The 132,104-nt window shown below is 42.7% G+C and overlaps 1 protein-coding gene across 3 annotated transcripts; it reads left to right on the top strand.

The window, feature by feature from the left end:
• Positions 1-11,470: 11,470 nt before the first annotated feature.
• Positions 11,471-117,523, top strand: TBC1D9B (TBC1 domain family member 9B). 3 transcript variants are annotated; one of them, XM_089654501.1, is made up of 22 exons: positions 11,471-11,752; positions 28,276-28,386; positions 34,869-34,987; positions 57,998-58,226; positions 63,591-63,849; positions 68,436-68,643; positions 73,145-73,375; positions 74,302-74,445; positions 75,768-75,918; positions 78,750-78,964; positions 81,229-81,346; positions 83,006-83,291; positions 83,817-83,946; positions 84,104-84,202; positions 84,328-84,396; positions 89,041-89,281; positions 92,114-92,179; positions 93,175-93,246; positions 101,273-101,323; positions 101,729-101,788; positions 106,531-106,637; positions 112,584-117,523. In XM_089654501.1, exons 1-22 carry the CDS (start codon positions 11,635-11,637, stop codon positions 113,280-113,282), a joined length of 3,783 nt encoding a protein of 1,260 aa, XP_089510627.1. In that variant the 5' UTR covers positions 11,471-11,634; the 3' UTR covers positions 113,283-117,523. The 3 variants fall into 3 exon arrangements, with proteins under 3 accessions (XP_089510627.1, XP_089510628.1, XP_089510629.1); XM_089654502.1 differs by having other exon boundaries at positions 101,273-101,311; XM_089654503.1 differs by lacking the exon at positions 101,273-101,323.
• The last annotated feature ends 14,581 nt before the right edge of the window (positions 117,524-132,104 follow it).

Genomic DNA, 132,104 nt, shown 5'->3' on the forward strand with positions numbered 1-132,104 from the left:
TCCCAGGGTCCAAACTTCAGCCTTCCTCAATCCATCTTCCACTCAACACTGCACCTGCTCTCCAGGCTCTGCCACATTTGAAGGTTTGCCCTGGTTACCATGCCCAACCTCCTTCCAGGGAATTGGCCAAAGTTCCTCAAACATGCAGAACTGGGCCTCCTCTCTGTAACGATTGTGCACAATAGAGATATGGAAGCTGTACGCGACAGCCATCTTGTTAAGGTCTCAGCAATGTTGTTGCAAGAACAATCAGCTCTCTCCCTCCTCTTGGAATTGAATTTGTTTCTGTAAGTTGTAACAACTTCAAAAGAGCCTGTTATCTTAAATAAAAACACAAATGGAGGCCAGATCCAAGAGCTGTAAACCGCTAATTAGACTTGGCAGGATTTCTACATGGCACATACACTTTCCTCTGCCCTATCGTAAAACAATAAGTCAGTCAGCTGTCACACACATGACCTGTTCGGCATTAGGACTCTAGGAATGCAGAACATGCCATAAAATGTCCATTCCACATGTAACCATTTCACATATAGTTCATAAAAATCAACAGGAACTGGGCATATTAATATTAGGTATATATTTGGATAGATAATTTTGTGTCAAGTCAAACGAGGTCATACATGACTATATTAGCACATAGAAGAGAGGAGAAAGCAGTCTCTTCCCTCCTGGTTGACAAGGGTACGCTGTGTTTGGTATCCCTGGGTTTGAAATATAATTCTGAACATTAATCTGCCAGTTGCTAGAATGCCACCTGCACATATTGGAGGTTATTAATATTAGTATGAAATGGAAAGGCGACTTAGTCAAAAACTTGGTGACCTCCTAGAACCCATCCCCAAACTGGATGATCGGTCATTTGTTTTCAGGCGACACCCCTTTAATATCATAGAAAAGGACTGACTGACTGAAAGGAGCTCTTGTTTAACACCAAGCAAGAAACATCTCACAGACTCGAGAGAGCCAAGGCAACCTTTTTGCTCAGACAACTGGATTCTGCTAAAACCAGGACTTCGCAAGTATCCTGCCTTCTTAACTCCTTTCTTATATCTCTCTGTTGCTTTATTGTTCTCTTTATGTCTTTGTAACATCTTTTTCTGTGAATATTTTAATTGCACCATTTAGACCTTTTTAGTAATAAACCTTATTTTGAAAAGTGTTCAAACTGTCTCTAAAGCTTTTAATGCAAACTAAAGAATCCCTGTCTCTTGAAGATTGCTACTGTATGTGACAATCCTCTGAACATACTTGTCTGTGGTGACAGTGTGTGTTGCAGACGCTTATGCTAATATCATTGTGTTATTGCTAGGATTTGTGAGTTTCCTCCGTCTCTGCAAAAAGGTGGTGGTGGCAATGTGAAGGGTTAATTGCGCAATTAACCTGACCCAGTAACAATTGCTCTCAGGCTGCTGGCACATAGATTGTGGTCCTGCGAGCTGGAAAATCATTGTGCAGGGCACAGCTGAGAGTGGCATTGTTACGCAAGTGACAGCGCGGTGCGAGATAGCCTAGTCCTTTGGTCACGAGTTGGTGAGAAGGGCAAAGGTCGGGCTCTGCGTTCTGTCACACTTCCCTCCTCCAGAAAGCTCTCAGGTTTCTGGAGAGGTGGGAGGGCTCCAGAAGCCCTGAACTAATAGAGCCTCCTAGCCTGTCCTGAGGTGAACTACTGTCTCACTCATAGGCCGGACTCCTCCCAGGCTGCTACTCAGCCTCTGCCTAAAAAAAGAAAAAAACAAACAGCCTATCCAACTAACCTGTAGGGTGTTACACAATACACTACATTACATCATCGTGGGATGTTGTATTGTTTTACAGGAATTGATGTAACTTTAGTAACCTATTCCTTTTTGATATGAGACTAGCATGCACAAAAATATGGTTGATCATTTGTCTTACATTCTCATTGTGTCTACGAGGCTTAACGCCTGTTACATGATGATCTTGCCATGAAGTTTCTTTATCAGGTGCTTTTTGTTATAGGGCGACAACATTTTTCCCTGTCTCCCAGTTGTGCTCCTGTATTGTCACTCTGTCACACAGGCTTCCAAAGGAGACTACAACTGGTTGTTTCAAGATGCAATACACGTGTATGGTCCACCGTTGTCACCATCAACCCTCCCTGAGAAATGACATGAAACCGCACTTGGAAAAAGTGTATGTGTAAAACAGCTAGAGGAAATCAGCAACAATGAGGTTCAAAAAAGAAAGAAAAAATGTGAAAACAAATATTTTATTATAAAACAAAAAACAAAATGGCAATTCATTCTGATACACAGTAAAAACTAAGGTGTTGATTTAAGGTAAATAGGCTGTTCACTTTGCAAGGGACAGTGCATTTTTCACAGGAATTCTCACAAGAGCTTAATGAATGTGGTGAAATTTCACTTTGCAAAGATTACCCAATCACATGGCTGGATATTGGAACTCAGCAGAGCTTCACCACCTTCATTAAATTCTGGGGAAAATCCCCTTGCAAAGTTCACCTACCCCTGCAAAGTGAACAAAAAATCTACTTCACTTGAGTAAATCAACCCCCAAATGTTATTCAGGTAAGCCAGAAATTCAGAGGTGTTTAGCCACATTGCAAATCCCAGCAGCAGGAATCTACTGATTCTTGCTACTACATATGATAGCTGTGGGTAGATAGTTGCAGCTGCCGATATCATACACTGCAATGAAAGGCTGTCAGCAGCCACATCTTTTTGTGCCTGTCTGGAAAACCAGCAATTACCTGCGGTGATCACAGCTGGATGCAGCAGCTGGAATCTGCAGCCTTCAAACCCATCAGCACGAATCAGTAGACTCCTGCCTGTGGGATTCACACTGTGCTAAATGCCTATGTGAATGTGAATTACATCTTATTCAACTGTTTTCAAAGGAAGTCAATTTACTGGCTAAAAGATAGAAATCTAAAAGTTTCCTTCATCCATACTAACAGTACGGATGAACAAATCCCTCTTGTTGGGTTATTGTATTCTGGCTGCCAGCACCACCAGCTAATGCCACTGTTTGGCCAACAAGTTTCTTTCAGACTCCTTCAAAAAATGTTGATTGAACATCATCTTTTGTCGAATGGAGCAATACCAGCAAAGCTATAAACTGTTCAGATTTTGACTGAGCCAAGAGGAATCGGCCAAAATTCAGGCACTGCATGGCATCATTCAATGAACTCTTAAAGCAAAGCAATAGTAAGGGGCATGGCCGATGCCTAAAATGTTTTCTTCCATACTTTTTTCCCAGAATATTAAAGTATTACTATACCCAGGACCCTGCATTCACTATATCTGGTCTCCCACAGTACACAAACTATGGAAATGCAAATATTTTAGTAAATATAAACTGCTAAAATATCTTTTCTCATCAGCAGTCACAGCAGTCTTCTGACTTTTATCAGTGTCCAGCAGAGCACTGGTTACAGCTTGTAGCAGGAGTTTTCATTCTCCCCTGATGAGGCTACATAACCCCTGATCCTCTGTCTGAACAGCGCTAATTGGCCCTGTGCCTACATGCAATCTCCCAAGAAAAAAAAAACAATCACAACTCCCTGATGAAGCCGAGTGACCGGTGGCGTAACGCATAGGGGAGGGGCTACAATGTCACTGGCCATTCGAGGACGACAGGTTCACATCAGGCATGTGGTGTTTGGCATGCTGAGGATGTAGCACTGTAAATACAAAAGCGGTTTTTACTTTTTTTATTTGTGAGTGCAATTGGGTACCTTATTAAAGCTTTTTTAAAAGGATAAAGCACTATCTCTGGTATTTTCTCTTTTCACTGAGGGCATATGCAGAGGAGAGGAAAGCAGGGGAGAAGCAGCAAAAGAGTAAGATCCCAGCAGGGACTGAGAGGGATCCACCATTCCTCATATAGTGCAACACAAAACAGTTCCATATAGTGAACAAAAGCGTTATTAGCCTAGTATAGGCTATTTTGGAGGTGAGCGCACATCTGAATCTCACTAAGGAAGTCACCTGGAATTATTTATTGAATTATATCACTGGGAATTGTCACCACTTATTCACAGAGACTTATTATTATTTGCAAATGATAAGCACGGGATGTCACATCTTACTTTGTTGATCACATGTTCTTTCTAAATTGATATATTTTGGTTTATGATATGGCTTCTTTGGAAATATTAATTGATTTTTAGTTTGTTATTTTTCACTTAGAGGAGGAGCGCGGCATAATTCATATCGGTTTTGGAATTATCTACACATATAAGGAGGATGTGTTTTATGTTAGCGCACCTTTATAATTAATAGTAGGTGGCTCGCAAGTTATACTCTTGTTTTTATATACAATGTTTTCTTCCATACATTTTTTCCCAGCATATTAAAGTGTTACTAAATCCAGGACCCTGCATTCACTATATCTGGTCTCTCACAGTAAAATAATTGTATTTACATGTTTTATATACTAAGTATAAACTACCAAAATACCTTTTCTCATCAGCAGTTAGAGCAGTCTTGTGACTTCTATCAGTGTCCAGCAGAGCACTGAATAAAGCTTCTAGGAGGAGTTTTCATTTTCCCCCGATGCAGCTGCATAACCCCTGATCCTCTGCCTGGACAGCGCTAATTGGCCCTCTACCTACATGCACTCTAACAAGAAAAAAAACAACTCTCTGACATATCACTACACCGGCCCGTTGCCAGTATAATGTGACTGCTGTGACCAATCACAGCAGATCACATGTCAATTGTATACAATGGATGACTTCCTGTCATGCCATTCATTGTATACAATTATGTTGTTAGCTGTGACTGGTCAAGGCAGTCACATAATACAGACAGAGCCAATCACAGCGCATCTGTATCATGTGATCAGCTTTGCCCAATCACAGCTAATCACAACAGTTTCATTCAGTAACAATGATTGCAAATATCAATGAAATACATTGGTATTAGCAATCATAATGTGTTAAAAAAAATCCTGATCACTTGCCCAGAGTAGTTCAGTGTTACTGTGGTAACATTGTATTGCTTTGGTCACAGTGTGCTGAAAACAATAGTAAAAAAAAAGTAATACAAAATAAAAAAAAATACAAACATTTGAAAAAAAAAAATTCAATTATTATTATTAAATCAAAAAAATGCAGTGCAGTACTATAAACTCAAATATGGTGCTAAATAAATCCAATGTGCATATGTACTATATATGTGCATAATACTGAAACATACAATTGTGCTTTGTGACAATAATATGTGCTACATCAAAATAAATATCAACACATATATGTAAATAAACTGCATATACCAGTGCTAAATAAATAGTATATGCAAATACCAAATGAATCATATAAATGGTGACCTGTCCCTTTAATACTCCAAAATCTTCACATGTGCTTATGCGATATGTCTCCTGTGCATCATGTAGGGCAGCACAGTGGTTAGCACTTCCGCCTGGCAGCACTAGGGTCATTGGTTTGAATCCCAGCCATGGCACCTCCTGCCTGGCGTTTGCATGTTCTCCCTGTGCCTGCGTGGGTTTCCTCCAGGTGCTCTGGTTTCCTCCCACACTCCAAAGACATGCTGCTAGGTTAATTGGCTCCTGTCTATATTGTCCCTAGTATGTGTATGTATGAATGTGAGTTTGGGACCTTAGATTGTACACCCCTTGAGGGTTAGGGACTGCTGTGAATGTACAATATATATGTAAAGCGCTGCATAAATTGACGGTACTATACAAGTACCTGAAGGAAAGAAATAATACCAAATACCATCAACAAGTGTCCGAATGTTATGGTATCAAAATGCTGGTGAACTGTCCCTTTAAGACCACTGTGCTCCAAGTGAATTTGTGTAATCACTCTACTGCATATACATATACGGTGCTCCTGTGTCACCCCTTAGTGCTTATCCACCTCTAACACACTATTGTGCTCACCTTCAGGATTGACCTGAATACTCACCCTGGAGGTACATGGAATTCATAGAGTTGAACAAGCGGCCTGCATGCCCTTGCATGGAACACCTATGTTTTCTGGGCAGCTAATGATGGCCCTTCACACAGGCGTATGGATCAGTATGCCCTTGTGAATGTGGCCTTATACTCTCTTACTCCTATAGTTCTCTTGCTGGAATAAATGTCCAGAAATGGCTAAACAAAATTAATTGTAATGTTGAATCTTTGTTCCCTTTCCCTGATACCTGGCTGTACTAGGTAATGGCCCTGAATACCATTATGACTAATACGGCCCTGAGATTAGTATGTGGTTTTGCCTTGTTTCAGTGCTTTGTTTTACAGGATGCTCTAGACATGCTGTTGAAGTTTGTTTGTTTTATAGATTTAGAGGAAACTTCTATTACTTTTCTGTTCTTTCAGGCAGTCTGCCTAACAAAAGGACAGCTCTCCTATACCCCTGTGAAGAAGGAGGACAGTTCCCCATTCCTCTCTATCGCACCCCCCTGAGAAGGACAGCTACCCCATACCCCTCCATTGCACCCTCCTGTGAAAGAGGAGGACAGATCCCCTATACCAGGCATGTCCAAAGTCCGGCCTGGGGGTCGGTTTAATACGGCCCTCCAACAGCCCTCCCTGCTCTGTGTAATGTGGCCCTTCCTTCCATGGCAGACAGTCTTCTGCTTGAGAGCAGAGGGCAGTGCGCATGCCTGACTGCGGCGCGTTCTCCCTGGTCTGTGTAAATGCGGCTGTCGCACGGCCCTCCCTTCTGTGGCAGACAGTCTTCTGCTTGAGAGCGTGACTGCGCCGCGCTGGGAGCGACAGAGGGCGGTGACTTCAGGGCCGGGCTTCCAGCGTGAAGTGTGTTTCTCTTCCCCTCCCGGCTGCCGAGCAGAGACTTCAGCTCCAGCTACCTTTTTCACCTTTCACATTAGTGCAGGTAAGTTTTTTTTTAATTTATTTTCAATACATTGTGAAAACACAGCTGTCAGTTGATCTTAATGTTATGAAATGAAAAGTATGTCGTTTGCAATTAACTTGGCATAAAATAATTTATTTGCATTTAATTGTAATGGTTCAAAGAATGTTCGGAAAAATGTTCGGCCCTCCACCATGTTCACTTCATCCAATCTGGCCCTCTTTGAAAAATGTTTGGACACCCCTGCCCTATACCCCTCCATTGTATCCCCCACCCTTGAAGGAAAAGGACAGCTACCCCATACCCCTCTACTGCACCCCCCTGTGAAGGAGAACAGCTCCCCCATATCCCTCCATTGCACACCATATAAAGAAAGAGGACAGATACCCCAAACCCCTCAATTACACCTCCCTGTGAAGAAGGAGGACAGCTCCCCTATACCCATCCATTGCACACCCAAAAAGTAGGAGGACAGTTACCCCATACCCCTCCATTGCACCACCTAATGAAGGACAGTTACCCTATACCCCTTCATTGCACCGCCTAGTGAAGAAGGACAGTTACCCCATACCCCTTCATTGCACCCCCCCTGTGAAGAAGGACAGCTCCCCTATACCCCTCCATTGCAGCACCCTGTGAAGAAGGACAATTACCCCATACCCCTCCATTGCACCGCCCTGTGAATGACAGTTACTCCATACCCCTTCATTGCACCCTCTGTGGAGGACAGTTACCCATATCCCTCCATTGCACCCTCCTATGAAGGAGGAGGACGGATCCCCATACCCTTCCATTGCAACCCCCCTTTGAAGATAAAAGGACAGCTACCCCATACCCCTCTACTGCTCCCTCCTGTGAAGGAGGACAGCTCCTCCATATTTCTCCATTGCACACCCTATAAAGAAAGAGGACAGCTACCCCATACCCCTTCATTGCACCCCCCCGTGTGAAGAAGGACAGCTCCCCCATACCCCTCCATTGCACCGCCCTATGAAGAAGAACAACAGTTACCCCATACACCTTCATTGCACCTCCCCGTGAAGGACAGTTACCCCATACCCCTGTGAAGAAGGAGGATAGCTCCCCATAGCCATCCTTTGCACACCCTATAAAGTAGAAGGACAGCTCCCCCAATTTTTCTTTATGAAAAGTCTTGCAATCATTTAACATAAAATATACAGAATATAAAAAAAATAATAATTATATATATATATTTACACCAAAACGAAAATAAATATAGCAAAATCTGCTGTCAGACAAAAGCAAAACTCTCAGAAATGAACATGTCATTACTGGGGGAAATAAATCTTACTACCACTCACATCACTACACCAGACATCAAACCTGAGAGGTCAAGAAACAACCCCGCCCCCATTATGCATGCAGCCCTTCTTCAAAAAGATCTTAACCAACAAAAACTAAGGGAGTGAAAAGAACAGCATAAGAAAAGCACCTCTCACCCAGAGATGGACAGTTCACCAAAGGCAGGTCTGATATTCCTCCACGCCATTATCCAGACCTCCCGAGGCTCAGGACAGCTCCCCCATACCCCTCCATTGCACCGCCCTGTGAAGAAGGAGTTACCCCATACCCCTCCATTGCACCGCCCTGTAAAGGACAGGTACCCATACCCCTCCATTGCACCCCCTGTGAAGGACAGTTACCCCATACCCCCCCATTGCATCCCCCCTGTGAATAAGGACAGCTCTCCTATACCCCTTCATTGCACCCCCCGTGTGAAGGACAGCTCCCCCATACCCCTCCATTGCACCCCCTTGTGAAGAAGGAGGCCAGCTCCCCCATACCCCTTCATTGCACCCTCTGTGAAAAGGGACAGTTCCCCCACACCCCTCCATTGCACCACCCTGTGAAGGACAGCTCCCCCATGCCCTTCATTGCACCCCCCTGTGAATAAGGAGGACAGCTCTCCTATACCCCTCCATTGCACACCCCCCCCCCCCGTGAAGAAGGAAGACAGCTCCCCATACCTCTCTATCACACACCCCTGTGAAGAAGGACAGCTACCCCATAACCCTCCATTGCACCCTTCTGTGTAAGAGAAGGACAGATTGCCATAACCCTCCATTGCACCCACCCCCTTTGAAGGAAAAGGACAGCTACCCCATACCCCTCTACTGCGCTTCCCTGTGAAGGAGAACAGCTCCCCCATATCCCTCTATTGCACACTCTATAAAGAAAGAGGACAGCTACCCCATTCCCCTCTACTGCACTCCCCAGTGAAGGACGGCTACCCCATATCCCTCCATTGCACACCCTATAACGAAAGAAGACAGCTAACCCATACCCCTCTATTGCACCTCCCAGTGAAGAAGGAGGTCAGCTCCCCTATACCTATCAGTTGCATGCCCTATAAAGTTAGAGGACGGCTCTCCCATACCCCTTCATTGCACCCCTCTGTGAATAAGGAGGACAGCTCTCCTATACTCCTCCACTGCACCCCCCCTGTGAAGGAGGAAGACAGCTCCCCATATCTCTTTATCGCACCCCCCTGTGAAGAAGGACAGCTACCCCATACCCCTCCATTGCACCCTCCTGTGAAAGAGAAGAACAGATTCCCATACCCCTCCATAGCACCCGCCCCCTTTGAAGGAAAAGGACAGCTACCCCATACCCCTCTACTGCTCCCCACTGTGAAGGAGGACAGCTCCCCTATACTCATCCATTGCACGCCCTATAAAGTAGAACAGCTCCCCTATACCCCTTCACTGCACCCCCCGTGTGAAGAAGGACAGCTCCCCCATACCCGTCCATTGCACCACCCTTTGAAGAAGGACAGTTACCCCATACCCCTTCATTGCACCACCTTGTGAAGGACAGTTACCCCATACCACTTCATTGCACCCCCCTGTGAATAAGGAGGACAGCTCTCATATGCCCCTCCATTGCACCCCCCCTGTGAAGGAGGAAGACAGCTCCCCATACCTCTCTATCACACCCCCATGTGAAGGACAGCTTCCCCATACCCCTCCATTGCACCACCCTTTCAAGAAGGACAGTTACCCCATACCCCTCCATTCCACCACCCTGTGAAGAAGGACAGTTACCCCATACCACTTCAGTGCACGCCCCTGTGAATAAGGAGGACAGCTCTCGTATGCCCCTCCATTGCACCCCCCCCTGTGAAGGAGGAAGACAGCTCCCCATACCTCTCTATCACACCCCCATGTGAAGGACAGCTACCCCATACCCCTCCATTGCACCCTCCTGTTAAAGAGGACAGCTTCCCATACCCCTCCATTGTACCCCCCCCTTGAATAAACAGGGCAGCTACCCCATACCCCTCTACTGCTCCCCCCTGTGAAGGAGGACAGCTCCCCCATATCCCTCTATTGCACACCCTATAAAGAAAGAGGACAGCTACCCCATACCCCTCCATTGCACCGCCCTGTGAAGGACAGTTACCCCATATCCCTCCATTGCACCGCCCTGTGAAGGACAGTTACCCCATACCCCTCCATTGCACCGCCCTGTGAAGAAGGACAGCTACCCCATACCCCTCTACTGCACCCCCCTGTGAAGGAGGACGGATCCCCCATATCCCTCCATTGCACACCCTATAAAGAAAGATGACAGATACCCCATATCCCTCTATTGCACCTTCCTGTGAAGAAAGAGGACAGCTCCCCTATACTTATCCATTGCATGCCCTATAAAGCAGGAGGACAGCTCCCCCATACCCCTTCATTGCACCCCCCTGTGAAGGACAGAAACCCCATACCCCTCCATTGCACCCTCCTCTGAAAGAGGAGGACAGATTTCCATACCCCTCCATTGCACCGCCCCCCCCTTTGAAGGAAAAGGACAGATACCCCAAACCCCTCTACTGCTCCCCCCTGTGAAGGAGGAAAGCTCCCCCATATCCCTCTATTGCACACCCTATAAAGAAAGAGGACAGATACCCCATACCCCTCTATTGCACCTCCCTGTGAAAAAGGAGGACAGCTCCCCTATACCCATCCATTGCATGCCCTATAAAGTAGGAGGACAGTTACCCCATACCTCTCCATTGCACTGCCTAGTGAAGAAGGACAGTTACCTCATACCTCTCCATTGCACCGCCCTGTGAAGAAGGACAGTTACTCCATACCCCTCCATTGCACCGCCCTGTGCAGCAAGACAGCTTCCCTATACCCCTCCACTGCACCGCCCTGTGAAGGACAGTTACCCTATACTCCTCCATTGCACCTCCTGTGGACAGCTCCCCCATACCACTTCGTTGCACCACCCTGTGAGAAAAGTTACCCCATACTCCTCCATTGCACCTCCTGTGAAGGACAGCTCCCCCATACCACTTCATTGCACCCCCCTGTGAATAAGGACAGCTCTCCTATGTCCCTCCATTGCACCCCCCTGTGAAGGAGGAGGACAGCTGCCCATACCTCTCTATCGCACCCCCCTGTGAAGGACAGCTACCACATACCCCTCCATTGCACCCCCCCGGGTAAGAAGAAAACAGCTCCCCCATGCCTCTTTATTCTATCCCCCTGTAAAGGAAGAGAACAGTTACACATGCCTTTGCTCCATCTGAATCCTACTCACTTCTGGCCCAAAAACAAACATGACAAAAAAAAACTGCAACACGGCTTGTCACTCCTCTGTATGTCCAGCAGGGGGCTCTGGAGATCAGTACGGCCTCTGAGGCCTGGGCTTCGGACCTCATAGGGAGTGAGGGGCGGAGGAGGCCAGTGTACAGCTCAGATCCCTGGCTCACCGACACTGGTCTCACCGGACACCGAGGACAGGAACCGGGCCGCTACTCCTTCCTCTCCGGGCCTCGGCTGTTCAGGATGTGGCTGAACCCGGAGGAGGTGCTGCTGGCCAATGCACTATGGGTGACCGAGAGAGCGAACCCGTTCTTCATCCTGCAGAGGCGACGGGGACACGGCAAAGGCGGAGGGCTGACAGGTGAGGGGGAGCAGGGGGTTGGGGGAGGCCGATGATGGGCCCGGGGTTCTTCCAGCTCATCTAGTCTGCCTAGAAACTTCTCTCCAGAGTGAGTCCAATGTAAACATTGCAGGAGCCCGCCTCACCCCCTTTGGGGTCATCCCTGTACATAGATCTGCCTGGACACCATACACCTTAATACACTCTGACATCAGGACTCTTCCCTGTCACAGCAAATGTCTGGATTGCTGGATATGCTGCAGTCACCATCTGGATCGGGACACGGCGCCATGGATCGTGTCCGGAAGGCAGGGGGTCGTGTCCGGAAGGCAGGGGGTCGTGTCCGGAAGGCAGGGGGTCGTGTCCGCTAGGCAGGGGGTCGTGTCCGCTAGGCAGGGGGTCGTGTCCGGTAGGCAGGGGGTCATGACCGGTAGGGAGGGGGTCGTGTCCGGTAGGGAGGGGGTCGTGTCCGGTAGGCAGGAGGTCGTGACCGGTAGGCAGGGGGTCTTGTCCGGTAGGCAGGGGGTCGGCAGGGGGTCGTGTCCGGTAGGCAGGGGGTTGGCAGAGGGTCGTGTCCGGTAGGCAGTAGGTCGTGTCCGGTAGGCAGGGGGTCGTGTCCGGTAGGCAGGGGGTCGGCAGAGGGTCGTGTCCGGTAGGCAGAGGGTCGTGTCCGGTAGGCAGTAGGTCGTGTCCGGTAGGCAGGGGGTCGTGTCCGGTAGGCAGGGGGTCGGCAGGGGGTCGTGTCCGGTAGGCAGGGGGTCGGCAGAGGGTCGTGTCCGGTAGGCAGGGGGTCGTGTCCGGTAGGCAGCGGGTTGTTACCGTTGCTCGTGCCCCATGGGTCGGGCCCGTCGCTCGGGCCCCCGGACCTTGATTGTACAAAGCACCACAGATTGAGAGCGTTACGCAGCACCACGGAATCAGGATCAGCACTCGAGATCGGCACGTGGCACCACGGATCAGGATACACCTCAGTTCTATGTATACATTGAGCTCCACATTGACACTTTAAATTCCCCAGGTTATGTAGAGTGGCTAAATCTTTTTGTATATTGAACTGTTTGGCTACCAATGAATCCTACATATTAGAAGTATGAGAGCTGGCTTTGCTGACTAGTTTGTATGGTCACAAGCATTGGTGTTGTCATCTCTAGGTCTTAGGCTGGCCATAGACGGGCTGTTTATCGGCCGAATTAACGAAAAATTGGTCGGTGCCAATGCTGCCACCAATGTCCATGAAAAACGTCAGTTTTTCGTGGATTTTCCAGCATAACTGATAAAAATAAACGAGAGGATCCGCGATAAACGGCCGACGGGCTGGCCCCACTAACGGTGTTAATATCAGCCGATTTTTCGTGCGGACAAAAATTCGGGCACTAACTGACCCATCTATGGCCTGCATTATACATATGGGTGTACAATACACTGCGCTTAGATCCATTACGTCTACGGATCTGAACAGTGTAGAATTGTATGCTATCAGCCTATGCACCTCGCTCTGTTTGATTTGAATGTTGCAGTGTTGTATGCTGTGTGCCCATGTAAACTGCCTCATTTTAGTCCATAGCATTTAGCCAAAACAAAAAACATTGTCCACGGTCTGATTTTGACTGTATTGCTCACGATACACACGTAGAGGTTTGTGTGAATACTTACATGAGTAGATGCACATGGCTGTATGCCTTGCTGCCTGTGTAAACACAATATGCAGATAATTACCTCTGCCTTTAGGGCCAGTTCACACTACATGTGTTTCAGTTGCTTTTTTCTGCATCCAAAATGCTCAGAAAGTTAGGTCATATAGTTGTCAATGGTATAGTTCAAATCAGTGCTTGCAGTTCCAGTGCATTCCAGTTGCAGAAAAAAAAGTAGAACATGCTGCATTTTTTCCTGCACAGAACCGTACAGGAACACGGTTAAATGCATCAAAAATTTGCTGGAATGCACATGCCCCTATTTAAATTGAAGATAAAGGGGAAAAATGAACAGAAATGCATCAAACGCACTGGATCGCATCAAAAACGCACATGTAGAAACGCATCTGGAACACATCTGGACTGCATTTCTACGGTGTGAACCGGCCCTAAGTCATTTTGCACTGCCTAGCCATTGAATCATTCAGAGCCATTTGACACTACATGTGTTTCAGTTGCTTTTTTCTGCATCCCAAATGCACAGAAAGTAGGTTATAAGGTTGTCAATGTCATAGTTCACATCTGTGCTTGCAGTTCCAGTGCATTCCAGTTGCAGAAAAAATAGAACAGGCTGCATTTTTCCTGCACAGAACTGTACTGGAATGTGGCAATACGCATCAAAAACGCACTGGAACTCACATGTCCCTATTTAAATTGAAAAAAAAGAGGAAAAATGAACCGGAACGTGTCAAAACGTGCATCCGGAAACTCATCTGGACAGCGTTTCTATAGTGTGAACCGGCCCTCAGGTGTACACCTGTGCAAGGGCCCCATGTTTGCCCTCATGGGGAAGCACAGGTGTTGGTGCATGGCTGTCAGATTGGAAGCAGTGACTTGATCCATACAGCTGCTGCTTCCCAGTTAACATGAATGAGATTGCCTGCATAAGGACACATGGAACAGCTGTGCATTGCCATGTGAGCAAACACGGCCCTCACACAGCTGTACACCTGAGCAAACCCCCTCCCTGAGGGCTGGTTCACACCATAAAAACGCTGTCCAGATGAGTTTCCGCATGCACATTTTTTATGCATTTGTGCGTTTTTAACACATTCCGGTTAATTTTTTTGTCAGAATGACTGTAAAAATTACTAGTGGTATATCAAAATGAAACAGAAAATTCAGGATACACTTGGCCAAAAACCAAAGCCGAAATGGACAGTTTTTAATAATTAATATATTTTTCAAACACAGTTTTTTGGAAAAAAATACACTGATTAAAGAAATATAATAAAACGCAATATATACCCCAATTTTTTTGTAAAATATGAAAGAGAATGTTACGCCGAGTAAGTAGATACCCAACAAGTCATGCTTTAAAATTGCACGCGGTCATGGAATGGCGTCAAACTACAGTACTTAAAAGTATCCATGCGTGATACTTTAAAAATTTTTACAGGTTACCAGTGTAAAGTTGCAGAGTAGGTCTAGTGTGAGAATTTTTGCTTTTGCTCTGATGCGCATGGCAATACCTCACGTGCGGTTTAAACACTGTTTACATATGTGGGCATGGCCTACGTGTGTGTTCATCACTAAACGGGCACGGGGGGATGAGGGCACTTTAAACTTTTGTGTTGTAATTTTATTTTATTTTTTTACACTGTCCCTTTAAAAATTTTTTATCACTTTTATTCCTATCTCAAGGAATGCATGCATCCCTTGTGATAGAAATAATTAGTGACAGGTCCTCTTTATGGAGAGATCTGGGGTCAATAAGATCCCACATCTCCTCTACAATGTAAAGCATTAGATCAAAAAAAGCATTGATCTAGTGCTTTAAAAAAAATGGCCTTCAGGAGTGTGGAAATTTTTGAAAAAACTACTTGTCCAGGGATTAAATCGGTTTCCCAATCTACTTGTCCTGATGAAAAAACATACATTTTAGCCAAAACCGTATTTAAATCTGCTTTAAGTAATGTCTGGGGCTTTTAAAAACGGGGCTTTATGGCGAATTAAATGATTAATATTTTTAACATTTAACATTGCGCTGTTTATCTCCTCTTCCTCTCCCTGCCTCTCTCCATCACCGCACTGGGGACTAGCAGGGAGGAGAGAGACTTTGCAGTCTAATGAGCACCTATTGGCTGCTCGTCAGGAAAGTGGAGTTTCGGGTTTATCCTTTTCGCTGCTAGAGCTGTTTTTGTGCTTTTTGCACATGTTTAAAAAATCATTTAAGGCCTGATGATTACATAAAACCCCCAAACGTTATATATTTTCTGAAATCGGAGATCCTGGAGAATGAAATAGCGGTAGTTTCAATTTTTTATGTCACACACAGGTCTAGGAAACTCAAAATTTCAGTAGAAAATACACTTAAGTTAATTTTTGGGCACAAAAAGCAATAACTTAACAATTTTTTTGTAAAATATGAAAGACGAAGTTGCGCTGAGTAAATAGATATCTAACATGTCAAACCTTAAATTTGCGTGCACTTGTGAAACGGCAACATACTTTAATACCCCATATTTTATATAGGTGGAGCTTTTAAAGCCCTTTATAAGTCTTCAGTTTAGCGTTACGGAGGAGGTCTGGTGCTAGAATTATTGCTCTCATTCTGGCGTGTGCGGCGATATGTAACGCGTATCGCAATTGACGTTTTCATCTGTAGGCGTCCCAGTTCGTGCTTTTATGATTGTGCCTGCATACATATGTGGGTGTTAGCCTTGAAAAATTTGGGGGGAGGTTATATGCTTGGGTGTAACTTCCATTTTTTTTGTTTTATCACATAGGGGAGAAAAACTTCCCTTTGTGATGAATTTTTTGGTGACAGGTTCTCTTTTTTTTGAGACATCCAGGGTCTAAAAGACTCTGGATATCTCCCCTGTGCTCCCCTGAATGTAATGCACTCCACATCGCACCGCATTACATTCTTTCCCCGCTTCAATGTCCGGGAATCTATCAAACAGTAACCCGGAAGTGACGTCACATCACCTCCTGGTCAGGACAAGAAGGGGAGGGGAGCGGATGTGTCTGCTCTCCTCCCTCCTCTATACCACATCCCGCCAGCACCCACTGAACCAGTCCTGGACTCGCAGATGGACAAGCGGAGCCCGGGACATATAGCAGGCGGGGGGGGGGGGGGGGGGAGAGGCTGGCACTGTGGGCTGTGTGGAAGCAATTGGGCGGCAGCACTGGAGTTCGAATGCTTCCTCCTGTCAGGTGAGCCCTGCTGGTTGCCCACAGCAGGGCTAAAGGCAAAAAAAACCTACCTGCCCACTACCTGGAACTGCATGTACCGGGCGATTTGAATTGCACATCCCTGGCGCCGGAACCGGAAGTGACATCGCTCCGGTCCTCCCAAGGGCATAGAGATGATTGGAGGCCATCTTTCCTTCACTGATCTCTATTCCCAGCGCCAGGATCGTTGGGTGGTTTCTCAGGTAAGGCTGAGACTTACCAAGCAGAGGGGGGGGGGGGGGTGGGGGGGCTATTTTCGGTACCTGTATCTGTGCTTATTTTCATAACGACTGATAGGGGTCTTTTTGGCTGAAACTTTCTGGCCACCGAAAATTTTGGTGCATCCCTAAAAATTACACATCTCAACTCATAACTCTGTTTTTACATAGTCTGATTGAAAAAAGACAAAAGTCCATCCAGTTAAAAAAAACAAAAACCAAGGCCCGAGCTATGTGCATGCAGCCTTGGATAGAAAATATGTTTCCAACACATCTTACTCTTCTGCAAAAAGAACCACCTTTATAGATGATCATTCAGCATGTCATAGAGCAAATATGTTCATACAGTGAATATGTGTGACATGCTGAACAAATGTCAATAAAGGCAGTTCTTATTGCCAAAGACTAAAACACACACATTTACAATCTCTGTTAGATCTGCCCTCAAGTATGTAGTGCAAATGTCTGCTGGATTTGATACAAATTGACTGGATAGAATAGCTGGGTCCAATTATTACATAATTTTAATAGCAAAAACTCAAAAGTATTTTTTTTTCTCAAAATTGTCCTTTTTTTTTCTTTTTTACAGCGCACAAAATAAAAAACGCACAGGCGATTAACCACTTGCCGACTGGCCTTTCTATATAAACAGCCGGACTGTAGCAGTGCAGGGTCGGGTGGCCGTTTATAAACAGCCTCCCCGCACCCTGCTTGTGCACGCTCCCTGGGAGCGCGCAGCACAACGATCCGGTGTCCTCCGGACACAGTGAAACACCGGTCGTCGGATGGGACCTCTGTGCGAGGTCCCAATCATGTGATCACTGATTGGCCAATCAGTGATCACATGCAAAGTAGTAAGCAAGATGTCACTTGTGACATTGCTTACTTTGTGTGAAATCTTTGAATGATCACAGAGGTCACATGGTACAAGGCTATTCACAACAGCCTTGTACCATGTGACAAGCTGTGACCAATCACAGCTCACTCAGTACTTCTCCAATTACTGCAAGAATGCAGACAGAGAGAAAGAGAAGTGATTGCTTTTGCATCCTATATGGGTGTAAAAGCAATCGGTGTAAAAAAAAAAAAAAATCTTCATCAGCCCCCACAAGTAGTACAGTGTCACCATGACACTGTACTGCTAGGGTGACAGTATGTAAAAAAAAATAAAAAAGAATATAAAAAAAAAATACAAATTAAAAAAATTATTTTAAAAAATATAATTTTCGGTTATAAACTAATTTGAATTTTTTTTTTTTACTAAAAAGATAACGGAATAAATTTTGGCCAAGATTTATGATGAAATATTATTTATTTGCAAAATTTTATAAAAAAAAACACTTTTTTTCCAAATTTTTGGACTTTTTCATTTACATAGCAAAAAAAATAAAAATCCCAGCGGTGAATAAATACCACCAAAATAAAGCTTTATCTGTCTCAAAAAAATGGTAAAAAATTCATTTGGGTACAGTGTTGCATTACCGTGCAATTGTCATTCAAAGTGTGATAGCGCTGAAAGCTGAAAATTGCCCTGGTCAGGAAGGGGGTAAAAGTGTCCATTCTGAAGTGGTTAAATACCACCGAAAGCTATTTGTGGGGGAAAAAGGACGTAAATTTAATTTGGGTGCAGCGTTGCATGATCACGTAATTGTCAGTTAAATTAGTGCAGCGCTGTATCGCAAACAATGGCCTGGTAAGGAAGGGGGGGGGTAAAACCTCAGGGGGGCAAGTGGTTAAGTTAAAGTTCCTAATCACTGTACATGTAAACATACTGATACCTCCATAGCTGGCTCTGTCAACTGTTTCAAATGCAATTCTCCTTCCTCAAAACATGCAGTGTTAGGGCTTGTGCACACTGGCACGTTCCTTCGCACAGTGTAAACAACCTAGCGTATTTTGGTGCCTGGGAGGCTCTGAGGAAGAGAAGTCCTCGAAACGCATCAGCCTATGGAAGTTCCATCGTTTTGTCACATCTTGATGGTTGCAGACTGTTTGTGCTGTGTTCATGAAATTGTACCTTTATTTACTTTGTGAGTATAATACTTACCTTTTTTTATATATTAAAGCCATTTAAAGGCCAGTGAGCCCTGTTTGTTTATTATTATTATTGCAGTGCTTCTAGATTCCCCAGTCTTGTGAGGGCAACATGGCGCGTACATCCCATGAAGGCCAGGACCTGACTGCAGCCCACTAATCCTTCTTGGGCCTACTTCCCAAGCGCAGGAGGATTTAAGATTTTCCAGTTCGGTGCCTGGGAGCCCTAATACAGGCTGTACATGGTTCGAATTCGAACTATTTTTCTTTCGAAATTTCGAAAACGTCATTCGCTCGGTAATCCGATGGTGGCATCAATGATTTCAAAAGTCATAAAGTTCACCCCATATAACAGGCGAAAGTTCTGTTCCTTCCAGGTCACTGCTCATTGCCATATTCTTTTCGGAAAAACGATCACAAATTTTCCAACATTCCCGATCGTCAAAAAGGGGAGGAACCACGAAAATCGACCAGTGCCATTGACCCACTAACAGAGCGAAAATCGGCCTATTCTTAGGTCCAATTTTCGGACGAAAAATTGGTCGAATTTCGTCCCATACGTGGTGTAGGGCCTAAAGTAGCCAGACAGTTCTGGGTCCCATAACAGTCACAAGGTCTGCTATGGTGATAGTTCTACCCTTGATGGGGGGGTTTAATTGAGTCTTGAGGGAACATAGGTGGTATAGTGTGTGTGCATTGATTTTGCACTGGTGAGTTTTCCAAGCTGAATCGTTTACATTAGACAGTGGTTTCTGTAGACACTGGCAGTGTAGTGTGGAATTTTATTTATAGTGCCATGATCTCTGTGATTCAACGATAAATTGATTTTTCTGGGAATGCTGTCAGGATGCTGGCCACCTTCTGTTCATTTGGGGATGTGTCATGTACCTAGTGTGGTGGCGCCTTAGCATCAGCACTGTCTTTGTTGTCACTCTTAAAATTGCTTACTGTTTGGTGACTCACTAACCCTCAATGAGTATGATGATATGGGGTTTCCAGACATGGCAGTAATTGGTACATTATATTGTAGGATATTTAAACTCAGAAAAAAATGTATATATTGTAGCTTACCAGTTCTTAGATTTGGTGGCTACATTAGTATTTCTTTTTTTCACAAGTACAGAAAAACACTGATGTCAGAAATCTAGTGTCTTTGTAACTTCCATTGAACCAAGTTAAAATCTCAAATAATGTTTCCCAGCTATTTTCTATGACCTGGAAAACATCACTGTCCATGTAATAAAGTGGAAGAGAGAGGGAGATGTTTTGTAGTCCTAAAACATGCCCTGTTTTAGAGTTACAACACTGCTTCTCTATAGGCACACTGTGTTGGATTAGCATTGTTACCCTAGGACAGGAACTAGTGTTACAGACAGAATTACCTTGTGAAAATAAAGCAAAAAAAAAAGTTGTTAAAAAAAACATGAATACAGCCACTACTTAAAGCAAAGCTCCACCCAAAAGGGGAAGTTCCGCTTTAAGGCCTTGTCCTCATTAAGGATTATTTTTTTTATTATTATACAGTATTTATAAAGCACAAATAGTTTGCTCAGCGCTGTACATTACAAAGGGGGACAGAACATGTGACAGAACAATAACAATACAATGCAAAAACATGAGGGGATCGAGGGCCCTGCTCTTTCGAGCTTACAATCTAGGAGGGAGGGGATGGTGGCACAGGAGGAGAAAGCTGTGGGGGATGGAGTGGTAGGAAGAGTGGTGGAGGTCGGCAAGTTAGCAGGGGGTGGGGTAGGCTTCCCTGAAGAGGTGGGTTTTCAGGGTGCGCCTAAAGGAGAGGAGAGTAGGTGATAATTTGATGGGTTGGGGCAGGGAGTTCCAGAGGATGGGTGACATCCTGGAGAAGTCCTGGAGGCAGGCATGGAAGGAGGAGACCAGGGAACTAGAGAGAAGGAGGTCTTGTGAGGAGAGGAGCGTGCGTGCTGGGCGGTACTTGGATATTAGGTCAGTGATGTAGTTCGGGGCAGTATGGTGGACGGCTTTGTACGTCAGTGTTAGGATTTTGAATTTGATCCGTTGAGCAATCGGAAGCCAGTGGAGGGATTGGCAGAGGGGGGTGGCGTAAACGGAGCGGTTGGAAAGGTGAATAAGTCTGGCAGCCGTATTTAGGATTGACTGAAGCGGGGATAGCCAGCGGCGAGGCAAGCCAGTAAGGAGGGAGTTGCAGTAATCGAGTCGTGATATGATGAGGGAGTGGATGAGCTGTTTAGTGGTTTCTGGGGTTAGGAACGCACGTATTTTGGCGATGTTGCGGAGGTGGAGTCTGCATGAGTTTGTTAAAGATTGGACTTGGGGCTGGAAGGATAGGTTGGAGTCCAGAATGACACCAAGTACTCTGGCCTGCGGGGCGGGTTTGATGGTGGTGGTGTTGGACATGACGGAGAAGTCAATGGGGGGTGGTGTGCGGGCTGGGGCGAAGACAAGAAACTTGGTTTTGGAGAGGTTCAGTTTAAGGAAGTGGAGCGACATCCAGTCTGATATGTCGCTCAGTAGGTGTGTGATTCGGGCTGAGACCAAGGGGGTGAGGTGGGGGGTTGAGAGATAGATTTGTGTGTCGTCGGCATAGAGGTGATAGTTGAAGCCATGAGAGTGTATGAGTTGGCCAAGGGAGGAGGTGTAGATGGAGAAGAGAAGGGGCCCGAGGACGGAGCCTTGAGGGACCCCAACAGAGAGGGGGAGTGAGGGGGAGGTGGTAGCATTATAGGTAACGCTGAAAGAGCGTTGTGACAGGTAGGATGAGAGCCAGGAGAGAGCAGAATCTCTGAGGCCGAGGGAGTGTAGTTTTTTGAGGAGGAGGGGGTGGTCAACTGTGTCGAAGGCCGCGGAGAGGTCAAGGAGTAGGAGCACTGAATAGTGGCCATTAGCTTTGGCGGTTAGCAGGTCGTTGGAGAGTTTGAGTAAGGCAGTTTCGGTGGAGTGTAGGGGACGGAAGCCAGACTGTAGGGGATCGAGGAGGTTGTTGTCGTTGAAGTGAGAGCTTAGGCGGGTGTAGACTAGGCGCTCGAGGAGTTTGGATGTGAAGGGGAGCAGGGAGATGGGTCTGAGGTTGTTCGGGTCATTGGGGTCCAGGGAGGGCTTTTTAAGTATAGGGGTGATGTGTGCATGTTTCAGAGGGGAGGGGAAAGTGCCGGAGGAGAGGGAGAGATTAAAGATGTGGGTGAGGGAGCATAGGATGGAGGGGAAAGGAGGTTGTAGGAGTTGTGAGGGGATAGGGTTGAGGGGGCAGGTGGTGAAACGAGAATCAGAGAGGACCTTGGAGACTTCCTCAATGATAGTAAGGTCAAAGGTGCGGAGTGTTGAGGGGGCTTCAGTATGAGGAATGTAGGGTGGGGTGGAAGTGGAGGTCAGAGCAGTGGTGGGGCCGTGGGAGAGGGGTGATGAGGGGGTAGCTGAGTGAGGGGGAACGGGGTTGGAGGGAGTTTGAACAGTGATGAAGTCCCTGCGGGTTATGTCGAGGGGGAGGGGGGATGAGGGGGTAGCTGTGTGAGAGGGGACAGGTTGAGAGGGAGTGTGCTGGGTGGAGGTGGGGGTGGAGAGAGTAGAGAGTTGAAGGTGGAGAACAGTCGGCGAGGATTGGAGGAGAGGGCCTTGATGAGGGTCAGGAAGTAGGCTTGTTTGGCTGCGTGGAGGGAGGAGGTGTAGGTGTGGAAGGCAGATTTGTAGCGGGTGAAGGCTTGTTGGGATTTGGTTTTGCGCCATAGTCGCTCCAGGGCACGACTGTGTCATTTGAGGGTTTTGGTGTGATCAGTCTGCCAGGGCTGGAGAGGTCAGGGTCTGATGTTGCGTGTGGTTAAAGGCGCTAGTAAGTCAAGGGCTGTTGACAGCGCGTTGTTATAGGCAGTCATAGCCAAGTCGGGGCAGGACAGGGGGAGGATGCTGTCGTGGAATTCGTCAGCTGCAGAGTGGAGGGAGGCAGGGTTAAGGTTGCGGAGGTTACGGCTGGTAGTAGTGTGACATTTGGAGGGGTAGGCATTGGAGGACAAGGAGATAGAGAAGGTAATCAGGTTGTGTTCAGAGAGAGGGAAGTGGGTGCTAGTGAGGTTGTGGGGAGCGCAGCGGTTGGAGAAGAAAAGATCAAGGATATTACCGTCGGAGTGGGTGGTGGATTGTATGCACCTGTGCAAGTGCAAAGGAGGAGGTTAAGTGGAGGAGATGAGATGTGACCGGGTTGTCGAGGTTGACAGGGATGTTGAAATCCCCAAGGATGATGGTGGGTAGCTCAGAGGAGAGAAAGAAAGGTAGCCAGGAGGAAAAGTCATCCAGGAAGCGGGATATGGATCCAGGAGGCCGGTATATCACAGCAATCTTCAGGGGGGTTAGCGAGAATAGTCGGATGCAGTGGGTCTCGAAGGAGGAGAAGGATAGAGAGGGGGGAGTTTGGGAGGACTCGGAAGGTGCTCTGTGGTGACAGGAGCAGACCAACCCCACCACCTTTATGACCGTTGGGTCTGGGTGAGTGGGTCCAGGTGAGACCTCCATAGGAGAGTGCAGCAGGGGAGGTAGAGTCAGTGGCCTGGATCCAGGTTTCCGTGATCGCTAGGAGGTTGAGGGAGTGGGAAACAAAGAGGTCGTGGATGGCAGTAACCTTGTTGCACAACGATCGGGCGTTCAGGAGTGCACATGAAAACGGGGGGGGGGGGTGATTTTAGGGAGCAGAGGGACAGATACTAAGTTGCGGGGGTTTCAGAAGGACGTGGAGGAGGGAGGGTGTTGTGTGGGTGAGGGAGGTGGTGGAGGGCCAGGATTCGGGGAGATGTCCCCTGTGGTTAGGAGGAGGAGAAGGGTGAGAAAGGTGGCATGGGAGCGGGATGTGCAGGAGCGTGTGAAACTACTAGTGGAGGTGTTCGGGTCAGTGGGAGAGTGCACCTTTTGGGGAGCGGAGGGGGGAGAGAGCAGGTACTCAATTTTGACAGGTAGCCACTCCCACTTCTGCTGTGATCGGAACTTGTCCTCCCTCCCCGTAGTCTTCTGGTACACGTGACAGGTCCCAGGAGACTACAGGACCATTCATAAGGCGCAGCGCTACTTGCACATTCTCAGTGGGCACCTGGTTTTGAAGTCGCAAGCTGTCACTGCCGACGCCAAATAGAGAGGACAGCCAGTGAAACCGGCTGTGGTGAGGACACTGCTGTATCAAGGATCAGGTGAGTGTCTGTTTTTTAACCGCCTCCTGCCCGCCATATAGTACAATGACGGGCGCAAGGCGGTTCTCTCGTTCTGGGAGGACGTTCAACTATCACCTCTATGCCGACGTCATCCTCCCATTATAACTGCGCATACACGGCTCCTGGAGCGCACAGACACAGCGGATCACCGATCAACAGAAAGAGTCGAAGATGTCGGCTCGGTCATGTGATCAGCTGTGTCCAATCACAACTGATCGCATGTAAATAGGGAAATGCCGGTTATCAGCATTTCTCTCCTTACCACACTAACAGCTCGAGAGGAGAGGAGAGCCGGTAATCGGCATCCCTCAGAGGGGACATGTACACTGATCATCAGGGCACTAATTATCTGTGTAGCCCCAGCAGTGTCACCTGTCAGTGTCCATCAGTGCCAGCTGTCAGTGCTCATCCATGCCACCTGCCAGTGCCCATCAGTGCCACATTTCAGTGCCTACCAGTGCACATCAATGCCACATATCAGTGCCCATCTGAGCTGCCTTTAACTGTCACCCATCAGTGCCAGTTAGTGCCACCTATCAGTGCTGCCAGTCAGTGCCATATATGAGTGCTGCCTTTCAGTGCCCATCAGTGATGCCTGTCAATGCCCATCAGTGCCACCTATCAGTGTCCATCAGTGCAGCCTATCAGTGCTGCCTCAGTGAAGGCGAAAAATCACTTATTTACAACATTTTATAACAAAAACTAAGAAATTTTTTTTTTTTTCATTTTCAGTGTTTTTGGTTTGTATAAGAAAAAAAATAAAAAAAAACCCCAGAGGTGATTAAATACCACGAAAATAAAGCTCTATCTGTCACAAAAAAATGATAAAAATTTCATATGGGTACAGTGTTGCATGACCGCGCAATTGTCATTCAAAGTGCAACAGCGCTGAAAGTTGGAAATTGGCCTGGGCAGGAAAGGGGTATAAGTGCCCTGTAGGCTAGTGGTTAAAGTAATTCTAAAGGCTTACATTTTTTTAAAAATAACAAACAAGTCTATACTCACCTACTATGTGCAGTGGTTTTGCACAGGGCAGCCTGGATCCTCCTCTTCCTGGTCCCCCTCCGGAGCTCCTTGCCCCTCCCTCCTGTCAAGTGCCCTTAGCAGCTTGCTATAGGGGCACCCGCTGCTCTGTGTGTTCATTCACACATGGAGCCGTGGCTCGGCCCCACCGCCTCTGTCACTTCTCATTGGCTCACTGGCTGTGATTGACAGCAGTGGGAGCCAGTGGCTCCCGCTCTTGTCTCAGCCAATAAGGAGAGGGAGTCTCCGAGACTCCAATGCACGTCGCTGGATCGAGAGGTGACTTAGGTGAGTATTACGGGGGCTGGAGGTGATGCTGAACAGAGAAGGTTTTTTACCTTCTTGCACAGAATACATGAAGGTAAAAAAAACCTCCACTGCTGGTGCCCATGGCTCTTCCCGCTTGACTACTGCCCCTAGTAGCAAGTTGCTTGTTGTGGGGTCACTGGTATGCGCTCGCTCTCGAGCCCCCCCCCCGCTTTCCCCTCATTGGCTCACTGGCTGTGATTGACACCTCCCTCTGCTGTGTCTCAGCCATTGAGGAGAGAGAGACCTGGAACAGCCGAGGCTCCTGTGCACATCGCTGCATCAAGAGGGTGCTCAGGTAAATATTGGGGGACCTGTGGCTGGGGGGGGGGGGGAGCAATAGGTTTTTTACCTTCATGCATAGACTGCATTAAGGTACAACAACCTTTAGCCTTTACAACCACTTTAAAGACTGTTAAGCTGCATATTGTTAGATATTAATCTATTTATGGTAGCTTTGTGATTTTTATTTTTTTTCCTAGGTCAAAAGAACCAAAGAGCAATTTGGTACTTTATAATAAATAGTATGTATGGGCATGAAGTTATCTGTAGGTAATTGTAGTCACCCAGCAATGAGTCATTGAAGATGTTGTAAATAACTGTGTGGCAGTGGGGGGGTTCAGTGCTGTAGACATAATCTCATGGGTGTCACAAACGTCTTTCAGTAAAATGCGGAGACTGCTCTATTCTGTGCTATCATTTCTCATTACATTGAATTGCAGTGCAGCAAATTTAATAACTTACCATTATTTCTCCAAAATCAGAAGATCACCTCCAAGTGTATGTATAGCAATTTTTTTTTTGTTTTAGAGTAGGGAAGGGTTAAAATACTTGTCAGTTTATTTTTTATTTTTTCATTCTGTGTCCCTTTGGGCAGATTTTATCAATTCCTGTCCCAGAGACGCAACAGGAAGTGAGTAAAATTTCACCAGTGTCCCCATTGGAGCATTTACCCTCATTCTTGTTCTGAGGACATTTTGGAACAGTTTGGATTTTCGATCGAAAAAAAAAGGGGAACCAAAGCCGACAAAGAGGTGTACCTTCCTAGCAGAGACACAACAATAGATAGGAGTTCTAATTTTTCCGTACGCTAGTCAGAATGTAAATATGTTTTGGCTATGCATACCCTTTAAGGGCCCATTCACACTAAAGCATTCTGTTGTGGCGTGTTAAGGCGTGTTGAATTAATTACGAATGGGCTGCAAATACTCAATAATGGAAATGTGCACAGACCCTTTTTTTCAAAACCCATTTCCCCACTACACTGTATCCTTGTTGTGATGCCCTGCAGTGCCCTGTATGTTGCGTTCTACTGTACAGTGCATTGCAGTGCTTATTCACAGTGAATGGCAATGCACTGCACATATAACAGGTGCATTGTTGTACATTGGGGCAAAGTGCACTGCCTCAAATAGACATGTGAATGGGCCCTAAAACATTTACTTGTGTGTGTAAGGAGGTATTCTAAAATCACATCATAACTGTATGAACTATAAAAATATACAATAAACGTCCAGACCTTTGTGAAGAGGCCCATGGTTACTTGCTTTGTGTAGTGTTGCTCAACACTTTGTCATGTGATCTGTGATGTCACATGACCAATGCATATTTTTTTCTATTTTGAATATGGGTGAATTTATTTATTTTATATTTATTTATTATTTATATTTCAAAAGATGGACTATGCCTTTTAAAATCCGAAAGCTTTGATAAGGAATTATGAGGATGGTGTATCTCCTATCACAACCCATAAGAGCTCTGCTGATCTGTTACATTAATAGTAAAAACTCCCTCCTTCTTAAAGGCTAAGTTCGCTTTTGTGAAAAGATAATAAATGCACATATTTCTGTTGGAAAAAAAAAAGTGCAATAGATTTTTTTCACAGGAGCCTGCAGAGCATTGCACCTATGATCAGTGGATCATGGGTGTAACATCAGGCTACTGCAGACAAGCAGGCTGTCAGTATAAAAGTTGCAGGGCTTGTAAATTAACTACAAGAGCGCTCATCAGCATCCTTGCAGTTCATTGAGAATGACAAGCTGTCTGCTGCAGTGTAATTGTAATTCTCTCAGTCACAGATTGCTGTGAATGAATGACATGGCTGTACGTTTTCGTGGCGCAGCCTGTCACTTCCTGATTCCTCACCTAGGCGAGGGTGGCTGCCTCCTGGGATGTCCATGTCAAAAATCCCAGGAGGCAGCGTTTCAGTGAGGGATGAAGTATTGCACATTGTAGTGGAATTATTTGGGACCTGGCAGAGATCTGCCACATGTCTGCACACTTTGGAGATCCCTGCAGAACCCAAGCTTGTGAAGATCAGAAAGAAAGTCTTCCTATTGGCAGGTGACATGGAAGCACAAGGGTGTCACAAGGAGAAATTAATTTACAAGGAAGACAACACTGGACTCCCATGTTTTTGTTTAGGACTCCATGCACACTGGCTTAATAAAAAGAAAAGCCAGTGTTCTTGACAGAAAAAAAAATGCTACTTATTGAGTGTTTTTTTTTATACTAGCGTTAAGGAGTGTTTTTGGCATTTTTTTTTCTGCCAGAAGAACTCTAAAATGCTTAAAAAAACCACCTCTAGGCTATCTAATCTGCATGGAGCTATAGGATAACATTAGTTGCTTCTACAGGCAAAACACTAAACTTCTCTAGGAGCAGCGTATTTTTTTTAAAGCCAGTGTTCAAGGAGCCTTAGGAGCACTTTTTAGAGAGCTGAGATTTAGTTTACCCTATGCAGGGAGAAGTTCCTCTTTAGGTTCATTGTTGTCACAACAACTAGAAATAGTCTCTTGACTAGTCACATGGCAGAGATACCACAGGCAGTCACATGGCACGTACAGACAACTTCTGTCTTGAAACCATTTTGCACTCATGTTAACTCCTGTTATTTTACTGTTTTTCCTTAGGCCTGCTGGTGGGGACACTGGATGTCGTACTGGACTCAAGTGCACGTGTGGCACCGTACCGGATCTTGCACCAAACCCAGGAATCTCAGATCTATTGGACTGTGGCTTGTGGTGCGTGTGGATACACTACAATTTTGTGATAACAAGTCTGAGCTAATATGGATGGAGCAGATATCTAAATATTTTTCATATATAACAATACATTTTACAGTAAAATCTATTGTATCAATGGTGTGACTATAGCTAAATTTTACAAGGACCAATCAACCCATAACAAATATTTTAGAGCCCAACTCTGGGCACGAGAATAGAAAATTACTCTTGTCAGGGCCTCCCTCCCTCCATATTGTCAGGGTTAAGTTCTCCATTTTTGCCTAGGGGTAAGAAGATTAAAGTGGTTGTAAACCTCAGACATGAAATGTGAACTAAGCATATCCCTCTATAGTGTGTACTTGTTTCAGACCAGAGCAAGTGACTTTTCTGTCTGCTGCTTTGTTCCTGTGCCATCAGCATAAATCACTTTTGACAAGTTTTCCTGACACCAGGGGAGGAACCTCCAGCAGAGCTTCAGCTCTGTTCCTGTGAGCTGTTTGGAAGGGGGGGGGGGGGGTTGTCTCTTACCTCCAATCAGCTCTTAGAGCTCTCCTCACTGAGCTCTGCAGAGTAATCTCAGCTCTCCGCCCCCTTTTTTTCTGAAATCTCAGATAAGCTTTTTGAATTCAGCACTTTGAACAGATGTAGGGAAAAGAAGACTGCAGTTAGACAGCTACAACTTACACTATATTGCCAAAAGTATTGGGACGCCTACTTTTACACCCACATGAACTTTAATGGCATTTCGGTCTTAGTCCGTGGGGTTCAATATTGAGTTGGGCCACTCTTTGCATTTGTGAGATCAGGCACTGATGTTGGATGAGAAGGCCTGGCTCGCAGTCTCCTCTCTAATTCATCCCAAAGGTGTTCTGCCAGGTTTAGGTTAGGACTCCGTGCAGGCCAGTCAGGTTCCTCCACCCCAAACATGCTCATCCATAACTTTATGGACCTTGCTTTGTGCACTGGTGCACAGTCATGTTGGAACAGGAAGGGGCCATCCCCAAACTGTTCCCACAAAGTTGGGAGCATGAAATTGTCCAAAATGTCTTGGTATGCTCACACCTTAAGAGTTCCCTTCACTGGAACTAAGGGGCCAAGCCCAACCCCTAAAAAACAACCCCACACCATAATCCCCCCTCCACCAAACTTTACACTTGGCACAATGCATTCAGGCACGTATCGTTCTTATGGCAACAGCCAAACCTAGACACGTCCATCAGATTGTCAGACAGAGAAGCGTGATTCGGCACTCCAGAGAACATATCTCCACTGCACTAGAGTACAGTGGCGACGTGCTTCACACCACTGCATTCGATGCTTTGCATTGCACTTGGTGATGTAAGGTTTGGATGCAGCTGCTTGGCCATAGAAACCCATTCCATGAAGCTGTCTACACACTGTTGTTGTGCTAATCTGAATGCCACACCAAGTTTGAAGGTCTTTAGCTATTGACTCTGCAGACAGTTGGCGACTTCTGTGCACTGAGGTCTTCAGCATGCGCTGACCCCGCTCTGTCATTTTACATGGCCTACCACTTCGTGGCTGAGTTGCTGTTGTTCCCAGTTGCTTCCACTTTGTTATAATACCACTAGCAGTTGACCGTGGAATATTTGGTAGCAAGGAAATTTCATGGATGGACTTACTGCACAGGTGGCAACCTTTCACGGTACCACACTTGAATTCACTGAGCTCTTGAGAGCGACCCATTCTTTTTCAAATGTTTGTAGAAGCAGTCTGCATGCCTACGTGCTTGATTTTATACACCTGTGGCCATGGAGGTGATTGGAACACCTGAATTCAATGATTTGGAGGGGTGTCCCAATACTTTTGGCAATATACTGTATGTAGGAAGATTTGTTTCATCTCTGTGTATTACCTAAGCCCAGTCACTTCACTAGGTACAGCAGGTAAAATAAGTATTGAACTTGCCACCATTTTTCTCAGTTAATATATTTCTAAAGGTGCTATTGACATGCAATTTTCACCACATTGGTAACAACCCATGCAATCTATACATACAAAGAAACCAAAACAAATAAGTTCAGAAATTAGGCTATGCGTAATAAAATGGAATGGCAGAGGGGGAGAAAGTATTGAATACGCTAACTGAAATTTTTTTAATACTTCGTACAAAATCCTGTTTTGTTGGTAATGACAGCTTCAAGACGCCTCCTGTATGGAGAAACTAGTCACATACATTGCTCAGGTGTGATTTTGGCCCATTCTTCCACACAAGGTCTTCTAATCTTGAAGGTTCCGTGGGCCTCTTCAATGAACTTTGATCTTTAGTTTTTTCCATAGATTTTCAATTGGATTTAAGTCAGGTTATTGGCTGGGCCATTCTTGCTACTTTATTTTTTTTCTTTGAAACCAATTGAGAGTTTCCTTGGCTTTGTGTTTGAGATCATTGTCTTGCTTTAATCCTCACTCTCATTTTATCTTCATCATCCTGGTAGATTGCATCAGAATCAAGAATATCAAGAATGTCTTGGTACATTTTTCATTTCATCCTCCCTTCAACAATCTGAAGTTTGCCAGTACCGTATACTGAAAAACAGCCCCACACCATTATGTTCCTACCTCCAAACTTCACTGTTGGTATGGTGTTTTTGGGGTAATGTGCAGTGCCATTTGACCTCGTCTTGTCTAAATGTTCTGCAGCAATTTTTTCTTTTTTTTTTTAAACTCCTTTTTATTGAGAGTGTGCAATAAAAGTACTATCACAAAGAAATATTCTGTATATGTAGATGATGGTACATTCACAGAGAAAAATCCTACACAGGTTTTCCCTCGGTTTTCAAACGCCTCGGTTAATGCAATTTTTGGTTTACGGTCCCCCTGCCCCTAAGCAACCCCCCCCCCCATGTTGAGGGCATGTGGCCTGGTATGGTTCAGGAGGGGGCTGCATGCTCAGATAAGGGTCTGGTATGGAATTTGGGGGGGACCCCCCACCATTTTTTTTTAAATTTTGGCATGGGAGTTCCCGTCAAAATCCATGTCAGACCCGAAGGGCTTGGTATGGATGGGAGGGGGGACCCCACGCCGTTAATCTATTTTTTTAATTTCTGGCAATTCTTTTACATTCAGCTGTCAGTGGGGAACCCCGCTGACAGCTGAAACATTAACACATGGTTGTCAGTACTAAAATACCGCATGACTTGATAAAATAATTCACATTTTATTAGCGTTTACTTTTTTCTGACCTCAGGAATGGATTAATTGGTTTTTCAATGCATTCCTATGGGAAACGGCGTTTCGGTTTACAAATTTTTCACTATACGAAAAGTCCCTCAGAACGAATTAAACCAAGGTATGCCTGTATATGCAAATAAAAGTGCACTCACAGAGAAATAGACTATATTGCCAAAAGTATTGGGATGCCTGCCTTTACACATACATGAACTCTTTAATGGCACCCCAGCCTTGGTCCTTAGGGTTCAATATTGAGTTGTCCCACCCTTTGCAGCTATAACTGCTTCAACTCTTCTGGGAAGGCTGTCCACAAGGTTTAGGAGTGTGCACAATCCCTGAAAAACAACCCCACACCGTAATCCCCCCTTTACCAAACTTTACACCTGGCACAATGCAGTCAGGCAAGTACCATTCTCCTGGCAGCCACTAAAACCAGACACGTCCATCGGATTGCCAGACAGAGAAGTGTGATTTGTCACTCCAGAGAGCACGTCTCCACTGCTCTACAGTTCAGTGGCTGTGTGCTTTACACCACTGCATTCAACACTTTGCATTGCACTTGGTGATGTAAGGCTTGGATACAGCTGCTCGGCCATGGAAACCCATTCCATGAAGCTCTCTACACACTGTTGTTGTGCTAATCTGAAGGCCACACAAAGTTTGGAGGTCTTTAACTATTGACTCTGCAGACAGTTGGTGACTTATGCGCAATGTGCACTTCAGCATGTGCTGACCCCGCTCTGTCATTTTACATGGCCTAACACTTCGTGGCTGAGTTGCTGTTGTTCCCAGTTGCCTCCACTTTGCTATAATACCACTAACAGTTGACCATGGAATATTTAGTGGCAAGGAAATTTCACTAAGCTCCTAAGAAGCAACCCATTTCACAAATGTTTGTAGAAGCAGTCTGCATGCCTAGGTGCTTGATTTTATACACCTGTAGTCATGGAGGTGATTGGAACATGTGAATCCAATGATTTGGAGGGGTGTCCCAATACTTTTGCCAATACTGTATAGTGTATTCTGTGCATGCAAATAAAAGCACATTCACAAAGAAATATTCTGAATACTTGGGAAATTTGGCAAGTGCCGCAAACTTTAAACGAGTTTCAACATGCTTTTTCTTCAGCAATGGTGTCTTGCGTGGTGAGCGCGCATACAGTCCATGGCGGTTGAGTGCATTACTTATTGTTTTCTTCAAAACAATTGTACCTGCTAATTCCAGGTCTTTCTGAAGCTCTCCACAAGTGGTCCTTGGCTCTTGGACAACTTTTTTGATCATTCTTTTCACTCCTCTGTCAGAGGAGCACCTGGTCATGGCCGGTTTATGGTGAAATAGTCCACTTCTAAAGGTAACCTGCCAGACTGTTATTCGAAATGACACACAAGCAGGGAAGTACCTATTCACTATCCACTGTCTAGGAGCTAGTATATAGCTTGTAAACTACACAATGGCAGCTTCTACCAGACGGGTATTTAGCTTAATGACAGATTCCCCTTTTAAAACAATTGAAAGTGGAAACTGACAGCTGTTTGATTTTCAGTGCATTTAACACTGTGCACTCATAAAATAACAGCTGCTGCATTAGGCTCATGAAAAGTTTGCTTTAAAGCATTTTAAAATAAATAAAATGGAGCCTGCAAAACAAGTTTCTTTCAGAGACCGGAGCTGAAGAGAGCAAAGCGAAAGGTAAAGCATGGTACACACGAGAAGGTGTTTTTTTTTTTTTCCCTTCAACCCAACCAAAAAAAACATGAGAGCTCGTTGTATTAACACACGCTATGCTGCATGCTTTAGTGCAGCAATCGCTCTCGCTGTGCTATTGTGTTTTGACGGGGGGACTGTCCGCACCCCACACTCATCAGCTCTCACACCCATTGGCTGCGATTGCTGAAATGTCGATCAGCTGCGATTGCTGAACGGATGTCAATCAGCTGCTGGCTTTCTAGCGTGTCCATTTGACAAAGCCAGTTGTGAGACCGGCTTCTGTCAGACTGGCGGCTGTACACATTGGCTGAAAGTCGGCCGGTTTCTGCTGAACCGACTGATTTTGGCTGATATTCAGCCCGTGTGTATCCAGTTTTAATATTAAGGCTAAGTTTAGGCATGCAGCTATCACCACTTTTCAGAGGTATTTGACAGGCGGTGAGGAGGCAATATGTCACTTCCTCACTACCTGATTTAACCCGGGTGATGGGGGCGGCAGATTTTTTTGAGTTGCCTAGAGTAGCACAAAACATACCACCAATGTCGGGGTTAACTTCTAAACTGATCACCAATGTAAAGTTGTGCTTCTACACTGAACACCTATGTAAAGGGGGCAGTTCTACACTGACCACCAGCATAAGTGGTCACTACAGATTTCACTGTGTTTCTTTCTGGCCATTCTTATTATTTAATTTCATGACTATTATGTTAATCCCATTCTTTATTATTTTATTTAAAAGTGTCCACAACCTACTGATCACAGTAATGTAGCATGAGCTGTAGGTCCAATACTCTTAGAGAGGGGTTCCTTAAGACCTTAAAACTGTTTCAAAGGTTCCTTCATTGTAAAAAGGCTAATCTGCAGTATGTACCTGACAGATTTTCTTTATACATCCATTTATTAGGAATGGGTGATGTCATTGCTTTCAATTCAAGAACAGCTATCACACACTTTTGGAAATTTTTGGTATGACTTGCCTTATGCGTCGTTTTTCAAATGATATTCCTGTTGCATAAAAGTAATTAAATGCCACTTTGGTTTCAATAAAATTGTTCTAGCTGATTTTGTCTTTTTGGTGTAGTAACATAGAGCCCCCCTTTTTTACCATCATAAGCACCCACTTACATTACTACCATTTGTCCATGCAGAAATAAAGGAATCCTAGTTCAAAACAATGGAACATCAGACACTACCTTAACTTGGCTGCGTGTGTAAGAAAGTGTAAAGAAAAGAGAGATTTATTTTTAACAGGAACTCTTTGAACGTGCAGTAAGGGTTGGGATGATCCTGAATATTCATTAAGCTTTTGCTGTTGATTTTTTTGGGAAATATGCAACTCAGTAATGATAAGTTGGATATGGAAATATTCAATAATTCATTAAGAATTGGTGAGTAGAGGAAATACTAAACACACACTTGTCCCAGGCTTAAACATCTCCACTTTTTATATCCTGTTGGAAGTAATAATTATATAGTATAATACATGTGAAAAATATGACAATCTTTACACTTTTCAGTAATTGCCTTTCCAGATATTTGGAGAAGAAGATGGTCAATTGATGTTATTTTGGTGTTCCTAATATATATATCTTTCTTCAGGGTCATCACGTAAAGAGATCACTGAACACTGGGAATGGTTGGAAAATAATCTGCTTCAGACTCTATCCATCTTTGAAAATGAAGATGACATAACAACCTTTGTCAAAGGGAAAATTCACGTAAGACAATCCACTGCTCAAACTGTGGAATTTTTTTTTGGCTGTTTTTTTCATACATATCCGATATCTTTTGACTGAATGTAAAATTTTATGTTCTTGCCATTGTCCGCAACATGTCTTTTAATTTCAATAATTTGTCAGTCCACCCCTAGCAGTTTTCTATATATCTCAGACTGTTGGCGAGATCTCTGCTTTTGAGTTTCTTGGTCTACACACCTACTGCAGCCATTGTGAAGGTGTCCCACTCTCCCTGTGGAATTTTTCACTTATTGTATGTTATGAGTAATTCACCAGGAAGCTCTCATTAAACACCCAAAACATCCGAGATGGTCAGGAAAAGTAGGGACTGTGATCAAGAGATCTCACCCAAGAGGTATTAGAAGTCAATGGGTGACCTTCAATTTGTAACTTGTATACAGGTGAAACTCAAAAAATTTGAATATCGTGCAAAAGTTCATTTATTTCAGTAATGCAACTTAAAAGGTGAAACTAATATATGAAATAGACTCATTACATGCAAAGCAAGATAGTTCAAGCCGTGATTTGTCATAACTGTGATGATTATGGCTTACAGCTCATGAAAACCCCAAATCCACAATCTCAGAAAATTAGAATATTGTGAAAAGGTGCAATATTCTCGGCTCAAAGTGTCCCACTCTAATCAGCTAATTAAGCCATAACACCTGCAAAGGGTTCCTGAGCCTTTAAATGGTCTCTGTCTGGTTCGCAATCATGGGAAAGACTGCTGACCTGACAGTTGTGCAGAAAACCATCAATGACACCCTCCATAAGGAGGGAAAGCCTCAAAAGGTAATTGCAAAAGAAGTTGGATGTTCCCAAAGTGCTGTATCAAAGCACATTAATAGAAAGTTATGTGGAAGGGAAAAGTGTGGAAGAAAAAGGTGCACAAGCAGCAGGGATGACCGCAGCCTGGAGAGGATTGTCAGGAAAAGGCCATTCAAAAGTGTTGGGGACTTTCACAAGGAGTGGACTGAGGCTGGAGTCAGTGTATCAAGAGCCACCACACACAGACGGATCCTGGACATGGGCTTCAAATGTCGTATTCCTCTTGTCAAGCCGCTCCTGAGCAACACACAACGTCAGAAGCGTCTTACCTGGGCTAAAAAATAACAGACCTGGTCTGTTGCTCAGTAGTCCAAAGTCCTCTTTTCTGATGAGAGCAACTTTTGCATCTCATTGGAAACCAAGGGAGGGTGTCATATGATGTCCTTCCCGGATCGCGCCTTGTGCGTGCCCGCAGGGCCACGCTGTGGCGAGATCTGTCACCAGCTGTGTACCTCGGACACAGGCGAAGACAGATCTGTGTACCGGCCCCATTGCCAGTACCGTGTGACCTGCTGTGACCCTTCACAGCAGGTCACATGACCGTTGTAAACAATGGATGGCTTCCTTTCATGCCATCCATTGTATGCAAGTGTGTCTAGCTGTGAATGGTCACAGTGATGACATGCACAGGCTGGGCCAATCACAGCCCATCTGTGTCGTGTGATTAACCGTGGCCAATCACAAAAAAACCCAAATGAATCGATTTCATTCAGTGAAATTCTTTGCTATAAGCAATCCAAACTGTGTAAAAAAAAAAAATACTGATCACTTCCCCAAAGTAGTACAGTGTTACTATGTATACAGTATACTACTTTGGTCATAGTGTAATATGAAGAAAAAAAAGTAATAAAAAATTTAAAAACATTTTTCTTTTTTTTTTTTTCAATACTGTCATCAGCCAGCGTCCCTGATCACTTCCACACCAGTTATATGATGATGCTGTACTGCACTAGTGACAGTATGTAAAAAACAAAAATTGTGAAAATGTTTTTAATTTCTTCATTTTCCAAAAAAGTATGACAAAAAATTACAACTTCAAAAAACTCGCCATGCCTCTTATTAAATACGTCGGACTGTCTACTTTTCAAAAAGTGGTAATTTGGGGGATATCTGTACTGTTTTGACATTTTTGGACCTCAAGAAAATTATATTGGCTGTCAGTACTTCAGAATTGATCAATTTTCAGATATATCCCATAGTTTGTGAACTTTATAACTTTCCTTCAGACTAAATATTAAATACTGGGTCATTTTCACCAAAGAAATGTAGCAGAATACATCTTGGCCTAAATTTATGAAGAACAATTATTTAGTTGCAAACTTTTATAACCGAAACAAAAAAAAGTGTTTTGGTTTTTGTTTTAATTTTCGGTCTTTTTTTGTTAATTTAGCAAAAAATAAAAACCCCAGTGGTGATTAAATACCACCAAAAGAAAGCTCTAGTTGTGTGAACAAAATGATAAAAATTTTGTTTGGGTACAGTGTTGCATGACCGAGCAATGATCATTCAAAGTGTGAGAGCTCTGAAACCTGAAAATTGTCCTGGGCAGGAAGGGGGTAAAAATGCCCGGTATTGAAGTGGTTAATATGCATCAGCAAGATTTAAAAGTTTCAAACACATAGCAAATTGGGAATCCCTGATGAAGTACAGTGTTTTTTCTTAAAATTCTAAATGCTAAAAATATCCAGTCTTGATTGGGTTTATGCAAGAATGTGAATATTCTAAAATGATAAACATGGTATGTTTCCCTGCTCTCTGCAATAGTATTGAGCAGCCCCAAATCTCCTTTTCTGGGGTCCTCCCCCAGTGCTCTTTGCTCCTCCTCTTCTTTGTGTCATCCCATACTTTCTATGGGGGCACCGCTGTGGGCTTACCTCTGAGCTGGGCAAGTGTGCACCCATAGACACACATAGCATGGCTTGGCCCCGCCCCTTTCTCCATTCATTCTCACAGGATTTGCTACTGCCTCTTTGACCTGTGAGGGGAGGAACATAGGGTAGCAATGCTGCAGACAGGCACAATGCTTGATCGGCATAGGGCTCAGGTAAGCACATAGGGAGGTGAGGGGGCAATACAGCTACTGAGACATTTTTTACCTTAATGCATTCCCTGTATTAAGGTAAACATGTCCTACCTTTTAGAACCACTTTAAATAAGTGCAGTTGTGTATTTCCCTCCAATGTATTTAGTTTTACTGACATAACTGATTGTCTTGAAGTTTTATAACATGTACATCCTGGAGCTGAATCCAAGTCTGAATAGTAGACCTTATACTCCTGTATACTGTTAGTTGGATATAAAGCAGTGTTTGGATTACAAGTCCGCCCACTGAATTTTGTTTGGGTGCTGGCAAGGTAATTTCTATGACTTTTATCGCTTGAGACTCCCCAGGCAAGGGGTCCATAATAGATCAGTTTGTCCACCTGTTAGAGCCATGCCAAAATTGTCATGTTGTAATGTTCTACCAGTGGGTTTCCATAGATTAGGTAATAAGCAAATGTACAATCTAGGAGTAAAGAGTTAAACTAAGGAGGTGGGGAGACAAATTTCAAAAGAAAACTTGCCTTTGACAGTGTTTGATTTCCCCCCCCCCCCCAAAAAAAACCAAATCTCTTGAAGAGCGTTATTTGAAACTTTAGCCTCTTCAAAAAATTACGTAATATGTCAGTGATGGCGAACCTTTTTGAGCCCGAGTGCCCAAACTGCAACCCAAAACCAACTTATTTCTTTCAAAGTGCCAACACTGCAATGAAACCTGAATATCGAGCTTTTGGTTTAGAAAAAACAACTCGTACAGTAGTGCAAACTAATTAACAGTACAGGGATGACCAGAGACTGCGGACACAGTACAGGGATGACCAGAGACTGCGGACACAGTACAGGGATGACCAGAGACTGCGGACACAGTACAGGGATGACCAGAGACTGCGGACACAGTACAGGGATGACCAGAGACTGCGGACACAGTACAGGGATGACCAGAGACTGCGGACACAGTACAGGGATGACCAGAGACTGCGGACAGTACAGGGATGACCAGAGACTGCGGACAGTACAGGGATGACCAGAGACTGCGGACACAGTACAGGGATGACCAGAGACTGCGGACACAGTACAGGGATGACCAGAGACTGCGGACACAGTACAGGGATGACCAGAGACTGCGGACACAGTACAGGAGATGACCAGAGACTGCGGACACAGTACAGGGATGACCAGAGACTGCGGACACAGTACAGGAGATGACCAGAGACTGCGGACACAGTACAGGGATGACCAGAGACTGCGGACACAGTACAGGGATGACCAGAGACTGCGGACACAGTACAGGAGATGACCAGAGACTGCGGACAGTACAGGAGATGACCAGAGACTGCGGACACAGTACAGGAGATGACCAGAGACTGCGGACACAGTACAGGAGATGACCAGAGACTGCGAACAGTACAGGAGATGACCAGAGACTGCAGACAGTACAGGGGATGACCAGAGACTGCGGACAGTACAGGGGATGACCAGAGACTGCGGACACAGTACAGGGATGACCAGAGACTGCGGACACAGTACAGGAGATGACCAGAGACTGCGGACACAGTACAGGGATGACCAGAGACTGCGGACACAGTACAGGGATGACCAGAGACTGCGGACACAGTACAGGGATGACCAGAGACTGCGGACAGTACAGGGATGACCAGAGACTGCGGACAGTACAGGGATGACCAGAGACTGCGGACACAGTACAGGGATGACCAGAGACTGCGGACACAGTACAGGGATGACCAGAGACTGCGGACACAGTACAGGGATGACCAGAGACTGCGGACACAGTACAGGGATGACCAGAGACTGCGGACACAGTACAGGGATGACCAGAGACTGCGGACACAGTACAGGAGATGACCAGAGACTGCGGACACAGTACAGGGATGACCAGAGACTGCGGACACAGTACAGGAGATGACCAGAGACTGCGGACACAGTACAGGGATGACCAGAGACTGCGGACACAGTACAGGAGATGACCAGAGACTGCGGACACAGTACAGGGATGACCAGAGACTGCGGACACAGTACAGGGATGACCAGAGACTGCGGACACAGTACAGGAGATGACCAGAGACTGCGGACAGTACAGGAGATGACCAGAGACTGCGGACACAGTACAGGAGATGACCAGAGACTGCGGACACAGTACAGGAGATGACCAGAGACTGCGAACAGTACAGGAGATGACCAGAGACTGCAGACAGTACAGGGGATGACCAGAGACTGCGGACAGTACAGGGGATGACCAGAGACTGCGGACACAGTACAGGGATGACCAGAGACTGCGGACACAGTACAGGAGATGACCAGAGACTGCGGACACAGTACAGGGATGACCAGTGACTGCGGACAGTACAGGGATGACCAGAGACTGCGGAAAGTACAGGAGATGACCAGAGACTGCAGACACAGTACAGGGATGACCAGAGACTGCAGACACAGTACAGGGATGACCAGAGACTGCAGACACAGTACAGGGATGACCAGAGACTGCAGACACAGTACAGGGATGACCAGAGACTGCGGACACAGTACAGGAGATGACCAGAGACTGCGGACACAGTACAGGAGATGACCAGAGACTGCGGACACAGTACAGGAGATGACCAGAGACTGCGGACACAGTACAGGAGATGACCAGAGACTGCGGACAGTACAGGAGATGACCAGAGACTGCGGACAGTACAGGGATGACCAGAGACTGCGGACACAGTACAGGGATGACCAGAGACTGCGGACACAGTACAGGGATGACCAGAGACTGCGGACACAGTACAGGGATGACCAGAGACTGCGGACACAGTACAGGGATGACCAGAGACTGCGGACACAGTACAGGGATGACCAGAGACTGCGGACACAGTACAGGGATGACCAGAGACTGCGGACACAGTACAGGGATGACCAGAGACTGCGGACACAGTACAGGGATGACCAGAGACTGCGGAAAGTACAGGAGATGACCAGAGACTGCGGAAAGTACAGGAGATGACCAGAGACTGCGGACAGTACAGGGATGACCAGAGACTGCGGACACAGTACAGGAGATGACCAGAGACTGCGGACACAGTACAGGGATGACCAGTGACTGCGGACAGTACAGGGATGACCAGAGACTGCGGAAAGTACAGGAGATGACCAGAGACTGCGGACAGTACAGGAGATGACCAGAGACTGCGGACACAGTACAGGAGATGACCAGAGACTGCGGACACAGTACAGGAGATGACCAGAGACTGCGGACACAGTACAGGAGATGACCAGAGACTGCGGACACAGTACAGGAGATGACCAGAGACTGCGGACACAGTACAGGAGATGACCAGAGACTGCGGACACAGTACAAGAGATGACCAGAGACTGCGAACAGTACAGAAGATGACCAGAGACTGCGGAGAGTACAGGAGATGACCAGAGACTGCGGAGAGTACAGGAGATGACCAGAGACTGCGGACAGTACAGGGATGACCAGAGACTGCGGAAAGTACAGGAGATGACCAGAGACTGCAGACACAGTACAGGGATGACCAGAGACTGCAGACACAGTACAGGGATGACCAGAGACTGCGGACACAGTACAGGAGATGACCAGAGACTGCGGACACAGTACAGGAGATGACCAGAGACTGCGGACACAGTACAGGAGATGACCAGAGACTGCGGACACAGTACAGGAGATGACCAGAGACTGCGGACACAGTACAGGAGATGACCAGAGACTGCGGACACAGTACAGGAGATGACCAGAGACTGCGGACACAGTACAGGAGATGACCAGAGACTGCGGACAGTACAGGGATGACCAGAGACTGCGGACACAGTACAGGGATGACCAGAGACTGCGGACACAGTACAGGGATGACCAGAGACTGCGGACACAGTACAGGGATGACCAGAGACTGCGGACACAGTACAGGGATGACCAGAGACTGCGGACACAGTACAGGGATGACCAGAGACTGCGGACACAGTACAGGGATGACCAGAGACTGCGGACACAGTACAGGGATGACCAGAGACTGCGGACACAGTACAGGGATGACCAGAGACTGCGGACACAGTACAGGGATGACCAGAGACTGCGGACACAGTACAGGAGATGACCAGAGACTGCGGACACAGTACAGGGATGACCAGTGACTGCGGACAGTACAGGGATGACCAGTGACTGCGGACAGTACAGGGATGACCAGAGACTGCGGACACAGTACAGGGATGACCAGAGACTGCGGACAGTACAGGGATGACCAGAGACTGCGGACAGTACAGGGATGACCAGAGACTGCGGACACAGTACAGGGATGACCAGAGACTGCGGACACAGTACAGGGATGACCAGAGACTGCGGACACAGTACAGGGATGACCAGAGACTGCGGACACAGTACAGGGATGACCAGAGACTGCGGACACAGTACAGGGATGACCAGAGACTGCGGACACAGTACAGGGATGACCAGAGACTGCGGACACAGTACAGGGATGACCAGAGACTGCGGACACAGTACAGGGATGACCAGAGACTGCGGACACAGTACAGGGATGACCAGAGACTGCGGACACAGTACAGGAGATGACCAGAGACTGCGGACACAGTACAGGAGATGACCAGAGACTGCGGACAGTACAGGAGATGACCAGAGACTGCGGACAGTACAGGGATGACCAGAGACTGCGGACAGCACAGGGATGACCAGAGACTGCGGACAGCACAGGGATGACCAGAGACTGCGGACAGCACAGGGATGACCAGAGACTGCGGACAGCACAGGGATGACCAGAGACTGCGGACAGCACAGGGATGACCAGAGACTGCGGACAGCACAGGGATGACCAGAGACTGCGGACAGCACAGGGATGACCAGAGACTGCGGACAGCACAGGGATGACCAGAGACTGCGGACAGCACAGGGATGACCAGAGACTGCGGACAGCACAGGGATGACCAGAGACTGCGGACAGCACAGGGATGACCAGAGACTGCGGACAGCACAGGGATGACCAGAGACTGCGGACAGCACAGGGATGACCAGAGACTGCGGACAGCACAGGGATGACCAGAGACTGCGGACAGCACAGGGATGACCAGAGACTGCGGACAGCACAGGGATGACCAGAGACTGCGGACAGCACAGGGATGACCAGAGACTGCGGACAGCACAGGGATGACCAGAGACTGCGGACAGCACAGGGATGACCAGAGACTGCGGACAGCACAGGGATGACCAGAGACTGCGGACAGCACAGGGATGACCAGAGACTGCGGACAGCACAGGGATGACCAGAGACTGCGGACAGTACAGGAGATGACCAGAGACTGCGGACAGCACAGGGATGACTGCTGACCTTTGGGGAGGGAGGGGGAGCGGGTACCTGAATTTGACAGGTACCCGCTCTTACTTCCGCAGAGTTTTTTTTTTTATCTTACCTGTTCCTTTATCCAGCCGCGCGTTGTCTTCCCGGCTTCTGTAGTGTGGGCGGACAGCCGGATGCCCAGTGCGCATGCGCGAGAAGCGCTGCGCTTTGTGATTGGTCCGGCGGCTTCTGGGATCTGTCATGTGTCCCAGGTACCGCCTTACCATTCACAAAGAGCACTGCTTCTTGTGCATGCGCACTTGGGACCCGGCTGTCACGCACACTACAGCCGGGAAGACAGCGCGCCGCTGGATTCTCCTGGCGTGCCCACAGATAAGGCTCGGCGTGCCGGCTGTGGCACGCGTGCCACGGGTTCGCCATCACTGTAATATGTGTTCCAAGTGGATGTTGATAGACCACACACATCCTTTCGCAAATTCCAAACTCTTTGACCACAACGTCCTAAAGTATAATAATGGAACATTCATAAAATTGTAAAGCAGACATCACTAAATGGCAGACCGCGGTCCAGATCCAAACCGAGTTACTATCCCATCCAGACCGGCCGCAGTTCCACATTGAAGAGGCGGCTCTTCCGCTCAGCTGCCGTCACTTCTGTCATCCTTATCCAGCTGACATTGGAGGCAGGACAGCTCTGGATGGACGGAGGGAGGCACATCAGTATACAGCCGACATCGGAGGCAGAAGAGCTCCAGATGGACGGCAGGAGGAACATCAGTCTATAACGGACATTGGAGGCTCCAGATGGAGGGTGGGAACTGTCACGTTATCATTTCAAGTTAAACAGCAGATGATTGGTTATTATTAGTATTAGAATTATGGTGGGAGCTGCACAACGTTTCCTGGTAACCAGCAGGTGATTGGTTTCTTCAAACCAATTACCTGCTGGTTACCAGGAAAAGTTGTGCAGCTCCCACCATAATTCTGAAGCTGTCCTGCCTCCAGTGTCAGCTGTATACTGATATGCCTCCCGACATCAATCCGGAACTGTCCTGCCTCCGATGGCAGCTGTATACTGATGTACTTCCCACCTTTCGCCCTTTGTAGGTAGGAGATGAACGGGAACTACTGTCACTGCTGTGAAGGATTTGGGAGAAGCCAAGGATGATGTGAAAGGGGGCAGAGGACTGGAATATGGAGGAGGAGGGGGGTGATATAAAGGGACAGGAATGGGGGTGAGTGAGGACAGGAATGTAAAGGGGGATGAGGACAGGAATTTAGAGGAGCTGAAACAAAGGGGGGCAGAGGACAGATATTTGAAAGAGGAGGTGGGAGTGATATAAAGGGGGGGGGGGGGGTGATGACATGGATGTGAAGGGGGTGATATGAAGCGGGGCTGAGGACAGGATAGTGAAGGTAAGGTGATATTAATGGGGGGAGTGATGTGAAGGAGTGATCTTGATGTAAATGGAACAAAACTGTGATGTAAAGGGGGGGGTTGTGATTATTATTATTATGCAGGATTTATATAGCGCCAACAGTTTGCGCGTTACAAAATGAAGGTAGACATTATAGTTACAATACAATTTGGTACAAGAGGAAACAGAGGGCCCTGCTTGTGATGTTCCCGGTAGGGGTCTAAGAACATTGTTGTAATAACGGGATTGTGACTTGAAGGATCTTAGGCTAGGTTTACATCATTGTTAACTATGTTCTGCGTGTAGGTAGCCTATTCATTTCAATGGGCTGTTTTGCATGCAGAAACGCAAAAAAAAAAAAGTCCCTGATCATTTTTTTAAATTGCGCTGCACGTGCGGAATTTGCAGATGTTTCAAGGTGCCAATAAAGAATCAAACATGCAATTCAGACCTCAGCTGGAAGAACATGTTAATGACTTGACCTGATACCCCTGCTGTAAAGGTTACCTTTTTTTATAACCACAGCTTCCTGGATATGCTAAAACATTCAGAGGCAGAGATATCTACAGGAATACAGAAATGTGCAGATGTAGTGACATTACAAGGACCTGTGTTGTAATTTTACGAGCAGGGGACAGTATTATATCATAAAATGGGCTTAGCTGGATCATGAGTTTAGAAAAAAGGTCAAATATCACAAAGCAGAATTGCAGTTGGAAGTAGTTCTATCTCTCTATCTCTCTCTCACTCTCTCTCTCTCAATACAAGATCCTACATTTTTTTTTATTGGAGGGGATAGGTGAAAAAACGTCCTCCACACAGTACACCGTAATATAGTACTTTAAAAAATGTGATTAGCGACCACGCAGTGCAGTTATTGTATGACTTCCAATACATGTTTTGTTCTAACAAAGTAACAAACATAAGAAATAAGTGCAAAGTCCTACAGAACAGAAGCTCAAATATGATTCGCAAGGGTGAAGTGGAATAACCAGAGATTGATATTTATTCATCTATATATCTGAAATAGCATGGAAATGCTTAAGATTTCCCCTTGGATTTATAGACATGATGGAGGTTATTTACAATGGAGAGTTCAAAATCTGATGCAGCTCTGCATAGAAACCAATCGGCTTCCAGGTTTTATTGCCAGCACTTAATTGAACAAGCTGACTTTAGAAGCTAATTGACTACCATGCACAGCTGCACCAGATTTTGAGTGCTTCAGTTTTAGTAAATCTCCCCTTATGTACCATATGACTCAAGGAGTTATCTATACTAATCTAAGCTTGTTTGGTGGGAGGCTCAGGAGAGATCTAGTTCTTACCCGTCTCTTTTCTAGCAACTAAAAGCTGTTTCCGCACTGTAGATGAAAGGGGAAGTTATCCCAAAAGTCATGTCAAACGTGTGACTGTTAATCAGAGAATAATAGAATAAGTAGGTGGGTGATATTTCTTACTGCCAACATCCTTGACTTAACTGAAAAGTATCATACATGATCCCCATAGGAATTTTAGGGCAGTTAAGACAGTTATGTATATTTCAATAAAGAGCTGGTATGCCAAATTTAGTATAAAAGTTCCACAGAGTTTACAGTTACATTACATGCACAAAACATAACAGTGTTATGACATAAACCCAGTTAAAAAGGATTTAAAGCCCCATATGTCAATAATATATATATATAAAAAAGTGTAGTATGCCTATCATGGATTTCATTTTATTGGGGATATCAGGACAGAACCCAACGCGTTTCAGAAAAACTCCTTCACGGATAAAGCAGGAGTATGCCATGTATACTAGATCAACAGCAACATTTAAATGATAGTTGAGTACAAATGGTTACAGGAATAGGGCTGCCAACACCCTGCATATCCACCCCAGATGGGGATACACCCTAGGGGTCAATGCACATCCACTGGGGACACCATGTGTGAAACAGAGTAGCTACCTTGATGTCAGCCTTTAAAATAATATTATAAATAGATAAGCTGTAAAAATACCTTGTGGGCAGCTCTAGTTCTGCTTGTGGAGTATATAAATGTTTTAGAATAGAGTTTTCATGCCCCCCATAAGATCTTGGATGTTTATAAATTTAACTGTTGAAAATGAGGACATTGCGCAAAACACACTACTTGTAAGTATAGAAGTGAACCAGTAGAGCACTTAAAGTAGAATTCCAGCTTTATTAGGACTCTGATTGGCCGAGGGGGAGAGGCAGACAGATGATGCCACGATTTCTACCTCAGCCAATCTGAGGATCTTTGTATTCATTGACAAAAATACAAGGCTTCTCCTGAATGGCGGAAATGAGTGTAGGCCAACTCAGTTTATATCTGTCAGCAGACAGGAACTCACCTATATTGTTGCCTGAAAATAACACTGCTTACTGTTTGTAGCTAATGCTACAACAGTACGTTGTAGTGCACACAGCGGCCGTATAGTTATGTAAGTATTATAATTTGTTTGAGCTTGCTTGGTTCCACTGAACTATTTAAAGTCACAGTAAAGCTGAAATTCTACTTTGATTGTATAGTGTTAGTTAACACCTTCCTGCCTGGCCTATAGCAGATTGATGGCCAGGCTGGACACTCGCCGTTGTGACTGAACGTCCTGTCAAAATGAGCCACTCACAGGGCCGTGCAGCAGCGCAATCTGTCACCAGCTATGTTCACGGGGCACAGCCGATGACATATCACTACACCGACCCGTTGCCAGTGTCATGTGACCGCTATGACCAATCACAGCAGATCACATGTCAATTATATACAATGGATGGCTTCCTGTCATGCCATCCATTGTATACAATTATGTTGTTGGCTGTGACTGGTCAAGGCAGTCACATGATACACACAGGGCCAATCACAGCCCATCTGTATCATGTGATCAGCTTTGCCTAATCACAACAAAAGACTGAATGAATCAGTTTCATTCAGTAACATTGATTGCAAATATCAATGAAATGCATTGGTATTAGCAATCATAATGTGTTAAAAAAACAAAATCCTGATCAATTGCCCATAGTAGTTCAATGTTATTATGGTAACATTGTATCGCTTCGGTCATAGTGTGCTGAAAAATAAAATCGTAAAAAAATAAAAAATTTTATAAAAAAAAAAATAAAACCGTGAAAAAAAAATACAAATTAAATTATTATTATTATTTTCAACAAAGAAATGTAGCAGAATACATTTTGACCTACATTTATGAAGAATGTTATTTATTTGCAAAATTTTTTAACAGAAACGAAAAAAAAGTGTTTTTTGCTTTTGGTTTTTTTTTTTCAAAAGTTTCAGGTGTTTTTTTTTTTTTTTTATTTAGCCAAAAAAAAACAAACTCAGTGGTGATTAATTACCACCAAAGGAAAGCTCTATTTGTGTGAAAAAAATGATAAAACTTTCATATGGGTACAGTGCTACATGACCGCGCAATTGTCATTCAAAGTGTGATAGCGGTGAAAGCTGAAAATTGGCCTGGGCAGGAAGGCAGTAAAAGTGCCCGATATTGAAGTGGTTTAAGTGTATGTCCAAGAAAAGGTTATTTTCTCCTTTTGGAAATATTGCGCAAAGATGATAAGAACCCCTGTTGGGTTTCTAAATCTATCAAGGTCTTATTTAGAGAAATTCCCTCTCACTTCCTGTTACGAGTGCCAATGGTTTTACTAAACAAGTGAGGAAATGTCCATAGCAGATTCAAAGACAGCAATAAAAAGCTGTCAGGAGATGTACCTCTTACCCAGTCTACCTAAAACTAAAAAAGACAAATACAAAAAGTACAAAGTGCTGTTGAGTGTATAAAAACAAAAAAGATGAAATCTACAAAAAAAGTGGTGCAGTAAAAATGACGTTGTCTAGAAAGTTTCTTCTCCAGGTTCACCACATTGAAAATTGTAAGCTCTAACAAGCAGGGCCCTCTGATTCCTCTGGTACCAAATTGTAACTGTACTGTCTGCCTTCATTTTGTAAAGCGCTTTGCAAACTGTTGGCGCTATATAAATCTTGTATTATAATAAAAAAAAACTTTACTCCTGTAAAATAAGATGGCCTGCTACAATCCTCTATTATTATCTGAAGAACAAAATCCATTACAGAATGGATGTTACTGTAAAATGGTCTGATATTGAAAAGCGACAGAACAGCTCGAAAGGGGAGTAATCATTAAACACCTGAAAAACCCTGGAATTCTGATTTCTTACTGTAATGCATTTTCCCTCTGAGTTAGTGAACAGCACAGAATGTATACTATCTCCGTGTGAAACTGATAGCTGTGTTTCTGAATGATAATTCCTCTTTTGTGGTGTAAACTGTTTTTCCTCAGTATTTCCGTTTGAAATGAAAGTGAGGGGGGTGAGTGAGGTAGAAAACCACATTTCTCTCAATTGTAGTCCCTGGGGAACCGTGGTTTACCAGTGAATGACTACTCGTAGATCACTTTCGTGAAATAGTATTTATGTATTGCTTTTTTTCACAAATACCTTCAGGGATGTGGACTTTTTTTAAAACACTACTTGTCCAAGGGACTAAATTGGGATCCCAGTCTACTTTTCTCTCATGTCAATCTACTTGTCCTGATTTAAAAAAAAAAAAAAAAAAAATTGGAAAATATGAAGGGTTGATGTTTTTTTTATTAGGCAGAGGTGCTTTTAGGAATGTCTGGGGCTTTATGGCAACTTAAACTTTTAATATAGTTTTTTATTTTTTGCTGGAAAACTTCTTGGAACCCACAAACATTATATTTTTTTTTTAAAGTGAAGGCCCTAGAGAATAAATTGGTGGGTGTTACAATTTTTATGTCACTAGGTATGTGCATAGAGGTTTTTTAAAGCTTTTTTTAGCACACTTTTTTGAATTATAATGCAAAAAAACACAATATACAACCCAATTTTTGGTAAAATATAGAAGATAATGTTACACCGAGTAAATCAGCGGTTCTCAACCTGTGGGTCGCGACCCCTTTGGGGGTCGAACGACGCTTTCACAGGGGTCGCCTAAGCCCGTCGGAAAACACATATTTCCGACGGTCTTAGGAACCGAGACACCGCTCCTCTATCTGTCTCCAGGTGTGGGCGGGATGACATGCCGCCCCTGTCATCTGGCCACACCCCCGGGATCAATCGTCGCCGGTGATTGGCCGCCGGAGCTGTAGCTCAGGAGAGGCACACAGGCGGCCAATCACCGGCGAGGAGGTGGAGCTTGGAGAGGAGGAGCCGAGCGGCACCGCGAAGATCGAGCGAGTGAAGAGGAGCAGAGCGGCCGGAGAAGGAAGACAGCTGATGGGGCACTATTCCTCCCACTGACACCAACGATGAGGCTCGATTCCTCCCCCCACTGACACCAACGATGGGGCACTATTCCTCCCCCCACTGACACCACCGATGAGGCACGATTCCTCCCCCCACTGACACCAACGATGGGGCACGATTCCTCCCCCCACTGACACCAACGATGGGGCACGATTCCTCCCCCCACTGACACCAACGATGGGGCACGATTCCTCCCCCCACTGACACCAACGATGGGGCACGATTCCTCCCCCCACTGACACCAACGATGGGGCACGATTCCTCCCCCCACTGACACCAACGATGGGGCACGATTCCTCCCCCCACTGACACCAACGATGGGGCACGATTCCTCCCCCCACTGACACCAACGATGGGGCACGATTCCTCCCCCCACTGACACCAACGATGGGGCACGATTCCTCCCCCCACTGACACCAACGATGGGGCACGATTCCTCCCCCCACTGACACCAACGATGGGGCACGATTCCTCCCCCCACTGACACCAACGATGGGGCACGATTCCTCCCCCCACTGACACCAACGATGGGGCACGATTCCTCCCCCCACTGACACCAACGATGGGGCACGATTCCTCCCCCCACTGACACCAACGATGGGGCACTATTCCTCCCCCCACTGACACCAACGATGGGGCACTATTCCTCCCCCCACTGACACCAACGATGGGGCACTATTCCTCCCCCCACTGACACCAACGATGGGGCACTATTCCTCCCCCCACTGACACCAACGATGGGGCACTATTCCTCCCCCCACTGACACCAACGATGGGGCACTATTCCTCCCCCCACTGACACCAACGATGGGGCACTATTCCTCCCCCCACTGACACCAACGATGGGGCACTATTCCTCCCCCCACTGACACCAACGATGGGGCACTATTCCTCCCCCCACTGACACCAACGATGGGGCACTATTCCTCCCCCCACTGACACCAACGATGGGGCACTATTCCTCCCCCCACTGACACCAACGATGGGGCACTATTCCTCCCCCCACTGACACCAACGATGGGGCACTATTCCTCCCCCCCGACACCAACGATGGGGCACTATTCCTCCCCCCACTGACACCAACGATGGGGCACTATTCCTCCCACTGACTCCAACGATGGGGCACTATTCCCCCCACTGACACCAATGATGGGGCACTATTCCTCCCCCTGATACCAATGTTGGGGCACTATTCCTCCCACTGACACCAAGGATGGGGCACTATTCCTCCCACTGACACCAATGTTGGGGCACTATTCCTCCCACTGACTCCAATGATGTGGCACTATTCCCCCCACTGACACCAATGATGGAGCACTATTCCCCCCACTGATACCAATGATGGGGCACTATTCCTCCCACTGACACCAATGTTGGGGCACTACTCCTCCCACTGACACCAATGATGGGGCACTATTCCTCCCACTGACACCAGTGATGGGGCACTATTCCTCCCACTGACACCAGTGATGGGGCACTATTCCTCCCACTGACACCAGTGATGGTTCACTATTCCTCCCACTGACACCAGTGATGGGGCACTATTCCTTCCACTGACACCAATGATGGGGCACTATTACTCCCACTGACACCAATGATGGGGCACTATTACTCCCACTGACACCAATGATGGGGCACTATTCCCCCCACTGACACCTATGTTGGGGCACTATTCCCCCCACTGACACCTATGATGGGGCACTATTACTCCCACTGACACCAATGATGGGGCACTATTCCCCCCACTGACACCTATGATGGGGCACTATTCCCCCCACTGACACCTATGATGCTATGATGGGGCACTATTCCTCCCACTGACACCAATGATGGGGCACTATTCCTCCCACTGACACCAATGATGGGGCACTATTCCTCCCACTGACAGCAATGTTGGGGCACTATTCCTCCCCCTGATACCAATGTTGGGGCACTATTCCTCCCACTGACACCAATGTTGGGGCACTATTCCCCCCACTGACACCTATGATGGGGCACTATTCCTTCCACTGACACCAATGATGGGGCACTATTCCTACCACTGATACCAATGATGGGGCACTATTCCTCCCACTGACACCAGTGATGGGGCACTATCCCTCCCACTGACACCAGTGATGGGGCACTATTCCTCCCACTGACACCAGTGATGGGGCACTATTCCTCCCACTGACACCAGTGATGGGGCACTATTCCTCCCACTGACACCAGTGATGGGGCACTATTCCTCTCACTGACACCAGTGATGGGACACTATTCCTCCCACTGACACCAGTGATGGGGCACTATTACTCCCACTGACACCAATGATGGGGCACTATTACTCCCACTGACACCAATGATGGGGCACTATTACTCCCACTGACACCAATGATGGGGCACTATTCCCCCCACTGACACCTATGTTGGGGCACTATTCCCCCCACTGACACCTATGATGGGGCACTATTACTCCCACTGACACCAATGATGTGGCACTATTCCCCCCACTGACACCTATGATGGGGCACTATTCCCCCCACTGACACCTATGATGCTATGATGGGGCACTATTCCTCCCACTGACACCAATGATGGGGCACTATTCCTCCCACTGACACCAATGATGGGGCACTATTCCTCCCACTGACAGCAATGTTGGGGCACTATTCCTCCCCCTGATACCAATGTTGGGGCACTATTCCTCCCACTGACACCAATCTTGGGGCACTATTCCCCCCACTGACACCTATGATGGGGCACTATTCCTCCCACTGATACCAATGATGGGGCACTATTCCTCCCACTGACACCAATGATGGGGCACTATTCCTCCCACTGACTCCAATGATGGGGCACTATTCCTACCACTGATACCAATGATGGGGCACTATTCCTCCCACTGACACCAATGATGGGGCACTATTCCTCCCACTGACTCCAATGATGGGGCACTATTCCTACCACTGATACCAATGATGGGGCACTACTCCTACCACTGACACCAATGATGGGGCACTATTCCTCCCACTGACTCCAATGATGGGGCACTATTCCTACCACTGATACCAATGATGGGACACTATTCCTCCCACTGACACCAATGATGGGGCACTATTCCTCCCATTGACATCAGTGATGGGACACTATTCCTCCCACTGACACCAATGATGTGGCACTACTCCCACTGCAAAATTACAGTTATGAAGTAGCAACGAAAATAATTTAATGGTTGGGGATCACCACAACATGAGGAACTGTATTAAGGGGTCGCGGCATTAGGAAGGTTGAGAACCACTGGAGTAAATAGATACCAAACATGTTGCGCTTTAAAATGGGACAAGCCCGTACAATGGCAACAAATAATGTAAATTTTACTATCCATAGACGACGCTTTAAAATCCTTTACAGGTTACCACTTTGGATTTACACGGGGGGTCTGGTACTAGAATTACTGCCCATAATCTGACGTTTCTGGTGATACATGTATGGGACAATTGCTGTTTGCATGCGCGCAGGACCAACTTGTGCGTTCGCCTTTTTGTGTTAGAATGAGGGTGTCGCAAACGCGGTTCAACCATTTTGGTTTCAGACTCCATCTTGCTAAGGGTATCCATTTCTCCCTCATCCTTCTCCTTCCCCCTCCCTTCCTGAGAGGCACAGTGACAGATGTGTGTGTAATGGTTATGGGTCAATGGCAGGCCAAGACATCCCTAGTTCGGTGCCGAGCGGTCTGTGGAAGTTGTAGCCTTTCTCACCTAAGCCAAGATAAGGGCAGTTTTTCCCAGAGAGCCAGAGTCTCTCTGTCCAAGAACCTTTGTAATTTCACACCTCGTAAGGAGATAAGGCAGCTCTCCCAGGAATAGAAAGAATTGTAACCTCATAAAACCTAGCTCAGCGTAGGTGACAGGATCAGATAACTTCTGGTAAAATCAGTTTTTCCCCTATGTCTCATATCTTGGAATATGGAAGACTTACATAAAAACCGGGCACCTCGTCAGATGGCCAATGAGCAGACGAACGTTTTGATGGGTCACTCGTCCACCTCAGACCATCAGGGGAGCCAAAGCATAGAACTCGTACACTGTGCAACGTACAATTTCATAATTCATATCTGTATGATCCTCAGGCTTATCTGCATAATAAAATACCCGCGGTGGACTGTAGCTTGTGCAGATAGGAAATTATGGAACAGAATATGAATTATGAAAAGATGCTGACTCCAGTTTAGGGTCCCGCCTGGCGACCCCTCCCTGCACAGTGGATTGGTTTGTTACTTCAGAACCAACCCCTGCCGGGAAACTTTAAAATAGGCTGTCAGCCTAAGTAAGTTAAGTTAAAGACATCTCCCATTCTTAACATCAATATACCATCTGGGGAGACATGTGCCTTTCGCTCTGAAACGTAATCTGCTTCCATTCAAGGCTTAAATGGCAAGTAACTTAACCCTTTAACTTCTACCTGTTATCTCTTTGCTATGCTGTTTTCTATATATATATATATATATATATATATATATATATCTATATCCTAGTTACATCTTCTCTGTAAATATTTTTATTGCACCTGTTTGACCCTTTTAGTAATCTTCCTTTCTGAAAGTGTTGAACTGTTTCTATAGCCCTTTATTGCAATTTACGAATTCCTGCCTTTTGAAAAGACGCTGTTGTTGGTTTAAACCTCTGTATAACCGGCCTGCGGACCGTTTTATACAGACGATTATTTCAATCATTATAGTGTTATAACTGATAACACAAGTTTCCTCTTTCTCTGTACAAAAAGGAGGTGGTGGCAGTGTAAAAGGACCCAGTAACAACCGCTCAGGTCGCAGGTACACAGATTGTAGTCCATTAGCTGGAAAATCTTTGTGCAGGGTGTGGCTGGGCGTGGTATTGTTACGCACATCACATCGTGGTTTGGATCGGCCAGTCCTTCGGTCACGAGTTTGGTGAGAAGGTCTGGGGTCTGATGCCGCGATCGTGACGGGGTGCTTAGCATAATTTTTAAAAAATATTTATTTTTATACTGTCACTTTCCATGTGACAGCAATAAAAGTGGAAAGAAAAAAGGAAAGTAAACATCCCTTGTGACAGCAATAGGCAGTGACAGGTACTCTTTATGGAGAGATATGGGGTCAGTGAGACCCCAGATCCCTTCTCTTCCCTTCCCAACAAAATTGGTGTGATCAAATACTTTCCATTTTTAAAAATGCCGCAGTTTTCATCTGGGGAAACTGGAAGTGATGTATTCCAGGCACTTCCTGTTTCCAATATTGGAGGTGGGCAGAGCGGTTCTGGTCTTTGTCCGCCTGTATGATCATCTAGCAGAAGTGACAGCTGTTTGATCGGGTGTCCCAGTGGACAGAACTAGGGTTGTCACCTTTTTTTTAAGCCAAACTTGAACACTTTAGTGGCACAGGGCAATTTTTTAAATTTTTTTTTTGTATACACTTTAGGACTGTAAAAGAGCTGAGACACCTTTGGGATGCTCCAAGGAGGGGGTGCCAGTAGGGCAGTGGCCAGTGCCAGTAGGACATTAAGCAGCCCATTCAAGTGAATGGGGGCTTCTCGCATTCATGTGCAATGCATACAGTTGGGGGCACTGCTTTGGGGGTTAAACAGGTGGTGAGGAGGTGACTTAACACCTCACTGCCTGTCAAGTGCACTGTGAAGAGCAATCTGAATGTGGATTGCTCTTCAGAGGGCACCATGTGTAAATGTGTCCTAAGGCACTTCAGCTATTCCAGTATTTTCTGTGCAATCAGCAGGGAACTGGGGACAGGAACAGGACTACTGCTGAGTATACTCTTGTCTACTGCAATTACAAAAAAAACTGCTCAGCTGGGCGCCAGGGGAAGGAAAAGGACTATTTAACCCCTGGGCTCAAGTGCTTACCTCTTGTAGTTCTCTGCACCGTTCAAGGTTTATGCAGCGGTTCCTGACCTCCACTAACACTTATGCAGCAATTCAGACAATTTAATTAGAGTCCCGACCGTCCGTTCACTGGTATACCACTCCACCAGGGTATGGAATTGCCGGGAACCGCAGCACAAGGATTACTCAGCTGGCGCCCGAAAAACCAAACTGAGCATGTGCAGCTTGTCCCCAAGGCTTTGTTCTATCAGTAGATAGAAAGGGGACATCAGAGAAGGGGGGGATCAGAGAAGACATGATCAAACAGCCTTTTTACACAATGCGGAGGATTAACCCCTTAAGTTCCACAGTGATTACAATAACCATGCTTAACTGCATACAGACTGATTTTACTGTTGTGGGTTTAGTAACGCTAAGTCAGCCATAGACGGATCAGCAGGGATCAGCTGAATTTCAATCCATTTATGGCCAGGCAGGTTGTGCTGAAGTCGATCTGTTGTCAATTTGTCTGTTTTTTCCGTGCGATCCCTGCTATTGGCTATAGCCAGCAGCAGTGATCAGTGTATTCTGACAGCTGGGAAACCTCCTGCTGTCAGAATGCAATAGCGCAGCGGGAGGGATTCCCCCATCAACACTGACTGTGAGCAATCTTCTTTCTTTCAATCCATGGTTAAAGAAAATAAAATTGAATAATGTAAGACCAGCCTTAGTTGTCAGGTATGTGCATATTTATAAGTACAGGTAAAGAGCACTTTGCAATAGTTTCCAGCCTTTGCGTGGAAATTACTTGGGGTGTGCTTTCTTACATAGATTGGATGCAAGTCTCTGATTAGACTGTCCATAGGAAACTTGGTGTCAGATGGATGACAGGATATGGGTGAAATGGACCTGAACTCAGAAGGTTTATGCTGGCTATGTTGATTACAGTTCTGTAGCCTCATAGCTGTATATCTGCAGTGTGTGCTCTGTTGTCTCTGACAGCTAGTCTGAATAGATTAAGCCCTGGTTCACACTGATGCGGAGCGGAATTCGCAGCGTTTTCTGTGCGAATTCTGCACTGCATCAGAATCGCACCCCGCTAATGCGAACCATTGCGGATGTGTATGTTAAAAACACCCCGAAAGCGGTCCGCAAAACGCGGTGCGATGTGCAGAATCGAATCGCATAGGTGTGAATACCCATGCGATCCGATTCTAGTGCGGACCCTAAAACTGATCTTGCACCTTTTTGGTGCGGGTGCAGTGCGATTAGAGCCATACAAACTGTATGGCTCCAATCGCACCGCACACAAATCGCATGTGATTTGTAGAGAAGTGCGGTTCCTGTGCGAATCACATGCGATATACCGCACAGCATATATTTGAACCCAGGCTTAGAGTGTAAATTCCTACTACATGCCCGCTGTTCTCCCTGCTGGAGAGGAAAGCTGTACACGAAGACCTGTGGTACAGGGACCTTCCTGTCTTTCCTTTGTTCATTCTGTGGATCTGTGCTTCCTCTACCTTTCCTGCAGCTACATGAATATTATCCCAGTCATTAGATCACCAGAAGCAGCACTGCAAACAGAAAGCTTTGCCTCTACCAAGATGGTTTTTTCCACAGATGCAATGTGGAACAAGGATTGGCAAATCAATAATGAGGAAATGATCAGTTGCAGAGAATCTATAAGGCAATATGGGTAGCTAGTCCTTCCTTCTCTCATTATGTTTTGGGCACAGCTTCCACAGTACAGGTCCTCTTTAAAAATCATAGTCTTAATTTAACTGGTAAGTAACCTGTTTCCTGACTCCTAGGTCTAAAATTGATAATGAAAACCTAAAATATGTTATTACGTTTGGTAACTGTGCTTCTTTACTTGTGACTCAGTTTTTGTTTAGCTGGTGTCAAGCTAAACCCTTGTTCTTTGTGTCCTCATTTAGCACTGAATTTAAACTGAGTAACCCAGGTTCTGAGCACCGTTCCTTTTAGTGAGGGAGGTTGCACTATGTGCAGGTATATGACAGGAGGCTGCAGACAGTCCCAGAAGCACTTTAAAAAACTTGCTGAATTTGGTTGCAAAGGATTGTACAGGTTTCTACCTTTAGTACATTGTAAATAGACCTGTATTGCGTTGATAGTTGTCAGATTGTACCTGCTGCCTGGAGTTGTAGTGTAAAGGCTAATTTACAGTGTTTGGTAGTTCTCCGCTAGTCGAAGTTTTGCTAAATGCTTCAGTTCTTGTTTTGTAGGGCATCATAGCTGAAGAGAACAAGAGCCTGCTCCCCAAAGATGAAGAAGACCCAGGCAAGTTTAAAGAGGCGGAGCTAAAAATGCGGAAACAGTTTGGTATGCCGGAGGTGGAAAAACTGGTGAATTATTACTCCTGCAGTTACTGGAAGGGACGCGTCCCCAGGCAAGGCTGGCTGTATCTAACTGTCAATCATCTCTGCTTTTACTCATTTTTACTAGGGAAAGAAGGTGAGAAACAATTTTCCTTTATTTACTACATTTATTAATATTTACAGTAACTGATCCAGGATCATGTGACATGTTGCTCTGATTGGCTGATGCTGTCTTTTATCAGAGAACATGTGACAAAATGCCTAAACTTTTAAATATGCGACCAGCACATGGGCCATTTCCAACCTTTCTATTATGATGCATCCATCCTAACAAGACCTGTAAGTTAACATTTGAATATAGGTTCACCTTAAAAATGTAAATCAAACACTAAAATGTTGCCTTGCAGAAGGGATGGTTCAGAAGACACAACCTTTAATTTAAAAATAATAAGTAGCTTGGTGAGAGGTGGCACAGGATCATAGGCTTAATCTAGATGTAGATAAGTTAAGATTGTTTTAGGTGCCTGTGATATACTTGGGTACCTAAAATTATAAATTAAAGAACTTCTGAATTGTTAATTATTTTTAAATAATTGGACACTTAAAAGAATTTCTTATTTGTGGCCTTTAAGACGGGAGTATTTGAGACCCCTGAAAAGCATTCACGCTAAAATAACTTTCCATTCTTGTCTGTTGAGTGACACAGGATGTCCTTAACGTTTGGGGTATATTGCTGCATGCAAGAGGATTGGACACTGGCAAACAAAAACAACTGTAGGTCAGTCCAGGATAACCCTTTCCGCTACCAGCATGTCTTTATCCTCTAAGTGTCCTAGGAGAATGAACTTCTCTATAATAAAAGTTAACTGCGGAACACTTTCCAGGCACAGATCCCCTGGCATTGGCTTTGCAACCGCCTTTTCTCTGAAGACTCGTTTAGTGCATAGGCCAGTCAGGCCAAGCACTGGGAGCTTACCTTATTTGCATAGGTCCAATATTTCACATGCCACTCCAGCTGAGATCAGGCTTCACACTCCACAGTCACATCTCAGGTGTTGGCCCAGCTTGTATCCACTGAGGAAAACAATTGTACCAGGTTCAGGAATATTTCATTCTGAGATGCAAAATAATATTCTTCCTTTATTAACCACTTGCTGACCGCAGATAGCCAAATGACGGCTTCACTACAGCCGGCCAGTTCTGGGAGGTAGTCATATGACATCCTCCCACATGCCCCCGGCGATCTCCGAGATCACGTGATGTGGTAAACGGCCAATCACAGCGGTATTTTACCACGTGATCAGCTGTGTCCATTGACACAGCAGATCACTGGTAAATGCAGTTACAGGTTATCACGCTGTCACAGCGTAAGGAAAGTACTACCGATAACTGGCAATTGTCAGAGAATGGATCGGCACTGATCATCAGGGCACTGATGATCAGTGCCCAGCAGTGCCGCCCACCTGTGCCACCCATCAATGCCTCCCAGCAGTGCCACCCAGCAGTGCTGCCTATCAGTGCCCAACATTGTTGCATATCAGTGCCAACTCATCAGTGCTGCCTATCAGTGCCCATCATTGTTGAATATCAGTGCCCGTCAGTGCTTCCTATCAGTGCAGCCTCATCAACTCACCTCAATGAAGGAGAAAAATTACCTGTTTGCAAAATTTTATAATAGAAACAAAGAAAAACGTTTTTTGGGTTTTTTTTAAATTTGTGCTTTTTTTTTTTTTTGTTTACAGCGTAAAAAAATAAAACACCCAGCGGCGAGTACATACCACCAAAAGAAATCTCTATTTTTGTGAAAACAAATATACAAATTTCATATGGGTACAGTGTTGCATGACCGCGCAATTGTCATTCAAAATGCAACAGCGCTGAAAGCTGGAAATTGGCCTGGGCACGAAGGGGCTATAAGTGCCTGGTAGGCAAGTGGTTAAAATAGTCAGCAGGAACAGGTGCTGTTCTGACATGTTTCATGGTGCTTTCGCATAGGTTGCTAGGCACCATTATTTCTTTTTTCCTGAAGGCTTTAACACTGTGGGACTGAGTACTGAGGTCATCCACTGGGTGGATCCGGGCTCTCTTTCCTGCCATACTGAGTTGAAGAATCATGTGTTTCTCAGATTTGCAAGGCTGCCACCTGGTCTTCTGTTCACACAATCTCTAAGTTCTAAACTGATTCATGCCGGTTGTGGGAGCGGTTATCCTAAGCTTGCCTACAGTTTTTGTTTTGGAGGGGTTGTTTTTTAGGGGGGGGGGGGTTTTGGCCGGTGTCCAATCCTCCTGTGCAGTTGTGCAGCATAATTTCAAGTTTAAAGACTCCCTTTGTCCCTTTATGCAGTCCAAAAAAAAAGGTGTTTATGGTGAGTACATAAATCATTATGGCTTTGGCACTCCACATTTCCCTCAAATTCCAGTCTTCACTTTGGCACTTATTTTTTTCACTTTGCAGCTCGTTCAGCCAAACCCCCTTTGGATGCTTGTGTCTCTTCTAACAAGTCCTAAGTCTAGGCATATAGAACTGTTACCCAGTATGCTCCTCTATTCCTACGCTACCTGCTCTCTGTTGCCTAGAATAAAATGAACCACACACATGTACTATGTCCTTTAGACCATTTGTTTTTTCCCTAGGGGATACATAGTTTTTGGATTGGGCACCCATCTTTGGGGAGTTCTTTAACTATTTAAACCACACAATTTTTTTTAATGCCCATTATGGTTCAAATTATGGTTAAAAGAGGACAAATACTTTGTGATCTTGAAACAGCTCATAAATGTTCCCCATCGGCCTCTCTTCTTTCAGCTGGATCTACCACCACATCACAATTACGTGAAGTACATGCAGATTCAGTGATATCATTTAACAATAAATTGGTATTACATTGGTATAAATTTGGTAATAAATGTGGACATTCCTTAGCTAGGATTTTAAATTTTAAGACACAGAATACTTTCATATCCTATCTTAAAAGTTCAAACTATGCAGTTTCAAGCCCTTCTGCAATTCTGTTTAGTGATTTCTACAAGGATTTATATCCTTGTACAATGATACAGAAGGGTCTCAGGCATACCAAATGGCATTTATCATTGCAGCTACTTCCCTAACTTTTCGAGATGAACACACTAGATCATGTTTAGAATTACTATTTACTGAAGAGGAGTTAGTTACTGCAGTTAAACTCACTTCAACTGGTAAGAACTCTAAGCCACATGGGTTTACACCCAAATTTTATAAGTCTTTCATCCTCTTTCTCTCGTTCTGGCATAAGTCTTTAATTCATTATCCCAGGGCTCTAGATTTCCAGCAAAGTCTCCTGAGGCCCAAGTTACATTAATTCCAATAAGGAAAATATCATTCAGTCTGTGCTAACTTTCGCTAATCTGAGAATTTAACTTCAATAGCAGGCACTTACACTTCCTTCCTTTCAGCGCTCTCACATATTGAATAACAGTTGCCCAGTCATGCAACACTATACCTAAATTACATTTTTTTTATTTTTTCCACACAAATAGACCTTTTTTGGGTGGTTTTTTCAAAGTAGTTGAAAAAAGACCAAAAATTTGATTTTCTTTGTTTCTGTTATGAAAGCTTGCAAATAAACGTTTTCCATAAATTTAGGCCAAAATGTAGTCTGCTACATTTCTTTGGTGAAAAAACTTTTTTTTTCCCTGTTTTTTTTTAATTTTTTTAGTAAAACTGGGACTTGTCAAGGATGCCCATTATCCCTTCTATTTTATATTATAATTATGGAACACTTGTCAGCTGCGTTATGCAACAATTCCAACATCTCTGGAATTCAACTAGGTTTCCTGCATTCAAAATAATTTTTTTCGCAGACAATTTACTTTTAACTCAACAAACATTTCCATGTACTCTATCCTACAGTAACTTTAGTGATTTAGCCAATATAGTAACTTCAAAGTAAATTTACCAAAATCCATTTAAGTTCAGCCCTTCATCATAAAATTCCTAGGAATATTTCTTTCTCCAAACTCTCATTTTGAGCAAGACTCAGCTTGATATACAATCCTATTTTACTAAACATCTATCTTGGCCATATAAATGTTTTTAAAATGGATGTTATTCCTCTAGTCCTTTACATATTTCATACGGTTCTATTAAAAATCTCTGCTTTCAAAAGCCCAATCCAATGTTTTCCATATTTCATACGGTTCTATTAAAAATCTCTACTTGCAAAAGCCCAATCCAATGTTTTCCATATTTGTTTGGCATAGTAGGCATCCTAGGCTTTGGTATAGGTTGCTTACGTTGCGCAAGATGCAAGCAGGACCTGGAGCTCCTGATGTGTCCCTTTGTTAGAAAGCAGCAGTTGTTTTTTGAATTCTTGATTGATCTAGAATTTTTCCATGCAACAGTGGGTCCATCGTGAAAATCGTATGACACTCATAGATATCCTGAGCTTACCATGTATTTCTCCTCTTTGAACTTCCACAGGATGTCTCCCCAACATCACAAAACAAACCCTTTCTCTGTGGGACCTGACTGTTACAATCTTGTGGATCTCACAATATTTTGTTTTTATGACACTTTTTTGAGAATCCAGCTTTCCTTCCTGCCTTACAGGGTAACACTTTGGGTCCTTTGAACAAAAAGGGATTATCGCAGAATATCTTAACTCTTACGCGCTTGCCCTTGTCACCAGGCCCCATGGGTTTGTAAGCAACAACTTATCTCATTTGTTCATTCTATCCCAGATATTTCTGAATTTCAGTCCTCCCCAACAGTTTTTGATGAATTGGTTAAACAGAACACTCCTCCATCCTATGCTGTATTTTAAGTATATTCAATTATTTCCTCTCTGGCTCATCCAGATTTACCCAAATATACAGACAAATGTTTTATACTTGCCGACAAAATATCAATAGCCACCAGAGTTCAGGAAAAGGTATATAAATTAAACACCAGATGGTATAGATATTCAGATCTCTAATCCATATCTGTCCAGTTGTCTCTGATGTCTGTTGTCACAATATGATACACATGGTGGGAGTGCCCTCCGATGAACACATTTTGAAAAAGCATTGATATATACGCTAAGATCACAATGACACAAATGTTCAAAGATAGCAATATTATCTATAATACAAGGCCCTCTTAAAACAATCAAAGGTATTATTTGCTATCTCAGCTGCAAGAGTGGTGATTCCTTGCCATTAGAAATCCGTTCCATCCTTAACAGAATGGGCAGTTTTTTAATCATACAGTGTTGAGAATTTGCAAGGGTTATCACTATGTTTAAACATAATAAGCTCTTGTACAGCTTACTAACTGTTAAAAATAATGTAACATAACAGTTTATTATGCCTAAATTTATCGTTAAGGGTATAGCCAAGATGTTAACGCTTAAAGTTGTATATTACTATGTATAATTATTTTCTTGATTTCTTTTGATCGATCATTTGTTTTTGAAATCAAACAAATTAAGACTGAACATAGTATTTTTCCATTGATAACTAACTTCCTTCTATTTTTTAGTAACTTTGGTTATCCAGTGGCTTGATGTGACTCAGCTTGAGAAGAATGCAACTCTGCTTTTCCCAGAATGCATCAAAGTCAGCACACGCGACAATGAGTACTTTTTCTCTATGTTCCTTAACATCAGTGAAACCTTCAAGTTGATGGAACAGCTAGCTAACATTGCCATGAGACAACTGTTAGACAATGAAGGCTTCCTGGAAGACCGGAATCTGCCTAAACCTACACGACCACTCAAGAACATCTCTGCTCTGAAAAGGTATGAAAAAGTCAAGACCTACAGTACTGTGCAAATGTTTGGGGCAGGTGTGAATGCTATAAATTAAGAATGCAATCAGAAATAAGTGTTATTAGTTTTTTTTGTCAGTTAACAAAATGGAAAATAAATGACCGGAAGAGAAATACAAATCAAATCCATATTTACTGTGACTACCTTTCAGAACAGCATCAATTTTTTTAGGTATACTTGCACAAAAGTTTTGAAGCAACTTGGCTGGTAGGATGTTCCAAACATCTTGGAGAAATAACCACAGATCTTCTTTGAATGTAGACTGTCTCAAATCCTTCTGTCTCCTAATGTAATCCCACACCGACTCGATGATGTTAAGATCAGGGCTGTGGAGTGAGTCATCACCTCCAGGACTCCTTGTTCTTTACACTGAAGACATTGCTTCATGTCTGGGGTCATTGTCCTGCTGCAGAATAAATTTGCGACCAATCACATGCCTCCCTAATACTGTGGCGTTATTGTTGAGTATCTGCCTGTATTTCTCAGCATTGAGGACACCATTTATCCTGACCAGATCTCCAACTGCATTTGTATAAACACAGCCACAGACTTGCAAGGAACCTCCACCATGTTTCACTGTTGCCTGAAGACACTCATTAATGTACCACTTTTCAGCCCTTCGGCAAACAAACTGCTTCCTGGTAATGTCAGACATTTCAAATTTTGACTCATAATTCTAGAACACCTGCTGCAATTTTTATGCACCCCAGTTCCTATATTTTTGTGCATAGGACATGGAAAAAAGGTTAAATGAATCAACAGTTTTGCACATTTTCCTGTTTTGATAATCCCACAGGAGCTATCAAGAATATTTAAATATAAAAATTAATTCAAATGCACCTTTCAGTAACTTGCAAGTCTGTCAGGAATTTAGAATTTAGCTTTCTTCCATTTCTGTCATGTCCCGATATACAGCAATATGATTTGTCAAAGTTATTATTTTATCAACAGCAACCTGTCGGCACTGTACACTGAGCTGCGCACATGCAGGTCAGTGTACAATTCTGGCATCTGCTGAGATAAAAGAACTCCCGCACATACGTGGGAGTAACATCATCTTGACCCAGCCAATTTCTGGAGTGGAGGCGAGTCCCACTTCAAGCCCCAGTGTAGTTATTTTGCCTAGAGATGATGTCATTGGTGTGCTGCAAGCAGGAAGAAGTTTAGGTCTCAATCACACCTGCTTATGGGGCTGACTACGATTTCATGGCAAAGGCTTAGCAGCGTTTCCAGTGAACAGCTGCGAATGAAAAGCCCTATTCAGAGAAATTAGAGGCTGCAAGCTGTTCGTATATAATCAAACATGCAGCGATTACCTGTGAATGATCGGTGCTGGCCACTGTTTGCTCCCAGAACGGATCATCCACACGCATCTTTGATTAAATGCAAGCAGCTGTGAATGGTTGTGGGCACTGTGAGATTCTTATTGCTCTACATGGGGCTTCCCACCCACAGCTGTTTACAGGAAACCCCGCTGAGTTCCCTGCAAGAAATCATAGTAGGCCCCAAAGGCAGGTGTAAATAAGACATTACTCAGTGTCAGTTCCCATATATGCAGATTGGATGCTGTTTGAACCTCTTCCCCAATAATCAGACCTCAGCATTGTATCTTTGTAGCACAAGGTGAGAAGGTGCAGCGGGAGTTGATCTGAGTCGGATAATTGTAAATACTGCCAGAATGTACATACCTTTTGACATCCCTCAGCAAGAAGCACTGTAGGGAGGTTTGGCTATGGCTGTGATGTTACTGTGACTGTGAAGTTAATCTACTTGATATCTGACTCATGTTGGCTGTACACATAGCAGACATGATGCCATCATTTAACTTTCAAGCACAAGTATTTTGTGGTTTGAAGCAAGCAGTGTGGAAATCAACTGAAATTGGCTTTGGTTGACAGTGCGGTAATGTCAGTCCATTTCCACCTTATGTTTGTCACTCGTTGCTGGAAACTAAGTAAAAGAGATCTGAAAGCAACCAAATCAGAACATAATGTGTGACACAGTGTATGAGATAATCACAGTTCTTTTACACATAACTCTAGGTACTTAAACTGTGTGAGGGAAGTAGTGTTATAACTCCAGTTAGCACCAAGTCCTCCGTGGTACTGAGGCTCATCCAAGCTAGAGGAGGTCTGGCCACCAGCCAATTTGTTGGTAAAAACAATATGAAGTTGGGCATTAAAGCTGAACTCCATGCAAACAGCTAATTACACTAAACAAATTTATGAAAGGGGGTTGTTTTACCTGCCAAAAGACATTTTTTGGTTTATCCAATTCTGACGTTTTCATAGCTCTTTCACACAGCACAGGCCTGTCTGGCAGAACAGGAAACTTGATTTTCTTCTGCTGAAGTTAACATTTACAGGTATCCACTTCATTCTCCAGCCTGTAACTGGACAGTGAAAGGAAAAGCAGCAAATTGGTTAACTCCTCTCTCTGTTACTCAGATGTCTGCTCCTATCAGAGTGCTCATGGCACTGCAGCATATAGTAACTAATTGGCTCCTTATGCTGCTTCTCCCTCCCCAGTTCTAAACTATACTGCTGACTTCAAGAGACTGCTTTTAATAAATTTACATAGCTATAAGTTATAACTTTCCTTTGTCTACTCAATGCTTCAGCTGTCTGTGTTTGTACCCAAATAATGTCTGTCAGAGAAGTAATAAAACAGATTTAGGTTTATTACTGTACAGCAGCTGTGATTTGATATTATGTGAGCTGTGCAACTGGTGTCTGAAGCTGAGCAGCTAATATTTACTATTACATATTTAGACTTGTATGAGAAAAATAATTTACCAGAAATCCAGAAACATACACTATATTGCCAAAAGTATTGGAACACCCCTCCAAATCATTGGATTCAGGTGTTCCAATCACCTCCATGGCCACAGGTGTATACAATCAAGCACCTAGGCATACAAACTGCGTCTACAAACATTTGTGAAAGAATGGGTCGCTCTCAGGAGCTCAGTGGATTCAAGCGTGGTATCGTGATAGATTGCCACCTGTGCATCCGTGAAATTTCCTTGCTACTAAATATTCCAGGTCAACTGTTAGTGGTATTTAACGAAGTGGAAGCAACTGGGAACAACAGCAACTGAGCCACAAAGTGGTAGGTCATATAAAATGACAGAGTGGGGTCAGCGCATGCTGAAACGCACAGTGCGCAGAAGTCGCCAACTGTCTGCAGAGCCAGTAGCTAAAGAACTCCAAACTTTGTGTGGCCTTCAGATTAGCACAAGAACAGTGCGTAGAGAGCTTCATGTAATCGGTTTCCATGGCTGAGCAGCTGCATCCAAGCCTTAGTGCACTGCACAGCGTCGGATGCAGTGGGGTAAAGCACACTGCTACTGGACTCTAGAGTAGTGGAGATCTGTTCTTTATATTGACAAATCGCGCTTCTTTGTCTGGCAATCCAATGGATGTGTCTGGGTTTGGCGGTTGCCAGGAGAACGATACTTGCCTGACTGCATTGTGCCAAGTGTAAAGTAGGGCTGCATAGTGGCTAAATGGTTAGCACTTCCCACCTGGCAGTACTAGGGTCGTTGGTTCAAATCCCAGCCACAGCACCTCCTGCCTGGAGTTTGTATGTTCTCCCTGTGCCTGCATGGGTTTCCTCCGGGTACTTCGGTTTCCTCCCACACTCCAAAAGACATGCTGGTAGGTTAATTGGATCCTGTCTAAATTGGCCCTAATATGTGTATGTATGAATGTAAGTTAGGGACTTTAGATTGAACACCCCTTGAGGGTTAGGGACTGATGTGAATGTACAATATATATGTATAAAGCGCTGCGTAAATTGACGGCGCTATATAAGTACCTGAAATAAAGTTTGGTGGTGGGTGGATTATGGTGTGGGGTTATTTTTCAGGGGTTGGGCTTGGCCCCTTAGTTCCAGTGAAGGGAACTTTTAAGGTGTCAGCATACCAAGACATTTTGGAAAATTTTATGCTCCTAACTTTGTGGGAATAGTTTGGGGATGGCCCCTTCCTGTTCCAACATGACTGCGCTCCAGTACACAAAGCAAGGTCCATAAAGACATGGATGAGCGAGTTTGGGGTGGAGGAACTTGACAGGCCTGCACAGAGTCCTGAACTCAACCCACAGAACACCTTTGGGATTAATTAGAGCAGAGACTGCGCTTCTGGAAGAATGGTCAAACATTCCCATAGACACACTCCTAAACCTTGTGGACAGCCTTCCCAGAAGAGTTGAAGCTGTTATAGCTGCAAAGGGTGGGCCAACTCAGTATCAAACCCTATGGACTATGACTGGAATGCCATTAAAGTTCATGTGCGTGTAAAGGCAGGCGTCCCAATACTTTAGCAATGTAATGTATTTTTTTTTCTTTTAAACCAGACATGCATATATGGATAATGATATATTATGTACTATATTCTGGATAATAAAGTCACTTTACATAAAACCAGCATTTTTCTAATCTACCTGATGTATTTGAATACATTTTTCAAGCCACACTTTATTTCGCTGACTTTTCCTCATCTATTATCTTTCCTATATCTTGAATATCTTTCTAATGTCTTGTTTTCTTCTCAGAGATTTAGACGCCAGAGCAAAGAATGAACAATACCGATCCACTTTCCGACTGCCAAGGGATGAGAGGCTGGATGGACACACAGACTGCACTTTGTGGACACCCTTTGCCAAGATGCACATCCCTGGTCAAATGTTTGTGTCCAATAACTACATATGTTTTGCTAGCAAGGAGGAGGAAGCTTGCCATCTAATAATACCACTCCGTGAGGTTAGTTTGAGATTGTGACCAATGATCCTTCTGTTTCAGCTTCTAATATGGGAGATGGCAGTCACCAAGAACAGAAATCTACATTAGTAGGCAGAAAACTATCAGACCATATATAATTGTCCGGTCAACAGACAGGGTTTGTGCTAAAGCTTCAGTGGGATTTGTGAATATGTCTATGCTGCCTAGACCATAAGTCTGATTGAACAAAATAAAAAATCCATGGCAGATAAAACATATCCCATGTAAATGGCAAGTATTTATTAAGGGCTCATGCACATGGGTGCTTTTGACATACAATTTTAAATTGCGTCCGTTTTTCTGCTTCTGTGATACATGACTGCCTACCAGCCAAAAGTTATTACGCAGGTTCACACCATTGCTTGTGTAAACTTGTGCATGTGTAAAGCTGTATGCCCCTGAATTCAGGCTATCTTCATCTGAATGCAAGTAGTGGTGTTACCCGTGTACAGTCACTTAACTGTGGTAAGCTGTATGCCAAAGCTTTGTATCCCAGGAGCAGAAGTACAATCGCAATTTACATCGTATGTCACAAAGCGCTTCCTTTGCATGAGTTGTTTGCCCGGAATTCGGCTGTAAACAAAAATAAAGAAAGCTTTGCACTCATTATAGATAGGACCCCCTTCATTTTATATCTTCAGCCACTCAATTCTACACCAGGGGTCTCCAAACTTTCTTAACAACGACCAGTTTACTCTCCTTCGGACTTTAGGGGGACTGGGCTGTGGTCAGTGGGAGTAAACTATCTCAGGGTTGCTGGCCATTGGGAGTAAATAAAATTATATAGCTCCTGAAGTCAGTAGGAAAAGAACAGTGCCCCGCCATTGGTATTGGAGGAATAGTGCCCCATCATTGATGTCAGTGCGAGGAATAGTGCCCATATCCGTTATATCAGTGGAAGGAATTATGCCCCGTTGCTGGTGTCAATGGAATAGTGCCCCATCATTGGTGTCAGTGGGAGGAATAGTTCCCTGCTGTGTGTGTCTCTGGGAGGAATGGTAAGTCATTATTAGTGTCAGTGGGAGGAATAGTGCCTTGTATCAGTAGGAGGAACCGTGTCATAAAGTCCGCATACAGGAAAGCAACGGGCCGCAGTTTGTAGACCACTGGTCTGCACCATTCCTTAGGTAAATGTGGAATAACATTAATATAAGGACACTGATTAGTTTCTATACAATTGTATTTTTGAAAAACATTTTATTGGGGGTTTCAATACATTTTCTTTGTTCATCTGATTTGATTCTACACTTGGGGGGGGGGGGGGGGAGTGATGTTGTATACGATAGTAGTACAGCTTTTTGTGTTTGAAGATAGTTGACCTAAAAAACAGACTTGATCAGTGCTTGAAAAGGTGAAGGGCAGCTGTAAGGATTGGAGCTGCATGTAGTTTACTGTGAAACGCCAAACACTGCTAGATCAACAAAAAGGAATTTTAATCATCTCATGTTTGGCAAGGAAGCAATATCCTGAAGTTATTTACATTTGTATCCTTAGTTGTGCTTAGTCTGCAGAATTTGTAAGTAATGAAAAATGTGTTAGACTAGAATATAGCAATATAGACATTTATTTACTGTGACTTCTTAGATCGCCTTTGTTTTCTCTTAGGAAGAATTTTTCTATTCTAATTTATTTTGAGAAATTTAGTTTTATTCAGGCATTCAGCTTTTTACTATAGTTTTGCAATAATCAAGTACCGAAAATGATTTTTTTTTTCTCGTGGCAGCGTTTACTAAAGTAAAGCATATATCATCAGTGGTACTTTTGGTCATTGAAAATGTTAGTATTAGTAACTTGAGGTTCTGAGAGCCAGATGGCAAAATTATAGCTCTTTCTGCAGACTGATGTTTGCTGGGAATCTGTGAGAAGACAAGGTGACTTTAGTGATAGCTGTCTGTACTTGGCTTGGCAGACAGTAAAGAGTGTGAATGTATTGTAAAATTTCAGCAAAATCCTGAGTGGGATAGAGTAATGCCCAGTGCAAACTAGGATTTTTTTTTTCATTCAACCCAGTGGGGTTCACAATGGTGTCTCTGTACTAACTATACGATGTTGGTACAGCAATCTCCCTGCTGCGGTACGGCGACACTGGGTATTGTGGGACTGCTCCCCCCTGCCAGAAAACACTAGTCAGCATTCGCAACCATTGGCTGTGAGCACTGATCAGATTGCAATTCTCCAGATGTTTTTCCAACATGCCCCTTCAACAGAAGCTGGACAGGCTTCTGTACGCATGGGCCGAATGCCAGTTGGTTTCTGTTTAACCAGATGATACTTCCCGATATTTGGACTGTGTATACCAAGCTTAAAGTAGTCCATGGACATGTGCTAAGATTTACTAGATATGAAAACCTGCCATGATAATTGTTCGCCCCAATATATGTTGTGCTGGCAGTTCCTGCCAGTGCTATTTGCCACCTCTCCTGCGTCTTCAGCATTGACCTAAACTTTAGGTGTTCTTGCACATGGGTGAAAAAAGCCGCGTTTTTTGCTGATCTGCACACAGGTGCATTGTTGTCTATGGAACAATTGACACAGCTGTGTAAAGATCAATAACACAGCAATGAGTTCAGATCCATAATATTAAAATAGAAATTTGTTATGTTTGAGTGCAGTAATTTAAGCACATATGGTTGTATATGCACATACAGTGCAACACTGACAACTAGAATTGGATGAAGAAGAATTTATGGCATGTATACACATACTGTATGCACATTTACATGCCTATATGCGTGTATGCGCAAGGTCTTTACAGAACTTCTAGGGATGTGCAATTCCTATCGCCGGGCAGGTAGTTTTTTTTTCACCTTTAGCCCTGCTGCGGGCAAGCAGCGGGCTCACCTGTCAGGTGAAGCAATCGGTGGCAGTGCTGCCGCTGATTGCTTTCATACGGTGCCAGCCTCTCTGCCCCCCGGCGTGAGGTTTCCCTGGCTCCGCTTGCCCATCTGCGGGCCCGGCTCGCCGTCGGCTAGAGGGGAGGGAGAAGCCCACAGTGTCAGCCTCTCCCTTGCTATATGTCCCGGGCTTCGCTTGCCCATCTGCGGGCCCGAGACTGTTTCGGAGGGTGCCGCAGGATGTGGTATAGGGGAGGAAGGAGAGCAGACACATCGCTCCGCTCCCCTCCCCTTCTTCTCCTGATCCGGAGGTCCCGTTCGACAGATTCTCGGTCATTTAGGCCAGGAAAAAATGTAATGCGGTGCGATGTGCACCGCATTACATTAAGTGTAGTACAAGGGAGACATGCAGGGTCTTTTAGACCCTGGATATCTCAAAGAGAAACTGTCACCAAAAATCATCACATAGGGGACTTTGTCCCATATGTGATTTAAAAAAAAAGAAAAAAGTTAAATTTTTTTTTTTTTTTTAAATTGAAGTTGCACCTAAGCATATAACACCCCCAAATTTTTCAAGGCCCCCCACATATGTACGCACGCACATGCTCGGGCGCCTACACATGAAACCGTTGATTGCGATACACATGTTACATATCGCCGCGCACGCCAGAATGAGTGCAATAATTCTAGCACCAGACCTCCTCTGTAACACTATAATGGTGATCTATAAGGGGCTTTAAATATATCACCTATAGAAAATAGTTTGCTAAAGTTTGTTGCCATTTGACAAGCTCACACAATTTAAGGTTTGACATACTGGATAGCTATTTACTCGCTGCAACCTCGTCTTTTATATTTTGCAAAAAAATTGGATAAACAGCACAATGTTAAAAATATTAAACATTTAAGTCGCCATAAAGCCCCTTTTATTTTTAAAAGCCCCAGATAAAACTTAAAGCAGATTTAAATACGGTTTTGGTTAAATTTATGTTTTTTTATCAGGACAAGTAGATTGTCATGAGGGACAAGTAGATTGGGACACTGATTTAGTCCCTGGACAAGTAGTTTTTCAAAAAATTCCCACACCCCTGAGAACATTTCACTCAGGATCTTTATGCCAGCAAGATCCTACTTATACTGTAAAAATCAGTAAATTATTACATCCGTGTACAAGAGGCCTCAAAGATGGCGTAGCCAGATTGTGCCTTCACTTCCAACCACCCTCTAAACTCACCAGGTCAAGATGTGAATGTAAAGTTCTTCAGCAAGGGGTTATTAACAGTAGTAAAAACGTTATTAGTTGGCTGGCATTACACTGTAACTACGACTGGAGTTCCATTAGCCATTGAGTTAGAGAATCATTTGTTCGGTTGGAGGCTTCTTGAGCATGTCAACCATATTAAGGTGTGCTTAAAGAAAGAATGGATAATTTATTTTATGTTAAAAAAAATCTGTTAAAAGTAAATAGTTTGTGGCTATAATTTTAAAACTTGCATTCAGATGTCACATTTCTGGTGGAGGTAGGCAACTAACTATAATTTGGGAAATACACATTTTGATTATAGCGTATCTGATGCCAGATGTTTGCAGATTATAATTATTTGTAGTTATTTGAGTAACCGCTTAATGTGGAGCCTTCTAATCCATAGGTTACAATTGTGGAGAAAGCCGACAGCTCCAGCGTGCTGCCAAGTCCTCTGTCCATCAGCACCAAAGGGAAGATGACGTTCCTGTTCGCCAATCTGAAAGACAGAAATTTTCTGGTGCAGCGCATCTCTGATTTCTTGCAGAAGACATCCCTGCAGAGAGCTGGAGGGGACGATAGTGGGGAGCAGAGGACTGTTGTAAGGAAAGAAAGCAGGGGAAATAATACATATGAGGTGAACAGCTTTCTGCTTCTTCCTACCCTCAAAAAAAATCTTGGAAGAACATTTTTAAATGAATTGTGATAAAAACACAAGGTTATTTATAATAATGATTAAGGTAGTTGTACGGTGCTAGTTTTCTGTGGTTAGTACATCACAGTTCCAATATATAAGTAAACACTGAGCTCCTACAAAATAGTACCTGGTGTTGGAATAAATGAATGGTGCCAATTTTTCAGATATTTGGTAAGTTAGCTAAACCTAATTTTCTAAAAATATGCAGATATAATCTTGGTAATAAACTGCTATACACAGTAATCATCACGTTCTCTATATCGTTGTACTAGACTTTCTCCGGGGCTGGACGACATGTGCTTTTTAGAGCATTCTCAATACTGTTTTCATTGTATAGAATAACAAAAGAGAAAGGGCAGAGGTGATTTCATGTCAACTAATTCTTTAAGTGCCCTCTTTACATCATCTGCACCTTCATTTCCCTACATTTTCTTTGCTGAATGTTGCCAAATATATCCTACAATGACAAGAAGAGGGAACCCAGAAGTATTTATAACTTTGTGAATTCTGAGACAAAACTCTACCTCCGTTGTCCTGCTTTCTAGCCAGTAGTGCACATGTTGCATTATGGTAAAGACAGCCCTGGCTGATTCCACACCAACCAATTTATTAGCAGTTAGTATGACCCACTGCAGTCTGTCAGAAAATCTTTACTCACTGATCTAACACAGAAGGTAATGACTGGTTACTGTAGGATACCACAGAGGACACGTTTTTGTTGCTCTTGCATGGTCTCACAGAACAAGCCTGTATGTTTTTCTCAGAAAAGATCACATGACCATTGGATTGTTTGTAAAGGGCAGACCATAATCTTAAATATATATATATATACACAATGTGTGCCTGCTGTTTTTTAATTCTGACAGACACCAAAGCTGCTCTCTGGAAGTCCAACTGATACTGGCATCACCATACTTCAAAAGCCTGGCTGTGAGGATGCCCCCACTGCGTCTCATGGACTTCTCCAGCTGTACTTGAAGAAACCAGAAGAAGACATGGGGCCAAAATGGGTAATTTATATTGACCTTATGAAATGAGTTTACCATTTCAGGATCAAGAATGCTAGAAGTCATAACAACAAATTATAAACCATTTTAGTTGCTGGGACTGCAATCTGCTTCGTGGCACATTTGTCATTCTTCTGTGGTAAATAGTCCTAAGATTTCATTATAAGGCAGTTATAACTTTCTTCTAAAATGTAAAGGGGGACTCTAGCCATTATTAAATAATTAACCTTGTTCTTCCAAACCCCTGCTGGTAAATATTATTAGTGCTTGTTTTACTAGGGAATCTAATACAAAGGGACAAAAACCTTTCTCTATGGTCCTGCAGTAGTCTGAATAGTCTGCTTTCTGTTCCTCTGGTCTAAAGAGCTGGAATGTAGTTTGGCACACCTACAACATCATCAAGTATAATGCAATGTTAGCAGTGGCTGCTGGCTCTGCATTGTACATGATGACACTGGCAACAGAGTGGACATCACTTAGATTAGATTATCTCCTTGCTATGTGAGCACTAGTTAGTTTACCAAATGGGGGAAGGGGGCAATGGTAATTCTTTAATTTATTGATGGGGCTAAAATCCTGCATATAAGCCAGCAATAAGAAAATTTGCTTTCCATAGCTTTCAATATTTAAAGGTAAGTTAATCTTCTAAAAAATAATAAATGTGCATCTTTTTTTTTCAGGCAAAAAAAATGTGTATTTATTAAATTTTTTGGGGAACCTGTAAAGCAATTCATCAGCGATCAGCTGATTGTGGGTGCAGTGCAGGGATCTTGCAGACTGTTATTGTAGGCAATTACACACTGACAGGAAGCATCAATGAACTACCTAAAGAAATTAACAGCCCCTGGTAGTCGCAAAGGCTGATTGTAGTTGTAGTTTCCCATTCACAGAACTCTGATAAGATCCCTGGCCTGCTGTCACAGTGGGGACTCAGCGGTGGGAGTGTGATGTGGGGGCAGCTGCAGCAGTAAGGTGCATGTATCCTTTAAAGCTATTTAACTGTAACCCCTTTAGTTTGGCTTACTTTATTTTGAATTAGAGCCTCTTTTTAGACTGCAAGTTAGTCATGCTGGTATATAATGATCAGTGCATTCCTACGTCTATCATTCAGAGTAATTTGGTGTAAGCTGATTGACTTGCCCTCTCATTTCAACCTATATCTGAAGTTGATGACTTATGGGCCGCCCTGTAGACAGAGCTAAAACTGAATATCTGTAGCTTGTAAAGGCTTTCACCTTCACTATATATGAACTTAGAAAACTGGCAATGGATTCTTGCAGCCCCTACCACTTACTTACTGTTATAAAATATTTTTTTTTTCTTAGACAAAAGAAAAAATGAAGGAGGAATCTTGGAACATTCACTTCTTTGAGTACGGCCGAGGGATGTGTATGTATCGAACATCCAAGACTCGAGACCTAGTTTTAAACGGCATTCCAGAGAACCTGCGAGGAGAACTTTGGCTCTTATTTTCAGGTAAGCTTAATGCAGTGTAATGTTGGATCAAATTATTATTGGATCAATGTATTATTAGAGTGAATAAACCAGCCCCAAAATGCACATGCCAATGGTCCATTCGGGGCTGTATTTGTTTCAATGTTTTTAATTGTAGGCAAGTGACCAAATCAGTACAGATGTATTTATAGTTTTTATATACAGTAAATTAAGGATTTTTGCTAGCACATGATTGGGTAGTCAAAGTACACACAGATTTACCTTTTTTTTTTAGTTTTTTAAACATGTTTATTGGTTTTGCAAATAAAGACAATACAGAAAAGAAAAAAATTAAATAAACCAACAATGCACATACAATAATAACAAACCGCCACAGCTCACAGAACTACTCTAGCTTCCGTATTACCACTCCTTTTGTCAGACGTAGAGAGAGCCATGCGGTGATGCTGTACTCAATACCATCTGTAACTGAGCACGTCCCTCCTGAGACAGCTTCGGGATCGCTCACCTCTGTAGCATGCAGCCTTCCTATGTCATACGCCTCTGCTCTCTACTTGCCCAAGCTGAAATAAAGAATCTTGAATGTGTGCTATTTTCACTGGGATAATAAGCGTTGCAATGTTTTTAGAGGGATCCCAATCTCTTGTTATGTCTAATCCAACAATTGTCTCTCATGTCTCATCATTCCAATGCAGCATTAAAAAAACAAAGTTAATTTCAGGTACAATGGTTAAATCATACAATATATCAACAGAACAGATAAGTAGTGTATAAGTCTTAGTTTCCTGAATCTGGAGTTAAAGGGTCCCATATCTTATCAAACAACTTATATTTTCTCTTAAGTTTGTAGGTGAAGTTATAAAGTAGTAGATTAGAATTGATTAATTGCAATCAGGTATTAAGGGATGGGGAAGAAGGTCCCCTACCTGCCAGTAAAATGGTCTTTTTTGCATAAAAATATAATATCTTCTACAAACCTTTAGCAAATCTAGAGATGGAGATATCTCCCAGTAAGCAATTGTTAGGATGTAGTATATTAGGGAGGACCAGTGCTGAGAAAATGTGTTATTTTAACCCAAAAGGTATGGACTAGAGGGCAGGTCTGGAAACAATGTAGAAAATCGGCTGTAGCACCACAGCATGTAAAACACTCAGGGGTTGGGCGAAGGCCCATTTTAAATAATCTGAATGGTGTAAGATGGCTATGGTGAAAAACCTTTGCTTGATTAATCCTATCTTTAGAGGCTATTATCAAGCTCTTATACATTTCTCCAAACTTTTAGACTCGGCAATAAGTGTAGAGTAATACTGTGTTATTAATCTAGGTTTCAGCTAGATTCCTCAATAGTTTTTCTAGGGAAGTAATTTGAGTTGGGATGTTTAGGGTCCTGATTTGGGCCAGGATGCCACACTGAATTTGGCAATAATAAATTAAGAAAGTGGATGGGAGATAAAAGTCCCCCTTCAATTGTGAAAAAAATTTAAAAACTTTAAACTCCTGCGTGATATGAGTCAGGTATTTAATTGACTATCTCCAAGTGTCGGGGATAGAAAGTAGTTTAGGAAGGGAAGGGCAGCCCTATTTGGAGAGGACGACCAGCAGTCTGAAGAGAGGCGTTTTTGTGTCCAGTAAAAAGATAGAGACAGGTGATAAACATTGTAGTGCTAGCAGTTGTGGGGGACTTGGCGTCTGTATATAATACAGGGTGCAGCAACATAACTTCCTTTTTTCAAAACGCAATAAAACCCATTTTATGAATCAGAATTGTTTTTATTGTCTTTAATAATGTAGGTACATATCTAAAGTTCTGTTTTACACAGTTTTGAAAATCATATCCGGTAGGTGACGCCCCCCATTGTCCATACACTGAATAAGCCAATTTCTGGCGTTTTTCATGACCCTTACCAGCATAGCAGCGGGTATGTTGGCAATTTCTGCGCGGATGTTGGCCTTCAGCTCTTGTAGGGTCCTTGGACGGTTTACATAAACGCGGGATTTAAAAAAAGTCGCAAGGGGCCAAATCGGGGGAGCGGGCTGGCCACTCCAAATCGCCCCTTATTGAGATGAGGCGCTCCGGGAAGTGTTTTCTTAAAACAGCCATTGATGCTCTTGAAGTGTGAGCCCTTGCTCCATCCTGTTGGAACCAAATGTCCCCTAAGTCCATTTCATCAAGTCGTGGAAAAACAAATTCCTCCAACATGTTCACATACCGGTCTGAATTCACTTTTTCAGTGTATGGACAATGGGGGGCGTCACCTACCTGATATGATTTTCAAAACTGTGTAAAACAGAACTTTAGATATGTACCTACATTATTAAAGACAATAAAAACAATTCTGAATCATAAAATGGGTTTTATTGCGTTTGAAAAAAGGAAGTTATGTTGCTGCACCCTGTATTATACAGGTTTTCAAAGGAGGACACTATGGTGTCTTCTGTAGTTCTGCATGCGATAGCCTGGGATGGATGAAGCCAGCCATTGATATAGACCAATTGGGAAGCTAAAGTAATAGACATAAAATAAACAGGGAAGACCAGGCCTGCCAGGCGAGCTGGTAATTTAGAAATATCCAAAGCCAGTCTGGGTGTACGTCCTTGCCAAAGAAATGTAAAAAATTTTATAGGTATTTTGCAAGAGTAGTTGGCCAGAACATAGAGTAATTTAGGTAGGAAAATCATTTTTATCATATCAACTCTCTCCATATGGTCCAGGTTCACCTACGGTACTAACATTCATCTTGAAAAAATTGTGATCATCAGATCATCCCTTCTGTCTTATTACTGTATCTCTCCATCCTAAAATAAGAAAAAGAATAATATTTATCTTTTTTTTTTTTTTTTTTTTTTTTAGGAGCATCAAATGAGATGGCAACTCATCCTGGTTACTATGCTGATCTAGTGGAGAGGTCCACAGGACAATGCAATCTTGCAACAGATGAGATTGAGCGTGACCTCCACCGCTCCATGCCTGAACACCCTGCATTCCAGAATGAGCTGGGCATAGCAGCTCTTCGCCGTGTGCTCACAGCGTACGCTTTCCGCAACCCCAACATTGGATACTGCCAGGTACTGCCACTCTTCTTACCCACACAAGTGTTTAGCAAGAATAACAAATGCCTTCCCTGCTTGGTAACCTTCTGGTGTCATGGTTAAGAAAAAGTAAATTTGAAAAAAGTTCAGTTTTATTCATGTGCTACTAAAGTAACACGGTTAAGACCTGTGTGATTCTGAGTGTATGATAAAAGAAATGTATAAGGATTTTCAAGCATCTCGCAGGGTTATTGTATACTCATGGTATTATTTCAATCATAGTCTTCCTAAACAAATATGCGTTTGTTGTAATGGCATTGTAATCACATGCACATTTGTATGTTTATCTGAAAAGGCTTGCTTTTTCTGTAAAAGGTGTGTTTGATACAGGTCTCTCCTGCCTCACTGAATGCCCTTGTGGACCTCCTCACTTAATGTGTAATGTATTAATGTGTAGGGTGGGGCCAGACACCAGTTACAGAAAAAGTCAACATTTGCATGTCATTTCAGCTGCCTGTATCTATTTACCTCTGCCCCCAGCCATACATTGAATCTCTGCTTTTTTTTTTTGCATAGCAAAGCTGCCATAATAATGTTCTCATTTGGCACATTTTGAGGTGTGTTGGATGCCTTTGTCCCTGTGCTGTAGTTCATCTGCCATGCTCTGTCACCTATGTGTCCTGTAATGACATAGTCACTTTAAAGGACAACTTCACCTTTAGTGAAGTTATCCTATTAAAAAATCCCCCTACTCACCTATGTTTAGCCCACTCAGAAAAATACCTTATTCCCCATTGAACAATCTTTCCTCCATCAAGGTCCTTGACTGCTCCTCTTTATACTGCGCATGCCTGGCACAATCCCCTACATTGCTTTCAGTAAGCTGTATTTATTGCGGCCTCCAGCTGCCCCTTGGAGTATGGCTTACACATAGAATTGTAAGGGAATGCTGTGTGCATGTGCAGTATGAAGAGAAGCTGGCCAGGACCTTACTATTATCCCAGGTGGACTACAGTCATAGGGTTGGTGGGATTTATTAAAGGACAACCTCAGTAAAGGTGAAGCTGTCCTTTCATAGCATCTACCAAATGCTCATTTACCTGCGGAGATGCAGTGGAGCGATCTGACATTTTGCCGGATTTGATATTATTAGCTGCAGAATGGTGTGCAACCTTGCTGGACCAAAGACTGAAAACCTGAAGGTTAAAAAAAAAAAATCTTTAGTATGTGATGCTAACCGATTCCATGTAGAGTAGAATTTCCAGTGTAGGTGCATCTACTGTTGGCCACTGAGTGAGTGGGCTTTAATGCAGAAAGGCCGTAAATATGCATCCATATGGAACTGCTTTTCTGTGCTGAATGCTCACTCAACACAGTAACTGAGCTATCACAGGCAGCTCCCAATGCATACTTGTGATTGGGAGCCTTTGATCATGTAACTGCTGTGACAGCCAGTCACAGCTGTCACAGGATTGGAAAGCTCGTCTCCACCTCTCACCAGTTAGATCCTCTTCAAGGGTTGGGAGTTGGCGACGGCATGGGGTTAAGAACCCCAGACTAATAAAGTGGTATGTTTTAGGAATATTGCCAATATTACATCCTTGGTATTGAGAGCAGCTCATAGAGTTGTTTAGTACCCATCACTAATACAGTCTGTTTCTGTACCCACTCCTCTATTCCATCATGATTACTAACATGCATACACTATGGAAAGTTTCCCTTTGTCCTCCATGGTTTAGCCCTGTTTAGGTGTGACACAAAGGGAGGAAGGATGACCAAACACACAGGAGCAAAGATTCAATTTTCTGCACTTGTAACTTACTAAGACATGATGACATGATTTTACATTTTAATTGACAGAAGGAAGTTTAAATTCACTAAAATGTATTATGGAGTTATGCTATTTGATGGAAATACTGCATAATATATTTTTTTCTTTAATAAATATGCATACTTGGATATATGGAAGCTTGCTGCTCAGAACTTCTTGTTTCCTCTTCTGCAACCTAGTCTAGGCTTAGAAACCCATAGAAAACAAACTGATTGTAAAGACCAGGCTAATCTAATCCTAATAAAAGGCCACATGACCATGGTTGTACTCTTAGTGGCATTCAAACATCTGATTGTAACATGACCCCAGCTGGCCAGAAAGAGATTTGGTAGGGTGTAAAATAGTAAACCTATTTAGATATATCTCTCAGAACTGTGGTGTAATGTGCTCCAATAGTGCAAATGGATCTTTTATCAATATCTCATATGCTATATAATTCTATATAACAACAAGAGATTTTTATTTGTAGGCCATGAATATAGTGACCTCAGTTCTGCTGCTGTACTGTAATGAGGAAGAAGCATTCTGGTTGTTGGTGTCACTGTGTGAGCGAATGCTGCCAGATTATTACAATACACGGGTTGTTGGTAAGTCCTGATCAACATCCAGCTTAAAGATATTTAAACTTCCAAAGAACCTGATTTCCTAATAATTGCTTCAAACAATAGAGTTGTTAGAGTGCAAATGTCCAGATTTATTTTTTATAGTTAATACAGTCAATGCAGGCCGTAGGAATAATGTGGGATTGTGCTGATGTGTAAGAATAAACTGTTTAAAGTGTAGTTTAATTACCTGCAAGTCACATGAAGCAGCAACTCCAAAATTCAGAAAATGCCGATCTGGGGAAGGGTATATCAAGCAGGGAAACAGGACCTACCTGTGATGTCACTGCAGTATCCTGGACTGCTTGTTCCAATAGCCATTGCAGCTAACTAATGATGTGGGTAGAACTATAAACAGCAGGTTACTGTTTCAATCATTGAGAAGAGGATTTAATGAGAGGAGCAGCCAGTGTACAAAGCACTGGGATCTGACAAAGCTGCAAAGGATATGTGGCCAAGCTCACATGAGCAACCAATTGGGTCAGATTGAATATTGCTTTGAGGCAGCAAACCACAATCCAGTATTTCAACTAACTAGGTAAAGCACATTGTTTTAAGCATTCTTAAAGACATATACAGCAGTTTCATGTCAGGTGATCCACTTTGATCAATTTTATTATGAATTGCACTTTTTATTGTTGGGTTTTTATCTGAATGGTCTTTAGCTTTAGCCCTGCTTTTTGCACTGAATGTAGCTTTGAAAGCACGCTACTTCCCTCCACTAGTGCGGTTTCAAAGCCGCCAGTCATTGCAATTTCATGTGCGGCTTGCCTGACATCTGTGTGACTGCATGCACAGATGTCTATGCAAGTCGCACATAAAATTGCAGGAACCTTTTTTAAAAATCTGTGCCACACTGCAAAGTTGGAATCGCACTGATTTGAATGGTTCCATAGGCACAAATAGGGTGCGACTTGTCATATGATTTGGAACTCTCAAATTGCATGACAAGTCGTACCAATGTGAACCAAGGTTGAAAATAAAAGCCGTCATGCAAGAAAATGCTGTGTCTTTTGATCCCGAGTTTCAGTTCACTGGGTGCTTTGTGACATAGAAACTTGAAGTGGTTCTAAAGGCTCAAGGTTTTTTACCTTCATGCATTCTACACATGAAGGTAAAAAACCTTCTATGTGTAGCAGCCCTCCCTAACACTTACCTGAGCCCCATCCCGATCCAGCAATGTCCACACAGCCTCGGTTCTCTGGGGACTGTCACTCCTGATTGGCTGAGGCAGTGAGCCAGGAGAGGGAAGGGGTGGGGCTGATCCACGGCTCTGTGTGTGAATGGACAGGCAGAGCCGTGGCTTGGGAGTGCGCCTGCTTGGGTGCCCCCATAGCAAGCTTCTTGCTGTGGGCACCCAATAGGAGGGAAGGGCCAGGATCGCTGGCGGGGGGACCCAAGAAGAGGTGGATCCGAGGTACTTTGTGCTAAACCACTGCACAGAGCAGGTAAGTCTTACATGTTTATTATTTAAAAAACAAGACTTTAGCATCACTCTGAGCAAAGTGTTGTATGACACTTTGCAGCCTTGGAGGAGGACACTTTCAACCAAACAATAACATGTTGAGCCAGCAGAAGTATGAAATGACTGCTCATACAAAATTTGCATTGGTGACTAATACCTCCTGTCTGTTGGGTATCTAGGGGCCTTGGTGGACCAAGGTGTGTTTGAAGAGCTGACGCGTGAGTGCCTACCTCAACTGTCAGAGAAGATGCAAGAGCTGGGAGTTATCTCCACCATTTCTCTCTCCTGGTTCCTCACCCTGTTCCTCAGTGTCATGCCATTTGAGAGCGCTGTAGTGGTAGTTGACTGTTTTTTCTACGAAGGCATCAAACTGATTCTGCAGCTGTCATTGGCTGTACTAGAGGCAAACATGGATGCTCTGTTAAACTCCAGTGATGAAGGGGAAGCCATGACTATACTTGGAAGGTAATCGCATGCAAAATTTAAAAATAGGTTTGATAACATCGAAGGATATGTATTTCACAATAATTTTAACAACGTGTAGAATTTTACTGAAGTTTAAAAGCTGCATTTAATTGTTTATTTAATGAGAATGCCCCAAGGACATGTAAATGATTATTAAATAGGCTTTGTTTACATTCATCTTGTCTGCAGCATGCACTGTAACTGTTACCAGTTGAGTAAGAAACTGGAATGTATCTAATCCACATTTATATTTAATTCTTTACTGCCAGGAGTCATACACTTATTATTTCTATGTTGCAATGCACTAATGTAATTACTAGAGATCACAAACCGCTAGAAGCAGGCCCTATTTAGCATAGCTTCTATATAAACCAATATCAGGTCAAACCATATAAATGTAATTTTCCTCATGACCTATTGTACCACCACTGGTATGTAATCATTGAAAAACAATGCAGAAAGGTGTTTGAACTTAACAGTGTTAACTTGTATACCTTTAGCAATAATAATATTGTTTTACTCTAGGTATCTTGACAATGTGCTGAACAAGCAAAGTGTGTCACCTCCAATCCCCCACTTGCATGCTTTACTTACCGTTGGTGATGAACCACCAGTTGAAGTTGACATTTTTGATCTCATCAAAGCATCCTATGAGGTAAAGATAAATGATCATTCTTTTTAGCTCATAAGGTGGAGTATTGTTAAAGATCCCATTCAGTCATAATTGTTGGACAGCCTACCTCTTTTTTTAGCTTTGATACCTTTTTTGAACATATGGATTATTTGCCTGAATTACTATCTTCTGTTTCTAGAAGTTCAGCAGTTTAAGAGCTGATGACATTGAGCAAATGCGATTTAAGCAGAGATTGAAGGTCATACAATCTTTGGAGGATTCTGCAAAAAGAAGTGTGGTAAGAATGAATACATTATATATAATTACGTTTCAGGGCAAGTGTTTGAATTGTGGGTAGAAATATCAATTTATATTGCAAGTTTCACAGCATGTTATATGTTACCCCTACTGTTTGACGTTTAGGTGAGAGCCATTTCTACCGACCTGGGCTTTTCCATGGAAGAGCTGGAAGATTTATATGTCCACTTTAAGGTCAGTGTGTTTTTCTTTATTTTATACTATTAGTTTGTGACATTATAATCAATAACAGCTGTTTCCATATAAAGCTTTCAAAACCTGCCCTTTCTTTAGATTTCAAATTTGGCATTGCAGCTACAACATGCCAGCATTTCTTTCTTCTGATGCATAGCAGTGCTTTGTGTAGACCCCTGGTACCCAGCATGCGGCCCACCAGCACTCTGAGATTAGGTCAAGAACACAGCAGGCTGCATGTCGAATGGCAGAGGCTCAAGTGGGACTTAGCACTGGAGCCACTGGCAGTCAGTGACAACTTTAGTTCAGTAATAAGCTGAATCAGTCAGCTTCTGGGCTCCTGCTACTAAACACTTTGCAGCAGTGCCTGTAAGTAGAGCACTGTAAACACAATGCAGAACAATGATTCTACATTGGTTTTACATAGGAAGGGATTAGGGCTGTGGGAGGGCACCTGATGTTGGCTGTCACTGTGACAGGAGCTCTGTATGTGGATGAGCTGTGGTTTGATTTGTGCGGTGTTTGGGTAATCTAGGAGTGCTGTGAGACAGTGTGTGGCTACACTGCATTCATCTCTGACATGAACTCTCCTCCCTTGCTGGCCAGAGCAGTGCTATGCAACCTATCTGTTCTTCATTGTGGGATGTTCTCTGTGTAATAATGGCTCCTGGTTGGACAGCGCTGTTGTCAATCATATGCTGTCATCATGCAGAGCACAACCCACAATAGAAGAGATATTTTTGAATATCACTACTCCAGCTAGCAATGCTTGACCTAGCTTAGCGGACAAATCAGTCCCTAAATCCCACATATTTATTTATTTATTTCAGGTACTTGTATAGCGCCGTCAATTTACGCAGCTCTTTACACATATATATATTGTACATGCACATCAGTCCCTATCCCTCATAACGTGTTACAGTGTTGGGGTGCCATTCAATTTGAAAAGCACCCCTGCGCACTGAGGCAATGCACCCCTTCACTGTTACTGCCAGAAAACGTGATCGCACAGTGCATTGCATTTGAAAAAATAGGTCATTTGCAATATTAAACATGAGGGTGCTTTAGCATGGTTCATTAACGCACCATTTAGGCTCCTTGCGGATGGTAGTGCTCCACTCCAGTCGACAGGTGATCCATAAGTAGATCCCCTCTTGAACAGAGCAGATGTCATTTTGTTTTTTGTTTTTTTTACATCCACATCCATTCAGTGATGGCTGTATGGGCGGCCAGATGTAAGCAGACATGTGTTCTTTTCTTTATACATCAGACTACCTCCAATTTGCCACATACAGGTTTGGAAGAGAGGATGCAGTCTTTTTTTCTGCTTTATTTTCCAGACCAATGCCCATAGACCTACATGGAGCCTCCGATCAAGTTCTCCTGAAAAACTGACAGGCCTGACTTGATTGGAACACAGAAATGTGAGAGGGGCTAAAAAAGTAAACAAGACCTAAAAAAAAATCAGCATAACATTTTTAACGCAGCACACCGCTATGCATTGCTTGTTTGTTGTGGTGCTCTGCAGTGTGGCTTTGTTGACTGCTACTGTAACAATTCAATGGGGTGCCATTCAAAACTATTGGTGAAAGTACGCATTAACATGTGTTTGGTAATGCACAGAAGAACATGCATTTTACTGTGCGTTAACACAACAAATACGTGTAAATAAGCCCCTACTGTTGCAATATTTTAAACAGTAAATATTAATAAATTAAATTTAAATAAATAACATAAGATTTGTAAAAATTAAACTACTGTGCGGCCCTCCAAACATTTTGGGGGCGGCACTTGAGGTTCCTTACATTTCCTAAGTTGACCACCACTGAAGATCAACAGACCACCCAAAACTAAAAAAAAAAATAGATTTTAACTTGGACACCGTCTACACAAGGCCAGATGTAAATTGGGAACCTCCACAGAGTTCTGTTACTATGGTGCTCTTGTCAGTAGTATTTTACGTAGAAGATACTGGATCGGTGACCCTGCTTTGTGTCCTGGCCCATAGTTTGGTCATTTCTACTGTATTTTATTCTTACTGAAATTGGAATATTGTATTGTTTTATCCTTGCTTCCTTACATTAGCGTCAATTCACTAAAGCATAATCTATTCATGTGCTATTTTATAACTTTTTTTATGACGTCTTAAATACATTTAGAGTTTTATGCATAGATCAGCTGGAAATGTTGGAGCTACGTGCACATTTGGTTACTCATTTTTGTGGGGTTTTCTTAGTTAATCGTTCTTTCTAATTTTTGTTCAAGTATCGTCATATTGTGCTCCTTCAAAACAACCACACTGTCTTTTTTCAGGGTAGCCTGTATTTCTCCTTAGGTTACCTGTGGTTTTTTCTTTGTATCCAAATTCTTCTGGCAGTTGTGGCTGCAATCCTTCTTGGTCTACCTGACCTTGGCTAGGTATCAAGAGATCCCAGAATTTTCTACTTCCTAATAATTGATTCAACAGTACTGACTGGCATATATTTTTTTTATATCCTTTTGCATCTTTATAAAGATTCCATTACCTTGTTACGTAGGTGTTTTGACATTTCTTTTCTGCTCCCCATGGCTCAGTATCTAGTCTGCGCAGTGCATCCACCTGAGACCTAACAAATTTATTGACTATTTATACACAGACACCTATTGCAATTTAACCACTTGCCCTCTGGAAGATTTACCCCCTTCATGACCAGGCCATTTTTTGCTGTTCGGCACTGCGTTATTTCAACTGGTAATTGCCCAGTCATGCAGTGCTGTACCCAAACTAAATTTATATTCTTTTTTTCACACAAATAGAGCTTTTTTGGTGATATTTGATCACCTCTGCGGTTTTTACATTTTGCGATATAAACAAAAAAAGACCACAAAATTTGAAAAAAAAAAAAAAAGATATTTTTCACTTTTGGTTATATAAAATATCCAATAAACTTAAGTTAGTCATAAATTTAGGCCAAAGTGTATTCTGCTACATGTCTTTGGTAAGAAAAATCCCAATACATATATATTAATTGGTTTGTGTGAAAGTTATATGGTATATACATTGGAATTTACACAGCTTTTATTTTCTGACTGCCTATCACATTTCTTGAGCTGCTAAAATGCCAGGACAGTACAAACCCCCGCCCCCCAATGACCCCTTTTTGGAAAGTAGACACCCCAGGGATTTTGCAGAGTCCATGGAACATTTTTATTTTTTGCCACAAATTTTTTGAAAATTACAATTTTTTTTTCTTTTTTTACACAAAGTTGTCATTTAAATGATATGTTGCGCTTGCATGCCATGGGTATATGTGGAATAACACCCCAAAACACATTCTGCTACTTCTCCCGAGTATGGGGATACTGCGTGTGAAAGACTTATTGGCAGCCTAGCTACATACAAGCCCCCAAAATCCAATGACCACTTCCAGGCTTTCAAAGGGCATATTTCCTCATACTACTTCCTCACTACCTACCTTTTCCAAAAACATCTGGCAACAAAACAGGATCTGCAAAATACTCACCATGCGTCTTGGCAAATACTTTGGAGTGTCTACTTTCCAAAATTTTTTATGTCACACAATATTTGTGCAGCAATTATTAGAAATATTGAACTAGTGTGGAAAGGGGGGTGAGCAAGGATTTTTTATTTACGTTTTGTTTTTGTTTTACACTTTGCTTTGCAGGAGAAATAAAGATAATTTCTCTTGCAATGCAAAGCTTGCTGTCATGAACCTAACTCGTTCATGAAACTGTCATGAATGAGTTAAGTTTTTGACAGCTCGAGATAGTGATTTTTGATTGGCTGGAGCTGGTCACATGATACAGGGTGCTGTGATTGGCCCCATGTATCATGTGACAGCTGTGGGCCAATCACAGCTCACTAGAAAGAGAATCAGCGCTGTTATGAATCAGATTGATTCATAACAGCTTTGCTAACATTGTGATCATGTGATCCCATAGCGATCACATGATCACCGGGATCTTCATTCCGCTGTGTCCGCCGGACACAGCAGTCGCGGGTGGGAACGCTGCGCACCTGCCTGTGTTAGTACAGCCAGAGCGACGTACTCGTACATCGCTTTGCCTGTAGCTGCCGCCCGTCCGCAGTACATTGTGGGCTGGTGCTCAGGAAGCGGTTAAAAAGCCACAGATATGGGAGATTAACCTTTAATTGCCATTAACCTGTGTGTGTCACCTTGTGTTTGTACCAAGGCTAAACATGCCAGGGTATGTAAACTTTTGATCAGGGCAATTTGGGTGATTTCTGTTATCATTATGATTTAAAAAGAAGCCAAACAACTATGTGATAATAAATGGCTTCATATGATCAGTTTTTTGGCATAATCAGTCATACTTTCAATATAAATGCCAAAGTTTTACAATTTCTGCCAGGGTATGCAAACCTTTGAGCACAACTGTATATATAAAAGGAGAGGGGGAAATACACAATATCTTATGCAAATTAGTGAATTGACATAGAAAAGAATATGGTATCCAACAGTCTATGAAGCTGAGTGCCTACTGAAATTTTATTCTCAGCCCTGGTGGTCTCATAATCACAGGTTAATTCGGGTTGTGCAGTTTTTTTGCATTATTCCACGTATAACAGAACAATAGGGCCTTGTATTATCTACATCTCTAAATGTATATTTTCTATTCTAGGCTCAGCATTTAATGAGTTGCTACTGGGGTGGGAACCGTGCATCCAGTAATCGCCATGACCCCAGCTTGCCTTACCTGGAGCAGTACCGAATTGACCTGGACCAGTTTCAGGAGTTATTTGCTCAACTCACTCCATGGTCCTTTGGAACTCACACCACCATACTGGCAACAAGGATTTTCCGCTTGTTAGACAGCAACAAGGACTCACTAATAAACTTTAAAGAATTTGTTACTGGACTAGGTATGTAATTAAAGACATTTCTGTTATACATTTTAAGAGATTTTATTTTTCTATTGAATAAAGTGAAACCTAGAAGAGAATTTATATGTAATTTCAGGTGGTAGATTACCCAGGGGTTCTCTGCTCTCCTCTAACTGCCTATAACCCTGTTCTTTTATTTATGTTAGTGTACGTAACCACTTGCACTCCGGAAGGTTTTACCGCCCATGACCAGAACATTTTTTTTGCTGTTCAGAACTGCGCTACTTTAATTGGCAATTGAACGCTCATGCAACATTGTATGCAAATGACATTTTTATCATTTTTTTTTCACACAACTAGAGTTTTCCTTCGGTGGCATTTGATCACCACTGGGTTTTTGTTTTTTTTTTTTATTTTTTGTGATATAAACGAAAGAAGGCTGAAAATTAAAAAAATATATATATTTTCTACTTTGCTATAAAAATATTCAATCAAAAAAAAATTACATTCATAAAAAAAATCAAATTTCTTCAGACATTTGGTAAAAAAGAAATCCCAGTCTTAATTGGTTTGTGCAAAAGTTACACTAGTAATGGCGGTGATTAGCAACTGTGGGACTGTGATAGTGTAGTGGGCAATCAAAGGGTTAACTGTGCACCGAACAATGTAATGTGTGGTGCTTTTACATTTCAGAGCAGGGAGATGAAACAGCCAGGTTGCTGTTCACAATACACAGAGTTCTGTGTCTTTGTAATCACAGAAATCTGTGTGTGATTGGTCACAGCCTATCAGCTGACTTCAGCCAAAATCATTGGCTGAAATCAGCTGCCAAACTTGTGCTGTGTCCAATCACACCACTGGTCAGCATGGGGTGCGCTGATGCACGCCCTGAACCTGGAAGAAAGACTGCGATGTACAAGTATGTCGCCTGGCCTGAAGTTGCGCAGTTACTGTGAGCTGGCGGCAATCAGTTTACAATCAGTTTAAGAGCTCAGTTTTGGATAGACTGAGTTTGAAAACTTTCATCAAGCATATGTGCTCCCCATCTAACATGTTGTTGACTGTGCAAATAATGTCTGTTTTTTTCTCTTTCTCCACAGAAAAGTATATACTTTAACACTCATTTTGTTAAACATTGTCTTTTCTTGGGGTTCAAATATAAAATTATCCCAGTATAATAGAGACAGTATCAGGTGTGAGTTTTTCCCACATCTCATACTTCTGTTAAGGTGACCATACACTAAGCATTCATTGTATTGTACAGTCTCGGTGCAATCTCCTTTAGCTTCACCAAAACTATGTAATGCGAAGACAAATCTAAACAATCCTCTTTATTAACCACTTCAGTACCGGGCATGTTGACCCCTTTCCTGCCCAGACCAATTTTCAGCTTTCAGTGTTGTCGTAGTTGAATGACAATTGTGCGGTCATGCAACACTGTACCCATAAAAAAATTTAATTTTTTTCCCAAAAATAGTGCTTTCTTTTGGTGGTATTTAATCACCACTGAGTTTTGTATTTTTTTCTAAATAAACACAAAAAACCCCTGAAACTTTTGAAAAAAAAACGTTTTTCTTCGTTTCTGTTATACAATTTTGCTAATAAATAAACTTTCTTCATAAATTTCGGTCAAAATGTATCCTGCTACATTTCTTTGGTTAAAATACCGCCAAAATTAGTGTATATTATTTAGTCTGTAGGAAAGTTATAGAGTCCACAAACCATGGTATATGTATCTGACAATCGATCAATCAATGAAGTGACAGCCAATCTCATTTCTTGAGGCCCGAAAACGCCAGGATAGTACAAGTACCCCGGAATGACCAATTTTTGTAAAATAGACAGTCCAAGGTATTTAGTAAGAGGCATGGTGAGTTTTTTTGAAGTTGTAATCTGTATGTCAGTATGACAGTATGTAAAAAAAAAATAATAATGTCATTTTTAATTTTTTTATATATATTTTTTTTCTTTTTTTTTACTATTATTTTCTAAAACACACTGTGACCACATCAATACAGTGTTACCATAGTAACATTGAACTACTCTGGGCAAGTAATCAGGATTTTTTAAATTTTTTTTACACATTATGATTGCTAATACTAATGTATTTCATTAATATTCGCAACCATTGGTACTGAGCGAAACTGATTCATTCAGTCTTTTGTTGTGAATAGCTGTGATTGGGCAAAGCTCATCGCATGATACAGAGGGGCAGTGATTGGCCCTGTCTGTACCATGTGACTGCTTTGACCAATCACAGCTAACAACACAAATATACACACAATGGATGGCATGAAAGGAAGCCATCCATTGTATACAATTGTCATGTGATCTGCTGTGAATGATCTCATGACACTGGCAATGGGCCAGTGTAGTGATCTGTCATTGGCTGTGTCCCAAGGACACAGCTGGTGACAGATCGCGCGGTCCCGTGGCTGCATGAGCGGAACCTTCGACAGGACATCATATGACGCCCACTCAGAAGGAGGAGTGTCCCGCCCCGGCCTATAGCAGGTTGATGGAAGGTGTTAATACCAAATCAGGAAGGTTTTTATACAACCTAGTTGATGGTAGATCTAAAGGAGATTGTACACTCAGATTGCATAGTGTATGGTCAGATATAGACCTTAACTTTGGTGAAATGGGTCTACCAAGGTGAGTATGGAGAGGGATACTCTCTCTCTGAACAAATGTCATCCTGAAATGCCATTCTTCAATAGTATGTGTCTACAAGACAAATTTGTGTGTCTTGTAGTTAGTGTTTCGCTAAAGTAATTTTATGGGAAATGGGAAATTGGGACTTTTTCTGTTATTAGAGCAGGATCAACCTTTTACTACAATCAGTGAGTTCCTTTTCTTTTCCTTTGTTAGGTGGAATGTACCATGGTGATATGACAGATAAGCTGAAATTTCTATATAAATTACATCTACCCCCTGGTAAGTAATACGAGTTCGTGGTTAGACAAATGCCTCACCCGTAGAATGGTGCCATCGAATGAGTGGAGACATTATATTAGAATGCTATGAATTTTAACAGATCGTTTTAAAAAAAAAAAGAAGTCACAATTAATTTCCATTCACACAAACGTATGACTTTCTAGGCTACCCTTGTAGCTCTCACCTATTCTTCTGTATTTTGGTGTGACATATGCTAGCTATCACTCTTAACGTTTTGGATGTATGGGTCCAACTGGACCCTGTAACAGTAATTGCAGCCCCCTCTGGTACCTATAACAATAATTACACTTCCTGCTGTTCCCTACAACAATATGTACAACTCCCGCTGTTCCCTATAGTAATTAATTCACTTCTTACTGAACCCGGTAACTTCAAGCCTGCACTACTGTTCTCCAGAGCTCCATGATAGCTTGGCTTGCATACTGTATAAATCTATATATCTATTAATAGACATTTCTATCACACAACAACATTCTGTCATCCCCTAGTTATTCCAGCAAAATTTACAGCAAAAGTTGTCTGCTCCAATCTAAAATTTAGGCTTTCATAAACAGTGTCTGTAAGGATGTCCTCTTTAAAAAGTCCTACTTGTCACTCATCTAGGCACTGTCCAGTGTAAGACACTGGACAGACCAGAACACACTGGAAGAGATTATCTCTGCAAGATGATCAGAATTTGGGATTATTACTCTGTCATCTATTTCGGCTTTCTAAACAGACCAAAAAATAGAAATGATAATGGCAAACATATTTGTTAAATTTCACATTGTGTCTAAGACTAAAAATATTAGCTTGTTATATTTCCAATAGGTTTTTGGTGTTAACTATTATTGTTTTATCTACAGGCTGTGTTTTATCCTGAAGTTCAGAGTCCATCTTGCATCACCAAATTTGACTTACTCATGTTATCATATACTGATATTATTTGGGCTTTTTTTAAATGTAATCTGTTTGTCTCTCTCATTTGGCTGTAGCTCTCAGCTCAGAAGAAACAGAATCCGCTCTAGAAGCCACTAACTATTTCACAGAGGATGTAGCTCCCGAAAGTAAGTAGGGCAATATCTGCAGTGGTTTTGGTAAGCTTGGAAGTAAAATTGCACAGTAATATTTCACTTGATTGGGCTTATTAGTCCTTAAGAGGTTTAAATAAAGTAATTGCTTGGAGAAAACCAGTAAGGAATAAACATTTTGTAAGAATGTGAATCTCCATTCTTAGGTTGGTATACTGGTGCAGTCTCAGGGATAGGTAGATGGCCTGTTATTAATTTGTTTTCTTTCCTAACTTCAAAAAATGGGCATGCTGTCTCTTGAAAATTCCAAAGTGCAATTGTGCATACAATATAACTATGTCAAACCATATTGTTATGGAGAAAAGTGATAATGTGAGCTCAATATATGCAATAAACTAAATAAATGTAAATATAAAATCACAAATAAGGTTGTGCCAAAACACCATACTCCACTTTCAAAATAAAAAATCTACCTAGAAGAGTGTATATCCATACAGATGGACAAATGTGTGTATGGACAAAAGTTAAATGTGCAAGCATTATTAAATATATATTATTCAATATTGCAAACAAAGTTAAAGATGAATAAAGCAACCAAATCTTCAAAATGTCTGCACAGATGAATACATATCCTGGTGAACAGTTCAGAATCAAGATGGAAAAGGTATCATACCAGAGACACTGATCCCACATAGAGATCATGAAGCGCCTTGCTATCCCACTGCACAAAATATTCAGACATGCCACTCCATCTAGATACGACCTAATTGGGATTTTCCATCTTGATTTTTGACTGTTCCCCAGGATATATATTCATCTGTACAGACATTTTGCACATTTGGTTGCTTTATTAATTTTTAGCTTTGTTTGCAATATTGAATAATATATTTTTATTTATAAAAAATCTAAAAAATGCAGCGCTGAAATTATGATTGTGGTAATGACCATCAAATGCAAACATAATGTTCAAATGGATTATCCCTTCATAAAGCAAAAACTTAAAAGTCCTGTTGATGTAAAGTATTCCAATATTGCAGAGGTCAAAGTGATGTGATATACTTCTGGCTACTCCATGAGGTGATAGTACAAGAAGTACATACAAACTGAGCGTTGTATGTAAATAATCCGTGGAGATTTCAGGGTCTGGTCACCGGAATGGCGTCATCTAGGGCTGCAGCAGACTCCCAGGAATGGTGTCACTCACACTTGGGGGTCATCACAGGCTCACCAGAAGGTCCAATGCCGTTCAGACTCCTGGATCCACTCCTCCCTAGTTGGCTCGAGATAAAATAATCCCGTTTATTGAATCAACAAAAATGTTTAAAAATGCAGAACACTCATATATTACAGCAGAAAGGTTTTCAGGCATAACTCAAAAGAATTCATCACCTGGTAGTCAACAGCGTCAAAATAGGGGATTCCCCTGACATGTTTCGTGCGAAACACACGTTATCAAAGGGGTCTATTTTTATTTATGCTTCTTCATTTAACCTTTGTCCATATGTATATTGGTCCATCTGTACGCATATACACTTTTTAAAATGTTTTTTTTCTATTTTGAGAGTGGAGTACTGAGTTTTATCACATACAGCTTTTAAGTTTGTGTGTTTTTGACATATTTAGGCATCTAGCTTTTTATTGTCCAAACACACATGTCCAGCTGTACAGATATACACTCTTCTAGGTTGATTTTTTATTTTGAAAATGGAGTATGGTGTTTTGGCACAACCTTGTTTGTGATTATATCTTTATATTTATTTAGGTTATTGCATATACTGAGCTCACGTTATCAAGTTTCTCTATAATAATATGGTTTGATATAGTTATATTGTATGCACAATTGCACTTTGGAATTTTAAAGAGGCAGCATGCCCATTTTTTCAAGTAGTTGCTTTACAATTTAGTATCAAGATTGTGTAGTGGATGCAGCAGTCTTTATTTTCTGTTTTTTGCTAGTGCAAGGAAATTAATTGTTTTTGTTTTTGTTTTCTTTCCTTGTCTGAGCAGAACTAGCAACTCGGTGTCAGGCTGCAGGACCACATGAAGGCTGATGTACCTCCTGCCTGAGCTCAGAGCTTAAAACTGTCTGCTGGAGGAGGAAAAACTGTCAAATGACAAAGCTTTTTGTTTCCTTTCATGTAATCTTAAAGCAGACCATGCAGTACAATGCATGCTCCAAATATACTGTCTAGGCCCCCTCTCTAATTTAAAACATGATGTTAGTAGGTGTAAAATATACCTATAAAAAAATGTTTGGCTTCTACCTACCTTACCCCTCTCTTCTGCATCACTGTCCTTCTGGTAAGATTCCTGAAAATGCAGAGGAGGCCAAATCTCTCGAGGGGGCACTCCAGTCCATTGCAAGAGATTATGGCTGCTCTGTATTTCCCAAGACCTTGCTGGAAGAAGTATAAACTCTCCCTCACCTGGCCACTGCAGGTGGAAGACGGTGGTAAGGTAAGCATGAATTTGACCCATTTAATTACAGGTACATTTTGGATATGCTAACACTGAAAATTCTTTCAGCCCCTTGCACACTGCTGTACACCCTTGGATATTTCTAGCAAACATTTGCATAACAGGAATTTTTGGTTCACATACATTGCAATACATGTTCAAGCTGGCCGACTTCATCAAAGTAATCCCTCGCTGGCCTTTATGCAACAGTCTGCTAGAAATATGCAAGGGTGTATAGCAGTGTGTAAAGGGTTAATACAGAATTTTGTATTGTTAATGTGGTCACATTCCTTTAGCACCTGATGTGTTATGTATATGTAAGCTATTTGTATTTGAGCACAGACATATCTCCATTTCTATTGAATAATGCAGGTGAGTGAACAGACCTGAGTCTGTAGCTTTCCTCCAGTTGTCTGTCTGACCCATATTGGCACTATGGGGGAGATTTCCTAAAAATGGTGTACTCAGAATCTGGTGCAACTGTGCATGATAGCCAATCAGCTTTTAAGTTCAGCTTGTTCAATTAAAGATTGACAATAAAACCCGGAGGTTGATTGGTTTCTGTGCAGAGCTGCACCAGATTTTGCATTATGCAGATAACCCCCATATGTCCACAGACGTATGCTATAAGTAAGCAAGTATTTGGCATTTTGCAGAGTAGAGGAGAGACTGGCCAGAAAGGAATTACTTTGGCACATGTAATGCAACGCAAGTGAACCATAAATTTTTGTTTTTATTCAGATGTTGCTAGAAATATGTAAGGCTTGGTTCACATCTAGGCAGTTTCCCATGGTCACATTTGCTCAGCACAGGAGCCCATTCATTTAAATGAGCTGCTGTACCCACTGAAACTGCAGGGAAAAAAGTTACCTGCACCTTTTCTGAAAAAGGGACCTTCAGGGAAACCACATAATTCAGTGCGGTTTCCAGTGTGTGGGGTGCCATTAGGATTATTGGTACCCCCATGCATCCCCTAAACTACAGTAATACCTCGGTTTACGAATTTAATTCGTTCTGCAGGACTTTTCGTATAGCAAAAAATTTGTAAACTGAAACACCATTTCCCATAGGAATGCCAATAAATCCGTTCCGGAGGTCAGAAAAGAGTAAACGCTACTAAAATATTGCATGAGTTAGGTTATCAAGTCATGCTGTATTTTAGTAGTGACAACCATTTGTTAATGTTTCAGCTGTCAGCAGGGTTCCCCATTGACAGCTGAATGTAAAAGAATTGCCGGCAAATAAAAAAATTATTTAGAAAATGGTGTGGTGTTCCCCCTCCCATCCGTACCAAGCCCTTCGAGTCTGATATGGATTTTGAGGGGAACTCCCACGCCAAGATTTAAAAAAAAAAAAAAAAATGAACCATACCAGGCCACATGCCCTCAACATAGGGGGGGGTGCTTTGGGGCAGGGGAGGCTCTCCTCCCTAAAGCATCTTGTCCCCATTTTGATGGGGACAAGGGCCTCTTCCGCACAACCCTGGTCAGTGTAGTGTGAAAACGGTCTTTGACAAGTCCTTTATTAAAAGAAAAAAATGAAAGAATGTCCCCCCGCAGTAGATCCAATGTCAATCATGATGCCTGCCGCCGACCTGAAAAAAGTAAAAACAAAAAAAATTCAGTTCCTCACAATGGCTGCTAGCCCTCTGCCTCTGAGCTGGCTTGACAGTTCTTAAATATGTAAGGGGTGGGGCCACCTGGGGACATCACCCGAGTGACCCCCTCCCCAGGTGGCATCATTGATGTCACCTGGGGTGGGGTCACATGCGTGATGTCCCCGGGTGGCCCTTCCCCTTACATATTTAAGAACTGTCAAGCCAGGACAAGGTGCTTTTAGAGGGGGGGAGCCCCCCTGCCCCAAAGCACCCCCCCATGTTGAGGGCATGTGGCCTGGTACAGTTCAGGTGGGGGGGCTATCACTCCCCCCCCCCCCCCCCTTTCCTGACCTGCCGGGCTGCATACTCGGATAAGGGTCTAGTATGGATTTTTGGGGAGACCCCCACGCCATTGTTTTTTAAAAACAGACCGGAAGAGCTTGGTATGAATGGGAGGGGGGACCCCACGCCGTTTCTTTATTATGGTGCTGTTTTTTAAATGTAATTACAGCTTCTTTTTTTTTACTTCACTATAGCTCAGAAATTCAGCTGTCACTTTCCCCCCAGCTAAAAGAGAGAGAGTTTTCTTTTAGTTTATTTCCCCAAGTTAAAAGAAACAATGTTTTCATTTAGTTTTTTTAAAAGAAACTAAGTTTCCTGTAACTCCGGGGAAAGTGACAGTTAATCTTGTAAGCTATAGTGAAGAAAAAAAAAAAGCCGGCAATTGCATTTAAAGATCAGCACCTGCATACACTTCGCATTGCCAAAAAAAATTGTAAAAAATTTGTAAACCGAGGCATTATTGTCAATGAATTTTCATTCGTAAACCGAAAATTATGTTAACCGAGGCATTTCTTAAACCCCACTGTTGTAAACCTAGCCTAAGGGAGAACAGCAGTGTGCAAAGGCTTAATTCTGAATTTTCATAGTTAATGTGTGGTCGCACCCCTTTCTCACCTGAGGTGTTATAGGGGCAGGTGGCTTGGACAATACAATATAAGCAGACCTTGCATTTTACTGCCTGATCAACTTTAATCTCTCCTTTCCTGTTGTCTCAAGACTGTGAGTGGAGGGGAATCTCCTGAATGGCACACAGGCAGCAAAAAATTAAATTAAAAAACCTTTGTGCAGGATTATACCTTTCACTAATCCATCCAAAACAAATGAAATATAGTGATTTTAGATATGCTTAAATAGCATTTTGGTTATCTGATGGTTTTTTGAATGTCTGTTTTAAGCACTGAGCTCAGGTAGATAATGAAATGGTCATAAAGCTTGACACTTCTCTAACAGGTTTAGCACAATTACCCATATAATCAAGGCTGCATTGTTATCATGCAGGAGTGGGGATTTATAATAATACAAATGTCTATTCTCTACATACAGTTGTGTTCAAAATAATAGCAGTGTATTGAAAAAAGTGAATAAAGCTCAAAATCCTTCTAATAGGTTTTATTTCCATACACACAAATGCATTGGGAACACTACACATTCTATTCCAAATCAAAACATGAAGAAAAATATATCAAATTTGTGTTGTTCCTCTAAAAAAAATTGAAGAAAAGTGAATATTAGACTGTTCAAAAAAAATAGCAGTGTTTGTATTCTTCTATACAAACTCAAACATCCACTATATAAACTGAAAAATGTTTGAAGATTTTGCTTTCCTTTGAATCACTTAATGAATATTTAGTTGTATTAGCACTGTTTCTGAGAACTGCTGTACATCTGTGTTGCATGGAGTCAACCAACTTCTGGCACCTGTGAACAGGTATTCTAGCCCAGAATGATTGGACTACATGCCACAGTTCTTCTCTATTTCTTGGTTTTGCCTCAGCAACTGCATTTTTGATGTCACCCCACAAGTTTTCTATTGGATTAAGTTTTGGGGATTTGGCTGGCCACTCCATAACGTCAATCTATTGGTCTGGAACCAAGATGCTGCACGTTTACTGGTGTGTTTGGGGTCATTGTCTTGTTGGAACACCCATTTCAAGGGCATTTCCTCTTCAGCATAAGGCAGCATGACCTCTTCAAGTATTCTGATGTATTCAAACTGATCCATGATCCCTGGTATGCGATAAATAGGCCCAACACCGTAGTATGAGAAACATCCCCATATCATGATGCTTGCACCACCATGCTTCACTGTCTTCACGGTGTACTGTGGCTTGAATTCTGTGTTTGGGGGTCGTCTGACAAATTGTCTCCGGCCACTAGACCCAAAAAGAACAATCTTACTTTCATCAGTCCACAAAATGTTGCGCCATTTCTCTTTAGGCCAGTCAATGTGCTCTTTGGCATATTGTAACCTCTTCAGCACGTCTTTTTTTCAACAGTGGGACTTTGCGGGGGCTTCTTGCAGATAGCTTGGCTTCACATAGGCGTCTTCTAATTGTAACAGTACTCACAGGTAACTTTACACCTTCTTTCATCTTCCTGGAGCTGATTGTTGGCTGAGTCCTTGCCATTTTGGCTATTCTTCTATCCATTCGAATGGTAGTTTTTCGCTTTCTTCCACGTCTTCCAGGTTTTGGTTGCCATTTTAAAGCATTTGCGATCATTTTAGCTGAGCAGCCTATCATTTTCTGCACTTCTTTATATGTTTTCCCCTCTCCAATCAACTTTTTAATCAAGGTACGCTGTTCTTCTGAACAATGTCTGGAACAACCCATTTTCCTCAGAATTTCAGAGAGAAATGCACTGTAACCAGCATGTACAACATTTGCTGCCTTCCTTCCTTAAATAAGGGCAATAATTGCCACCTGTTTTTCAAAGAATGAATGACCTCACTAATAGAACTCCACACTGCTATTATTTTGAACATGTCCCTTTCAATTAGTGATTCAATTACACAGAATCAGCAGAATGCATGTCATGACTGTTGGGTCTGTTGGATTTCTATTACTCTACTACACCTGCTAGTAAATTATTTGCCATGTAGAAATATAATTTCTACCAAAAACAGTGATTGATCAGGTTAGTGATGTCTGACTGCTATTATTTTGAACACAACTGTATTTACTTCAAATACGTGTTTTTATAGTCCTGTCATTGGCTTTCAGAGTTCATTTCTGCTCAATCTACAATGTAATAATGTGGATCAACTTTGCAAGGGAGGAATTTTTTGTGCTCTTAAGTTATCACCCTCCTGATAGTCTGGCAACCTTATGTAGAGAAAACTGCAGATTTTGCTAAGTGTGAACGTCACAGTTAATTTATGTATATTATTAAGGTTACTAAGACATAGCCTAAATGTCTAAAGTTGGCTCAGCCAGCCAACTGTACATATTCATCCATGCATACAAACGAGGCAGATGGAGAAATTCCCCCCCCCCCCCCACCAGGATATTGTGTTCTGACAAGGGGACTGTCTGCAGTCAGAATACACTGATCAGCAGCTGCAGCCACTGATCAATACATCTTCTGGTTTGTCCTTTTGACAGAAGTTGATGTAGCAATAGACTCTCAAACAGGGATGGCCACACACGGATCAAAATTTAGTCTTATGATCAGCATTAGATTTTCATGTTACTAAAGCTGTAAACATGTTTTCATTACTGAAACATGCACACTCCTATTGGTTTTTGTACTACCTTAATGAATAAAATTGTATCTACGTAGTATAATTTGTGATAAAGCAACATGGTTAGGTGAGATTTACATTTCTGTCTTCCACTGTCCGATAAAGTACATGACCCGACTTAACAAAATGTGCCTATGATAATAACAGGTCAGATGTACGGGGCTTAATCTAGACTTTGTGACAGGTTTGAGGGCTTGTGCACAACCTCTGCCTTGAATGGACAAAGGGATCAGTTTGAAAACAAAAACAGGTTCTTTAGGTCCAGCACTGTTGTTACTCTAGGCACCTTTAAGGCTGTGTTAGGTCCACTTTAATAGAAGTTATCTTTATTTGATTTTCCCATCTTTTCTTCTCCACCTTCTTTTCTTTTTCTCTTGTCCTCCTGCCACCCTGAACTTTGTCCCCTCTCTTTCTGACTGCAGTATCTCCTTTTCTCTCCGAACTGGATCTTATTCTACAGAGTGAGTTCCCAGGTTAGTTATTTTTATTGTGTGGGAACAGACCACCCAATGAGTGTATAAAGCAGCCATTGTGCCATCATAATAGGTTAAGGTGTCTTGATCACTTTTAAACATTTAGATGTGACCATATTTTTAACTGTCTACTATGTATTAACCAGAGTAGATGATGAAATAGTATTACCTAGCTAGTGTGGTCTAGTTATAGTTGTTGCCCACATATGGTGAACGTAGCTAATTTGTATGCTAAGCAATCTATATAAAATACAAATTACCAGTTTCCTAGAAAAAAAAAATCTATTCACGTGAATTGAGTACAGTGTGTTTATGAATATGTTTAGTATACAAAATGTGCATTTGTTTTTAAAATGAGCCTTTGAACCTTAATTCTGTTTTCCAACTCCACTATCTGTTTTCCAGATTCAGATGGACAAGGCAATGAGGCTACACCTGAAAATGGAGACTCCCAAGACAAAAAAGGTATTTATACAATTGTATTTGAGTTCTGGGTTTCTTCTTGTCCATTAAGTCAAAATTGTTGCCATTTGTGTATGTACAGTTAGGTCCATATATATTTGGACACAGGCACAATTTTAGTTTTTTTCAGGTATTTATCAAAATATATTCAAGCTTTGGTTATATTATGGATATGGACTGAAAGTGCACACTCTCAGGTTTAATTTGAGGGTATGTACATCCAAATTGGAGGAAGGGTTTAGGAATTACAGCTCTTAAGAATAGTCATCCCCCTTTTTCAAGGGGCCAATAAAAATTGGACAATTGAATCAAAAGCTGTTTCATTGCCAGGTGTGGGCTACTCCTTCATTATTTCTTCATCAGTTAGGCAGGTAAAAGGTCTGGAGTTGATTTTAAGTGTGGTATTTGCATTTGGAATCTATTGCTGTGAACCTGCATCTTGCATTCAAAGGGGCTGTCCATGCAAGTGAAACAGGCCATTGTAAGGCTTCAAAAACTAAACAAATCCACCAGAGAGATAGCAGCAGCATTAGGAGTGGCCAAATCAACAGTTTGATACATTCTGAGGAAAGAAAAATGCACTGGTGAGCTCAGCAACATAAAAAGGCAGGACGTCCACGGAAGACAACAGTGGTGGATGATCGCAGGATCCTCTTTATGGTAAGAAAAACCCATTCACAACATCCAGGCAAGTGAAGGACACTCTCCAGAAAGGTGGGTGTATCATTGTCAAAGTCTACAATCAAGAGGAGACTTCACAAGAGCAAATACAGAGGGTTCACCACAAGGTGCAAATCATTCATAAGCCTGAAGAATAGAAAAGCCAGATTAGACTTCTAAAAAAAATCTACAAATGCCAGACCAGTTCTGGAAAAGCTATGTAGATAACCTCCTGCGCTCCACAGAGTTACTTGAAACAGAGCAAGCTGCTATCATCTAAATCCTATACCTTGGGATCCAAAAAAAAAAACAGAAAAATGGATGAAGCGCTCAGCCTTGAGGGTACTATATTAATTAACCTAATAAAAATACATATTACAAATTATATAACAAACAAGAATAAGGTGACTAGTGCATCAATCCAATATAAATGTGTAAACAAGCAGAAAAACATCCAGTATGCCACCAAGAGGCTAAAATTGGTACAAAATGTACCAATGTATTTCCCATCGTTTGATGTGTACTTGGAGCATGTGAGTGGTTTATTCGGCTTGTATATCTAAATAAATAAGCATATTGCACTATGGAAGGTTTTCTTTTTATCCATCCATGGCCCTAAAATCTCATTGCGGAGTCTTCCCATTAAATGGTTGAGTGGATATCGATGTGATAGAGGAGTTATTGTAGAGCCATTGGGACAAAGGTTTATCTTGATGATTGAGAGTCCAATCGGTGTGGAACATCACTATATGATTTGTGGCCCCTAGGGGTCGAGTGAAGGAGGTGAGGAGGCACTCTAGCCATTGGAGGATTTACGCACTAGAGTGACACTTTGATTAGAGCACAGATTTGAAGTGGAGGAAGAAGAACACACATTTTATATATATATATATATATATATATATATATATATTTTATATATATTTATTTCACAAGAGAGTGTCAGCAGGCATTTTGCACTTTATTATATATTGCATTTTTATATTGATTGATTTTCAACACTTGTCACTTTAATGGAGTGGTTGTTCACTGTGTGCACATTTAAATTATATTTTAGGTTGTATTCAACATATATATGTGGTTTGTGAGCACTGGTCACTTTGTATACACCGAGTGTGTGCACATTCTGTACCAATTTTAGCCTCTTGGTGGCAGACTGGCTGTTTTTCTGCTTGTTTACACATTTATATTGGATTGATGCACTAGTCACCTTATTCTTATTTGTTATATAATTTGTAATATGTATTTTTATTAGGTTAAATAATATAGTACCCTCAAGGCTGAGCGCTTCATCCATTTTTCTGTAGTTCTGGAAATGCGTTCTTTGAACGGATGAAACTAAGATTAATATGTACCAGAATGGCAGGAAGAAAAAAGTGTGGAGAAGGCTTGGAACAGCTCATGATCCAAAGCACACAGTGTCATCTGTAAAACATGGTGGAGGCAGTGTGATGGTATGGGCATGCATGGCTTCCATTGGCACTGGGTCATTGCTGTTTATTGATGATGTGACAGAAGCAGTCTGCAGTGTTTACTGTCAGCCCAGATTCAGCCAAATGCAGCAAAGTTGATTGGATGGTATTTCACAGTACATATGGACAGTGATCCAAAACACACTGCAAAAGCAACCCAGGAGCTTTTGAAGGAAAAAGACGTGGAATATTCTGCAATTGGGTTGAGTCAATCACCTTATCTCAACCCAATTGAGGATGCATTTCACTTGCTGAAGGCAAAATTAAAGGCAGAAAGACCCACAAAGAACAACTGAAGACAGCTGCAGTTTAGAGCCTGCCAAAGCATCAGAAAGGAGGAAACCCAGTCTTTGGTAATGTCAGTGGATTTCAGACTTCAGGCAGTCATTGCCAGTAAAGGTTTCTCAACAAAATCCTAAAAATTAACATTTTATTTATGATTATATTAATTTGTCCAATTATATTTGAGCCCCTGAAAATGGAGGGACTCTGTATAAAAATGGTTGCAGTTACTAAAATTTGTACTTGATATTTATGTTCAACCCCTTGAATTAAAGTTGAAAGTCTACACTTCAAATTCATTTGGATTGTTTCGTTTTAATTTATTCTGGTGGCATACAGAGCCAAAAGTATGAAACTTGTCCCTATGTCCAAATATATATGAACCTAACTACCGTATAGGTCTATGTTGATTGAGATTGAAGTAATGGTGCACCAGTCAGCCATGAGGAGTTCTGCATAACAATGGCCCATATAAAAGGGTGCCAAAAAAGAAGCCTTTACAGAAAAAGAACCAAATGAAAGCATGCCTCAAGTATACCATATCTGCATGATCCGTTGGGATGTGTAGGAAAAAGTGCTGGGGTCAGTTGAGACTGTGACGGATCGCCTTGCACCCCACCTGGGTACTTCTGTCAGAGAAATGCTTCTTCACCGCTGGGACACAGGACCAAGGTAGTACAGTTGGGCATTGCAACCAAGAACTAGATGACGCTAGCTTAGGTGCAAACAGGAACTCCTTTATGTAACAGAAATGCAGGTTTTTATACACTTCAGAAAGAGGGGCATTCCCAACATGAACAAAACCACAAATATTACACATTGGGATAAACATCGCACACTGATTAAGTAAAGTTGATGGAAGACTAACCCCATCATGTAGGAACCTCCTGGAGGACTAGCCAACATACAGAAACAATAGGTTACTCAATTAACAATGGGACTAAGACACCGTAACCACTTCACACCATATTAAACAGATTACAGCAAGAGACCTCAGCATTAGGTTGTTTTGAGCTGATTACATTAACGACTGCTTGGAGCCTCTGAATCTAGGAGGGGGGTTGAAGCAGGCAATGCTGGTTTGGGCACATAGGCCCCAAATCTGTGTCCAGGTCCTCCAGTTCTCAGAGTCTATGTGTTTTGGGGAAACATGGGCTTGAATCCAAAGTAAAACTACTCCAAAGGTCGCCCCAGGCACACTCCTCCCAAAGAATAGAGCCCCCTTGGATGCCAGGGCCCATGGTCAGTAGGCAAGTGGCTAGCCTGCAGTCCCCTCCAAAAGACCCTCTCCTGGTTGGATCTGTCACAGAGACCAAGAAAGTTCTCTACTTGTCAAAAGTGATATGTGTGGCACACATCTATTACAATCATTGCCATATAAAAGTGTGTTGGTGGTAGCATTATACTTTAAAGGATAAGTTCACCTTTCATAACATGTTACACCCATATTCAGGGTGTAACATGTTATGAATGGACCGGCCCCCATTCCTCTGCTTTGGCTGGTGGGGGATCTTCTCTCCCTGCTAGCTGTCAAAATGTTTTAAAAACAGTCCTCTGTGAATGAGAAAACTACCAGTCCCGGCAGTCTTAGTGGCTTGTAGTTCTCAATTAACTGCCACGGCACTGTGGTAGTTCATTGATTCTTCCTATCAGTATATCTTCTTGCCCGTAGATCCTGTATGGGCAAGCAGATATACTGACAGGTCTGCAGGAGACCTGAATGGCACCAGCGATCTGTTTATCGCTGGTGCAATGCTTCACAGGCTCCAAAGTCAAACACTAATAACTGCACATTTTTTTTTTATCTGCAAGAAAATGTGCATTTATTATTTTTTGTCAGAAGATTACCTTATCCTTTGAGGCTGCTATTCAATTGTGCAATTGTTAAAAATAGAAGCATGTATGGTGGTAATTACAGATGAATACTGCATGAAAACTTTTTTCAATCCCCCCCCCCCCCCCCCAAAAAAAAAGTTAAGCTTGGACAGAAGTTTTTCTTTCACCAAAACTTTCATCCTACATACCAAGCCAAAAAATTGGAGCTGCTCAAAAACAAAACAATGTCCTGCAATGGATTTGTCAAAGCTCCAACTCGGTCCAACCGAGCATCTGTGGTAGTATTTAAAAATAGGCAGCAGTATCACCCTGCTAGGCTGAACAGACTGGAGCAAAACTGGCTAAAAGAATGGGCCAAAATCATTTTCTACTTCTTATTAAAAAAAAAAATTTAAAAAATGGAAGAGAAACGGTTAGCCAATTTGAACATTAATAAGTATTACCCAAAAATCATTTTACAGTTGATGTGATATAATAATCATTTGCATCTTTCAGAGGAGAAAACAAATAACACTACTGACTACAAGTATTACTTACGGATGTGGGCTAGTGAGAAGGAGCAGAAAAAAGAAACTATAAAGGACATGCCTAAAATGAATCAGGTAAAATTTGTTAGTATTCTTGGATCACTATAGGGTTTTCAAAAGAATCGTGATGTGAAAACCATGAAAGCTGCCATCACTGACATCTTTTAAAAAATATTTTAGTTTTCTGGCTGTCTCTTGCGTCAATATTTTGTAGACCACTGACCTCAAAAAACTATGAAGATTATATGAGGGAGGCCAGCAGTGGCAGTATTTTTCTGCATTTTCTTACAGATGTACTGTATGTGATTATAATCTGCTTGGTTTAACCCTTTTGCTGCCAGTGATTTAAAGTTTACATCAGCAGCAGAATCTACATGCAAGCAAACTCCAAGCTGTATATGTATTTTTTCTTAGTGAGCTGTTGGCTTTCTAATAGAAGTGATTCATTTCTATGTGTGCTGTATTGTTTAGTTATGGGGCAATAGTAAGGGCAGTGTGTTGTTGTTTTTTTGTTTTTTGTTTTCAGCAGTACAATCTCTGAATACCTTTCCCCAGCAGATGGTTTTCTAGGCTCTTACTCCCAAGCAAAGGGAGTCCAGTGGGAGGGGCTCACAATCCTCTACTGGTTTAGTTTCAGTTTTAGGAATGGAGGGGAGAGGATCAGCTTCACTCAGACCACAGAAATGACAGGAAGGGATGGGAAGAGAGGGAAATACAGATGCTGCAGAGAGAGCAGGTTGACAGAAAGTCGGTTTACTGATGGGAAAACAAGAACAGGCAAGGTCAACCAGGTATTATACTATATTGAAAAGGATAAATAACATTGCAAAAATTATTAGCACGAAAATAATGAAGGAAGGATCAAAGATAAGAAGGAAGGATCAGTTGATCAAAGGAAGGATCTTCTATATTGTAAAACGCTGAGCAAACTGTTGGTGCTATATAAATCCTGTATAATAATAATAATTTCATAGAAGGAATAAATAATCGATCAAATGAAGGATAAGTTAATCAAAGGAAGGATTGATCAATCAATGGAAGGATTATGTAGAAGGAAGGAACGGTCAATTGTTCACAGAACAGATCTGTCGATCGCAGGAAGGATCAGTTGAGCGATCAATAGAAGGATCAGTCGATAATTTGCAGGAATGATCGGGCGATCAATGGCAGGAATGATTGCAAAGGAAGGGATCAAAGGATCGAGCAAATGAAGGCTCGAGCAACAAAAGGAGGGAATGATCGATCAAAGGAAAGATTGATTAATCAAATGAAAGATCATTCGATTGAAGGAAGGATTGGTTGATTGATTGATCAATGGAAGGATTGGTCACAGGAAGATCAGTCGGGCCTTTGCAGAAAGAATCGTCCGGTTGATCCCAGGGAGGATCAGTCGGTCGATTGCAGAAAGGATCAGTCAGTTGACCGCAGGAAGTATTGGTCAGTGGATCGCAGAAAGGATCAAATTACCACTTCAATACCGGTCACTTTTACCTCTTTTCTGCCCATGCCTATTTTCAGCTTTCAGCGCTCACAGTTTGAATGACAATTGTGCATTCATACAACACTGTACCCAAACTAAATTTTTATCATTTTGTTCACACAACTAGAGCTTTCTTTTGGTGGTATTTAATCACCACTGGATTTTTTCTTTTTTTGTTAAATTAAAAAAACTGAAAATTTTTGAAAAAAATAAAAGTTTTTCTTTGCAAATTTTGAAAAAAAATAAAATTGTTCTTCATAAATGTAAGACAAAATGTATACTGCTACATTTCTTTGGTGAAAATAACCCAAATAAGTTTATATTATTAAGTCTGTAGGAAAGTTAGAGTCCACAAACTATGGTATATATGTAAAAATCGATCTATCCTGATGTACTGATGGCCTGTCTCATTTCCTGAGGCCAAAAAATGTCAGGACTGTACAGATATCCCCCAAATGACCCTTTTTGTGAAGTGGACAGTCTGTGGTATTTAGTAAGAGGCATGGCAAGTTTTTTGAAGTTGTAATTTTTTATCATCAAATTGGAAAAATAAAGAAATTGAAAAAAAATGTTTTCACCATTTTTTTATTTTTTTACATGCTGTCACCAGTGCAGTACAGTGTCATCATATAACTGGTGTGGTGGTGATCAGGGACACTGACTGGTGACTGTATGAAAAAAAAATATATATATTTTTTCTCAATTTTTTATTTTTTTAGTACATTTTTTTTGTTTGTTTTATAAAACACTGTGACCAGAGTAATGTAATATTACCATAGTATCAATTGTACTACTCTGGGGAAGTTATCAGTATTTTTTTTTTTTTTTTTTTACACATTCACACAATGAATTCCACCGCTATAGGCAAGCATTTAACTGAATGAAATTGATTCATTCAGTGTTTTTTATTGGGATTAGCTGTGATTGGCCACAGCTAATCACATGACACAGATTATTATTATACAGGATTTATATAGCGCCAACAGTTTGCTCAGCGCTTTACAATATAAAGGGAGACAATACAGTAACAATACAGTTCAATACAAGAGTGATAGGAGGGCCCTGCTCCTTGGAGCTTACTATCTAGGAGATGGGCTGTGATTGGCCCAGTCTGTACCATGAGATCACTGTGAGCAATCACAGCTAGCAACACAATTGTATACAATGGATGGCATGAAAGGAAACCATCCATTGTTTACAATTTTCATGTGACGTGCTGTCATTGGTCACAGTGGTCACATGGTACCGGCAACAGGCTGGTACACAGATCAGTCCATCGGGCACAGCCGGTGACCGATCCTGCCGCAGCATGGTGGCGATCCGTTGGGACATCATATGATGCCCGACCGGATCGACAAAAGTCCCGCTCGGCTGTCATTTTTTTATTGGCCGGGCGAGAACTGGTTATGGAATGATCGATTGATTACAGGAAGGATCGGTTGATCGAAGGATCGATCAATTGAAGAATGGATCTATTGAAAGAAGCAAGGTTTGAAGAAAGGAACGATCAATTGATCTAAGGAAGGATTGGTCAATCAATCAGTTGATGGATTGGTCGAAGGAAGAATCGGTCGATCCCAGGAAGGGTTGGTTGGTCACAGGAAGGATCAAAGTAAGGAAGGATCGGTCGATCATTTCCAAGAAGGATTGGTCTGTTGATCCCTGGAAGAGTCGATCAATCACAGGAAGAATCGATCAGTCAAAATAAGGATCAAAGGATCAATCCATTGAAGGAAGGATTTATTGATCGAATGAAGGAAGGATTGATTAATCGATTGAAGGAAGGATCGATCGATTGAAGAAACCTAGCCTTGATAATCAAATGATCAGTGTCACTGTATAGTAATATAGTAAAAACATAATTAATTTAGTATTTAGAAATTTTTAGTTGAAATAAATATAGGTCTTTAAATTGTGAATGCAGGAAAACTGTCCTGTTAGCTGCTGTCTCCAAAGATAGTAAACTCTGGTAAACACTGCAGGTTTAACAGAGAGGAGAGGAGGAGCAGCTGCAGAGGAATAGGAGCTCAATCAAAGCAGGAGAGGAGGGGTGTGGAGGAGATGAGATCAGGTTCTCTCACACAGACTACAGAAGTGACAGGTAGAGAGAGGGGGAGAACCACTGAGGAGAGAGCTGGATGACAGAGGCACATAAACTGACCATGGTATCATGGATCAACAGCCATGATAAACTTGGTCAGTGTAAACCAGGGAACACAGGAACAGGCAGGATGTACCAGTTATTGTACAGCATAGAATGGGACAATTGAAATCGCAAAAGAACTGTGCTGTATCTTGTGCTTTAACCTCCCTGGCGGTATTCCTGAGTGTAGCTCGGGGTAAACTTTCAGTACCAGAAGCAGTAACCCCGAGCTACACTCGGGATTATCCTACAGTGTTGTTCCGGGATCCCTGTTTCACTTACCCTGTCCTGCACTCCCGCGATGTCCCCCCTGCAGTGTCCCTGGCCATCTCCTCCAGCATCTGTCTTCCGGGTTCTGTTTCCTGCGAGCGTCGGGACGGAACCGGTGGGAAATTCAAAAATTTTAAAAGTGACATTCACTCAATACGCTAAAATCACATAGTAAAACATTACTGTATCAAACCATTTCACATACATTTTGTCCCTATTGCTTTGTCCGGTGCCCTGCCTGCATTTTTACTGTTCTTTCTGCCTGGAAACTGAGAAAAGTCCATGGCGTCCAAAAAGCGTCCCTTTAGGTCAAAAGCGGTTTTAGACCAGCTAGAGAACAGCGATAGTACATTAGAACCACTTGCAGAATTGAGTGATAATGATTCGTGGGGAAATTCGTCACCAGACACTGAAATCGATTTTGCGACTAAGCTCAGTGATGTGCGAACTTGGCACTATGTTTCAAAGTTCAGTGTTTTTGGTTTGATTATATTATTGAATTAAATTTATTATTATATTATTATTTTTTATGATTATTTATTATAATTTATGATTTCATGTTTCAAATTTTATCATACCCAGGATGTTTATTAGACAGATTTCAGTGAGTTATTCCTATAAATTACAGGCCTCCAATAAAAAAACGACATATTTCCATGCAAAAAAATGTACTGCTTTGAGCACAGAAATATTGACATATTAAATACCGCTAGGTAGGTTAAAGGGACAGGAGAATGTTTTTTTATTTTTTTGGGGAGGGTTACAACCACTTTAATTTATACAATTGTGTATGTGTGTGTGTATATATGTATGTGTGTATATATATATATATATATATATATATATATGTATGTATGTATGTAGATATACTCCTTACCCATGCAGTCCCAGAAACCTCATAAACAATAGGGTGTATTTCACTGAGCTATGTAGAATATAATTTTTAAAATTGTATATCACAGGAGATTTAAATCTTAAACTACTGGGTTATGCTTCACCACCAGGTGATTGGACACTGGCAAATAGCAAAGCTTAGCAGCACCCAGGACATTATCCAGATCCCAGTGGAATAACAAGAAAGTCTGTAAGTGCGATGGCCTTGGATCCCACTGATGGCGTTCATTTTGGGAGGTGGTTGCATCTGTGAGTTGGCTAGTGGGGTTGGCTGCTTTACAAATTCAGGGCTGTGGTCTGCTGCAGGAAAGCCCAGTCTCTAAAGACTGTGTGGGGCTTGTCTATCCAGGAAAGTCAGGGTCCAATCTGACTACACCATGGCAGTGCTGTACATAAATCATGAAGAGAGTACCAGAAGTCAGGCTGCTCAGAAGCGAAAAATTATTCTGATTTAGATAAAAGCCTTAAGTTGGCCATACATGATTCTTTTTGTTTTTTGTGTTTCAACCAACAGAGTAAAGGGAAAAAAAAGCCAATTGCCCCATCCACACATTCATTGTGGATGAGGAAATCCTTCCCGCTGAGTTATTGTATTTTGACAAAGGGGAAACTTACCACCATCTGAATACAGTGATTAGCTATTAGCTACAGGCTGGTTGTACACAAGTCAATTGATAGATTTGTGTAAAACCAGCCTGGCCATACATGGTTCAAAATTCGGCCAGTCCCTGCTTTCGATCCACGTATGGACGGCTTTAAGAATTAACTCTCCTGTATCCTGTGATGTAAACTGGATTTTTAACTTGCCTATAATATCCCTTTCTTTGAGTACTTCACAGGACACAGATCTCTCCCATCTGGTTTCAGTTTGATATTGCTTGCTGACAAAACTGAGGCAATACTGGGAAAGGTTATGCTGGAAAGTGTCAAGATTTGCCATTTCCCAGTGTCCATTCATCTGAAGGTGGAGCATGACCCAGTAGTCTAAAAATTAACCTTTCTGTGTCCTGTGATGAATTTCAAGAAAGGCATTTTACAGGCAAGTAAAAATACCATTTTGGCAAGCAACACATTAGATATGGGATAAATGTGGGAATTAAGCCATGTGTTCTTCATAGGGTTGTGTTGAGGTCATGTGACATGAAATTCAGACTTAACTAGTTCTTAGCATTTAAATGTAAATCTTTCTGATATTTTCTGTTGGTATTCACCTTAATTGTTATCTTCCACAAAGGAACAATTTATCGAGCTATGCAAGACTTTCTACAACATGTTTAGTGAAGATCCAGTTGAACAGGAACTCTACCATGCAATAGCGACAGTTGCCAGTCTCCTACTACGCATTGGCGAGGTTGGGAAAAAATTCAGCAATCCTCCTTTGAGAAATTCAGAGGACACCCAGGCAAATGTCTCCAGGGAGCCCTCAAGCGAAGAGGATGAGCATAATTCTAGCCTGGAGAACAGGCAGCAAAGGGCTACTGAAAATAATCAATCCAGTGGTGCCATCTCAGTTCCTGGCAACTCCCAAGCAGGACATGTGGATGAAGACTTTCAGAAACTGAGAATTGAAAGTGAAAATCCAGAAGGAAACAGCCCACCCACTCAGCCCACCTCAGATGATGAAACCAAGGATGACACCTCGGTCTCCTCCTACTCCATGGTCAGCGCCAGTTCCCTTCAGTGTGAGGATATTGCAGACGACACAGTGTTAGTTGGGTGTGAAGCTGGCAGTGCAACCCCCAAATATGGCAGCACTATTGATGCTGAATGGTCTATCTCTTTTGAACAGATTCTGGCTTCCATGCTGACTGAGCCAGCCTTGGTCAGCTACTTTGAGAAGAAAGTGGACATTGTTCAGAAAATGAAGCAGAAAAAAGTTGAAAGACAAATCAGTTCCTCCAGCGAGCATGAACTCTCTTCTGTCTCAGGATGAAATCTGTTTCTAAGTTATTCAGAAGCTGGTGACTAATGGGATTGTTCCATCCAAAGTGGGTTTCAATTTTGGGTAGATGTTAGAAGTTAAATTGGAGAGCATCTTGAAACTACAAAAGCAAACTATTCACATCTGAGTCCTCATTCTAGTCGCAAATATCAAGAGTTCTCACTTTTCCTTTGGTTGGTTCAGATTTTGAGGTATGCAGAAGGAGTAATGAGGGCATGTGATTAAAAGAGGCAGGTCCAGGAATTCCAGCAAGAAGAAAGAGCAGAGTCTCTGAGAGCTAAATGCAATTTAACCCACCAGCATCTACTCAAAACTGATAAAACTGTTGCATGGAATGACCCTTAAATCAACAGACAGCAATTGTTTTTAATCACCTGTTCCAATTTCAGCTACTCCTAGCTCCAGATTTTGTGCATCTCCCTCCAGTAACCCCTGCAAGCTTTCAGGAAAGCACTGTTATTCGGAATAATCCTGCACTGCAGAAAAACGTAACTGCAGCCTACACCTCCGCATGTTTATGTTCTTTTGTTTTAATGAATGAGTTTTATACTCTCCTTATATGCGACAACATATCACTGTGTGCTTGCCTGCTCCTAACCAGATTTCTCCTGTTATATCGAACATACAGCACCAACACACGGCACTGGTGTTCAAATGTGTGATAAAATGGAGTAACAGTTGCCTTTTCCTCTGACTCTTTGCTTGTCTGTCTTGTGCCTACGTTATGTACTGTAGGATCCTGTTTCTGCTGCCAAAGTGTAGCCAGTCAGTACTGTGTCATAGGCATGTAGCTAAAGTGCAATATATTGGTATACAGAATTGTATCCGATTATTTTTTTTTTTTTCTGGAAACCTCCCAATCCATTGTATGTTGAGTTACATGCTCTATTCTTTCCTGTTTTTTCCCCTTTTACTTTTACAAATTTGTAAAAAAAAATGTTTTTTTTCTTCTTTCTTAGTTTACCAACTACTTATTTACACTAGATAAGGCCATCATTTTGGCATAATGCACTAAACTGCTGCTATATCACTGTGTTATTTGTAACATTTCAGGTATCTCTCCTATTTTTCCTTTGCCTTGTTAAAAATGATGTTGTCATCACATTCCATTTCTACAACAGAATACTCACATGCTGGTATTTAATTGTAATACATAGCTTGACATGTGACCTGCATCTTGTATTTGCCAAGCAGAAATATAGAAAGGGGGTAGGAATTGCTTACACCGAGAGAGGGGGTTGAAATTCAATTTGCATAGTTATGTTGAAGAAAATACAAAAATCCATGGCCTTCAACCAATAAGAGCAGTCTAACCTCTTTACAGGCTTATTTAGTGAAGAATGCAGTCACCTCTATCAACTATTAGGACTCCTCTTCATTTGGTTGCAGTAGACTGAAATGTGATTGCTAATGCTTTCTGCACTTTCACTTTTGTCTATGCATTGCACCTAATTAATAGCTATGTTAAAGTAACACTCTCACAAGAGAAATTTGAAGGCTGCTGTTGCTGACCATCTTCTGACCACCTTCTGAAACTGCTAGTTGGCTTAACGGTATGCTGACCACCTGGCCTCAGTACATCCTGAGTTACTGAGCAAATGTGCAGGTCAGGAAATATCGAGAAAGGTGTGTACTGCAACAAGAGGGGCATCATGGTTGCCGAGTAACTGGCATTTTTAGTAGCAGTGATTGGCAATGGCAGCAACAATGTTTCTCTGTAGGCAAATTTCCCTAAATTACTACACTATTAGTTTGGTAGTTTTTTTTACAAGTGGAAGAAGCAAACCGGGTTTGTAAAATGGCGTTTAAAGTAGTAGAAACCAACAAGAGAAAAGATTGTTTTGCGAAAGTACATACCTTCCCTCTTATATGATGGTACTCCACATTGCCCCAGTGCTTCCCAAAGGGCTGTTGCAGAATAACAGTCAAGACCACAATGCAACACTTGGTACCTTGTTGAGAGTCCTGGTTATTTCCACATAGAATACATGTGCTCCAGTTTTGAGAAAACTAATGTATCCATAAACAGTGGAATGGGCCTTTAAAAGGACTTTGGGGAGCCAGCATAGAACAGTGGAGGTTTGTACTGGCACCTTAAGAGCCTGATTCTGTAGGCAAGGGATATCAGTATGGGTCTTTCAGCCATGGAAACACTGGCTGCAACAGATGCTTTTTAAAGTATTGACACATTTTGGCAGAAAGATCTTGCTATTGGAGACAAGGAATAGTTCAGCCCAAAAGACAGCACATACAGTAGATAATTTTGGTGAATTTCTCAGCAAACCTTTATGCTATAATAATCATATATGTTGTTAATCTTGTACCTGGTGAGTACAATTACTTCCTTCTGTATGCCTCTGCTACACCCCAGAACCCCAAATTGTCCATCTTCTAGGTTTTCATTAGACACCACGTTCCACAATGCAAAGATGATGGCTTGGCTACAATAAGGATGTGCTTGCTTTGCATCGTGGGCATGATAAGCCTATGTGGCTATCAGAAGACTCAAACGTTTGCATGAAACTGGAGGGTATCTGCACACAACCGATGAGGTTAGTTTTAACCTATATATCCAAAGTACAGGTACACATTAAATAGCATGTATAACAGTATAAGCTGCAATTACTGTAACAAATGAATGTCTTCTTTGCTTCCTTCACTTCAGAAAGCTGTCCAAACATTGCACATGCCTAGCTAAATAAAGTCTGCACTTTAATAGTGAAACAATTAGCATTAATTATAATTGTTCATGTAAAAGTTCCCACCAGATCTGACAATTAATTAGGAATGTGTTTTTACTTGTATCACACAGCTAGTTACTTATCCAATAGCAGAAATAATTTAGAAGATAAGCTGCCCAGTTTTTTGTTACAGGATGTTTCTTATTTTGTGCCATTTGTAATGTCCCTACATTTGTTTAGCACTATTGAGGTATTAAAGAAACACTGCTACTTTGCCCATTCAGGACAAAAGTGACAGTGCTTCCTGTTAATCAGCCCTGCCAGCAAGGTATAGTCACCCTTTTCGACTCCATCAGAGCCCTCACTCCTTTACGTTAACATAGCAAATCTTACACATATTGGGGAGAATATGACCTCACATATCATACTCTGAAGCTTATTTAGGAAGAGCTTCTTCAGCAAGTAGCTGGTGAGAAAGTGTGGATTGGTGATTAAACTTTGCTGGGGAGTTGGGGTATCAGGAGGCACCTTTTATCCTGAATAAAAATGGATATCTTCTATGTTCCGCTATTTTTTTACACATACCATGTGAGCTCCTATATACATTAAGCAGCATAACAGAGATCAACCAGCAATCAGAAATGGGGTTGCTATTGATTACTGCATTTATAATCATCATAGTTCATTGCCTCATTAAATAATATGTATTTCCACCTAAAATATTTCCTTTTCATTTTGGATTGAATGGAGGTGGGTTTAAAAATCATCAGTTTTTTTTCACACTTTGTGCCCCCATTAAGGATATTTTTCTTGCTAGTGCCACCCAACATCTAGACAAGAAATCTCCCCACTGTAGACACAACAGTAAAAAAACAAAAATGAGGTTATAACCCTTTTCCACTCAACCTAATTCTAAAAATAATGTCTTATGTTCCATCTTAAGTGTATGTCCGTGGAAATCAGCCGCTGATAATTTAGTAGCCATATGTTTTTTGTATCGTACATACATGCAGACCCTTCCCATGCAGTGATCATTGCCTTGCTAATGAGCCTTGCATTATGATTTACAGAACGTATTCATGTGTTAAAATATTAACCACAACTTGCTTGTTACGCCACGAGGACCTCTCTCACCATGTAGGGAAACCTTTACCTAGATAATTGTGTTAGCCTTGGCTTCTGCTGTTGGCGGATAGTATAAGATAAAGCAAGTTTTTATAAGCCATCTTCTCAGTTCACTGTGTATTGTAAGAATATCATGATACTTTTTTTATATAGTTGATCTTCATGGATTTAAATGCTATATGTTGTTTCACCAGACATGTTACTGAGATTACACATGTCTTTTCAGATAAGGCAAACTGTTAAAAGCTATATGGTGTATGAACTCGTGTGTACCTTTATTCTAGATGGCCTCAATGGCCAACATTGATCACAATATAATTTATTAATTTTTTTTTATCTTACTGAGTTGATAATATGTATGTTTTTAATCACCCAATGGTCATGTATTCAGTATAAAAGATCTAAATAAACTTTGAATGGCTGTCATTTTTTTCTCTTTTTATTTTTACAACTTTTAAACCAACCTACTGAGAACAAAATGAAAGATTTGTGTCCACGGATGTTTGTTACTCTTTATAGAGCTGCACAACATATATCCTCATTGATCTCCAATACAGTGGACTGTACTAGGCACTGGGCTTAATCTAAGCTTTCATAAATTAGCGATTTGCAGATATGGAATCAATGATTATATCAAATAAAAAAAAACCCCATAGAACATCTATTGCAATTGATGCCCACTCACTCAAGATCACATACAGTTGTGTTCAAAATAATAGCAGTCAGACATCACTAACCTGATCAATCACTGTTTTTGGTAGAAATGATATTTCTACATGGCAAATAATTTACTAGCAGGTGTAGTAGAGTAATAGAAATCCAACAGACCCAACAGTCATGACATGCATGCTGCTGATTCTGTGTAATTAAATCACTAATTGAAAGGGGCATGTTCAAAATAATAGCAGTGTGGAGTTCTATTGGTGGTCAGTCATTCTTTGAAAAACAGGTGGCAATTATTGCCCTTATTTAAGGAAAGAAGGCAGCAAATGTTGTACATGCTGGTTACAGTGCATTTCTCTCTGAAATTCTGAGGAAAATGGGTCGTTCCAGACATTGTTCAGAAGAACAGCGTACCTTGATTAAAAAGTTGATTGGAGAGGGGAAAACATATAAAGAAGTGCAGAAAATGATAGGCTGCTCAGCTAAAATGATCGCAAATGCTTTAAAATGGCAACCAAAACCTGAAAGACGTGGAAGAAAGCGAAAAACTACCATTCGAATGGATAGAAGAATAGCCAAGATGGCAAAGACTCAGCCAACAATCAGCTCCAGGAAGATCAAAGAAGGTCTAAAGTTACCTGTGAGTACTGTTACAATTAGAAGAAGCCTATGTGAAGCCAAGCTATCTGCAAGAAGCCCCCGCAAAGTCCCACTGTTGAAAAAAAGACGTGCTGAAGAGGTTACAATTTGCCAAAGAGCACATTGAGTGGCCTAAAGAGAAATGGCGCAACATTTTGTGGACTGATGAAAGTAAGATTGTTCTTTTTGGGTCTAGTGGCCGGAGACAGTTTGTCAGACGACCCCCAAACACTGAATTCAAGCCACAGTACACTGTGAAGACAGTGAAGCATGGTTGTGCAAGCATCATGATATGGGGATGTTTCTCATACTACGGTGTTGGGCCTATTTATCGCATACCAGGGATCATGGATCAGTTTAAATACAGCAGAATACTTGAAGAGGTCATGCTGCCTTATACTGAAGAGGAAATGCCCTTAAAATGGGCAAAGAAAAAGTCTCTGTAGCAGATTGTAATCCAACAGGGGGGGGGGGGGGGTTGGGAGGGTCAGCACAGGAACAGTTCAGGTAAAACAGGGAGAGTGCATATACTCACAGATCCGAGGGATAGAAAGTAGAACACAGGTACCTGTTGGGGTCCAGAACATGTGGGTGGTCTCCCCTTTTGGACTGGGGTCTCAGGCAGCTAGCAGGCAATCTCTCCCCTGGACTAGGGGGTCTCGGGCAGCTAGCAGGCAATCTCTCCCCTGGCCTGGGGGTCTCGGGCAGCTGGCAGGCAATCTCTCCCCTGGACTGGGGGTCTCGGGCAGCTGGCAGATACTCCCTCCCCTGGACGGGGTCTTAGGCAGTGGGCAATCTCCCCCCTTGGACTGGGGTCTTGGGCAGCGGGCAAGCAATCCCCCTAGGCTGGGGTCTCAGGCAGACTTGGATGCGGTTCCCCTCTTTGCTGGGGTCTGTGCAGAGTCTGGCCACGAAGGTCCCGCCGCAGCTTGAGCTCCTTCGGTGGCTGCGCAGTGGAGAGAATGACCGGAGCGCCAGGCATCAGCTTCTTAAGCTGATGCGGGACGATCCCTGGTTGTCTTGGTAACCGGGGCGGGCCAGAGCTGGCATGCCTCGTCGCCTGGCGATGAGGTACGCCCCCTGGACACGGGTCTCGCTTCTCGTGAGTGCGGCCTTTGTCCAGGGACATCTGCAATTGCGGGAACTTCACGTGCCCGCGCTGTGAAAGCCAGGGATCGTGTAGCGCCAGCCTGTTGCCGTGATCCCTCTCATCTCTGCAGGAGGTCCGCACCAGATAGTGGCAGAGGTGAGAGGGGCCACGCCTCCCGTCCTGCTCGGCTTCAAGGAGCCGCAGCAGGACCAGAGACAGCAGGGGGGGGAGGTCATCCTGACGGGGGAGGCAGCCATGACACTTATACTACAGTGTTGGGCCTATTTATCGCATACCAGGGATCATGGAATAGTTTGAATACATCAGAATACTTGAAAAGGTTATGCTGAAGAGGAAATGCCGTTGAAATGGGTGTTTCAACAAGACAACGACCCCAAACACACCAGTAAACGTGCAACATCTTGGTTCCAGACCAACAAGATTGACGTTATGGAGTGGCCAGCCCAATCCCCGGATCTTAATCCAACAGAAAACTTGTGGGGTGACATCAAAAATGCAGTTTCTGAGGCAAAACCAAGAAATAGAGAAGAACTGTGGAATGTAGTCCAATCATCCTGGGCTGGAATACCTGTTCACAGGTGCCAGAAGTTGGTTGACTCCATACAACACAGATGTACAGCAGTTCTCAGAAACATTGGTTATACAACTAATTATTAATTAAGTGATTCAAAGGAAAACAAAATCTTCAAACATTTTTCAGTTTATATAGTGAATGTTTGAGTTTGTAAAAAGGAATACAAACAGTGCTATTTTTTTGAACAGTCTAATATTCACTTTTCTTCAATTTTTTTAGAGGAACAACACAAATTTGATATATGAGCTCTCTTCAAAAACTGCAGTTCCCAGGGGAGAGGTATGTAAGGGGAGGAGAGAGAGTAGTTTTCCTGGGCAGTAAGAAAAAGGACCAGCTCTTGCTAAAAGGAGCCCGAAGGAGACACATCTCCACTTGCTGAGCACAGCCTGTAAAAAAGCCTAGGCATGTGCTAGGAACCGTGACCAAAGAGGTTGTTAGCCAGAGCAGCAGAGGGGAGATTGAAGCTGAGGACAGCAGGAGGAGTTCATTTGCCAAGCAGCTGGACTGGAATCTGCCAAATGCGCACAGGACTGGTGAATGGTTGCTTGCATGGGTTCACGCCACCACTGTTAGCAGAAGGGGGCTAAGAATTTTAAAGGGACAGTATTAGGTGTGCCACCTTAACTACTGGCCTGATATTGAGGTGGTTATCACAAGATCCCTTATATTGATCCCAATATAATTTTTTTACAGCAGTCAATTTTCTTTAATGTAAAAGTAATCCAGGCAGCTATACAGCAGCTGGATTACTTTTACAGGTGGTGGAAGTGGGTCCCCCTCGCACGCCACTGCATATCTCGTCCAATTGGGCAGCCCGGGACCTCTCCCACTGGCAGCATCCTTTGTACTGCACAGAGGAAGAGGAACTGAGAGGATTTACTCCCATTTTTGGTTTGTTTGTTGAAAAGCTGTTACCAGCTTGTGAAGCAGCAGATCAAACCAATCTCAGTTTGCTCTGCTGCTTTGGAGGCCAGAGGAGAGAAAAGAGAACCTGTCACTGCCCATGACGTTGTACATCCCTTGTGATAGCAATAAAGTTGATTTTAAAAAAATAAATAATTTAAAAATGTTTAAGGTGCCCCTGTCCCCCTATGTACATGCTCAAAGGCGAATACATGCGTCAGTCCCACACTCGTATGAACGCACCACACACATGTGAAGTATCACCATGAACACCCAAGTGTCAGCAATAAATTTAGGGCCAGACCTTCTTTACAGGTTACACTCTAAACTTGTAACCTGTAAAGGCTTTTAAAATGTTGTCTATGGATAATTTACTGTACCATGGTTTGTTGCTGTTCCACGGGCGTGCACAATTTAAAGCGAGACATGTTTGGAATCCATTTACTCGATGTAACATCTTTTTATATTTTACAAAAAAAAATTGGGTATTATATTGTGTTTGTGGGCACTAAAATCCATGAAGTATATTTAAAAAAATGCATTAAAACAACGCTATGCAAATATTGCGTGACAAAAGAAAATTACAACACCCATTTTATTCTCCAGTCTCTGTAATAAAAAAAAAAAAATGTTTGGGGGTTTTACACAATTTTCTAGTAAAAAATGCAGATTTTTACATGTATGAGAAAAATGTCAGAATTGGCCTGGGGGGGGTCACGTGGTTAAGACTGGGCCCCAGGCTAAAGTTAGCTAATCTTAAAACTGCTCCTGCCCCCCTTCTAACTCCCATACTAACTACCCTGTAGAAGAAAGACCTATATACTTACCTATTTTCATGCCACTCCGGTCCAATCCCGGCTCCCTGGTGCCTTCAGGGGAGAGGAGGGAGCGCCGACTGTGGATGGCCCATAGTAAGCCTATAGATGATGTCACCAATCCAGCCATTGTCGATTGCTCTCTCCTCTCTCCTGTAGCCAGCGCTGGCTGATACAGAGGATTTTGTGACCGGACGACCTGAAAATAGGTAAGTGGTACAGATCTTTCTTCCACAGATTAGTCAGAATAGGTGTTAGAAGGGGGTGGGAGCAGTTTTAAAATTAGTTAGCTTTAGCCCGGAATTTCATTTCAGTTGATCTTTAACCTTTTTGCTGCCACTGGCATAAAGTTTACGTTGACCACAGCATGGGCTTTTTCACACACTCCTGGCTGCCATAGCAGGGGACAGGGTTGTCTCTGGGGTATGAAGGAGGCCTAATGGTGAGTCAGGGAGACCTCTTTACTAGGGGCATGTTTTGATCCCAGTCCAAATCCACCTGAGCAAGCCCACTAGGAAGCTATCACATGTATGGGCCAATCATAAGTGGGCAAGGCATTCCTCGTCCCACAGCTGGAAGCATACGCCCCCCTTGTATATGTGTGGCTGAAGGGCAGGGAATTCCCTGGGCACAAATGAATGACCCAGTACAGTGACAGCTTGCTGGCAGATTCAAATGGGTTCGGACTGGCATCACAAAATACCACAGTTCTCTACATTCAAACTAAAGGTCATCATACATATTACAACCCGTATATACAATCTTTGTACAATCAACTTAAGATTTACCACATCTATGTAATATGAAGATCTACCTGATGTATCCAAACAATTTGTATTCAGCTAGGCAGTCCTTTGTACTACATAGCTGTTCGCAGGGGCGGACTGACCATTTGGAAACTCTGGCACTGCCCGGGGGCCCCATGAGATGCCCCTGGTGCCTTTTTCATAGGCTTTTTTGAGTTTGGGCAAAGACAGGCCCCTTGATCCCCTACTGCCCGGGGGCCCCATGCGTTGTCAGTCCACCCCTGGCTGTTGGTAAATCTAAAGGGAATTGTACAATTAGATTTTAACCTGGGTGTTAAGTATTTAGACATTTCCAGAACAACACCAAGGCTCCTTGCACACTGGGCATTTTAATAATGCTGGTAACGGTAGCTGTGTAAAGTCATGTTAAAAACGTGAGTTTTTCAGCGTTTTTGTATTAGCGTTTTGCTGAGTTTTTTTCACATTTTGCATTTTTTAGCTGCTTTATTTTTTTACTCCCCATTTTTTTTTTGCTCCAAAAAAGTCCCAAAACACCCGTTTGCCGCTTTCTGACATGTTTTTCAGCGTTCGAGCATTTTTACAGCTAAAAGCTCCTCTAGAAACCCACTAGTTCTGTGTTTTTTCTCCAGCGAAAAAACGTCCCTGACAAAAAAACCTTGATTACAGTCTGTGTGTGCATGGACACATAGGATAACATGCTGGGGGGTTTATTGGCTGTAGAAAAAAAATGCCAAAAGCAGTCGCTGTAAAAACGTCCCGTGTGGATGACGACTAAAAGCTTAGGAAATCTCCAGCAACACGCTGTATCTATGGCACATGATGTTGCAGAGAGCAGCCTTGGAACGTAATCGGTGTGATCATGACTCATAGTCACCTGACTTACATTCTGAAAACACAAAGCAGGAAGTATATTGCCATTTGTCATTATATAAATAAAACACGTGTGCAAAAAAGGAGGTCATGTCTCCGTAGGAGGCCTAGAATGACTCAGGTAATCTGCTGGGAGGAGAATCACCTGACAGGTACTACCATTCAAAAATGCAAGTCATTTTGTGGAAACCCAATATTTTTTTTTTTCATCAAAACAATAAAATCTATAACATATGGTCTATCATTCTGTCTTAGGCTATGTTCACACGGCTGCAATCAAATTTTGATTCGATTTTCAATGCGATTTATGAAATGCAACATGATGTGGTTTGCATATTCTATGGGGCCAAAATCACACTGGAATTGATTCAAAGTAATACATGAACATTTTCCAAAATCGCTTCATGCTTAGTTGCATTGATGTGAATGGACAACATTGAAAGTAATGTGATTTTCATTGACACAATTTTTCTTTTTGCGACACAAGTCACATCTGAAATTGCACTAGTGTGAATAGAGCCTTAGGCTACATCATACCATAGGAGCTGAGCTGTGCCCAGCATATAGACAAGGCAATTTGTCTAGAGTCCTAGGGTTTCTTTTCACACCATGGCACTGAAGCAGTGTCTGCTGGCAAAAAGTGAAGCATGTTGCAACGCATCACAAGGAGCTGTGGTGCATAAACATGAATGAAATGTCATGGGACAGTACAAAAGAGCAATGATATAGACATCAATAGAGAGACAAACATTCAAGTATTTTAATAGGCTAAAAATTGTCAGGGCGTTCATTTAATGGTGGCCATATACAATTTGATAAATGATTGATTTATTTTCGGATCATCCTCTACCAATAGGAATAATCGACCTATAGTCAACAACCCATTTGATCGATATGCCACACATGGGGAGGTGGATTTCAATTGATAGGATTCGATCATAATTATGATCATATGTTATTGATTTCATCTCTGTTTCCACCATGTAATCTTAAAATCAAAATACAATCATATTTATGAACATAGCACTGCCGATTGTTGTAAAACAATCAATGATATTCAATCCCCTCAGTTTGATCCAACTGTTATGGCTTGACATCATGACTATCCAAATATTTGTGGATTCGGTCATATTGATTGGATTGCACATCGCTCGGATAATAAAGTCAAAGCATGTATGGCAACCATAAGGGGTAACCAAAAGGTATGTTAAACATTGAATAACGACACAACCTAATAGTCCCAGCTTTAAAGATACAAACCATAAACTATCTCCAGATAATGATATCACATTGCTGCTGAAGTGGGAAATGAGTGTAATAGCTGTCACTCCGCAGTCCACCAGAACAGTCCAATGAGCGGTCTGTTGCTGGATAGCTTTGCATGCTGAAGACTGCAATAGTAACCTGCAATAGAGAGAGGGGAGAACAGTGGGCAGAGCACTGCCTTTACAACCACTTTAATCAAAGTATATTGCTATCTGACCACACATACCTTTTAAATTAAATAAAATATTAGTAATTTTTTATGCAATCCCAAGCAACACCCCCCCCCCCCCCCTCAACTCAGTGTTATACTTATAATATTGAGATCTTATCTTACAGGCACCTATGGCTCATGGACTTTAAGGATTTGGCACAGAACATGTTTGGAGTGTATTGGGTAAGTACCCAGTTTTAGAAAATGTTAGTACAGCATATGACCATGAAGAAGAAAAAAGAGGTAAAATTATTATGCAGTTTATTTAGCCCATAGTAACCAATTAAATTATATTCTACCTTTTATTTTCTTTAAGGACAAGCCAAAAATGACAGTGACTCCCTCCTCACTGGTCTACCATTACACAGGCTATTCCCCCTTCAGTCTATTATGAATGCTGCTGCTAGACTCATACACCTTACCAACCAATCAGTGACTGCTGCCTCTCTCTGCCAATCCCTTCACTGGCTTCCACTAACGCAACGTATAAAATTCAAAATACTAACCACAGCTTACAAAGCCATCCACAACACTGCCCCTAGCTACATCGCCAAGCTCATCTGCAGATATTGCTGACTTCGCTCCACCCAAGATATCTTCCTTTCTAGCTCCCTCATCACCTCCTCCCACGCTCACCTCCAGGACTTCTCCAGAGCCTCTCCCATCCTCTGGAACTCCCTACCACAGTATGTCCGGTCAGTCCCCACCCTGTCTGCCTTTAGCCGATCTTTGAAAACCTTTTCAGGAAAGCCTACCCCACCTCCACCTAAGAACTGTACTTGAATCACCTCCAACAGATCATCCCCCCCAGTTATCACCTTTTGCTTTACCTCCCCCTTTCTTTAGATTGTAAGCTCCACGACCAGGGCCCACACATTCCTTCTGTAATGAAATGTATTGCAATTGTACTGTCTCCCTTATATTGTAAAGCGCTGTGCAAACTATTGGCACTATATAAATCCTGTATAATAATAGCAAAAAGTCAAAAATATTGTTTTTTTTCTCAAAATTGTCAGGCTTTTTTTTTATAGTGCAAAAAATAAAAAACACACAGGCGATCAAATACTACCAAAAGAAAGCTCTATTCGTGGGAAAAAAAGACGTAAATTTAATTTGGGTGTAGCGTTGCATGACCAATTGTCAGTTAAAATAACGCAGCGCCGTAACGCAACAAATGGCCTGGTCAGGAAGGGGAGGTACTGTAAATCCTCAGGAGGGCAAGTGGTTAAAGTGGCAACATCTAAACACAGGCATATGTGATCTGAGTACTGCACTGTATATAAAATGTGTTTATACATCTCAGAGAACGTCTGCCTTTAGAAAAGTTTAACATAGGAGTGCTAGTGGGAATGAAGCCTTAAAGGAAGTTCACGTTTTGGACAAAAATAATAAATGCACAGGTAAAAAAATGTGCATTTATTATTTTTGTCCAATGGAGCCTGAAAAACATTGCACCAGCGATCAGTAGATTGCTGATGTCATGCAGGTCTCCTTCAGACCTGTCAGAATATCTGTTTGCCGTACAGGATGTACGGTCAAGCAGATATGCTGACAGGAAGCTTCAATGAACTACCATGGAGCTCCACAGTGCTGTGGTAGTTCATTGAAAACTACAATCCCACAGCCGCTAAGGATGTCAAGATTTGTAGGCACTCATTCACAGAACACCATACTGCCTGAACTACATCACTGACCTAATATCCAAGTACCGCCCAGCACGCACACTCCGCTCCTCACAAGACCTCCTTCTCTCTAGTTCCCTGGTCTCCTCCTCCCATGCCCGCCTCCAGGACTTCTCCAGGGTGTCACCCATCCTCTGGAACTCCCTGCCCCAACCCATCAGATTATCACCTATTCTCCTCTCCTTTAGGCGCACCCTGAAAACCCATCTCTTCAGGGAAGCCTACCCCACCCCCTGCTAACTTGCCGACCTCCTCCACTCTTCCTACCACTCCATCCCCCACAGCTATCTCCTCCTGTGCCACCATCCCCTCCCTCCTAGATTGTAAGCTTGAAAGAGCAGGGCCCTCGATCCCCTCATGTTTTGCATTGTATTGCTATTGTTCTGTCACATGTTCTGTCCCCCTTTGTAATGTACAGCGCTGAGCGAACTATTGGCGCTTTATAAATACTGTATTATAATAATAATAATAATGAGTGACGCGGCCGTGTGTGCAGAGCCCCGCACGGCTGCGCTATTTTCAAATATGACAGATAGTATGGGGAAACTTCTCACTGTACACCGTGGGCGCGGTTGCGGCTTTGGGAACATTACATGTTCTACCCTAAAAACGGGTGGAACATGTAACATGTTCCAAAGGTGAAGTGATCCTTTAAAGGATAACTGTGCTTGTATACTATTATCGATCAATGCTAATCGCACAGCTGCTGATGCTCCCTGGGAGCACAGATCCTTCAATTCTAGCGCATTGCACTGTTTACTTTTTTTCCACAGAACTTTATTGAAATGTCACAAAAAAGCATCTTGGCTCCTGTCAGAGTGCTGGGAGTAGAGGGATAGCTGTACTCCTGGGGTCCTTCCATGTACATCATACAACAGTGGTTATCACAAATAAAGTGTTACAATGAACAGAATGAACAAACCATTGTCCATAACAGATTCTGTGACATGCACAGTAGCTTATCTAATAAATATGAATGCAGCGCTAAAAGTTGCAGTACTAAAATGAGAAGAGTTAATAAAAATACTGATATTAATAAAGTGGGCGCTGTAGAGCACTAAAAGGTGTTAAAATGTAAATAGTGAGCCGTCATGATATGACACATACAGCTAGTACAGGCAACTGATATAAAGTGACTAAAGTGCGTTTTTAAATACACAAAATGTAAAAGTCCACATATAAAGGTGATCCGTGTTCCATGCTGGTGATCTCTGTGACGTGGACCAGTAATGTGAATGCACTCACCAGAAGCAGAAAAGGTATGCGCATGTATATATATTATCCAAGTGTGGTCATCTGGGTGTAGGTGAGGATGGCGGAATCATCTGGCACACCATAGGCACACAAGGCAACTCCAATCACTCACAGGACACTTTCAGCTCCCAGGGACAGCTCCAAGTAAGCGTCAGACCACCGGATCAATATCATCAATAAATAAAGATATCTCCACCTTTTGAGGCTCGTATAAACCAAGCCTGAGACATATGAAGCACTAATAGTGTAGTATTTTATTAATCAAAGGTTCAGTAGTAAAGGTAATGTAATGGATACATTACATTTTAACACCTTTTAGCGCTCTACAGCGCTCACTTTATAAATATCAGTAGTATTATTATTATTGACTCATCATTTTATTACTGCAACTTTTAGCGCTGTATTCATATTTATTGGACTATTTTGAGGGTAAGAGGTTTTACCTTTAATGCCAGCTGCTTAATTAACCTTGCGCTCACATGCAATCTTATTATATACAGTAGCTTATCTAACACATTTTATAAGATATTCTACATTTTCACTTGTATATCAATAATATTTGACACAATGTTTATGGTCTGTTTTTATTTCTCAAAAATTGCAACTAGTTATTTAAAACAAAATAGTAATTCACACATTACAGCAATGGAAAACGTTTGTCAAACAAAACTGAGACACTTGGGTGTCCTGGCTCTAACCCATGAAAGTTAGGTGGTATGAAAAAAGTCAGAGCAGTTCTGGATCACAGCTGACCTCAATATTTATAGGTCTGGGTCAGTTAATAATAGCACCAGAACAGCCCTCTCACTTTTTCCTTTTCATATGGCTGATCTAGCAGTATTATCCTGTGATGCTGCTTGTTCTCGGCTGTAAATCATACTGCCTATGACTCAGCAGCTCCACATGGAAGCTGAGACTGGAGGATGACATACACAGGCCAGTATAACAACACAAGGCTGGCCTACAGACCGATGTCATCATGTCTCAAGTGATCATGGGAGTGTCATGTGATGGGGCCCTTTAAGGGGGGTACGAGTTCAGGGAAAGTTTCCTGCTATTGAATCATCTGTAAATGCCCGTTACATAAATCGTCCACATTGAGGCACTATATGGGAATCAGCGAGGCCTAACATGACTAAGCACTGTTACTTCAATGCTGTATGATCATGTCACGCTCCTTCAATGGCTGTACAGTTCTTGCTGCTTAATTTGTAATGGGCTCATAATTTAGTGGTTCTGCATTTCATTTTCTATACTAATTATACAAGAAACAGATTTCATGCTGGTCAAATGTCACTTTATTTGATCTTGTTTTGTCATACAAGACATACATTTACAATTAAGGACTAATGTACAGTATCCAGCCATATTAATCCTGCATAAAATGTCCACACTGCATCTTAAGTCATATGGATACACACACTCTTATGTACACTTGTGTCCGTATGAGGTGAGATGTGTAAATTCTGCGCCTGCACTGCTGCCACTGATTAAACACTAAGGCTCCTTTACACTTGCTTTGACTTTAACACATATGAAAGTGTCTACCTCTTCAAAGAGCTTTTTTGATGGTTCTGTGATGTTTTGGTGATGCTTTTTTGAAGCTTTAATATAGCTTGGCAAATGCCCTGTGTGTGTTGATTTCTGGTTTGTTTTACAGGGGCCCAGTAGAACCCCAGCTCATTAGTACCCCCACTCAGCAGATTCCCAGCTCATTAGTACCCCCACTCAGCAGTTTCCCTGATAATTAGTATCCCTGTTCAGCAGATCCCCAGCTCATTGGTACCCTCATTCAGCAGATACTCTGCTAAGTAGTAACTCCAGCTCTGCTGATGCCCCACTCAGTAGTACCCCAGTTTTGCTGATTCCTCACTGAGCTGTAAACCCCAGCTCAGCTGATGGTCCTGCTCTGTAGCAACCCCCAGCTCTAATGATCCCTCACTCAATGGCAACCCCCAGCTCTGCTGATTCCTCACTCAGTAGTAACCCCCCGCTCTGCTGATCCTCTTCTCTCTGGGGCCCCGCTTACCTCCTGCTATATTGCTCCCATGCTGCACACCATGTGTGACATTGCTAGTTTCTCCTGCTAAGGTCCCCTAGCTCTGCTGATCCTCTGCAGCTCAGTCCTCTCTCACTGGTCCCTGCTCACCTTCCACTATAGCAGTGGTCTCCAAACTGTGGTCCTTTGATTGCCTTTATCTGGCCCTTGGGGCACTATTCCACAAACTGAAACCAATGATGGAGCACCATTCCCCCTACTGACACCATCAATGGGGCACTGTTCTTCTCATTGATATCAACAATGGGGCACTATTCCTCCCATTACAACCAATGATGGGGCACTTTTGCCAGGGCATTTTCTACTCCCACTGGCCACAGTCTGGCCCCCCTACAGCCTGATGGACAACAACCTGGCCCTTTGCTTAGAAAGTTTGGAGACCCCTACACTATAGTGTTCCCATGCTGCACACCATGTGTGCCGTCTGCTAGTTGTTCCACTCCCACCCAGATGCCGCTCACCTTCTTGCTGCTCCACGCTGCACACTAGATGTGACATCTGTATCACATGCTTCCAGATTATATACACATGAACTAGAAGTGACTGCTGATAACATCTTTCCAGTTTGCATGTTGGTTTCCCAGTACATCCTGGGATATCTCATACCTGCAATATGTCCAAAACAAAATGAAACTAAAGCTGAATAAAAGCCTCTCAAAAGCTGCAGCTGCTGTTAGCGAGCTTTGTCATAGACTTCTGTGTAGACTTTGGAGATGCTTTGAAGCACCATGACAGCAACACTGAACAGATTCCTCGCTGCGCAGAATACACTGATCAGTGCTGCAGCCAATTGGCTATATGCGCTGATCAAATGAAAAATTTCCAACAGTTTTGTTTGAAAGAAGCCGATCAATTTATCTTGAGCGGGAACCACCATAGACAGATCGAAATTCGACTGGTCCCTGCGGAACAGGACAGTTTTCCGATCCATCCATGGCCAAGTTGACACCTTCCTGTTGGATAATTATACAAATAGCATTTGATTGCATGTAGGCCTTTGTTCACTACGGTTACCAGAACACAAGGGCCTTAAGGCTCCTTAAACAACAGTTTTTGCTGCCGTTTCATTCCAACATATGCAGATCCTTCTCTCCCAGTCTCTAAGATGAAGTCTGAGCTCCATAGATGCATCTCTTTCCTTTTTTTCAGAATTATGGGAATAATGAGAACTCTTATTTAATCACTTCAATACAGAGCACTTTTACCCCCTTACTGCCCAGGCCAATTTTCAGCTTTCAGCCCTTTGAATGATGATTGCGCGGTCATGCAACACTGTACCCAAACTATATTTTTATCATTTTGTTCACACAAATAGAGTTTTCTTTTGGTGGTATTTAATCACCACTGAGTTATTTTTCGCTAAATAAACGAAAAAAGACTGAAAACTTTGAAAACAAACGTTTTTCTACATTTTAGTTTGCAAATAAATAATTGTTCTTCATAAGTTTAGGCCAAGCTGTTTTCTGGTACATTTCTTTGGTGAAAATAACCCAAATCTGTGTTTATTATTTAGTCTGTAAGATAGTTATAGAGTGCAAAAATGATGGCATATATCTGAAAATCGATCAATCCTGATGTACTGACGGCAGATCTAATTTCTTTAGGCCCAAAAATGTCAGGACAGTACAGATATCCCCCAAATGTTCACTTTTTGAAAAGCAGACAGTCTGAAGTATTTATTAGGAGGCTTGACAAGTTTTTTGAAGTTGTAATTTTTGTCATAATTGTAAGCATTTTTTGTACTGAAAGTTCTGCTCCCAACAGTTACTGGAAAGCTCCCAATGCCTACTTGCAATCAGGAGCTTTCCAGTCGTGACCGCTGTGACTGCCAATCATTCCCGGCATTTGGAAGCTTTTAAAAGGCCAGGAAGCGGCGGCAGGAAGAAGTTAACAAGAGGCCTCTCATTTTTCAAGTGAGTTATGGCTTAAATGATATCTTAATCCATCTGTCTCATTAGGGAGATTTCCATTCACTTCCTGTTCTGTAAACTCAACAAGAAGTAAGCAGGTATCTTTCCAAAATAAGGGAAATCCCCTCTTAGATAGTTGTCCCTGGAACAAGTGTCCCCATTGGAAGATTTCCCCTCTCTTCCTGTTCTGGAGGCAACTCAGCATTTTGCGTTTTCCTTCACTGTTATTCCCAGTGACATTGGTGATCAGGACAACTGAGGAGAATGAACCTTCCTAATGAGG

Source organism: Staurois parvus, unplaced genomic scaffold (genome assembly GCF_062004578.1).
Source record: "Staurois parvus isolate SC_StPar_1 unplaced genomic scaffold, SC_StPar_1.0 ptg000770l, whole genome shotgun sequence".
Classification (NCBI taxonomy): Eukaryota; Metazoa; Chordata; class Amphibia; order Anura; family Ranidae; genus Staurois; species Staurois parvus.

Bases quoted from the DNA above. Each gene is read 5' to 3' on its own strand.
- TBC1D9B (XM_089654501.1), top strand. From the start codon at position 11,635: ATGTGGCTGAACCCGGAGGAGGTGCTGCTGGCCAATGCACTATGGGTG. The intron at 75,919-78,749 runs GTAAGCTTAATG...TTTTTTTTTTAG, and splicing joins ACTTTGGCTCTTATTTTCAG to GAGCATCAAATGAGATGGCA. The intron at 83,947-84,103 runs GTAAAGATAAAT...TTCTGTTTCTAG, and splicing joins TCATCAAAGCATCCTATGAG to AAGTTCAGCAGTTTAAGAGC.